Genomic DNA, 132,350 nt, shown 5'->3' with positions numbered 1-132,350 from the left:
AAAACAGATATGATTAAGTGCATTCTTGTTTAGCTATTGATTTACTCACCTGACTTCCTCAAATATCGGTATGTCTCCGGTCCAAGAAAAATAGGGCTCTTTGGGGTATTGATTGCAGCAGTGGAGTCTGCAGTACAGCTCAGTAAAATGTTTGGTTCACATTTTAAGACATTGCACTGTCCTACGTAGTAGATAATAGTAGGTAATAAACCCACATGTCCTTTGGATGCAGGTGTAAAAATCTGCTGCCAGGATTATAATCTTTATTATTTATTCTTAATGTAGAAAAAAAAATCTTTTCAGGTTGAGCTATAAGTGTGCAGTAATCTCCCCCTAAACCTGCTCAGAACTTACAGATTTGTTTTATGCAGTACTGTAAAAACATGGGAAATGCTATTGCCAAATTCAATATTTTGTCCCTTTATTGTATCCTAGTTCTGCGACAGTAGCAGCTTAGTCTTTTAATAAATATATATGGTTTTACATATGCATGTGCATGTATGGAGAGAACAAGAAAAAAAAATCACACATAAAATGCAACTGAAGTGCAGAAAATGTGGTGTTCATTGCAAGTTCTAACACAAAATATAATCAAATGGGTTCATACACGTTTACATTTACAAGGCTCTTTCCCTTGAATATTGTTTCCCTCTCTGGGAACTTAGAGTGGCAAAACCTTATAGATTATTATATCCTTCCCACCTGGCAAAATATTTTGTGACAAAAAGAAACAGATGTTGCTTGCCAAGACTCTTATTTGTGTTTTTCACAGTCTCTGGCAGTTTTGGACTTTTTCTCCAACAAGTGGCAGAACCACAGCCCAGATACTTTCCACCTCTGTTCAGTTGCATCCCTGGGTTTTGCTGGTGTCTTTGCCTTCCAAGAACTCCTTTGCCTTTCTTTTGATTTCTTTTTGGTTCCACACTTTCTTCAAGTTTACTCTGGGTTCTTGTTTTCCTTATTTTCTGTTCATATTAGTCTCCCGTGAGACTTCCCCTAAATCTCATCATCAGTCTTCTTTCTCTCATAAGATTCAACATGGAAATCTCACAGTTACCTCCAACACTCAGACTAGATGATCTGTCAAGCTTTGTGTGGGACAGAGGTGCCATGGAAGTGTCTATTTATCTTTTTCTGACTTTGAAAAGTACATAAGAAGTAGATCAGATTTAGACATTTAAAGTGGGGTGAGATGAATTCCATCTTGTGATACTTCTGTGTTGCCAGTGAAGCCAAAGACAAACTGAGTCATTTCAGTACTGAAAGATAAGAAATTTTTATGTCAAGAATTTTTTATGTCCTGGTAACAATGGTACCTGAGGTGATGGATAATGAATGCTCTCTTTTCTAACTCAGCAGCTACCTCAGAACACAAGTGACCATTAGTTATTAGAATGTAGTTTGGTAGTCTTGGACAAATGAGAAATCCACATGGCTTTTGGTCTGTGTTTTCAGTGATTGCTTCATGACAGGTATCACTCACTGGACTGTCTCAGAGACTGTAACACTCCTTCTCCTCTGGAGAGGAGATCTTTGGAGCTCAGTCTGTGTTAGAACAAGTATATCAAAAAGGTTCTTTAAGGAGCACAGCAGCTCAGGACTGGAAGTAAATATATATGGAACAAGATCCTAGGAACAAACTGTTTAACTAAAGTTAAAGCTCAACATTTTCACACTAAGAATGAGATTAAAAACATGAAAGCAAATAAAAAGGGAAAGTAATATAAATCCTGAAACATTGTTAATAATAATAAAGTCTAAATTGAGGCAGGATGCTTTCCTGATTTGGGCCCAGAAATTATGATGACCTCTCTCTATATGGAAAGCCAAAGTAAATGATCAATCACAGTGCTTACTTCTGACTTTACAAATTGTAGAAAAAGCTCTTCAAACAGAAAGCTCAGCCATATTGACAAGGTAGAAGAAGTTGGTTTGCACTGTCACCATCCTTCAAAAATCCTTTTTCTAAAACCTGAATACTTTCACAGTCATAACAGTTTGCCCAGCATAGAGCCTAAAATAACCTTTAGAAGATGTAAGTTTTGATACAGAACAAAAGACTGGATTCATCTGCTGGTGTTAACTTGGCATAGCTTCAGTGAAGTCAGTGGAATTATATTGATTTACAAAAGGAGCAAATCTGATCTATAAACATTTGAAGCTAACACACACTAAGACACTATCCTTTTTCCCTAGTAGTCCAGGCTGCAGCGGAACTCTTGGACTTTAAGATTCCTTTTTCAGCAGAACATGATATATAACATTCTGAAAGATATTATAGAAATGTGACATCCCCAGAATTTTGGCTGATCTTACCTGAAAACCATGAAAGTATTATTGAGAAACATCTGAAAGATAATTTATATTTTGTATGTTGGATACATGCCAGCATATTTTGTAGGCTAATTCAGTAGTGCAAGTGTAGTCTTTTTATATTTCATCCACTGTCACAAGTGATCAAATGACAGATAAAAAATTTACTTGATAATAATTGAGTATGTCATCTGCTTTCAAACGCTCAGAGTTCCAAAACTGGGAAAGGCTGAACACAGAGAAATGTATAGTGTCTCATTATACTTCATCTTTCAGGTAGCTAAATATTGTGACTAAAAGTCAGACTAGACAGTTACATCTGTACCATGTTTTACAGAAGTGGAAAGATAAGTCACAGACGTTGACAAGGCTTTCTTCAGTACATTCTATTGAAAAAAATGCTTTAGTTGATCTGCTTATAATTTTTCACGCTCTGTCCTCTTTTGGCACTGAACTCTATCAAATTTACAAAAGCAGCACCTGCAGCTCTCCAAATCACAACCCTTTTGAAAGTTGATGTCTACATACAACATTCCCACATTCAATCAACCTAAGCGTGTTAACAGCTATGTGACTTACAGTGAATCCCTGAAGACTTACGCTTGAGGAAGAATCTTCTTTGTTTGAAGATGTCTCTCTCTGAAGAGCCTTTCATACCAGCCAGACTTTCAAACTCTGCGCTATAAACACCATGGTGCAGTGCTGAGCAACTCCCTGTGAGTTACTAAGTGCTTTCAACTCTCACTGAACTTTTAGGGATTGTAGGAAGTTGACTATTTACAGGAAGAGCTGAGACTTTTAAAGAATGAAGTGCAAACTAATTTTATTAGCTTATATGCTTGTAGTTACTTTTAGGTATAGTTTGACATTTTCTATTTTTTTCTTCTTGACATAAAAATATACTTAACTGGCAAAGTCTTGCTGTCACTTCAATTAGGATTCTCACACCAGCCATCAGCTTCTTCTGTTGCTGTTGATGTTAGAGGACAAAATGTTTTGGAGGAACTTACGTGTAAAAAGCTTCAGTTTTTAAAGTTAATGTGTAGTGCCATGAATTTCAGCAGATCATTTGCTTCCCTTATGTATATAAATGTACTAATGCTGTGAGCTATTTTATATTTTTCCAAAATCATAGCAGCCAGACATCCAAAGGACCAGTTTGGTTGTGGACTTTTCTCTAAACAATCACTGTATTTCCAGAGCAGAGCTGTTGACTGCTCAATGATCTGTTGAAAGATTCAGTAGCATTTGGCACATAGGTATTGTTTACAGCATGCCCTTCATTCTCTCTGGCATATAACAGAGCCTTCTGCTTCCTCTTGCTTCCCTGATGAAGTGACTTACAGTGACTCTGGAAGTAAAATAATATCATTAAAGGGAGTGTGGGTATCTCCAGATAACATTAGAAAATCACACAGCAGGATTTTCCAGCTTTGTGCTTAGCAAGTTTAGCGGAAAGATGGATTCTGTGCTTTTTGACATAGATGTTACCTTAATTCTTTGTGATGGGCCTTCACATTTGATGATATTGCAAAAGAAGAGTGGGATAGATTTAACCTTGAAATAAATTTCAATCTGTGGGAATAATTAAACGGTATGGTGCTTTCACAAGGAAGGGGTGGATCACTGTAACTTTGCTTTTTTCAAAGTAAGACTTGATATCTTTTTTACAAAATATGTTTAAATCATATGGAAGAAATTTACAGCCCCTATACTGAGATTATGGGCTGGAGACATTGTCGTTCCTTTTGATTTCCAGAACCATGAATCCATGAAGAGTTTCTTTTCTTTGTGGATGGTGGCATAGTGAGCAGAGTTGTGCCCACAGTCCTTGTGTTGCTCATAGTACTTTTAGTTCTGTATTACACTCATATGTTTAAGTAAATGTCATCTCTCAGGCCTTCAGATGATTTCCTGAAGTGGTTAGGAAGTTTTCTCTACCTTGCCTCCTCACTTGCCTGGGCAAAACTGGCCAGATGTACTTTCATTTATCTTTTCCTCCACCAAACCAATCGAAAGTGAGATGCTGGATAGCATAGTGGACTGTTGGCTAGGGAGGGTGAAGATTTCACACTGGCTGGCTGGAATGTCTCGTTCATGACCCAGCTTTGGGCCTAAGGAAGAGAGATCAGTCATAAGATGAATGTATATTTATGTTTCTGTCAGAAAGGAAGAGTTGGGGGTTTATGCTTACAGTTGGGTAGAGGAGTGGAGTAGATTCTGGCTGCAGATGGGTTCCAGTAATATCACTAATGATGTCACTATAAAACATTTTCATACGTAACATGGTTAAAAGAGAATGTGTGGTTCCTGTTGACCTGCCTCTGAAAAGAAGTTTCTAACTCAACTGAAAAGTCTAAGGGTTATATTGCCATGTAGGTTGAGCTAGGCAGTAAAGACTTGTTCCTCATAAAACTATGCAGGTTTAATTCAAGCCCCCAAACCCTTTTATTTATTTATATCAGACTTGGAGATTTTAGGAGAAGCATAAAGAACTGTCTTGTATCAGCAGTTCTTTCTGGGCTCAATTCCAAAGTCTTTCTCCACATTGTATCCATGAATATAATATCTAATATTACATCTGTGGACATTCTTAATAATTCAGTTCCTTGGATTCCAGAGGCCAAATTCATAACTTTCTTCTTTTTCCCTCTCCAGGTTCTATACTTATAATGCAAAGATATATATTGCACTTTTTTTTTTTTCAGTGTTGTGAGAAGTGAAGGGGGGCGATATTCTTACCCCCTTCTCCTTCAGTTTAATAACTTCCATGAGTAGGTGCTACTCAGCGTGAGGGACTGTGGGAGCAATCCCACCAAGCTGGGCTGGGCATGAAATTCTATTTTGAAACTGGACCCACATAGAAGCCCACAGTCAGGGGTGGGGGTATTTGAAATAGTATATTCCTGATGGCTTCAGATTTGGAGTTCTGGCTTTGGATCTTTTCCCAGTGGAGATCAACGTGATTATACACCCTAGCAGGTGTTATATAATCTCTAGTCACATTTGGATTCACTGCTATGTATGTTTGATACTTCCTCTCATACAAAATATTAGAGATTAGTTCTCTTCACCTCCATCTCTGTAGCTGGGTTTTTTCCCTATAAAATTCAATAACAAGAAAAAATCCAATGCATTTATACTCATGGAAAACCAGTCATGCAAAGCATTCGTTTATGAAAGAGAGATGATTACACTGAGTCAATACTAATACAATTACCTACTTGAACAAGCTCAGTTACTCAATGCATTACCTAATTCTGTCTTTTGAGAGTCTCACTGGGTTGTTTTTTTGTTAAGGTTCTCTTTCTGTATGCTTTTATTCTTGTGTTTTCAAGAACCACCAGTAGCTAGAAATGTAGAAGTACACACTGTTGTCATGGAAAACTGACTTACCTACACAGTTATCTTACCATCACTGTAAACAAAAAACAGATGCAAGATTTGCAAACTATATTTATAGCTCTGAGACACCGTGGGCTATTTGGTAGAGCTGGGAAATCTTTTTTTATGTCTGTCAAAATCTTGAGATAACCTTTCCTTATTTCCAATGGGACTGAAGTTTTCCTTATTCCACGTGGGAAAAAAGTTTCCAGGGACAGGGAGATGATTGGAATGAAAATTGTCTCTATTAAATTTTTAAATTAAAAAAATAATTCTAGATGACTTCTCATGTTTTATCTTACTCTATTCTAAATGTTTTGCTTCAATTTTTTTTAAAATTAGTTTCATCACTAAATGACAAACCATATTGAGGTTAAACATTTCTAATTTGGAGAATATGGAAAGAGGAAGATTTTTACTATTTCCTAATAGAAACTGCTTTGAAATTGATAATTTCACTTACTTCTACTTCTGTAGAAATGGTGCTTTCCAAACAAAATATTTATATTTAAAGGTGTGACTAGTCCAGTTTATCAACAATTCTTAAAAATGAAGATTTTTAGTTTGGAGTTATATCTGTGACCCTCTGAAATCAAAGGGAATCTTCTAGTTGCTAGAGACTGTATTAATTATTTTTGCTAAATGTTATGTTCAATTTCATCTTAGGGAGCTATTCAAGTTTACCATAGCCTGACATTGTTGTCCAGGAGCACTAAAACAGGAGCCAATTTAAATTCTGCATCCAAGGAGTGTGGATATGGTGGTTCTTCCCCTTTACTTGTAAAGTTAGAGGACATTGCTCCACTGCACTACACCTGTATGGTTGCACTTGATCCTCCAAAACTGTGGATTATCCCAGTGTGTCGCACTGATCACAGTGTGAAGTCACTGCAAAAGGCACCTGAATCCAATTGTGATCCACATGGGAGAAATGAGTGGCAAAGATGCTCCTCTACCACAGCTGGTACCAGTACCATGGCTGGTACTGGTATGCCTTCCTCTGAAGTTAATCATTATTTAGAAATAATGGCAGTGCCTTGGTTTTTGGTCAAGCGGAAGGAATGAGGGTAGAGCAGCCCTCATATTTGCTGTGTCACAGGGGGAGTGTGAAGCAGTAGCTCTTTGGGAAAGCTGCTGCTGGAAGTCTGCACCCACTCCATCACTCTGCAGCTCACCTCTGGGAAAGGACTGGCTTTGACAACAAAATCATTGCTCAGCTGACAACTCAGAGAGCTGTGCTTGGCTCACACACAGCCATCTCCAGATGATGGGTTGGGTCAATTGACACATTCACTTTGGGAGACATAGTAGGAATACTCTCAGTTTGAGCAAGGCAACACTGCTTGAGTATCTCCCTCATCAGACAGATGAAGGCTGCATACAGGACAAGGCGTGTTTAGCACGAGGGAAAAGAAAGAGAGGCAGTATATCTTTTGGAGAGAATAACTTCATTAATTTTGCCTTGATCTCTTTAAAGGTTTGGGGTTTTTTTTTCCTTTATTGTCATGTATCCCATTTGTAGCCAAAGGGACTCTATGCTTTCACCCTTTCCCCATTTTTCACAAACACTGCATAGAATGCACAGCTGAGTGTAACTTCACAGTTGTGCACAGACTGCATCTCTTCTCCAAAGAAGTGGGACCATTACTGCACAAAGGACTCAGGAATTAATGGCTCTTTTTGAGAGTAAAAGAAATGCAGCTGGGCACGGGAGCTGACCAATCCCTATAAGGTTACTGAGTACTGAGGGCAAAAGAACAGAATTGATGGGTCAGATGCCTAGCAGTAGGTTTGACTACATTGCTTGAATTCTGAGCTGTCTGGAGCAGAGCAGGTTGTTTGGTTTGATTTTTTTTTATCAAGTTGCATGATATAGTATAAATAAGAACAATTCACAGTTCAGTACTGCTCTTCTAGGCAGTATCTAATCTTTTTCGGTTCAGGGAAACAATGAGCTCTTGGCTTCTTCTTTTTTAATGTGTTATGCACAGGAGGAATTCCTCATGTTTTATATAATCAGTTGCTGCTACATTTTTTTCTGCCGCTAGCATTCAGTCTTTGTTTTTGCTGCATTTGCCACAGCTCTAAATGCATAATAACAATACAATACATATTAACAAAAAAATAGTGAACTGTTACTATATAACTTGCTGCTGTAGCTGCTGCAAGAACAGTTTTCCTTTTTCTGCTTGGGGGAGAACGTTTCCTAAAAACCCTTAAATAAATCAAATATTCCTAGTGTGCACCTTTTACTGTCAAACTTTCCTGCTTTTAGGGCAGTGTGCAAGTGTGTAGGGCACTGTTACAGCCTGTGAGCATGCAGGACACTGTTGTGAACATGGTACATAATGGAGGGGCTGGGGCACTCTTCTGTCACAAAGGGCCACGCCCAACAAGAGCAGAGAAGCTGGAATCAGCTGGAACCAACTGGAACTGGCTGGAACCTGCAGGGCACAGCCCCTATACTTTCAGATGTAGCCTCTGGTCTGTTGACTTCTCGTTGGGACAGCTCTTGGACTCCCATATCTCCCCATTAGGGCAGCTTTTGGTATCTCTTATCTTCACACTGGGACAGCTCTTGGTAACTCATCTTCCAACTGGTACTTTTTGAATCTCACGTCTTCCTATTGGGACAACTCTTGGACTCTCACATCTTCTACTTTGTATAGAGATAGGTCATTGGCAGCCTTATAATCCTGCAGTGTTAATCAAACCAAACAGTGGGCTTATTTTTGTTTCTAATACAGATACAGAGCCTTAATTACTCCAGTATTGTTTTAACTACCTCAGAACGTCCCTATCTGTTTTACTGCACTTCATTTCACATTACACATTTCCAGTTGGAGGCTTGACAGGAGGCAGAAGCAATCAAACCATATTGTCTTGCATAGCAGTGGGGAAACTGCCATGTCTCTCATGCAAAAGATTAATCATAGATTGTGTGCTGTCTTTGTTAAACAAAAACACGTCTCGCTTAAACAGCTTAAAAGTTACATCCTGTGGGATGCTGTCAGGGTGGGGGCCAAAAGTCAGACGTCTAAAGAGTCAAATCTTTGAAGAAGCAGCTTTTATTTTTTCCCCCTTGTAAATCATACCATAAATTGCTGCAGCTGATCGCGGAGCACGATGCCTACACGAGACTGCTGCTGCAGATAGGAAGGGACAAACTGTTGCTGGGCAGATTAGTGAGGAGGGAAACCGGGAGTACTTCAGGTGGAAAAGGAATAGCCTGCTATTGCCAGGCGAGGGAGCTGTCTAGGTGCAAGCTTGAATTTTAGATCCAGACATTATCTCTGGAATATAAGGAGCCTAATTGTGTAAATGCTGCCCTAAAATACCTGTGAAGGCCAGGCACTTTATTTCTATGTCTGACAGCAGCTTGGAAAAATCTACATAGGTGCCGTCTCCCTCTTCACTGTGTTTAATCTGAGGAGGCAGGGATATGGATTATTAGACACAAAAAATGGGAGTAGCAATACTTGTGAGGAGGTAGCAAAAGTTTATTTGAAATTTTTACCCACAGATCTGTTAAGGAATGCTTCAGAAATACATGAAATCACTGTAGGGACTGATTTTCAATCCAGGAGTGTAACTCCTCCATATTGCATTTACTGTGATCCATCTTGTCCTAAATATCTCAACTGAATGTAATGCAGCTCTAGATTTTATTAATCTCACCGAAGTACAGAGAAATGGTTAAACATAAAAAAATTGCAGGTGGTGGGGAGGAGGCAAATAGAAAGTCCTGGCACAGAGACTTATCCTCTGCTTGCAGGGAATGTGTATAATCTTCATTAAAAAATTCAAAGCCTGCTTGGCATGGATCCTAGCTGTGTAGCGGTTTGTTTAGTGATGATGGAAAGCTCACTCTACATTAATTCCTAATGGTTTATTGCAAAATGTTCTGTAATGATGACGTGCTTGAGCTGTTAATTGATTATGAAATGCCTTGAGATCTTTATGAAAAGCATAAGATATAAATATTATTGAGTCGTGCCGCTCATTAACTTTAAAGAGAATAAATACGCTGTAATTCCAACTGTCCGTAAAGCTCTTCTGGTTTTGAAATATTTTTATGTCATCCCTCTTTTCTCTGGTAGTATCAGTGTTTGCTGTTTGTTCAAATTCCAGTACATTCAGGGAGATTATGAGCCTGAACCAATCTGACTGAAGTCAACCTGACTTGTTCCCAGTTTATACAGAAAGAGTTGGAGCAGTTCTTGTTTGCTCTGTCCAAATCCAAAAAAAAAAAATCTGTGGAAGAGTGTGGCAGCCATGAGACTTTCTGAAGACAGAAGACATGAAAATTCTTGTTTCTGAACTAGGACAACTACTTTATCATAGAACTGTTCCAAGCTCCCAGCTGTCTTTTGTTGTCAAAAATATTCTGCATAAATGGTGAGGTGTAGGTGATGGAGATAGTGTTTGCTGTGATACTATTTCTGGAATACTCAAGATTTGGGTACAATTACCTCCTAACCTGCTTTCAAGAGGAGTTTGAATTCTCAGGGTACCACTGAGATGTGGTATGTTGACACTGGCCAGTGCATAAGGGCCAGTCCAGGAAAGGAGATTAATGAGTCAGACTTTTACCTTGCTCTGAATGGGGTGTAGGGAAGAAGCTTGGTAGTGATCCTCTGTGTAAGGCTGAATATCAGCTCTAGTTTTCACACTTGCAGCAAGTCCATCATAAATGAGAGCAGAGCATTTTTATAATTAATACATTAGAACTAATTTAACTGGGGACATGAAAGTTGTGATTTTCAGCATTTTTAACTTAAACCATTTCAGAAATAATGCTGTTGCCACCAGTTATTTGGGAGCAAACATGTGTTGGAAAAAAAATTTCAATTTTATCAAAAATAGTGTAGACCTCTAATTTCTACAGATCATTCTGTCTGGAGAAGTCAGCAGACTCCCACATTACTCCAGACCTCAAATGCTGACAGGTAGCATTGGTACTCTGGAAGGTGAAAGTGAATTCTGGATAACCATAAATAAATTGAAGTAACTGATGTCCCATTGTTCTTTTGCTTTCAATTTAAAAAAAAAAAAAAAAAGACAGAGAGAAAATAAGAATTTCCTCCAAATGTAATGAAGTATTTGCATATAAAAAGACCTTTAAGTTACATTCTCTGCTCATTGGCAGTCTTTGGAAGCCCATCATCCTTTTCTGTTGTTAAATTTACTCAGAAAAAACATCCACGTTTCTGGGGAAGTAGAAGTTTATAAAAAAAATTATTGTTGTTAATTTATTTTCACAGGATTCAGACCTTTCTAGACACAACAATTGTTTCTAGACATGAGTAGGAGAAAAATGTAAGATTCTGTGGTGGTGTGTTGTTCTGTTTGTTTTTTTTTAAATATCCTAGATAAAGGTTTATAGATGCTATATCAGTAGAAAATCTTACTATAGCAGCAAAGGAAATGTGAATGTTTTCAGTTTCTCATCCTGAGTGTGCAGCTTTGTGACTAGATAACCATGAACAAATGATTTTTTTATATCAAGGACTAAAGTTAGTTTTATTTCTACTAGAGTAAATATGGAATAACTCCACAGAAGTCAATGGAGTCACAATGCTAATCCAATATTGTTTCCTCATCTGTAAAAGAGGTTAATGACATTATCCTCTCTTGGGGAATATGTCAAGGATATTTAGTTAATGTTGACTCTGTAAAATGCTAATTAATTGTTAGTGCAAAATTTGTACTTTACAGGTGAAAGAAACAGCACATAAGGTACTCATGCTTAACCTACTCTGCTGAAGATATATTGGCTTTCATTGCAACATCTCAAACAATTTTCCTTTTATCTCTTTCATTTGGGAGGGAACACTGATCCATTCTATTAGGAAAGCATGTAGATAAATTGACACCAAAAGATTACCAAGCGTAGCATGTGCAGATGTCCTACACTATGCAGCTCGCTTGTGTACTGGTCCAAAGAGAGCGTTTTAAGTCTAAATTAAGAAGCTTTGATTCTGCTAACTAATTTGTTGTTATATATAGACTGAGAGAGAATAAAATGTATACAGACAAAATGGTAGACAGATAAATAATTACTGCCAGAAATGATCTACAGCTTTCAGGAAATCCTTTTAACTTTTTTCCATCTCATTATTTCTGTATATAAATGAGAAGTATCTTTGTAAGAAGCAGCAAGGATGCCAGTCATGAAAGCCCTGGTATATATCTATTCAATGCAAATATAAACATGACTGTAATTCTTTGCAACTCAGAATTAGCAATTTATGAAGCACTCATGGGACACTGTCACAAAGCAAGTAGAAGCATGTCAAACTGCAATAGCAATAGTTTCTGCCTCTGTTCTGAGGTTCATGCTTGTAGTTCTCAATGCATTTTTCAAAAATGAGCGCATTATTCCCATTTTGCAGATGTGGAAAGGGCTGGCCCTGTGGCAAGTGCCTTGCCTGAACAAAACAGCTGGTGAAGGAGGTGTGAGGAAGCCGTGCAGCTGTGTGCAGAACAGAAAAGGACAGGAGTGGCAGTTGCATTTCCAGCAGCAGGGATCCCACAGAGCTGCTCCCATACCCACTTTCTCACATGGAAAGAGAAACTTGGCCTACCAGCTCCCATCATCTATCCACTGACTTTAGATTAAAGGTAGAGGACAGAAGGATACCACATGAAATAACATCAAAGAGCTCTTCCTTATGAATGACCAATTCAGTGTTGGGATCTCCTGGATTCTTTCAGGTTCTGCTCTTCTCAGCACTGATGTTTTGCATTGCATCTTCAACTAACAATCTGCCAGTCTCCTTCTGTTATCCCCTCTACCAGTGCTGCAATGACCAGGAGGCTGATTGAACAGCTCTCCTGTTCTAATCTTTCCAGGGGTTCAGCTGTAGTCTCTTGAATCAAGTCTGTAGGACACGACACCACTTTCCAGCATAGACCAGCTCAGGTTTCTGTTCAGTCTGCAAGGACTGGTGAAAACAGACAGTAATAGTTAAAGCTTCCTTCTGTCTTAGCCTTCTGTCCAGTGAGACAATATTTCCAGAGAAAAACATTGTTAACCAGTTCTGTATGAACCAATAATATTTTTACATGGAACTCTTGAGCTGGCAGTGTTTTAGAGTGGCTTTGGGCACCAGCTGCCAAGTGTTTACACAGGATTTCAAGCTGGCTTGTTCCATTCATGCCATGAGAGCTAGGCTGCTACTGGTTCCTCAGTCATCACGATTCACAGCTTGGGTTTATTAACATCACATAAGAACATGCTAGACTTACTTTTTTGCCAAAACATTTGCAAGGAAAAACCAAAATTCTACAACAATCATTGGAAACCACACACTGAGAAAACATTTTATTTCCAAAATTAGGTTTTTGTATATTCAAATGCTAAAAGGAAAAGCAGCAACAATATTTCCTATAAAATTTTAATTTATAAAATAATATAATCAAGTAACTTTTTCTGTAGCCTCTATAAATTAGCAATAGCACTGGTTTGGCCAACTTGTCCTGAAAATGAGCTCATTAAATCTAATTGAACACACTGTATAGCAAAGAATCGTATGAAAAAAATCTCTGAGTTTTATGTCCAATTAGAAGAATACTCCGTGGTGTTCAGCAGTGATTTCAGTGGTGGATGTCTGCCAAGATACATTTAACTAAAATTAATACACTTCAAGATAGAATCAGCCCTGACAACAGGGAAGTCATCTATTAGAGGCAATAACTCAAAGATCACAGCAAAATTGCATGTTAAAAGAAATCATAAACTTGGGAAAATACTGGTTTTTATTAATATTTATTATTTCTGATTTAAACAGATGGCTTAGTAGAAGAGATTAAGATATTTGAAGATTTTGTAACTTGACTGTAGTGAATCAAAATGAATGAACACATGCCTTGCAAGTAGAAAATGGGGGTAATATCCTCTCCTACAGTCAAAAGCAAAGGGAAAATGCACAACTAAATAATGTGAGGATGAGATCCATAGTGCCTATTTATGCATCGCAAAGTCTGGGCTCAGCAGGGGAACCCAAATAACTAAATTATGCATGTCAACTCCATATTCCCAGAGAAAATAATTAGAGACTGTGCAGGGTAGCCCAGAATGCCACACAAGGGCTTAGTGGCTGGCCAGTATGAGAGCCTCAGGATAACAGGTGTCTGGGCAGTCCCCTGTTCCTGAACCTCGGAGCTTCTTTCTGCTCAGGACACACTGCACAGAGCCCTCCCTCCACTGCAGTGGCCTGACTGAGCATGGCTCATTCTTTCCAGGTGAATGGAATGGCTGAAGGACAAACCTAACCTGGAGTCTCGACTCATTTGTTAACTTTGAAAGTTCATCTCATGATTGCCTCATGTAAAATGCAGTGATCATTCAGAGAGCACAGCAGAGAATTCAATCTTTGCCTGATTTCCACGTCCCCTCACCTTTCTTCCTGGCACTGCCCTGTCTGCTTTCTTTCCAGGCTCATTCCTGGATGTGCAGCAGCTTCTTTGGCACAGGATGCGCCCCTAAGAGGCTTTTCGAGCCTGAGGCAGGGCATGTTCAGACTAAGAATTAACCCAAAATCTCCACTGCCGTGGGTAACTGCTTTGATCACTAAGCAACAGCACTGAAGAAGCAAAAGCAGCATCACTTCTGTAAAGGGTAACTTGGCTGTCATGCTTTACACTGAAAAAAATACAGTCCTTATGTGATATATATTTAAGTTTACAGCTCACATAGTCATTTCTGGTTGCATCATGGTAGACTTCTGTTTCCACCAAGCAGGCACCTACTGTCACAGAAAATAGCAATACACAGAAGTCTCATTGGAAGTGTTGAGAGGGCTTCCAAGTCAAGTAGAGGCATACCATCTCCAAGAGTAGGTTTTCTACTACATGGGATTTTGAAGATGAATTTCTTGTGTTCTTCCCAACTTTGTGTCTCTAGGCACTGAAGGGATGTCCCCAGAATTGCTACTGGCTGCAGAGCATAATACCAGCTATAGGGCAGTTACAACCAAAGGACAAACTTGAGTTTCATATTAAAATTTTACCTACATAACTCTCATCACATTTTGTTAGCTCAGTGCCCCATCTGTATGTCTGAAAAGGACAGTATGCTTCAATATACTTGTCAAATGCCTTCCCTCTGTGGATCAGGATTTCTCAGAACAAAACCTCATATTAAATCTTTAGTAGAGGAATGAGTATTTTAGAATAGAGATTAAAACACCATATGAAGTATGGAAGCTAGCAAGAAAACAGGAAACTTATGTTTTCAGTAAATCAGATATTTGTGCATCTCCCATCACTACAGGACCTGAAGGATTAATTGCCTTTATATAGCATTAGTATTAACCTAATTTTATACTGGTCACTGAAGCTTGGCTTTTTTGAGTCCCAGTCCAGTGTTATCCAGTAGCTCAGGCATCCTGTTTTTACTTGATTATTGTTTTTTATGCTAGTGTTGCTTTTATAGAAACAAAATCAAGAGCATAAATCTTGTCTAATCCTGTCTCTTTCATTCTTAAACCACTGCTCATTTCCATGGAGTAAAATTTAACTTTTGGCAGAGGACTGAGCAGCAGACCTGAGCACATCAGCAAGCACTGATTGGCCATACAACCAAAGCATTCAACCTTGGTCAGTCATTTCCATCGAAACAATCTCAGTATCTTTCACTGATTTGTGCCTGGCTGTTCCCTGCCACCTGCACTGGAATGAGATGCCTGACCAGGCAACCCAGCCTGTCAGAGAGGAAGCTGACAGATAATGTGCAATAAAGCTTTATTGTTTCCCCAGTATGTGTTTACTCTGCATCACAGAGAATCCATTTGTCAAATATTAATTGAATTCTCCAACATTTGGCATATTTGCATAAGTATTATGAAATAGAGCATTATCTCCCTTCGTATTAAACCCATTTCCCTTAGATGGTCTCTCTTTGATCCATTAATCATGTTTCCTGTATCCTCCCACAGAAATTTAATTGCTCACATCCTGCAGAACCCACTCACAAAGAAAGAAATTAGCTCTATGTAAATCTAAGGTTATTACCTTGCCTCTATAAATGTAAAACAATTAAATTATCCTCTAAAAAGGACAGTGATAAAATTCCAGATGAGCATTGATTACCTAAAGAAGCAGATTGAGGCAATTTTATTGGACCAGTGGGAAAAAAGTGGTTTTGCTCTACCAAGGACATTACTGGGGCAAATAATATTGCTGCCTATGTCTGTCTCTGCTACTGCTGCTGTCCCCTTTACTGACTTCAGTATTACTTTAATATCTGAAACAAAGGGTTAGAGTCAATAGATGTCTCCAATTTTAGGGCTGATGTAGCCTCATACTGGTGGGTACATCACCTGGGCTTTGCCGGAACCTCGAGGCATGATCTAAAGATGTGAGCACACTGTTAGGGAACCATGTAAAGTCAAAGGTGCAGGTGTCCAGCTCCATTATAGGAAATACTGAGAAAAGGAATATATCTTAAATTCCACCTCTCAGATCTCTCAAGTCGGTAGCGATATGATTTCTAAAATATGTATCTTTAGCCTCAAACATCTACTAAATATTGGAATCCACATGAAAAACCAAAAAAGCCCTTTTGAGTACACTAGATGTTGATGCATATATATATAAATGATGTGTATATATATCTATATATTAAGAAGATGTAATTCCTGAATGTTTTTCAAGTTTAGATTCTGAGCCTTTCAGTCCTGTCAACATCAGAAGAGCTTCAGCATGTCTAGAAGCTCATGGATCTTTAGGATTGAAAAATGTTAACAGCTTCTAGATTTAAGTAGCTTAGCAAGGCTTTTCAGAATCAGGATTCTGGGACTTAGTTCTATTTATCAGATCTATCCCAAAATGCCTAAGCCAGCATTACAGGCACAAAAATCTTTCATCTTGTAGAAAACTCCAGTTTACCAAACTAGCATCTAAATAGCTTCCTTACACATTTATTTTCTTCAGACTTGACTTTAAGTTTAATTCTTGGCAATCACTAAAGACTCTTTGCTCTTTCACTCTTCCTTCATTTCTATAATATTTACCAAAATGATGACAGAAAATTTCTTTGTGTCTTGAGAGAGATTGGTTTCTGTTAAAAAGAGAAAAATGGGAGCACTAAGAACTAGTATATCACTACTCCATGTTCACTGCTGTCTTCTGAACTCATTTGTTCACTCTTCAGCTTTTCTAAATTTCTTCTCTTGGTGCAAATTCATTCTCACTTCTTGTAAATTTATCTCCACCACCCATCCCTTTTGTAAGATTCTCTTTGAAACATATTTCATCCATAAAGCCTTTTAACGACTTCATCTATTCAATCAGTTTCTTTCTACTAAAGAAAACATCAAAGTTAATCTGCCATAGAAGTGTAATCTGCTATATCACAAGTCTGTCTGATCATATAGTCTCTTTGATTTACAGCATGAAGGTCTTGATCAAACCAGGATCCACTCTTTTACACTGTGAACACTTTTGCTGGTATTTCATAAACAATATTAAGACGTTATAACAGCTATCCAAGAAAAATGACAAGTATTTTCCCAAGAGGAGACCTGCATCCTGTATCGTATCCTGTATGTCACCCACTGCACAGGTGAGTTGTCAGCAGAAGCCAACATTAAGGAAAGGGAGTATCTAACACATATTTTTAATTGCTTTATGTATAAACGACTACTAAGACACCAGAAAGAATTCTGAGATTCTGAGCTCATATATGGTCAATATATTGGCAGGTCCCTACAATTTCATTCTTTATGATTTTATCCAGAACCTTAATTAAAACTCTTTGGAGACTTCTAGACATTAAGCCTTAAGCTATTCTTCAGGATGTCTTTGCATTAATTTTTTTGTTTATAGCAGAACATTTGGATGCCCATCTGAGAGAAACTGAAGCTTGTGAAAACTCCCATGCCTCCTGTATAAAATGTAATAAACGTAAGCCATCAAATGGAGGGGGCAAACAATATGGAACAAGTCTAATTAGGTTGTTGAAATAGTAATCATTTTGAAATTAGAAAAAACCCTTAGTTTTCTCCTTTCCACTTTACTACATGCTGAAAATAAAATGCTTACTACTAATATAGGACTGAACTAAAAAAGCATTTTTCATCACATAAGGAGGGATTTCCCTACAAGGCAAAATTTTAAGCCTTTTAAGAGATCTCGTTTGAGTAGAATCTGTTATTAAAAAAAAGTCAGAAGATCCAGGTTTCTGCTTGAGACTACCTGCAATAAGGAAAGGAATGTACAGTATAGTTTCTGAAATTGAATAGAAGTAGACATTAGAAGAAGAAACTCAGGAAGGTTAGCCAAACATGATATGGCACAGCAGTTGAGAAAAGCTGGCAAAGACCAGCTGTAAACTCACTGGACTGAGCATAATTGGCTTATTAGTGCACATAGTTACTGTGCATATTTTAAAAACTGGAGAGAATTCTGTGTATGGTTCCCATATATTTTAGAAGGCTGAATGCAGGTTACAAGAATTTTAGCAAATGAATGTGCACACACCAAGTTTGCATTGTAGAAGTCTACACATGCTGGCATTACTGAGTAATTGGGCAGACTGGTTCTGAGGATATACAACAGGTACACAAGGGTCCTTTTTGTCTGTAAAAACCTGAATCCAGCTCAGTTCTGTTGGCTTCAAGCTTTGGGAGAGTTCATTTGTTTGAGAGTTTGAGAGCCCATTTTAAAATGACCTTAGGCAGCACTGTGGTTTATGCATGAATGATAAGTTCATAGTCACTTGTTGCTGCTCCTATCACTCCAAGGTTGTTTTTCAGAGACCCGAATCATTAAGCTGGGCTGAGGATGCTGAGTGAAATCCCAGGAGCATTTGTGACAGAGAATGAGCCTGGTTCCCCAATAAGAGCTTCTGAATCAACATCATAGCACAGCATGCCTTTCTTTTTGTCTGTAAGACAACACTATATATGTCCAAAACCACATCTGAATTTACAGACATTTCCTTCCAGAACAATAATTTTAGAATGCACACTGTATTTAATTACACATAATTATCCTTTTGCCAGCCACATAGCCTTTTATGCCTCATATTTTCTTCTTTTTTCTTTTCTTTTTTTAAACTGTAGCATCTCTTTTCTCTTGGACAGAAGATTCACCTTGAGAATTTATATAGGCACAGCTCTGGATACAGTTGCTTTGGTACTGGAAAGCGTAGCTTTGCAGCTTTCTATTACATGACACGGAGTATAATAACAAAAGCTATTCTTCCACATCTGTCAAGAAAATTTATCTCCAAATCAGTCTCAGGCAGAAACTATTATAGGCTGTGCTTACACAGGCTGACCATGGCAGATTAGTCAGCCTCAAAAATAAAGATTAGCCCTTCTTAGGAAACCCCATGCCTTTTTGCAAAGCTTACACATGAACGTACTTCTTGCAAACTATTTAACAAAAGCACTTTGCAGTTTTGAAAATATATGAACTGGAGGATTACAAACATTTGTAAAACCACATCCTGTCAGTTCCTGGTGGTCATAATAATTAGACATCAGGTGGCAGGTGCTAAAAGAAAACAGCATGGGAGAAGTAATCACACATCAAACCAAAATGAACCGTAGGGGAACATTTGAGACTATATGACAGTGTGAGATGTGACATTGAGGAACACTGAATGCAGGGAAAGGCCGATTCAGACTGAGATAAATTCTCATTTCATTCTGATGCTTCAGTTATCAGCAAGAAGGAGACTAGAAGCAGAAAACTGCAGTAATGTATAATGATGTGCTAGAGGACTCAGGGCAGGGGGATTTCATGTCTGAATATGACATGTTTTTTTAAGCTTTTCCTTCAGGGTTTTTCAAGGAGAATACTTAATTTGCGCAGGGTGCCAAGTGCTGTGCAAGGGTGAGCTGTCAGGTGTTTGTACTGTTCCATTACTAGCTGGCAGAAAACCCTTAAAACCAGGGCTCCCCTGCTAAAGATGCAGAAAAGCCTACAAAGTCATCTTTCCCTTGTACGGCTGAGAGACATGAATGGACAGTGAAGAATTTCTGATGAAGAAAGGAGCAAGTGCTCCAGTGTGGTAGTAAAAGATATAAGTTGCTTATACTGGTTTGTTCAACCTGCCTGTGAGACAGGGAATATTTTCTCTCAGGCCACACAAAGTCAACTCCAGCCTCAGGATTTCATATTCAGACTAAACGGCCCCACAGAGCACACTGAGGCAAGATGCCTGGGCCAAAATCTCTTGCCATGGTTCACCTACTGATGGAACAAGCCTTCTCTGTGATAGGGAAGTACAAACAGTCTGCTCTCAAAAGACGTTTTCTGGAACAGAGAAGGCCTGTACTGTGATTTGAGCTCCTGACTGTGCACTGCAGGCCAACTCATCAGTGGCTTTCACAGTCGTACAATCCCTCTTCAAGATCAAATGCATGAAACTAATACGATTTCTTTCAAATCTGTGTTTTCACATAGATTCACTCTGAGAAGTTTATTAAATTTGAAAAGCATTCTATTCCTGAAAAGAAATTCAAATTTTCCACCGGCTATCTTGGGACTTTGTAGATAACTCCTGCAAGTGTAATTCCTTTTCCCCAAGAGGAACGTGACCAACAACTGAAGCTCAGTACATCCAGTTTTATATATCCCTGACTAAATGCACCAGTACTCCTGCATTCCTATTCACCTTTTATAAAAGGGATACCATCTACTTCACAGGGGCAAGGAATTAATGCAGGTCTTTAATACTGTAATTCAAATGTGTATAGAAAAAAAAGTAAAAAACATTACAGTATTGAAATTCCTGCTTTTTAGTATATGTATGTAAATTAAACAGTAGCAGAAATAATTCTGCAAGACAATGACAGAAAACACCCTTGAAACAAAATTCTTACACAGCACATGTAGGTTTAATAATATCCCTTTTATTCAACAGTGTAATTGAGGAGCATATATTTGACCTCTCACATTTTATAAGTAGAGGATTCTAAAATCCATAATCTCAATTACTCTCTTAATAGACTGTCTTGACTTTTTTCACCTGTTGACCTGCAGGATAAAGCTATTTACAAGCGATATTATTGAGGAGAGCACTGCCATAATGAAAATGCTGAAGGACAAAAAAATCCAATAAGGAGACTAGAAAACACATTTGGAAGTGCACTTCTCGAGTCTAATTTATTCAATATGCATACTGCGTGTCTAATGCACAATCAGGTATTAACTTGGTACCGGCTATTCCAGACAGTAGTTTGCAGCAAGTTGCAGGCACTTATCAGAAAGCAAAAGCCTGTGAACAAGAAGGCAGTTTAGCAATGAAATGCAGAAGGCAGGGAAGAAAGCACATAAAACTGCAATGTTACCTCTTCTCCTTATGCTGATGTCTTTTCTCTTGCAATTCTGTATTTTTTTAATCTATTTCCTGTGCAGCCATGCATCTGCATGCACCAAACCACTAAGTTTTATTGAGTAATCTCAGCCCTCCTGGTTTCAGTCCTGTTGGGCACAATATGGTGGGTTGCTATGACAGCTCCTAGTATGAAATACTTTTTTCCTTTTTCTATGAGAAGCTGCCAAAAAAGTAGCTCTATTCTGCACTCAAGTTTCAGAGCAAGACAAATGATTATCTCCTCTGTGCTTGGTCTGTTTTAAGCCACAACCATTTCTTCCATTTTTGTAGCAGCAGCTCCGGCCCTTGGAATGTGCTCCATGCAAATAAACAGACTAACACAGCCTCTCTTGCCTCATCTGTATGTGTGGCAGAACTGTTTCCCTCAGTACAAATAACATTTACATTCCCCATAAATCAAGGACATCCGATGTCTCCATTTTCAAATCCCAACTGCTGCAAATCTTACGCATATGAGAAATGGCTCTTTTTAGAAAGTGGGTGAAGCATGAGGAAGAATCATAGAATGGTTTGGATTGGACGGGACCTTAAAGGTTGTCTGGTTCCAACCCCCCTGGTTCCTGAAAACCACACCCATCCTGGTCTTGGGGGATCCAACTTCCAGGGATGGGGCAGCCACAGCTTCTCTGGGAAACCTGCTCCAGTGCCTCAGCACCCTCACACTAAAGAACTTTCTCCTAATGTTTAACCTAAACCTATTATCTTTTTGTTTAAATCCATTACCTCCCTTGTCACTACACGCTACCAGCAAAGAAGCAAGCATTGCATCAGCCTTACAAGGAGCAGAGGGTAGTTAAAAATTAGGTTTATAAAGGAAGTGTTTAGCTCTAAGGCTGAGGCATTAGCACAGAGGTGCCTGCCGTGGGAGCCATGAGGCCTAGATTGGGCAGAGCAGCACTACAAGGGCACTGCCACAGCCTGAATGGGCTTGGAACTAAATGATCTTCGAGATCCCTCTGCAAGCCAAACCATTTTATGATTCTGTGATACTCCTTGTACAGACACAGCGCAACCAAAAAGAGCACTGAACAGGGAAGCTGCACAGGAGTAACGCTGGTGAGGCAGAACTAGCAGGATTCAGTTTTATTCTGCTGCCTCAGCGTTTCAAGCTCGGCCAGCGAGTGCCCCTCCCACGCGAGCACTTGGAGACTGCGACTGCGGGCGGGCTCCTGTTGCCGTGTTGTGAGGGGGCCGTGGTGACAAACGCCTCCGGTGGCGCTGTGACCGCCGGGTCGGGCTCAGCGCGGCCCCGGGGAAGGGGCTGAAGGTCCGCAGAAACGCCCGCGGACCGAACGTCTCCTTTGCCCACCGCGCCGCGTTTATATTGGGCGCGCGCGCCCGCGCCGCCGTCCCGAGCCCCAATTGGCCACCGCGGGACGGGGGCGTGGCTCGGGCAGCCGGGGCGGGCGGTGGCGCATGCGCTGTTGGGCGCTCGTTGGGGGCGCGGGGTCACGTGGCGGGGGTGGCGGCCGTTGGCGGCGCGGCGGCGGCGGGTGCGTCAGGGGCGGCTCCGCTCCCTTCTCCCCTTCCCTTACTTACCCTGCTTCTTCCCTTATCTGCTTGCCTTTCCCCCGCTCTTTTACTTTCTCTGTCCCTCCTCAGCTCGGGCGGGCCCAGGTGCGACCCCCGCGGGGGCTCCGGTGACTGGCGGGAGCGGGGCCTTTCCGGCCCGCACCCCCCGCCTTGTGCTGCGGCTGAGCGCGGGCAGGCGCGGCCTTTGCAACCTCTGCCTCCGCTCTTGTCCTCTAGATTCAGGCTTTGCATTGGTCATCCTCTACGTTTTTCCTCTTTAGGAAAAATGTGTGTGTGTGAGAGAGAATGTAGTAATTTGCTACTTAATTTTGTGCCGTGATAAACTTCTCTACCTCATCGGGTGACTGAGGGAGGACTGACAGAAACGAGGATTCATGTCCTTTATGATGTAAAGAGCTTGGGATTTATTGCTTTAATAACTCTTTACCAAAAGTATCTTATGGATCTTCGGCTTTATACCTCACCTGACTTCCTAAGTCTTGCTATTTTGTCTATGATACTGTGTCTCTAAATGTACCAAGATCAGTATACATGATGCTGAAAATAATTGTTTCCAGGTGTGAGATGTTGGTTAAACTGTTAGTGCTATATGAATTGCTCGCTAGGTTTTTAGAATTAAGCAGTGACTTTTGAAAGTCTTTCTTGTTTCATGTGAGTATTTCCAGGGTTGTAAGTATTTAAAGATCCAGTAAAAATCTTACTTGGTTTAGGGGAAGTTTAGATTAGGCTTTGTATCAGATGGAAGAAATTTTTTGTTTGGTTGGGGTTTTTGTTTGTTTGGTTGGATTTTTGGTTTTGTATTTTGGTTTTGTGTTTTTTGTGCATATGGAAATCGTAATTACAAGGAAAATGGGAAGCAGTCTGCAGAACCAGAAGATTCTTGTTTCACAGTAAAAATCTCGAGGGAAACATAATTTGAAATTTGTCTTCCTAGGAAAACTTGAATCGTTAGTGAGCAGTTTCAGCTTTCCAGGGAAAGGCTTGGTATGCAGGCTGTTGCTGGGGTTTCAGAGCCTGTAGGGCAGAAAACCTTGGAGTACAGCCAAAAACATAAACAAATTTGCTGTTGTATCTTATGTCTTACCTACAGCAGTTATGAGAATATTTCAGTACAAATTAATTGAGTGACCAGCCTGCTTTGCTGTAGGGTGTGCTTTTCTCAGTTACTTTGTGGGTTTGTTTTTAAATCTTCCCAGGAGTGGAATGGTGTTCATTCTTTGCTTTGCAAATGTTCTTTTGTGACTCAGACAAACTCAGAGCCTGTGCTGTTGATTGCATTGAAGAGTCATTAAGGTTGGAAAAGACTTCTGAGATCATCAAGTCCAGCCTCCAGTTGGGACAGACTGAACAGTTGCATCTCTCACATGCAGATACCATGACAGAGTTGACTACATTATGGCAATATCTTGTTTTTATAGCTGTTTTGCCAGTGTCATTTATGCACAATTTCTCTCTTTCTTTGCATTGTTCTCATAGAAGTTGATTATTCAGCGTATCCAAAGATGAAGAGGAAACCTGCAACAGCTGGGACCTTGAGGCTTAGTCCTAATGAAGAAGCCATGCTTCTGAAAGAAGAATATGAAAGAAGAAGAAAACTAAGGCTACAACAGGTATGCCTGTATTTTTCCATGTGGTGTATTTAATTGATGATGTAACAAATAATTTAAGAAAAGTAACTGGAAAGATTATTTCCTGTAAGCTAAATTTCAAGGTAATAGTATTGTAGAATGGTGGAATTTTTTATGTTGGAAAGACCCTCAAGATCATCATGTCCAACTATTAATCCACCACTGCCAAGTCCACTACTAAATCACACCCCTAAGTGCCACATATACACTTCTTTTGAACTTTTCAAGGGGTGGTGACTCAACCACTTCCCTGGGCAGCTTGTTCCAGTGCTTGACAATGCTTTCTGTGCACAAAAAAGTGCCTAAAATACAAGTGGAAAATAATAAACTGTGTTTACTAAGCTTTTAGTATAGTTGTAGATTTTTTTAACCATGTTGAATTGTAATAGGAGCCTTTTATAAATTATTGTGTTGTATTTTTAGAGGGAAGGATATTCCAAGCAGTTTTTGCAGTTTGTCACTTGTATGTCACTTTTTTGCACTTTAACTGAAGCATTTAATTAAGATTAAGTTTATTACTTTATATGTTAATTTTGGGAAAATGTAACAGCAACTTGAAAGTATTTTCTGGCCAGATTGTGAATGGAATAGTAGATGAGATGGAAAGATGGAAGGAGGGTAGACTATGTCATGGAAAGACTTGCTGCAAAAAGTATTGTGCTTTTCTTGAATTGCTGACAAACATAAATGCTATTTCTACAGGTCAGAGAGCAGCAGAAGTATATCTCCCACCAGATCAGGCAGAAGGTAAAGCAGAGGAGAGAAGAACAACTGCATCAGTTAGAGGAGGCACTGAGAGCTGAATGGCAGAAGGCACAGGATGAGAGGATGAAAGCCCTGGAAGAGCTGTATCTGTCAAGCCTAAGAGCAATTGGGGAGGGTCACCGACAGGCCAAGGAGAATGTGAGTGGGCTTAATATTATTGTGTCATGGTTTCAGCCCAGCCAGCAGCCACACACCAGGCAGCTCCTTGCTCACTCCCTCACCAGTGGGATCAGGAAGAGAATCAGAAGGGTAAAAGCCATAAAACTCATGGGTTGAGATATAGACAGTTTAATAGGGAAAGCAAAAATCACACACAGAGCAAAGCAAAACAAGGAGTTAAATCACTGCTTCCCATGGGCAGGCAGGTGTTCAGCCATCTCCAGGATAGTAGGAACCCATCATGTGTAAAGGTTACTTGGGGAAGACAAACACCATCATTCTAAACATTGCCCCCTTCTTTCCCCCACTTTATGTACTGAGCATGATGCCACATGGTCTGGAATATCTCTTCGGGCACGTGGGGCTGTGTCTCCTCCCAACCCTTCCCAGCTTCCTCACCAGCGTGGCAGCACAAAAAGCAGAAAAGGCCTTGGTTCTGTGTGAGCCCTGCTCAGCAATAACAAAACCATTTCTATATTATCAACCCTGTGTTCAGCACAAATCCAAAGCACAGTCTCATACCAGCTGTTGGGAAGAAAATCATTTCTATCCTGCCCAATACCAGCATATATTGTCAGAGACAAGTTTGATGCTTTAGAAATACCAATATTTCTGTCTGTTTGGTTTTTCCTTTGACATTCTTGATTTTGAAGTCCTGGTACCTAAATAGACAACTTTTTAAGAATGGCAACTTTTTAGAACTGGTTATGTACTTTTTTGCAGGTATTTTCCCACAGAATAGTCTGTGGGCCTGTCTGTGAAGGCTTTTGCTGGGCAGACTTTAAAGTTACTTTGTATTAGCTTGTATGACCATGTATGTTTGTACTTGACTAAATTGTACATGATGACTCAGTATCTCAATTATGCCAGTAATACAGTGATTTTTTTTCTCCACCATGGATCTTCTCTATGATTAAGAAAACACACAACATTTTTTTCCCCTTCAGTGCTTCTGTGACTTGGAAAGCCTTGGTAAGGGCTTCAGAGGCCTTTGCCTGGACTGCAAATGTGTGTCACTCTTTAATTCTGCACCTATAAACTGGCTTCACTTTCTTTAAAATCCTGTAACTTGTATAGACTCTGCTTGAGAGATAATTGAGTTTGCTGGGTAGAATTTTTCTATGGGTTTGGCTCTGAATCAGGTTTATAGAAATCAGCCATAGATTTCTTACATGGATTTTGCAGAGTAGCTTACTTGCTGAATTAGTCATGGTCTTTAAACCCAAGTAAAATAGCATTATGCTTTTCCATATACCAGTATGTTTAAATCAACTTCTTTATAAAGTCCTTTACAATGCTAGGGTAGGTGAGTTAGCAAAAAAACTGGAACCAGTATTACAGGAACAGAGAACTGATAATGAATATTTCTGTTGATGACTGAAGGGTAGTAACACGCTTCTTCTACATAGTTTAGTCTGCGTTTGCTACAGAGTGTTTAAATAACTGTTTAATTATCCTTTCCATCAAACTGTTGCAGAAGAAGCTAAGTTGGTTAAATTGGCTGAGGGATGTGGCAGGTTCACTGCTGTTGTTGGTGGAGAAGAAGAAAATAAAGATGGCAGAGAAGGAAATGTAATAGAGTATTTTTACCCTAATACAGTAGAAGGTAGTTTTGAGCTTGTGCTTCTTACCAGCAGTATGTAATTTGAGATATCATACCGATAGTATGGGATGTGATTAAAGTACTGTATTAAATGATTACAATATTTTAATGTTAAGGAACCTGACTTAGAAGCTCTGGCAAAGCAAGCAGAGGAGAGGAAACAAAGAGCAGAGTCGAGACATAGAAAAGCTCTGATAGAGCAGAAGCACCAAAAAGAAAAATTACTTCGTGAGCAAGCCAGGTATGCAATAGTTACTTTGTTTTATTAAGAATAAACTTTACAGTGTCACAAGGTGAAAGGCAAAAATGTTGATGCTTCTTGCTTGGAGCTTTTTCAATTTCGAAATTTTATGGGTTAGAGAATTAATGCTCATGGACAAACTTGTGGCTTTTGATGAAAACTATAACTTTAAAGCCAACAAGAATGTCAGATATTCAGGCTGGCCTTATAGACTCTCCAGGACTTCAGTGACATATGAAATGAAACATCGTCAGGCCAGTTCCTGATGGAGAGTTCACCACCTGGAAGAAGGATGTAGTGCATTTGTCATGGTCTTCCTTCTTAGGTTTTTTATTAAGCAGTTTGGACCAAACTTAGCTGGCACAGAAAGTCCTCTTGGGCATAGTTGTTCTTGAGTAGAGCTAAGACCTGTAAATTAAATAGTTAAGTATGTCTACACTCAAGCAATTAAAGTATGTTGAAGTACACAATACTTTCTGTAAACTTAGGTCAAAAGCAGAGATTTTGCATTACTTTTGGGATGCTTGTATATATTAATGTTTTTGCATAACTTGAAGAAGGTAATTCTTAATGCTGCCTTCCAGCCTAAGTTCTGTTGTCTTTTCAATATGCTTCCCCATCCCTATGGCCTGAGCATTCAGTGCAGGTACTTAGGGAGGAATCTGATTTAGGTTTACCTTTTATTTTGCACTGTTCTGTCACTGTTGCTTGAATAATTTTCTGTCTCTCTTCTCTTTTGTGGTTTGTTTTTGTCCCCCAAGACGAACAGATGCTCGTAAACGTGCTCTGGAAGTGGAAAGACAAAGAGCAGCGAAAGTTGCGAGCCTGCCACCTCCTCCACCCCGTCCTTTTGAGGTATGTATCCACATGTATCACAACAGTGATCACAATTTCAGGGGAACCACATATATTTATTGGTCTGACTCTTCACCACAGGACATCCAGAGTTGGTATTTGCATACTATAGGGAGAGTGGTTCAGCAAAAACCAAGAGAATGAATTAATTATATATTAGCAGATTTCTTGCTACTAAGCTTAGGTACTTTATTTATCTCTTGTTATAAGCGAATTTTATTTCTTGTAATCAGACTCATATTATGTAGTTAATATGGCTTTTTAAACTTTCATCATATCTCATTTTCATTTAGTAGCCCCAGTGATATGAGACTTTACAATGATCTCTCTCAGCATGTAAATTACAGGCCTCCTTAGCCTTCTGTCGTACTAATGCAGTTAGCAATATTTTGTTTAGTTCTGTAATCAAGACAATTCTGTCTTTTTAGCTGTGGGGCAGCTTTGTTGGAGTTTTTTTCTCTCTTCAATTTTTTTTTTTTTTTTGCAGGCAATGCTAAATAAAGGGGAAGCTCTTTAATTTTGATAGGAAACCATCCAAGTCTGTTGGGGAGGCTGCAGCCTTTTGAGATGTGGCTTTGTGCCCAATTCATGCTGCTTTGATTTCATAGGGCTGGTGCATATGTGTAGAATTTCCTGTAGGATTGCAGATCTGAACTGCAGAAAGAACATAACATGCTTTTTTACTTTGGAGTTAACTAACAGTACTTCATGAATGCAGAGTATGTATGTTTAAGTTGCCTTATGTGGTGTTGTGTCCTTTTAGACTTTTGGGTTCAGGGGTATTCAAACTACTGACAATAAAAGAAAGGTTTGAGGTATACCAGCCCCTCTCAGAGCCAGTGAAGCTTTTCCCAGCTACATCCCAGCACGTTGTGTACAAGTTTGAGTGCAGGATGATAGGGGTTTGATGTCCTGTCTGGAAAAACTGAGTAATGGGTTTGACCCTCTCAGTTGTAAGGATGGTTAGAAGGAATACCCATGGCTTTTCATTAGTACAAGTTTCTCTCTATGTTTTCTCATTGCTGCCCAAGGGTTTTCATGTTGTGTAAACTGGATATGAGTGAAGATTAAAACAAGTTGTTGTAAGGGAGTGGTAAAGTTTGGGGTTATTTCTGGTGAAGTATGTGCAGTATTGGAATGTAGTACATCTGGAATAAGGTCCTGTCTGGTACAGTTCAGGTAAATTCACACACCCTTTCATGTTGCTGCTCCCTCTGTGTTGTGCCACAGGGTGTGTTCCTGGTGTGTCTGGTGTAGAGCAGGGGAAGTCTATCAGTTCAAACTTTGACTGTCTTACTTCTTGGGTTTCAGGTGCTTCTCTTGCTCAGTTTGGCATTGTTGGGAAAGCATAAGATGCTGTGGCTTTGCTTTGTAGTAACTTTTGCAGTTTAGAGCGTGTCTTATGTCTCATTTTATTTAACCCTTCCCTGCAGATAGTCACTCCAGTTAACCTCCATAACAACTAAAATGAGAAAGTACTTAATATGTAATACTTTTATTTAATATTTTGGTCTAGCAACATCAGTAATGCATCTTCCTTTCTATTTCATAAATGCAGAATTTTCTCCTAGTTCTTTAGTATTTTGCCACCAGGGGAAGCAAGAAGGCTTTGTTTCCAGGTTTCTCCAGGTTCTGGTGAAACCAGAATTGCATATACAATTGTGTTGGATGATATGTCTGGGTCAGTGCTCTATTTAAGTATTGCTTCTTTCCAAAAATTAACGCGTTTCCATCCGTTAGCAGAAGTCCTTTTCCTCACCTTTTCAACAAATGGGATTTGTAACTGGTTTTAGCTGAGTTTGCAAACCTCTGGATTTTCTGCAGTATGTGGGTTTTGTTTCTGTTATGAAGTTCACGTTGTGATAATGGCAGATTGAATCAGTAATTTTGCAGACATGTTGAGTTTTTGTTGAGGAAAGAGGTTGCTCTGTTTCAGTATGGCACAGTGTGTCAATTTGTTCCATATAAAGTCTAGTTGACTTTAAGCCTTTTTTCTAGTTTTCATATCTGTATAGATTTTAATCCTTGTCTTGTAGACGTGTGGCTGGGGGAGGGCACAGGGCTAAGAATAAAGTTACTTTCTTCAGAGAGTTATTGGGTGCCATGTATTCATGTTTTCAGTTTTCATGGGGGAAAATGTTAAGTAATTGAAAGATTGAGAAATTTTTATTCCTGTTTCTGCTTCAAGAGGGAGAAAACAAAAGATATTGATGTCATTTGGGTGAGCGTAAATCTAGGGCTTTGTCTTGCAAATGTGTTACTCAAAAGGCACTGAATTTAAATTGCCTAACTTTAAATCCTGTGAATTATAGCAAATTACAGGGTCATCTGAATAAATCTGCTTGGTTTTTTTGAATCAGTTTGCATAAGGATCTTATTAAATACAACTATAATCATACTTATGCTCTGTAGCAATAACAATTGACTATAATTTCATAAAAAGGAGCTAGGGCACTTTTGTTCATGGCATGATTACTTAAAATATAAGAAACATTCTCTAAAAATACTGGTATTATTGTTATTATACCCAGTTAGAAAAGAAGTATTTTTACTCTATTGTCATAACCCATTTTGGTTCTCAGAGTTACGGATTTTAGGAGTTGAGACCATATTTAGTTAGACCAAATGGAAAGTTACTTAATTGAAGTTAAACTGTAAATACCATTTTATTGAAAAGTGTTGCAGAGTTCCTGTGAACTAACTTTTTTTTACATGATCTATTAGATTTTTATGGAATGAAAATAAAACCTAAAAAATGTTATTATACTCTGCTTGAGTATTCATAGCATTTGCAGAGTTTGGGTCATGAGTTTTTTGTCCCATTTCATGATACTTTGCTGCTCTAGTTTTTGAAGGAAGAAAAAAAAAAAAAGAGGGAGGAGTTACAAGGTGGAAATTTGGGGTTTTTTCAGCCTAAATTGCTTTTGACATTAATTGGAAAATTGCAGCCTCCAACATGGTTCTCACATCTTCACAGCTTTTGAATAAAATTCTGGAGGTTTGATTGATTACATGTAATTAATGATTATTGTTATTGGTCTGTTAATTTTAAATTTTTTAAATAACTCAGAAGGTACGTTTAATTGTACATTCTGAAAGTAACCCAGTACAGGGCAAGCACTGGTAATCTGGCTAGTGAGATTTAGGCCTGGGACTTACCTGTTTTCATAGCTCTAATCAGTATCTGCAAGTGTTTTGGTTAATGTTGATCTGTTACAATTACTATGATTTTTACTGATTAAAAAATGTAGCCATTTATTTTTTTACCTACCAAAATAACATGCAATAATATTGTTTAAGGATCATAAAATAAGTTACTGAAGTTCTGTTGGTAAGGCTAAAAGTAGTTTTACCAGTTTTGGATCCCTTATGACAAGAAAGACATTGAGGGGCTGGAGCGTGTCCCGAGAAGGGCGACAGAGCTGGGGAAGGGTCTGGAGCACAAGTGCTGTGAGGAGCAGCTGAGAGAGCTGGGGGGGTTTAGCCTGGAGAAAAGGAGGCTCAGGAAGAGCCTTGTCACTCTCTACAACTGCCTGAAAGGAGATTGTAACCAGACGAGGGTTGGTCTTTTCACTGAGGTAACAAGTGGTAGGGCAGGAGGAGACAGCCTCAAGTTGCACCAGGGAAGTTTAGATTGGATATTAGGAAAAAAATTCTTCACTGAGTTGTCAAGCACTGGAACAGGCTGCTTGGGGCAGTGGTGGAGTCACCATTCCTGGAGGTATCTGAAAGATGTGAATTGTGGCACTCAGGAACATGGTTTGATGGTGGACTTGGAAGTGCTGAATTAATGGCTGGACTTGATGAAGGTTTATTCCAGTATAAATTATTCTATGATTCTTTGGTTTTCATTTAAAAACTTTACTTTCTACAGTCTTCATAAAATAGTGATAGTCAATACTGAAATTTTGTATGCCTCTTCTTATGCAGAGATAAGTTTAAGATATTCCTCAGACTTAATGCTGCTCTTTGTGTGTGTGCATTTCTTTATGGTCATGCTAGTTTTAGACCACTCAAGCTATGAATCGTTCTGGTTTAGTTAATGTGGATGGATAAGAAGACCTTTTTTCAAGAGAAGGTTAAGGGAAGAAGAAGCTGAGAGAAAATTAATGGAGGAGATGTTAAGTACAAAGACAGGTCCTACATGATACTGAGTTTCCTAACCTGGCTACTTTGCTATCGAGAACATGAGGCTAAGCCAAAGAAGAGGGAGGGTCTGATGACTCATTGTTCAAACTTCCAGAAAAGAGTTGAAATGTGTTAGTGTACTCAAAGCTTCTAAAAAACCAGAGCAGCTTAGCATTCTATGAATGGACACTTTTCAAGGAAGTTACAGAAAATGCTCTTTTCTCTGGTCAACCAATAAATTGGACATAATGGCTCCGAGTTTCCCAAAGCAAGGCTGTACTTGACAAGTGTTGCTTTGCTATTGGGTATAATTATAGTGTGGGTCTGTGGTTGCCCTGCTCTGAAGTGAATGTGACAGCTGTTGTAAGTGGGATTTGTATTAATGCATTAAACTCAAGTGCTTTTAGACTAGTGCTTTTGAAACATGACACTGATGAGCATTAATTTCTGTGCAGGGGTTTGCCTAAGACTGTTAGATGCTCTCAGTTGTTAAAGCCCTCCAGATCTGCTTTGTTCTGATGTGGTTTATTAATTATTACATGTATATAGGGTTTTAAACAATATTTTCAGGACAGAATTTGGTGGGGTGGGTTTCTTTTAATAATAATTTAGCTATACAGATCACTTCTGTTTAGTTGCTTTGGTGGAGACACTGTTCTGTGATACAGCTGTAAATTGTACTTCTCTTCCTAGAGTTTTGAAGTGAAGAAGATCATTGCCATGAAGCCCTGTGGTGCTGGCAACTTTTCTGTCACACGTTACCATCTTGCTGAAGCTTTGGTGGACAGAGAAGTGGACGGAGAGCAGGTGATTAACTCCAGGTGTTTGTGCTACAGTCTTACATATATGTTTCTTTACGTTGCATACATTGTCTGGATATCAGCTGTTGGATTTTCTAGAACATGTTTAAAGATATGAACTTATATGAAGGAGGTGTTACACTACTTTACTAAAGAGAATCTGAGATGGGCAGGCTTATAAAGCCTGTTACATGCTCAGTCACTTAGGGAATCACACCTGGCAGTCCCTTGTGGACAGGCTTCTATTAGAAGGTCAGATCACAACACTGGTATAATGTTCAAACACCCAAACTGGAAGATTTGTGGCTTATGCTGAACTGATAGCTGCAGTTGCTGTGCTTTTCTCTCTTCTCTCTTTTTAGTTATGTACTCCCAGACTTGCCTTGTATTTGCCTTGTTTATTTGGACTTTTTTTTCCTAAGTATATTTTTATTTTTATGTTAGTAAGAATTTTCTTCTTTGAAAGTTGCATATTGTTTCTGGTTTCCCAAATGAGGTTGAAAATATTTCAAGGATTTTTCCCCTTGTTTAAAACAAAACCAGGAGGATTTGTTTTACTCAAATACTCAATCTGTACTCAATACTCAATCTGTAATGTTGACCATATCATTCATTTTACCATGTATTGTAGGAAAAATAACCACTCTATAGCCACTCTATATCCATGCCATAAGAAATAAATCATTTAACTTGAAACTGGAACACTTTGTCACCTACACTTACAATATATGTAACTACGAATTTTTTTCCAAAGGTAAAAAATTATTTTGGTCCTGCTTGCAACATAAACATTCAAGGATGTTCATATGGCATTGTATGTCTTTTTAAAAGTGCTTTTGCTGCAGAATTAATCATTTATTTATTGTTACATATGCTTTAAACTGTCAAAGAATATTGTGAACTAAACTATTGATTGACTGTCAGCCAGATGCTCATTTAGCTGCTGAAGAAGAAGGGAGACGTTTGGAGGAACTGCACAGGGAGGCAGAAAGGGAGAGAAGAAAGCAGCTTGAAAAGGCACATGTTAGAGGAAGTCATGCCTTGAAGAAGATTCAGTTGGCCAAGGTAGGCAAAATAGTTATGCCTGTTTTTAGTGTCAGAACAACCACTGTTAAGTGAGTTGTAGGAAGGGTGATTAATAAAGGAATTACATTTTCAGGAGGGAAGTTGATGAGCTAAATAAAGTTTGCAGAATGTCTTTGAAAAAAAAAAAAATTCAAAATCTGTTTGCTTGTTTTGGCATTTGGAAGGAGTGAGAATGAAAGAACATCCTCTTGGTTTTTGTTATCTGAATGTTTGACCAGCTATTAACCAATAGGTAATAGTCAAGCAAAACTTTTTCAAAAGGTGATGAGTTCCGCTTTTCCACATTAGCTTTACTTGAAGTTGATGATTCTGTACTTCATGGAAAAAAAATAGTGCTAAGAAGGTAACAAGCTTTTTTATTTTTTAAAAACTTTTCAAAGTTCTTACTTAAAGACTGACATTTGGTTAGTGTGCAAGTCTGGAAATGTTGAAATAGTTTCCTTTAAGAAATAAAAATTGAACTACTTAGAAAAGTCTTTGTACTGAGATCTGCACTCAAGAATTTTTTATTATCTGATACGTTCACAAGTGGTTTTGGTAGCTAAAAAAGAAAAGCTTGTTTTATATCAGCTAGGAAATGACTGGCCCTGAATAAGTAACCAAACTAAAATGGAGATTTCTGGAAATATTACCAGTGCTCCTGAAATTAACAGAAAAAAAAAAAAACCCAACAAACTTATTTTTTGTAAAATAGCTCTCACATATACTCAGTGTGCCAAAGAGTATTTAGTTTACATCTTAAAAGCTGCAACTGCTGAATAATATACTAACAAAAGTCACTTGGCAAAAGAAGTGCTTGTTTACCTAATAAAACAGAAGGTTCAATTTCCTTGAGGAGAGTTGGCCTACAGGTGTAGAGTCTGATCCTTTATATAACATCAGATCTTCCAGGTAGTATTGATGACTCCTGTGTCTAAAGGGCTGATACAGCCTTCTCCTGAGGAAGCACTTTCTCCCTAGAGTAAGATTAACTTGGAACATTAACCGAACATCATGGTAACCAAATGGAAGCACTTTGTGTCAGTCTTGATATGTGGCTGTCTGAATGTGAACTCCGAAGGTTTGTTATCTTTTCTTTGTTCTTGAAGGACAGGGAAAGACTCCTGGAAGAGCTGGAGCAAATGCAAGCTCAGGATCGGATGCGCAGGAGACAGGTTGTGGCACAGATGCCACCTCAGCTTTCAGTGCCACCGTGCAAACGCATGGAAATAAAAGAAGAATGGCAGAGAGAACTGGAGTCCGCATTTGAAGAAATGTACAGTGAAGACAGGAGTAAGTTCTTGCTTGGAGGCTGCTGAATCTGGTACCCAGTAAAGGAGAGGCTGCTGCAGCTGCCTCTTCCCAGATCCAGGCAGTAGCAAGGCCATGTGTGTGGCCATGTGTGTATTCATAGTTGGCACACACACAAACAGCCTTCCCAAGCAGGGCACATCCATACAGCTGTCTGTGCAGGCCAGCAGGGAAAACACAGCACTCACATTAAGTATGAACAGCACAAATGATTTCCTTTTGTTTACTGGTCTAGCTGATCAAGATGAAGGCCTTTTAGTGGGATATATGTCTGTAATATGGTATGGATCCCTCCAGCAGTTGGTCTTAGACACTCAGTCTATCCAGGCGTTGTCCCCTGTATCCCAGGTCTCTTATCTGCTACACTACACATCCTCCTCAGGTCTTCGACGCCCAGTCTACCCAGTGATTCATGCTGGAGCCTTGGAGTTACCTCTCATACTCATGTATGCACTCAGACACACATGTGCTCCAATATGAGCTGTGGATCATTTGGTGAATAACTTTAAACACTTGCTCTTACCTGGCAGCTGGCCCTTGATCCTTAGTTTTCCCAGTTGCTGGGCCTGTGGACCCCCAAGATCTGCTGCTCCACTCCAGTTGTTCCTGCACAGACCCAGCTGGGCATGTCAGCGTATGTACAGACATGCACATGCTATGCATTGCTGTGGGAACTGACCTTATATACTCAGTGTACCCAGTAGCTGACCTCTTGTAGTCTTGGAGATGCACACATGTTCTGGCAGGTTCTTTAGGATCCCTTCCTCTCCTCTGTAGCTGGCTTAAATGCTTGGATCTCCTGATCCCTTCACTAGACAACTTGTAGGTCCCCTGGCCTGTGCAATACCCAGCCCAGTCTTACAGCTGCCTGATGTGTAACTCCTAAGCCTCATACCATTTTTGCTGGCTAGTATGGCTTGTGATTTGCTAGCCACTGCATGCTGATGCTCATACCCACCTGAAGGCACTCATTATGGCCTCTGCAGCTGGCAATGCTCCAGACACAAGTACAGCTGTGACTGCTGGTCCCCATTCCAATTGCTAGTCCTTACATATCTATGCAGGCACATGCATACAAAACACAGCATTCCTCACACAGGAAAACAGCTACAAGTGGAATTTTGTGGGAAGACAGAACAGGCTGTCAGGCACAGTGCATGGCCAGACAAGTGTACTGGCTGTCTCATTTTATCTCATTATGTTTGCACTTTTATCTCATAATTGTTCTGCCCCTGAGTACTCGATCCTTTTGTTTCGCTGCCTTGGGTTCTTTCCCTAAGTATATGGAACAAGCATAGAATTCCAAGGACAGTAACCCCCTCAGTCAGTAAGCTGATCGTAGGAGAATTCCTGTTGTGCAGTCTTCTGGGATTTCACACCTGGACTGTGCAATCACTCTCCTGTGGCAGCCTTGTGAACAGCCAGCTCAGGGTGTGTCTTTTCCCTGATAAAGTTACTGGGATCATGTGTAATTTTTCTTGTGAGCTGCTTCTGCTTTTGATGTAAAGCTGAGCCTTTCATCACATCAGCTTTTATTTTTAAAAACATAGCATATTCTAGTGGAAACTGCTGTGGAGGTCCCGAATGAATAGATTCTGGCTGTTGATCTAAGTGGTTTTGAATCTTGTATTTTGTTGGGGAAAAAAGTTGGATTAAATCTGTTGTGAAATAACCTATTGATATTTGAATTTCATGGGGATTTGTATGGGAGTGTATTCTTGCAATGTTGTTTGATTTGTATTCCAAATGGTCATTTTATTTCATTGTGGTCTTTTAATTAGACATGAAAGGAGACCTGATTTTGCAGTTTGAGCCACAACCTTTGCCAGCCCCTTCTGACAGAGCTCAAGATAATGATCTTGATATCTCCTTGGAGCATGAATCTGCTTGTGACACTCAACCAGAACTTCCTTGTGATACTCAAGGAGAATCAGAACATGTGATAGAAGAGGAGGTCCCTAATGAACCAGAAAGTAAAACTTCTAAACTTCATATTTAACTTAAACTTTTTCATTTTATATTAGAAAAGATTAGTCTAGTATATCAAATAAATTCTAATAATAAGTAAAATGCCTTAAGTAGTAAAACTTCTTAATGTGCATAAAATAATTCAGTATAATTTGGTTTATGTTTAGTTTAGATGATAGTACCCTAATGATTATGAATTTAAAACTGAAAATGTGACTTCTTTTTCTGCTATACTTCAGTTCATTAGTATGCTGAGAATAATTTTCAGTTTTAAGAACTACACTGTTAGTAGCCATAATTATTCCTGTGTAATTAGTATAAATTATGGACTAATGCTGATATGTGAACTTAAATATTTTCCATTTTGAGATATTTCAAAGTTGAAGCTTTATAGTCTGCTTATTGTGTGTCCTTTATGTTCAGGTTTGTGGTTGAGCTGCTGCATATTGTGAGTAGGCTGGGAAGGATGCATGGGTGTGTCCTGGTGTGTCCTGTTTGCTTGTGGCATGTCCAGGGTCATGTGGTGTGAGCCAGAAGTGTCTCAGTGAACTTTCCTGCTTGGCCAAGTACTTCTGCGTCCCTTGGGTGGTACAGTCTGGTGTTTGGTCTGTGGTGCATTGTGTTGCCAGTGCTGATAGAAAGCAGAGGGGGGATGGTACTGCAGATCTCTGCTACAGTTTGACTGTAAAACGCTGCATCCAGCTTAGTCCTTCTTTTATAGCTTGCAGAGACAAATTACTGCTTTTCTTTTGCAGGTAAGAGAAAATTTTGCTAAGATTTAAAAAATACACCTAAGCTATTTGTCCAACTCTGTAAGAGGCTTTTTTTTCTTGATATGAAGATGTTCATTACCCAAAACTCTTAACAGTATATATTCTTTATAGGGTATGAAGAAGGAATAACTTGCCAACCTCGATCAAAACTTGCCTTAAAGAAATTGTTGAACAAAATTAGAAGCCAAAAAGAGGAGTGGACATCAAAAAGTGAGAAAGAGAGTCAAAGTGAATTTGAGACCATTGAATCAGGCACAATTGCTAGTGAAGAGAGACCATTATGTGATCTAGAACCTAACAAGGAGCAGCAGAAGAATACAGTGTCTGAAGCCAAAGGTAGACAGTACATGCCTACATCAAAGTTTGTTATGTGGGAGCAAAGAGGCTTGTATGGGGGGGACTATTACAGTGAATGTAACAAAACTGTTTAAAGAACTTTCAGTGTTAAATGTTTTGTCAGGTTGAATGAAAGTAGAGTTTCCTATCTGTGCACAAGGCATTGTGGATTTGTTGAAACCACAAATAGGAGAGGTTTTTGCTCTTATGTCCAACTTGTCCATTAAGATCTTGAGGAGAACAAATGTTCAAAATACCTTTCTATCTTTTAAATCTCACTCAAATTGTTGTCACACTTAGTGTTGCTGTACTTTAATAGGTGTTTGCCTCCAGGAATAGAATTCTCAGTGCAGAAGTCAGCACTGAAGTTCTGTGCCTGTTGCACTGGAAAAGCCACTTTCTTTGGAGATCCACAGCTATAAATGCCCTAGACAAGCATAAGTTCGTAAGAAAAATTTTCTTCCGCTTTTAGGCATCATTCCGAAAAACCTTTTTGTAAAATTGGAATTTATGGCAATTGTACATTGCAGTTTGTTTGATAGCCAAATCATCTTGGGGTTACTTCCCATGTCTGTCCTTGGTGTCCTTCTGGTTAGGCTAACGCTGAATTGGTGACCTTGTATGCTGAGTGGGATTTCTGAAGTTTTAAAGTGGTCAAGTTGTGGCATGTGTTTTGGTCATTGGGGTTTTTTGCTTTTGGGTTATTTGCCTTCACAGGGTGCTTGTTTTTTTAAACAAGATAAAGTGATGTAGTTCCATCATGTACAGGACTATGCCTATATAATACCTGGGGATTGGAGAGTGCAGTGTGAATGAAACCATGCCTTGGGGAAAATGTGCTGCTATTTGAAGCTAACAGTACAGGATTGAGACTTGCTTTTTGTGCAGTAGCCAAATGTTAGATCATTTGCCCAGTACTGCCAGTTTTAGACCCTTTTTGTTCCAAGAGGTTAATGTGTGCCTTTTGATTCTTCAGGATGAACTTGCTCTTGGACCCCCAAGTAATATTAGAAGTAATTTTCAAAGCTGGGTCATTACTGTGTATTTGAGAAAGACACACAATAAGGGACTATTAAAGACTTACATAATATAAAAAAACGATTTTCCAGCTTATGAACACAGGCAGAGTAGTAGGATATAGATCTCATCAAGAGCAGCTTATGCATTTTGTTGAGAGATACTGGGAAACTGTAAAGCAGGATGTACAGAAGGTCCAAAGCTCACTCTGACTGCAATTACAGCTAAACAATGTGTATATTTTAGGCCCTATGAAAATGTTGGAAAATACAGTTGCAGATGAAAAATCAGTTCTAATCCATCCTCGAGAACCAGCAGCTAAAATCAGAATGGAAGAGGAGAGACAGAAGCGGGTAAGTGCGTTTGTATTTATTCCTATCTCAGTTGCGGTGTAAAAAAATGTATTTACAGAAGATTTTAAAATGTTTCAGGTTATACTGCATCTATAAATGCTCTTAACATTTAAACTTCTACTGTAACATTTTCTATACTTCTCAGAAAAGATGAAGCTGTAGCTGGAATTTAGAAGGGAGTGAAAACCCCCAGTTTCTTCAAATCTAACAAGTGCTGTAGGCAAGGGTAATCATGGTCAAATGAGAATCCAGTTGTACATTAGTAGTTTTGTTTTATAAGGGGAGGATATAGTCAGCAATACATAACTCTGAAAACTTTATTAACCCTGTGTAATGATGTAGGAAAGTCTATGGGATTGTGTGACAGGAAAAGCTTACAAACCTTGAGTATTTTTTTTTATTTTGGTTATCTAGGAAGGTTATCTAGGAAGCAAATGCAGAAAGTTTTTTGTGCCTCTGGGAATGCTTTATTTATTACATTTAGAAAAGAATAACTTTGTGCATTATTTCATTATATCTATTGTGTATGTGTTTTATTGTATTTTAATTTTGTTGTATCCCTAGAGACCTATCAGCTGTTATGCTGTGGTTTCCCAATTGAAAAATAGAAAGTTGAAATTAGGGTCTACATGCAGCGTTCAATTGTAGAATTTAGGTTCAGAAATAAAGGAAACAAAAATTTGACAAAATAGTAATATTTAAAAAAATACAAGCAACAGATCCGTTATGAAAGTGTGGCTACTTTCTTTTGATGCCTTGGGAAGGCTGACCTGGAACAGAAGGTAGACAGAGCTAAGAGAATAAGGTAGATATTTATTAAAAGGCCTTTAGGGATACACCTTGGGCAGTACAAGAGCCTGGCCAGGGCTACACCCAAGGTGGACCCAAAATGGTCACAAAATGGACAACCGGTCATGAGGTCTCACACTTTTGGGCCATTTGCATATTGGCGTTTAATTGTCCAATTACAGCTTCAGATTATGAAGTCCTCTCTTGTTTTCTCTCTTCAGTCCCAGGTTGTTTATACTTTTGGGCCTGAAAACTTGTAACACTTTAACCTTCATTTCCTCCCACTTTGCTCCTGGCCAGGTGTACATAGTTCTGTGTCCACATTCACTGTTCTCAGGTGCAGCATCGTGTTGAGTTGCTTTTCCTGACATCCCCATTCAGACTGTCATTAAAGGCTGTTGTCCACTTCATCTTTGCCAGTACTTTGAAATTTTGCTTTGCTTCCATTCTAAAAGCACACATACTGTCACTAAGTGTGGATCTAAGTGAATTGTAGCTGATAGGTACGTGGAAAGAGAATAAAAATAAACAGACTACTTCAGAGGTTTATGGACTGCTCTCAAAGTGGTTATACATTAGCTATTTCAGAAGCTTTTGTAAAGCTTGAATTAATGTTCAGATGTGTTGGACTCTGATGAAAAACTGAGTAAAATGCAAAATAGATTTTTCAGGTATGTTTAAGAAAAAGACTTCTGCAGTCTTTGTAAAATGACAACATGTCTTGAGTGGATTCTGATTTTATCCATTTTATTAATTTGAGAATAGATAATAATGCAATACTAAATGGATTCAGGGATTGATAGAAATATTGAGCCAGGAAAATAAAGTTATTTCTGTAGGTTTTGCTGGTATTTTTAAAGGCCCATTTCAATTTGTAAATACTTGTCACTGTAGAGTAGCAGTAGTATTTGTTCTGTAATTTGGAACAAAGGTTTGTGTGTGGTGGTGTGTGTGAGCAATCTGGTTTCTTTGTCATTCAGTTCTAGAGATCCCCCCTCATTTTTCTTTTCCATAGAATAAGGAAATAGAGAAACAGAAACAGGAGCAGCTGGCCTTGATTAAAAGAATTGAGGAAGAGAAAGCTCTTTTGGAGGCTGATTATCTGAAGATCCAAATGCAAACCTGTTTGGAGGAGGCTAAGAAAAAAAAAGAAGAGGAAGAGCAAGGTCAGCTGGTGCAAAGCCACAGGCTCCCTTCTACAGATCAGCAGAACCAAATGGAACATGAGGTAAAGAATTACAGAAATTTGTGTATAGGTTTTTATTTACGATTATAATAAAAATAAAGAATACCATTTACCAATTTTAAAACATATTAATTAAGACAATTTTTATTTCTTAGACTGTGAATTAGAAATTTGTATGTATTAAAGCTTCCTTTTCTAGTATACAAACTTCTATTTCACATGGTATCACTGGACCCAAAGGGCAGCATGAATCTGTGTCAGCAGAGGTTTAGGTTAGATACTGTGAAAAACAGGGTTTTTAACCAAGAGGATGGTTGGGCACTGGGACAGCTCCCAGAGAAGTGGCCACAGCACCAAGCCTCTCTGAGTTCAAGAAGTGTTTGGACAATCCTCTCATGTACATGCTGTGACTCTTGGGGATGATCCTGTGCAGGGCCAGGAACTGGACTGTGATGATCTTGTGGGTCCTTTTTAAGTCAGATATTCTGTGATTTTAGGATTGTGACTTTTGCTGTTGTGTTGTCTCTATAGTCCGAGGGGCAGCACATCTGTTTATAATATCTGTTAGTAAAATCTGATTATAGTCAGATGATGATTGTGCATGTAAAGATAACCTTTTCAAGAAGGAAAAATGAAATAGTGGGAAAAAAAAGACACAAAAACCTGCTTTTGTCTTTGTTAAATCTCAAACAGCTGCTTAAAGAAGAGGAATTTATGGAAGATATTGAAGGAAAGTAATCTTTTTTTATATATAAAATCTTGTTTCATTTGCACAACTGTTACTCTTTTGAGAGCCTGATTTCCTTGGAAGTGCAGCTACATTGGCTCATTGTTCCCTGAGTTTGCAGGGTATATTTACCTCTTTAGGCTGAGCTGCTGTAAGCACCATTGACTTTGATGGTGTGTGCAGAGAGAGGCTGTAGCTGTGGGCCATCTGTTCTAGAAACTCCTTCAGCTTCATTGCCTCAGGCTGAAATCTCACAGACTTCAAACGTGGTACCCAGCAGCTTCTGTAAACTTAGGCAGAAGAACATACAGCTTAAGGTTGCTGCCATAATAGTTTTCTGTGAGTTAGTTGTATATGTGCAATTAAAATTATTTTATTTTTATTAGACTGGAAATGTATCAGAAACCAGAAGTCCAAGGGAAGACAGTCACAGACAGATGATACGCGATTTTCAACAACGCCTTCTGCAGCAGCAAAGGTAAGTGTCTTTATGGAATGCCTGTTCAAAGGTATTTGAATTGCCTTGATTATTGAAATTGATGTTTCTTTTTTCACTGCTTTGAAAAAATTCATGTTTTCACTCTGTTCAGGTTGCACAAACAAACCATTGAAGAAGCCAGAAAGAATCTGCAGAAGTATCAGAATACACTGAAGCAAAGGTACTTGTCTACTTCTGAAATACCTCTGAGCACAGAGGAAACAAAATCCATTAATTTAGCTCCTGTCTCAGAGCTGCTCCCACAGATGCGAGCAGCACAGCCCACACAGCACCAGGCACGGGAACAAGTTCATGCCCAGGAATATCCACAGTCATTACCTGCGTTTTCAGGAACATTGGGTATGTTGGAAAAACCATCTTCACAGAAGCAGGAAGAACAAGCGCGTAATATTTGTGCTGGAAAATCAGTGCGGTTTTCAGAAGCATCAGAATTGAAGCATGGAGAGTTTCACTTGCCCTGTGACTATCCTTCACAGGAACAAGTGGGAATGTTTGAAACTGCCAATAATCACATCAGAGAGCCACTCCAGTCCCATTTACTGTCAGGGTCAGTCAGGAAAGAAGTGACTGCAGTAAGAACACAACCAGCAGCACGCCAACAACACGTTAGATTTGTATTGCCTGCAGAAAGTTCCTCTGAGTCTTCAGAAACAGTACACTCTAAAGAGTTATCTGAGAAGATACCTAACTATCAAACCAAGACACAAGCTAGAGAAGAGCATCCATTTAAGACATCCCTCATGCTAGGTACAAAGAGATCAGCTGATCCTTCAGTCTGTCAGCAGGGATCTGTAGAGAGCAGCAGCAAGGCAAGCCCTGATCAACTCCTCAGTCTTTCTGAACCCATGGTTTTAGCACATGAAGAATCTAAAGCCCAGAGTGTTGAGGAATTCTTGATATCAAAAGCAGGAGATGCATCTTCGTTAAATTATTCTGATATACTGAGTTTAAGGGACAGAATGTTGGCCTCCTCAGAAAGCATCCAAGCTCAGCAAAAGTATTTGAAAGAATTGCAAGAGCAGCTAGATGCACAAAGAGAAGCTCTTCTTTCTAAACAGAGAATACAAGAAAAACTACTTTTACAGAAGCAGGATAAATTGAAGGAACAGATGCAGAGACAGCAAGAGGCATTGAAAGAATTGCTAAACAAGCAGGTAAGCTTTACAAACACTTTGGATGGGTAATCTTCTAGTAGGTGATCAAACTTAAAATCGGTGGTTTACCCCATGGAGTGTTGATAGTTTTAGGTGATTTACCATAATGAAAATTTTGATTAGGATTTGTAATTTGTAATCAGTGCTTTTTCTCTGTAAAGCTCCAAGAGCACGGTTTTGTTAAGTCTAACAGAAATACTGGGAAGGTCTGTGCTTGGTCTCTGAACATAATGCCTATTGAAATGGTTATGTTGTCTAAAATAACACGTAGGTAGAGTTGTTATTCATATCTATAAATGCACCTCTATGTGTAAAGCAGCCCTTGTATTAAAAATATTTAGGTAATACCTGAAATAATATCATAAGCATCTTAAATAGTTAATTTTCAAAGCTTGTCTTTTTGTGTGTACCCACTAGGAAATTGATTTGGCAGCTGCAGTCTTGACTTGTAATTTGCTTGTTTCTCAGTAGCAGAAGAAAAATCCAAGTTTATTTTTGAGCTTCTAAAGAGCCTCTTTTTGCCTCTCCTTGTGTTTTTTTTTAAACAGAAGCCATCTTAGAATAATAATTGTTATAGTTCCTGTCTTTTGATTTTACAGTCTCCAAGCAGCTAAAATTCTTGAATTCAGGAGCTGAAAAACTAGAAGCAGACTTTTCAGGAATCATTCCTGTTAAAAATGATCAGTACTCTTGATCTAATCTAACAAAGGCCTTGAAAACGTAACTAATTGTGTTTTAGCACATTTGATTTGCAGGACTCAATAAAATACCTCCGTGTCCAAATGTTTTTGTGAGCTAAGCAGATCTGTCTGGTATTGTGCATAATTGAACTACTTTCTCAACGTGCTCAGTATTGTCCTGCATGGAATACTACTCAAGAGAAAATGCTCTTTTGATAAATGAGTATAAATATAATTTTATATACAACTGCTTCCCCTCTTTTAAGGTGAGACACATGTGCCCAAATGAAGAGATGACAGAGATGCAAAAGCCTGTAATGATTACGAGAACAGACTTCTTCCACATCTCAGAAAACTACCAGCAAGAGAGGGGCAGGAGTAAATCTCATGGAAGTGAAACAATTTCACGGTGCATTGGTCCAGTTGAGCAAACTGGTAAGGCTGTTATGTTACTTTTCATTATGATTTTTACTGCTTTGTAGCTGAGATGGAGTTCTCTTCCATCTCTCCAAGTTGAGATGTATATGTGTACATATGATATTGCACCATACTAAACTTTGTTTTGCAGAACAAGCTGAGAAAATTCTCTGGAGAGAACAGAAAGGGAGATCTTCCAAACCACCAGTGACAAAAGTCAAGTTAGGGCTTGGTTTGGAACAACATGAACTAAGTGTTATACCAGAGGTAGACACACCGAAGAGTTGCAGCCTCTCTTTGGCAGGTAATGTATAAAATATATAATAAGTGCTGTTATGAGTAGTAAATTGGAGGAATATAATCTTTCCTGAGGTGTCTTTGAGATTATAAGGAAATAATAGCTGATACTGTTGCCTTGCTTAAAGTCGAACTTATATACTAGCAAAGTTGTAGTTCAGAAAAGTTTATTCTGTGTCTGTCTAGAAAAACACAACTTAAACAAAATTTCACCAGAAAAAGAAAATTCAGTTACTCCATGACCTGAGTTCCCTGTTGATATTTCTTTTGAGTAGGATCTGTGTTAATAGGCAATTGTAATTCTAAAGAGAAGTTGGTAGATTTTGTTTAAAGGTTTACCTTTTGATCATATGAAGAAAGTGACTGTGAAATCTTTCAACTAAGGTGATAATATCAAGCTTCTACAGAAACTTTTAGGCCATCTTTTTAGGTTATTTTTTCTAATTAAAAAGCACTTGTTGCAAAAACAAAATTTGGAGGGCAATAAAAATTTTACAAATATATTTGTTAAAGTCTGCAAGCAATGCTTTGCAATTCTCTATAAGGAACATTATATAACAGGTATAACAAACTCATGTTTCCTGAAGGTAAACGTTTAAATTTTTTTCAATGTCTCTTTATATCTAAAATGTAATGCATATTTTACAAAGTTTTTTATATTATGTTCTTAAAAAAGCTCAGCAGAACAATGTGAGTAATTATAGGCCCATCAGGCTGGCATTCGTTGCAAAATAATGAAACAGCTGATATGGGACATCCTTCAATTAAAGAAAAGTAATTAATGCTAGTCAGCATCAGTTTATGCAGAACAATTCTTGTTGGACCAATTTGATATTTTGATTAGACAGCAAGTTCTGTTGGGGAAGGTTTTGGTGGAAGAATATATTTTATGTTCTCAGAAGCACTTGGCTTAGTAACTTACACTGAGCTGTATAATACTATTATGATCCTCAGGGGATTTATTCCTATTTTATCAATACATTGGTCATGGTAGTTAGTAAAACTTTTATTGGATTGGGTAGCTACAAAGGGCTGTTTTGTGGGCTGGGTTGTAGAGAAAAAAGTCTTTAAACCAGAAGAGGGAAGTTGTATTACCTCTGGATCTGGAGAAGTTACTGCAAGTTTTCTTGCATTTGCTGTGTGGAAAAAATTGAGGTTTTTTCTGAAGAAATACTTTGGTGGAGTTAGGAATTAGTGTTTGGGAAGTCTATAATCTGTATAATCTTTCAGCCTGTCTAATGCATAGACTGCTGTGATATGGCTAAATGCATTAAAATGGAGACCATACAAATACAGCAGTTTACTTCCGTAGAATAGAAGGTGCATCTTAATGTTTCTCGTGAAGTGCAAAACACTTCCTTTTTATACCTAAACTGATTACAGATGTTTTAAATTCAGATAAAACAGATGATGGAGAAACTTCTCTGATTTCAAGCTCTGGGAAGTTTGCACGTGTGAAACGTCACAGTCATGCTCTTAATGAAGGCTCCTTTCCTTTGGGCATAACACACTCTGAAGGAAAAACCTCCAATGGAAGTCCAAGGCAAACTAGTCCATCAGGGAGATTATTAGAAGAATTGCTGATGATGGCTGCTGAAACTTCTTATGAGTCAGGTGAGGAAATCCTCTCCCTTCAAGAACACCATTCAGCATTGCTGATTTTGCTGCTGTTTATTTGTAGAATAAGACCTGACTTGTTAAAGAACATGCAGTGCTATTTAATGTCGTTGAATTTTGAGTGTAAAAAAGGATGTTTCAATAAGCACTTGTGTCAGAATGAATGAGTTTTTACCTTTTGGGTTTTTGTGATCCATTACCATTTTGGTAACAAGTCCACAGTGCAGTACACTTCACTGCTGGTCCACAGTTTCTTGTCTAGGGCATATGCTTTTCATCTGTAACCTTTAGAATTGTAAAGGTTTGCAGTATTCCACATGGGAACCTGTTTTGGGCAGACCAGTGACGTTCCTGATTCAGTACCCAGTGATTCTGGTACTGATACAAAGGAATCAGTGCTTAAAAAGACCTCTGGAGTGTTAATGTGTAGATGTAGATGTCCACTGAAATGTCAGTGTGTTTAAGAAATTATTTAAAAATATTGTTGAGACAAAAAATAGAAGACTGAGGTCATTGCCAGCTCAAAAACACTGTGAAAGAATCATGTGACAGACACGAAAATTGAGAATTGTAGACTATTTCAAATTTAAAGACCTGTAAGGATCATCAGGTCCAACTCCCTGCTTCTCCCAGGATTACCTTAAACTAAAATATTGCCCAGTTCCTCCTTGAATTCTGATGGCCTTAGTGCTAATGATCACTTCCCTGGGGAATGTGTCCCAATGACTGACCAACTTCTCAGTGAAAAAGCTTTTCCTAAGGTCCAATCTGAGCTTGCCCTAATGCAGCTTCATTTCATTTTCTTGTGTTCTATTGCCTTGTTTAATATCAGGTAATTATTTTGTATTTGCAATTTCTATGTAATTAGGAGTTGTGACTATCAGCTCACAGTGCATTAGCCTTGACTCTCAGCTTGTTAGACTAACACAATGCTAGAGTTGAGCCAGACACCTGGAATTTTCAAGTAGCTGTGACAGCTCTCTTGCCTAGGAAAAGTCAGTGCATAGCCAGTATTCAAGAGAGGTCCATTCTACCTTGACCTTTTCTAGTAGCCATCATGGGCTTTTCACACACTCCACTGAATATGTCAAAAGGAACAACAGTGCAGTATTGTAAGGGCTGCTTTAGCTTTATTCTTGTCTGTCTGTGAAGAGCTTTTATTGAACAAGAACACTTTTGAGGATAGGCCATGTTCACAGGCGGCAGAGTTGTTCTGATTCCATTAAATAAAACAAGTTGTTTTGGTTATCAAGAAAAAAGTTTTTAGTTAGAAAGTTTTTTGAATGTTCAAAATAATTTTGTTACAGGGACATTGAAACCTACTAAACATGTTATGGGTAACTTGACTGGCTCTATAAAAGAACTAAGATGACTCGTTTGTAAAACATTCACTGAAGCAATTTGAAGCTTATTACAAGATGACAGCATTGAATGGTTCAGTACAGTTTTTAGGATCCATCTAAAATATTATTTGAGCTGCAGAGGAGTTCTCAAAAAGTTGGCAGCTTTCATATGCCCATCGTTACAAGCAATACAACTGTGTAGTACACATCTCCTGGTTCTGTAAAAAATTTCACCACTGCCCCTAAGCTTTAATTTTTAATTTAGTTTGCATTGAGACATCATTTTCCAATTCAGTCGGATTTATTTGGAATTTGAGTTGTTTTGAATAAGTGCATATAAGCTCATTTTCCTTCAGCTGTTTCTTTATTTCTCAGAATCCCCCTTTTGAAGTATATCTATCTTTGAAATTCGATTATCATGAAAACATTCTGTTTTTAACAATATTTGAAGAAAAGACTTGTATTTTTGTGGGTAAGTTGTAGAACCATTGCTAGAGCAGCTGTTACCAAATTAATATAAAATATCTTAGTGTAGTGTCTTTTTACATTATAGAAAATTATATATGAACAATGCAATAGCTCATGTAAGAGGATTAGGAAACTTTATGTGAACATCTATATTAAAAGAAAAAAAACCCCTGAGCTTCTGTGATTGTGTTTAAGAGGATTGCCCTCTTGAGCAGATCAGCAACCAAAAGTGCCAGCAATAATCTTGGTAATGTGTAGGCTGTGAAGCTGTCTGTGGTATTTTCAGTACCTAGTGTGGTATTTCAGCTAGAAAATCTACAGTCGCTTGCACTTTAAATACAAAGTTTCTGAGGGGAGAATTTAAGGTTCATTTTAAGTTATTGCTTATGGTTTTTTATTTAATTTGGGTTTTAAATATTTTTTCTACTTGATTCTTACCAGAACACGTTTGCATTTTTTTTTTCATGTTTTCAAGATGTAAGTGTATCTGTACAGGTAAGAGCAAATGAGTGCTTTGTGTGATCCTTGACCTTGTTCTTTGAAGTTATGTTCTTGATGGTTTGAACCTTTCACCAAATAATGTAAGTCTCTACCACTTACAAGTCATGCTGCTTTCATGATTATAGAACCATTAGATGTGTACAAATCCTTAGTCACAGCCTATTTGCTTTTTCAAATCAGACATAAAAGATGAAAAGAGAAAGTTGGAAAATCTGCTTTTTACATGCAGATGCTTTATCAACAAAGGTGAGTTTCCTTTGATAGGAGAGTTGCCTTGGGTAACAGGCAAATTTTTTAAAAGTCTATAATTAGCTGCCTATATAATTTGCCTCTCAAATTTAGAGGCAGCCATGTCTGTAAAATGAGTCTTAAGGAATGCTTGTGGTTAGGGGGGTGAATCCCTGTGCTCAGTATTGAGTCATTGGTTGCAAGAGCTACACAAACTGATGAGCTGGTTGCAGCCAGAGGGTGGGTAACTGCTCAAGTTACTCACTCAGTGCCACCAGTGAGCCTAAAATCTGAGCTGCTCTTTTTCATGCCACTGATGCATTGATAGGATGAGTTGGGGACTTTGGACACTTGATGTTCTTTCCAATCCTATTTGGTTAGAATGAGCTAATAGAATTAAAACTGTTAACAGGGAATTGCAGAGTAACCCTGCAGGTGAGACAGTCAGTTTGATGGCATAAACCTAATTTCCTTAGGCAGTCAGTTTGGAACTAGTGACTAGGTTTGATGCATACACCTCTTCCACAGTTCTCCTTCAGGACGTATCAACAGGCTTGTCTCTCTGGTATTCATATGCAGTGGTTCCCTTGAACAGTGTTCCAGGTGTGATTATCTTCATGTGTTGTTACTCTGTACAGGGATATTATTCCAAGCATTACTTTTTTATGTGATCCAAGCTAACCTAAGATTTCAATTTATTTTTAATAATCACAAATAGTTGTCCATAATTGAGCATTTCAACAGACCGTCTTTTTCATTACCAGTTTAGCTTTAGTTTGTTTGTCTACATGCCTGGATTTGGACTAATCCCTGTTTTTCTATTGTCTTCACTCAGTGGTTGAATTTTTGGTCATTTGTCTTTCAAATTGCACCCTAAGAAAATTGTTGCTATTTTAGTGCCATTTCTTCTTTTTTTTTTTTTTTTTTTTTTTTTTTTTTTTTTTTTTGGGGGGGGGGGGGAGCATTTGGGATATTACATATTACATATTCAGCTTTTAAACATAAATTCTTTGTGACATTGTGGTGGCCAGGAAGTTAAAAGTCCCTTGTTGATGTCAGGATGCTGTGAGGAACAAGGACATTGCACTGTGATTTTAGAGGAGGGAGAAAAGACTGAAAAACCCTCCTTTATGAATCACCAAATACAGGATTTTTAAGGATATTAATAAAATAAAGTCATGGGATATAAGCATGAATTTTTAATTAAATAATTTGGTTTATAGCATGAAATTGATACTGTTCATCCCTGGTATTAATATCACAAGAACAATGCAGGTTATTACAGTTCAGTAATGAAACATTTGTAACATAGCTGTCCATAGAATTTATAAACAAGAGATTATTAAATGCTTGAATCTCATCTCTAGTGTGTCCTGAATTACTGCCTGTCATGGTGATATTGTAGAGAAAATAAAATAACTTCCTTTAGAAAAATATCTCTAATGTTGACAGAAGGATATCAGGAAGTGGAGAATTATGTGGTAGCTTGTTCTAGCTGCCTTCCTGGTTACTTTCTTATCAAAATTTAAAACATATAGTCTATTTCTAGACAGCCATTTCTAGACACTGTTTCTTGTTATTACTTCAGGTTTAGCAATCTTTTGTACTGTGCATTTTTTCTTCTATGGAGATATTTAAATAGCAATTGATTAGATGATTGCAGTTTTCATACTTCTTCAAGGAATTTTTTGAAGGCCTTGGTAATTTTCAGCATCCTGTCTCCTGTATCCTGCTCCAAGGAAGGGGAGCAGACTTGAGCAGAGTACTTGGTCTCTAAATAAATGTGGTTTAGATGTATTTCATGTTTCGTACTTTCTCCTAGATGTCTACTAGGTAATACTGGCTATAAGAAATATTGGATTTTTTTCCTCTCCCTGAAATGAATTTCAAAATGTTTCATATTTATTGAGAACACAATCTTTATTATTGTCACATCTTATCAATCCATCCCTGTTGTTGCTTTACAGAGGAAACATCTCTGGTTTTTTAACTGTATGAATTAGAACAATCAGAGTTTGCCATCTGGTAAGAAACTGAGTTTCAGCATATACAAAGTACAAACTAGTGTTAGGATTCAGAAATTAGGTCTGCCTAAGTAGAGAGTCTTACAAAAGCTGGGGATTTGAAATTATTGTTATTAGCAGCCTTTTTAGAATTGGGAGAAAACATACCTACTTCACTTGTGTTTCATTTCAGTTTTGTACTTAGCACTTCTTGCTTGAAAACTATACTGGAAATAAGAATATGTATTTGTTTGTGACAATTAATTTAGGATCATAGAATTGTCAAACTTTGAAAGTGCTTATCAGCACTGAATGCAGAAATTGCATTTTTTGGGTGCTGCTGTAGTGGTTTTCTCGCACAGATACTGATCTTTCTTACTTTTATGTGTAAGAGCATTATGGCAAAAGTGACTCAATTCCATGGTAGTAGTCATGCTGTAGTTAAGCAGTTCAGTGTTTCTGGTTTCTCTGATTCACTTGGAATGTCTGCTTTTCTTTGTGATCACTGTAAAAAGGATTCCCCCCACTCCAGTGAAATGATTGCTGTAACACTGGGCAAAGCCACGTTTCATTCTGCTAAGCCAAAACATGAATTTCGAGCTCTTCCTGCCTGCTCTGTGGAGAGCAGTCAGGGTAGTTAGAAATTCTAGGGAGGTGTGTCAAGGATCACAGGTTGCTGATGAAACTGGTGGTATGGTGGAGCAAAAGCTGTTGTGTAGGTGAGAGGAAAGTGGTAAAGGGTGGGCAGAATCAGTGCCCGAAGAGTGAGGCCAGCAGCAGTGGAGTGTTACTGCCCTCTGCTGTGCAATGCTCACTGTGAAATTGAAAATGACTTTTTGTTCCTTATTGCTTCTGTTACTTCTGTGTTCAGCCCAGTCCCAGGATTCTCAAGTATCTGAAGATTCACCAGTTGTTGCTTCTGAAGGTGGAGAGAGACTTAGAACAAGTTCTGGACCATCATTCAGGCTTGATAATACGGTTGGTCATATAACTCACTCCTTAATTTGTGATGTAATCTTTTTTTCTCATTTTGGGTGGCTGAGAGTGGGTGCATTATTCTAGATGCAGCAGTAAAACAAGAGGTAACCACTGTGATGTATCTGATGGCTCTCTCTCTTCCTCTGTTCCTGTTCATACAGCATGGGATGCTGTTGCTCCTCTGTCAGAGCACACCATGAGCTTACCCTTAGCTTGCTGAGACCCCTTTTTCACAGTGCTGCTCCCCAGGCACACCCAGCTGGGACTGGTGCTCTGGCTTCTTCCTTCCCAGGTGCTGAACTTTGCCCTTGCTGAGTTTCATCCCATTCCTGTAGAGGCAGCCTCAGAGGTCCTTCTGAATTCCAGCCCTGCTGTTCAGTGCATGGGATGCTCCTCCTGACTTTATGTATCTGCAAATTTGATGAAAGTGTGGTGTCACCCCCTCTGGGTGATTGCCAAGGACAGAGCCCTGTCTACTTGTTCCGCACCTCCACAGATTGTGTAACTCTTCAGTCATTGACTTCTGAGCCTGATTATCCAGCCAGGTTTTTACCATTCCTACTGTCCATCCATCCAGGTTGCAACATCCAAACTGGGATCGTAGAATATTGTGAGTGTGTTAAAAGCTAAAAGCAGCACCAATCTCCCTCTTTTCTCTCACTCAAAGATTCCATCATTTTGGTAGCAGATAAAAACAGTATTTAAAACATGCTGTGTATTGCATGGATATATAAAAGTACCTTAGGATGTAAATGTTTTATATGTGTATGTTAAATATACATATATATATATACATATGTATGTATATAGTAGTACATAATGAAAAATGTAGAAGGGTTTCCTAGATTTTTTATTTTCATAGGGCACATTTTAAGTCAGAGTTTGAGAAGAACTGTTCACATCTAATTGTTCAGAATTTTGAAGTACAAGAACCCTTATTGTCTGCTTCTGACTTTGTAGAGCTTACCTTAAAATTAAATAAGATAATGCTTTAGCAGATTTTGTGTATTTTAGTTTAATTTCATAGAATTAGATTTTAAGTCTCCTGTATGCAAAAAGCTCAATATTGGAAGTACTTGTAAAGTTCCTGAGACTTTAATGTTTTGCATATATGTCCCTCTGAGATCCACAATTCTACTGAAGTGGGTCTGTGATGAGAAATAGCCAAATCTGACCACCAGGAGATAAAACAATCTTCCTGGTGTCATGATTTGTATGGAGCTCTGAGAGGCTTTGTGTGAGTGTGTGTCTGTATGAGAGAGAGGGGAGGGGGTGTTGGGGAGTGATGTGCCTGGGACATGGGGTGTGAATGTGTTGTACTGAGCAAGGATGAATCAGTATTTGCCTGACTGTGCAAAACATGAAGGCTCTACACTTGAACTGAGCTCAGAATAGAATGCCTGGGTTTAAAGCTTTACTTCTGAACATGTGAATACATGGTAATAGGTGTGTTACTTTATCCTAGGAAGTACCAGATTCAGAGGCTTTCATGCAACGAATACCCAGTGATGTAACTTCAACAGTTTCCTCTGGCAGCTTTTCAACCAGGGAAATGTTGAAGGCAAGCCCCATTGACACTGGTGAGTTCAGGTTTTGTTCTTGTAAAAGGAAAATTATGGTTCAATTTTATGTCAGAATGGGTCTAACTCACCAAATGTGAGTTCTTCTGAAATGAGCTTATGTCAAACTTCACTGAAGGTTGATGAATTCATCTTACAGAGTTGAGTATAACTAGAATGTTTTCTTAGGTGCTCATGATTTTTTACTTTTATAATATTATTATACATCTGCTTTGGCAAAGGCTATTTTGAGTTTTATTATGCAACTGTAACAGTAGGAACTTTCAAATGGCATTTTTTGTTTTAAAAATTACCTTCAAATGATACACTGATAAAAGTTTCCTGATCAATATATATCACAGATTATTGCAGAGCTATGATTGTCTCACTCTTAAGATACTTGTTCCAGTATCTGCTTGTCACCACACACAGTAATTCTTAATGACTTATTTGTGAAAGTGCTGATTGAATGCCATATTAACTTGAAATAGTTTTCTGGGAAATAAGTGTTCTTATTGTTTTTTGTCTGTAGTCTGCCTCTTGATGTTGTTGGTTTTTCATAAAATCAAAAATGATTCCTTTGTAATAAATACCTACGTGCTCCTGACATTATTACTTGTGATCATGGAAGTGAGTTTGAAACCGATCAGATAGTGACCCTTGGATTTACATACTTAGAGGCTTAATATTGTGTTATTCTGACACACATCTGATTTCTTAAGAAATATATGTATATGTGTTATTCCATGTTTATAAATCAATTTTTGAAGATTACAGCTTTACAGCCTGAGATTTCAATGGCTCATTTTAACCCTAATGTTTCAAAGAGATGTTATTTTGAGTAGTAAACTTTATTACTCAAGTGACACGTCGGTGTTTTATTGATGTAAGAAAGCTAAAGCCATTTCTAAGACCATTTTCTTGTAGTTTTTCTTCTCTCTTCTTTTTTAGTTGTGAAAGAAAAATACCAGGAGTTCTGTTATTTGTCTAAATAAATTTTTCAAGTCTAGCTGTGCCTTTGCCATACAGTCAGTGCTTAGTAATGACCTTTTCTGGTAGCTTTGTGCAATTCTTTTGTAAGCTTATGGATAAAGAAGGGTTGGTGTATTGTTTAGGAGCGTGGTTTTGGTTGTCTTGATTCCCTCAGATTTCTAGTGTTGGTATAAAGCAATTTCTGTTTGAGCATGAATAAAATGTGGAGTATCAGAAAGATATTCAAAATCACATGAAAGGATTGACACATGTATATGCAGTAAGAGGTAAAGATATGCTAGTTAGCATAAAATAGCCATATTAATTCTTCTCTGATTTTATAATTTTATTATTTCCTAAGTCTACATTCTGTAAAAGTGCTAAGCTGTGAAAGTACTATGTACTGACTGCTCCCTAATTAGATATGAGCAACTTGCATTTTGTGAAAATGTGTGGTAAGGTTTGTAGGAGCGTTAACAGGAGACAATTAAAGAGACAATGCAGAAGGTATTTGTATATCTGCAGAATTCTACAGACTTTATTTACCGTATATAGAAACAACTTCTGATATGTCTATTGTTTGGGGGTTGGGGTTTTTTTGTTGTTTTTATTTCATGGGGGGGTTGTTCTTGGGGGTGTGGGTGATGTTTGTTTGTTTTTAAAATAACCTCTTTTCTTACAGCTCCAGCAACTGAACTCTATTTTCCTGAAATGGAGAGACCTTTTCCCGACTTCCATCACCAGCTCTTTCAGCCTTTGGAACCAAGCGTTGACTTTGATACATCATCATCATCATCCTGTTCTCAATATAGAATTTCCCAACACAGTAGAGAATTTAGCAAGGTATTGCAGTAAAAACTCCAGTGGGGGAAATGCTTTGGCTGAAGATTTTTGTAAGATTTAAATGGATAATCCCTATACTGTTCAGAAAAAACACAGCAGTATTTTTTATATATATAGATTGCTGATTGTAGCAGAAATGTGACCCAAAAATCAAAAACTACCTTTTTCTTTTTATCCTTTCCTTTTATCCCTTTCTGAGAAAATTAATCTTAAATCAAAATTATTTTTTTATGCCACTAGACTTCAGAATTTTCAACAGAAAGTCCAGACGTGTCTGCATTTCTAGAAGGGGAAAACTCTGGTCTGAACAGACAAAGAAGCAGTCTGCCTTCCGGTCTTGGGACAAAGGGACAAAACATTACATCAGAAGAAGGATCTGCTAGAGAAAATGCTACTCCAGGTATGTTCAGCATAGTCAGATCTGTGCTTTCAAAATCAGCTTTGTGCCAGTGTATAAATACCAGCCCTCAGTGTGGGTTTGCAGTGTTGAAATGGGGACAGGACTCATTTCTCTCAGCCCTGCTTTGAAATGTCTTAACTCCACTGCAGTCTGACACACAGACTCCTCCACCACCTTTAATGCTAAACTTTTTTACGTTCATTCCCTCAGCAGTTATGACTGTTGTGATACAAAAGCAGACTGGTGTATTCAGGTTACTGTAATGGGTATTATGTTACTTATTCCTTCTGTGGTGATTTGGTTAGCAAAGAAATATCAACTCTGGCTCCTTTTTCAAGTATTTGTTAATGTATATCCATTACTTTGTAGTTTGAGTGAGGTAAGGAGATTCCAAAAATTAAAAAGTAATTAAAACAACACTGTTATCTGTTTGGCAGATTCTGTTCTACTGAAATGCCTCCCCAGTAATTAATGTTGGTACCCTTTGCTCAGCCTCCTCTGGGGAAAAATTGTATCTTGACTTCTGTGCTCAGATAAAGAAAGATAATTTAGGGTGCAATACTGTACTGTGTAGGAACAGTAGTCTCTGTTCCAGTTTGAGTGTTGCTATCTACTTTGAAGATTTTCTGCCCAAGTAATGGTGTTTTGGATTGTTTTCTTTCTGGTTTAGAGACTTTGTTGCAGGCCCAAAAGAGACTCGGAGGACTTCCATTTACAGAGTATAAGCTGTAAAATGTTCTGACTTCCAGTAGTTGTGTCAGCACCATCAGAAAGTCCATTCCTAAAAATATTCTAAGAAGCAGCAAAAAAATGTTGTTTCTTGAAGTTTTGTGTACAGTGATGGAATAATTTTCTGTAATGTTAATGGTATTATCTTGGAGGAAACTTAAGCAGGTTTTGAAACAAAATGTTTCTTTCTATTTACTAGACTTCTTGTTGTACATTACTGAAAAGTCTTATAGGGAGACTTAAAGTGGAAATTCTGTCTGTCTTTTTAGCAAGGAGTTTGACTTCTTACAATTTTTGAAACAGGATCTGAAGAATCTTTTCACCCTCTGCAGTTAGACTGTACTATGAGTGATGACTGTCAGAATGCTGATCAGCCAGGGGATATTAACACTGTGTCACAGAGACCTTTTGAACAAACCTCTGGAATTAAAAACAGAGGCAATGAGAGCTGTATTTCACCTGCAAGTGGATATGAAGAGCTGTCAAGAAGTATGGGATGTATTAATCTCCAGTGTTCAGTGGAAGATCTGCGGAATGAAAGACTGATTCACCTGGAAGAGCAAAAATCATTTTATCAACTAGATCCCACACCAGTTACAAGGGAGGAAACTTCCCCTCAGCAGTTAGCAAAAGAGACCATGTCTTCTGGAAAATTACCTTTGGAGGCATTTGATAAGAAGAAGCATGTGAAGCTTCCTGAAAAATCAGTCCATGTAGATGAAGCAAATAAAGCTGTGGAGCTGCATTCTCAGTGCAATATGGATATAAAGGAGCCAGATCAAAGCTTTCCAGAAGGACAAGAATCTCTGAGAGTTCTCAGAGAAACCAGCTTGGAAGACTCAGACATCCATTTACACACTGTTGTACAACAGCACAGTTCTTTATTCCAGAGACATGAAAAACATTCTCATGCTGTGCCCAGAAGCTCATGTTGTATTCCAGTCTGGGTGAGTAGAACAGATCTCCAAATCAGAGGTTTTGTTGTTGCACAAAGTTATCTTAGACCTTTAATATCTGAAAGCTTGGCATATGTTAATTTTACAATTCTAGTTCCTGTTTCCTGGAGTTTTGCCCTCCTCCTCCTTAATCAGATCACAGCACTGAGATAAGGAGCAGTAGTTTAAATGAGCTGCGTTCCCACACTGGTTGGAGGAGCTGGAGCATCCCTACTGCACCTCCTTCTCTTAGCACCAGGCGATAGAGCTCATGCAGCTGGGTTACATGGCATGGCTGCCTCACTGAACAGCCCCTGGCTCCATGTAGAAGCCTGAAGGAAGTAAATAAATTAACCAAAGCATAAGCAAACTTAAAGAAATAGCTTTGATGTAGCTTTTAAAAAAAAGTCTGTCCTAGAACTAAATAATTTAAACTTGTAGTGAGGGGGAGTTTTTGTAGTTGGTTGCTTTGGGTGATTTGTTTCAGTTTTTGAATTCTGATATATAAATGTTCTTTCTGGATTTCATTTACTGCTTGGGGCAGGTTTTCTTTCTTCTATATGTTAAATGAGCTTCCTTTTTCTGACAACAGTTGTTGCTATTGCTGAAAATACTGGGTTTTTAGGTTTTTTCCTTACTGATGTCTCAATTAATTTATTTTCTAGGAGACTGAGTCAGGGCATGGTATTATGGAAGAACCTGAGCTCACTCTGATAAGTTCCAATGACATCAGTATTGTAGAATCAGACACTGGACATCCTAACCAAGAGAAAATGAAGGAGGATGCAATGGATAACTCAGCCTGTGTGGATCAGTCTCAATGTAATGTCTTCTCTGAGGTGAGCATTATCTGATGTGATTATGTTTTGAACTTAGTATAATCACAATAAGGAGAGGCCTCACTGTAGCAGTTCATCCACTGTTGCAAAACAAGAGATGGTTGGGTTCTCCAAGCTTTGTAATTGCTTTGGATCATCTTGGTTTGATGTTGTGTTTTCCAGACAGATCAAATAGATTCTAAATTTGAGATATTCCTTAGAATCACTATTTTGTCATATTGATCTATTAGAGTTTGGGAAGACTTGCTGCAAAAACCAAACCCATCTTGCTGATGTTTGCAAGACTGAATTGTATCTTATTAGATGAAATTGAACAAAAGGAGACTGTGGGATAAAATGAAAACTACAAACTAAACAGGATATAAAAGGATGTGAGGATGGAGCCATACCAGGCTGACACAGCAGTTGGAGGCTTATGGGGAAAATGAATCAGCTCTTTGTAACTGCCACACTTCACTAACCCATGGTGTTCTTTTTGCTGCTTGGTTACATAAAGCAAAGGCTGTAAACTGCAGAGGGGCTGGGCTGTAATGAGACAACAGTTTGGGTGCTGAAGCACTGGTGTAGAACCAAGTAATCTGTGTCTGTTAGATGAACAGATTGGATTGAATCATGCACTAATTGAAAGAGGCATCTGGAAAATTCCTAAACGTGTCTAAGGATGGGTTTTTATCAAGTATACATGGGTGAGGGGGAGGTTGGCAGCTGGAGGCTGTACTGCTGCAGTGGGTGTCACCTGCCTCTGGGAAAAGAAGGGAAAAGGCAGAGCAGGAAGAGAGCAATGAGAACTAGAGAGAGCAGGAGGAAAGGAAAAGAAACTGGATTTGCAGACCTGTATTAAGAACATGCAGTTCAAATTTGGTGGGCAAAAAGTCCTTAATGGATGTTTTGGGCTTTTTTGAGGGTTATTTTTTGTTGCTTTTTTTTAAGTTTTAAAATGTTTTTAGAAAAAAAGCTTTTTCATACCTATTACCAAGATCCATTTCTGATTTTTCTTTGCATCAGGCATAAAGGCAAAAGCATGTCTTTTATTTGCAGTGGGTCTATGCTAGTGATACAGTAGTACTGCCTCACTCAAATTTGTCCTATATTTTAAGCATTTCCAATCCAATTACTGATCCTTTTGAAACAGGAGAGAGAATTTTTACCACTAGCTCCAGATGCAGATTATTCAGCATGCAGAAGGCCTGACAGTTCTCCCAAAGCCCAGAGTCCCAACAAGAGTCACTGTCCATCACATCACACTGCAGGTAATTATGTGGTACTTCAATACACTGAAGTTGAAAATATTTTTTTTTTAATTAAAATCATCAACAAAGTACACCTCTCGTTTGCAAAACTTAGAGCTGCTTTTACTTAGCAAGTGCATCCTGCTGTTCAGGCTTGGTCTGTAGTACCTTTGACCAAGGTTTAATGTGTGTCACATTGACTTGTCTCTTCCTGGGCCAGCCTTTCTCTCATGAAACTTCAGAATCTCTACCCTACACTTGTCTGGTGTTGTAATGATTTAATTTTGAAAAAATCTATGTTGTTTTCTGATTTGTTGTCATAATTTAGGTACCTTCGGTAATTTCTCATTTTCTGTTAGTCTCCCAAGTTCTGTAGCCAAAGAATTATCTTTTTTGGTTTTTTTTTTTCTTTCTTCTTTCCCTTTTCCTATTCTGATGATAATCTGGAATAGTAAAACACTGACTTTTTTGTCTAAGATGAACTGCAGTAATGTGAAGCTCAGGAATTCACAGAACTTAATTCTGTTGAGGACTTGTCAGGTCCTTAATATGTTTTGATCCATCCAGATGCCTTTAATGCATTTGGCTGGGCAGCCCTGACTGGATTCCATAATCTGAATTGCTGCTGGTTCTGCAAGATGCTTCATCATTCATTGCGATTCTCCTCGTGCCTTTTACAAGAGTGCTCAAAGCTCGGCATTGTAGGAGAAGTACCTTGAGATGCCTGACTTACTGCTCATTGTTAACAGTGAGAGATGTGGAGACTTTTCCTTTTCTTTCACAGTGATGCTGCTGGAATTTGCAGCTACACCGGGAAGTTTACAAAAATCTTTTTTAAAAAGAAAGCAGAATTTCATCCAGGAATCTCAGAAAAGAGTAGAAGCAATAAAAAATAAGGAGAGAGAAAATGGAAAGCTTACAAGAGGAAAATCTGAGAATCTAAGAAGCAGACAGAAGAAGTCTGGTAGGTTTATCTAGGGGCAAGACACAGCATTAGCTATCCCTTCAATTGCTGTATTATATCAAAGTATAGATTTTATATTTGCTACATGTTTGCTATTGCAGACTGGGGTATTCCTAAACTTGTTTTATCAGAGAATCAGGGCGCTTGGTTTTCCCCCACTGTCTGGCTGCCTCTTCAGTGCTGTAAAGGCCCTTACAGGAGCTCTTCATATTTCACAATCAGCCCACATTTATCACTGTGAGGTGCCTCTGCAAACAACAGCTGCTTCTCACAGAGCAGCCACATTTAGCAGACTGGTGCATCTCTAGTGCCTGGTCCTGGGGACTTGCAGGTTGGCTGTGAAGAGCCATGGATGGCCTAAAGCACAGGGCAGCAGCCTCAAGAGTGAGACTGGGAGGATTTATTTTAACTCATGCTGTCTCTATTGCTTCCATTCTGATAGCTTGTTTTGGGTTTTTCATGTCATTTAAAAATCTTTGAAAATCTCTCATACTTTTGAGGTAGCTGAACTAAAGATTGAAATTTAAGATGTGTTTGGCTTCTTTTTTTTCCTCTAGGAAAAAATGGTGCACTTGCCAATCAGTTGAAAAAAGTAGGAGAAGTGAAAGTATCTTCTCCAGAGGATAGGAAGTCTGGAGAAATTGAAATGCACCAGCGTACATCCAGGTATTGCATGAACACAAGTGGGAGGAGTTTAATTAAAAAAAAAAAAAAAGTAGTTATACTGTATTTTGTGAAAGCCGCTGCTCAGTCTGTGCTCTTCCAGCTGGACCCAGTGCTGTTTAACACTGAACAGGTTGGGGAGGAGCCAGGGGTGTCTGATGGAGGTTCCTGCAGGGAAATGCCCTTGCAGAGGTGGCACTGAGGGAGGTCACTGTGCTGGTGTCCCCCTGCTGAGGCACCTGTGCCACTTAATGCCTGACATGGCATGAAATTCGATGCCAAGTTCACAGTTGCACTTGGGCACTTAGGAGCAGTAACAGGCAACAAGTGCAGCTCTGAAGGGGGAGGAGGTTTGTTTGATGCAGCTGAAAAAGAATTTGAAGTGATTCTGGATTACTGGAGAGGGCAGTCAAATTTTCCCAGTTGCTAGCAACTGAGCCGTGGCAAACCCTTAAGCTTGTTAACCTGCTCCATCTTTGCCACTGCCTTCCTGCCCAGACACTGATTTTTTTGTTTTCACAGACTTTATAATCAGCTTGCAGAAGTAAAAATCAGAAATGAAGAAAAAACAAGGCAAGAAACTTATGCTAAAAACAGAGAAAAGGCTAAAGAGTTTCAAAAGGTAATAGTTTGCTACAGTGTCCTCTTGCCCTTTGGTCTAATGATTTCACTGAGCTTCCACTCAGAGTAATTGAGAATTGATGTGAATGGAGCTGAAATGGAAACCTTCAAACCAGGCTGGATGTTAAGTGACGCCCTTGGTACATCCCATGAAAGAATTTCCTTGCTGACAACTGAGCTCAAGTTTTCTCTAAAAAGCATGTCTGCCTCAGACTGAATTTTTCTATTTAGGCTGAGCTTGAGCAAAAAGGCTCCAGCTGCTGGAAAGTCTGTGGCAAAAGAATGGCAGCCTTTTTATTAGTCCAGACTTTACCAAATCTCTGTTTTAAGGCAACATTCTGGGTTTGGTGTTTTTTTTGGGCTGGTTTTGCTGTTCTAGGTAGGGTAAGGTTCTGGGCATGCCCAAACTTGAAAAGTGCAAGAATTAATCAGGGTTTTGATGGCAGTTGCTGTGGAATAGGGTTGAACAAAGGCCTGGACATGTCAATTCCCCCATTCCCTTCCTGGGCCTCAGACAACTGAAAAGGAAGGAAATACTAGATAATCCTGACAGGCTGTGAGTACTGTGGGGGATCCAAGTTCAGTTCCTGCCTTTGACCCTGACCACATCACCTGCTTTGTGGTGGAATGAGTTGCTGCTCTTGTCACACTCCTTTACATTCTCCTTTGAGAGAAGAGAAGGAAACACACCTTCCCCCCTGCCCTTGTAATCTGTGGCCTGTTTGGAACAGGGGAGGCACTGCACTCACTGCTGTCCAGACCAGCAGTGCCCATTCCCGATGTTCTGGTTACAGGCACAGTACCCAGGCAGGCTGGCTTTAGGGCAGTCACTTCAGCCTCAGTACTGTAGTCTCAATGTTTGTTGTATTTGCAGAAAATGCTGGAAAAACTGCGGGCCAAGACTTGGAAAGCACCGTGACAGGCAAAGATGAGCACAAGGACACAGGATGGTATTGGTGGCATCCAGGCCACTGAGTGGTGCAGCCTCAGTGCTGAATTATGAAGCCACTTGGGAACCTTCAGCTTTAAGCTGTAAAAAAAGACAACCCCAAACCACTGTAAGCCTCTGTTCAGAGCTTACCACAGCAGCAGATGGACTGTGCTGCTTTCTTCATTGTTTGTCTCAGATTTGAGTTACTGGCCTGAAAGGCTGTTCTTATATATTAATATTTTAAAGAGATCATTATTTCTGTAATATACATGTATAAAATATTTTCAAATAAAGTTTTACAGTTATTTGAATCCTTGGGTGACAGGACACTTTTGTAAAGTTGGAGTTTTTAATCTTTTCTTTCCATTGTGTGATGTAAGATTTGAAGTATGCTTTCCTGCAGTCAGAAGGTACATCTTAAAGCACTCAAATGGGAGAATTAAAAATCTTACACTGTTATTTTTTCCAAAGAGAGGTTTTCTATCCCTGTTTTCTGAGCTAAGCACATAGGACAAATGTAAATCTCAACTTTTGCTGTAAAGGTAGTTATTAACAGGTGCAGTACCAAGGGCTTTTCATTAATGCTCACTGTGGTTAAAATGCACCACAGAAAATCATGGAGCGGTTGGGGTGGTGAAGAGGCCTTTAAAGATGCTCTGGTCCAATCTCCCTGCAGTGCTTACAGCTCTACAAAGATCTCCCTAGAGCCTTCTCTGCTCCAGGCTGACCCCTTCACAGGAGGTGCTCCAGCCCTGTGCTCATTTTTGCAGCCTCCTCTAAATCTGCTCCAAGGGACATCTTAGAAAGTTGATTTTGATGAATTAATTCTACCACTTTTTTTCATTCATTTCTTTCAGTCTGCTGCAGTTGCATGTAGTGCAGCAGCAAACTATAAGCCAGAACCAGATTAAGTCCACAGAGTCAAGGGGAGGCTGTTTGTAATTCTGGGATGATCAGTAGAGCATGGAAGTCTGAACTTCACCATGGCAGCTGAGGCTCATACATACCAATATTCTTGTTCCTTTCTCAGACTATCAAGGGAACAGACCAAGCCTGCATTCTGCTGCCAGCAGCTCACAGGTGACTGATCAGCTCCCATAATTTCCTCAACCCTTCCTTGGCTTTTCAGTGCAGCAACAGGAAATATCCCCAAGCTGCAGCCCAGAGCCCCAAACTTAAATGCTCTGATTCTCTGTACAGAATAAACACCTGTCCAGGGCTTTGGTGCAGCTGAGTTCAGTGACAGGGAAGTGAGGGAAAAGACCTGATAAAGCCACTTCCAGTCACCTCTATAGTTTAGCTGGGCCTTTTAACACTGAAGAGGCACCTTCACCACAGCTCCCAGGAGGGCAAGAGGCAAGTCACAACATCCACTAGTGCAGTGGACAAACCAGTAACAAGTTAAAATGAACATTTAATTAAAAAAAAAAAAACTGCAATAAACACTCTAGAGAAGATTCTTTATTCCTTTGGAACAGCTGTGCAGTTCTTTACATCAGGCTTGCAGCAACATCACCAGGATCTAAGAGAGGAAAAGTATCTATTAGCACTTTCAATCCAAATAGAAGCAACTTTTCTAACATCCAGTCTAAACATCTCCTGGCACAACTTGAGGTCATCTCCTCTCATCCTAGTGCTTGTTAATTGGCAGACCAACCCCCACCTCACTACAAGCTCCTTTCAGGTGGTTGCAAAGCAGAAGGTTCCCCCTGTGCCTTCTTTTCTCCAGGCCTCATATAAACATCCCCAGCTCCCTCAAGCTTCAAACTTGTGCTCCAGAGCCTTCCCCAGCTCTGCTGCCCTTCTCTGGACACACAAGTAGCAACTGGGCTGCACAACTGCTCAAACTACAACTGCAGCAACCCTGCTCCCTGACGTCCCATGCGGCAAGTTCCTGCTTCAGAGTAGAACTGAGTTGCCTGTCCTCTACATCAGCACCAAAAAACCCTAAAGGCAGCAGGATAAGGCCCTTTTTCAGCCCAGGAGGCCGAACTACACAAGGTACTATCTCCTCACAAATAGACCATGGCACACATGGCGTGGCCACGGCATCCTGCAGAGGATTTCAATATGCGGTCACCGCGTTAAGAGCTGCTGGTTTTTCAGCCACGCAAACCCTCTTTGAAGTGACCTTCAATTTCTTTACAGCATCAGCCTTTTTGGTAAGCGCCCTTACCTTCACACACTCTTTGGTAGCTCCCACGTGGTATTTCTCATGCCTTTGACAGGCAGCAACTTGGTAGCAGTCCCTAGGAGGTAAAGAGTTTGGTTTGGTTAGTACAAGGAGAAAAGTGCATCTTGGATGTACATTGCACAGAACAGCCTTTGTCTCCCTTTTCTGCTTCTGTTCCAAAGAACCACCCTCTCAGCAGGAGCTCTGCAATCTACAAATCTCCCAACTGGAACTTCTGTTCCCCTGTAGCTCAAGTCTTGAAGGTGCCCAAGGATTCATCCCTACATGCCACATCCCTACTCCTCAGCAGGAACTTGCTCTTAACAGCAGAAGGGAATATTGTGTCCTTGACCTTTATTCCCAGCAGACTTGATGCCACGTTGTGCGGCAACACAGGAGTCTGGTGGATTTGCTTTATGGTCATGTCCACAGCTCACCAGAAACAGGAATATCCCAGCAGCCTTGGTAATGACCAGATATTCTTCTCACTGCTCTCATGGGACTTCACTCAATAACCAAACTTCCCAGTCCATCTTTTACAGTGAAGGGCCAATCAATTCTGCCAATACATAACCCAACTTGTGAACAAGCCTCAAGTATGGCACAAGCTCCAAGTATTGAGGAATTCCTCACAACCAGCAGCAGTCCAATTAAAACACCAGTACTACAAATGGCTGCACAACTGTGACAGCAATTCTAAGTATGTAAACACACACAAGAATGACTCATATGAATGATCTGCTCAGATATTGCCAAGATCTGCACTGGTCACTGCCCACTCATCTCTGGTACTACACAACTATTTCTACACTTGGTTCTACAACCGTTATGTAGTTTCCCTGTTTACAGTCATACAAAGCTAACACACCAACTGTGAAATAATATGGAACTAGTAACTGAGCGCTTACCTATCAAACAGGTTAAAGTTTCTTTAACTCAGGGTAATTTACTTCATTCTGTATCCTAAAGGACCTGTCAGAAAGAATTGAATGCACTTGCTGAGTTCCAGAGGCCAGTAGCCAGTTTTCACACTGATAATCAAAATGAAGACAAATGAAAATGTCTATTTTCATTTGTTACATGAAAATAGAAAGTACACTGAAACCCCCTAAGTGGTTAAAGACTGTTTCAGCAAAATTAGCAGGTTTAACAAGCATAGCAGAATGAAAACCAAGGATGCCAAATGCTGCACTGGTGTAGCAGTGCTTTATGATCATCCCACCAGGAAGGCTGCTGGGTGCAGGTACTGTAACACTGCAACAGCTACAGACCTTCAACCACAACAGCTGATTTTACATTTGAGCTTCTGGCATGCACCAGTCGGGGTCAGGGAGGAATTCTTCACTCCACAAAACTGCCACTGCCATGGAGCTGAGAGGGAGAACAGACTAACATGAACAGCAGCTTCAGAATTCTCCTATGTGAAGATCTATTCTTTTTCCTGAGTACTTTGCTGCTTTTACTTAGAACTCTTTGGTTCAACAGAATCCAGAGATTCCAACAATATATCAGTAAACTTGCTCAGCTGCTCAGAAATTAACTCTTTAAACCCTACACTTGAAGGAATAACCCAAATATTGCTGCTCAGCATGAAACTGGAGCATCTCTCGATAGTAAACAAAAATGCAACAAGTTTATGAAGAAACAAGAAATAATCACTCCTGCATGATTAAAGGGGAATAGACTGTTTCAAGCCATCCAGAAAACAAGCAGCAAAAAAAACTGTGTTAAAAGTCAGGTGCCTACACAAAAACCTGGGTAAAAGGCTAAGTTCAGCCCATGTAATTCAGAATGTCAGTTGCACCTTAAGTCCCAGAACACACTGACTTTTGACTTCAACCAAGTTTTTCCACTTCAATCACATTTTTGTTTTGTATTCCAGGCATATTCCAGTACACCTAAAGGAGAACACTGAGCATCTCCACATTCCTCGGATTCTGCTCTAAGATTTGTCTTGCAGTTTTATCCCACAGAGCTAACAGGTAGTTAAGTGGGTAAAGCCAAACCACAAGTTTATTCTGTGAGGCGTTTCCAACGATACGAACCTACAGAAAAGATCCTATCGGGATAGACCTCAACACTTCTGCTACTACCAATTAACACAAAAGATAAATAAAAACAAAGCAGGCTGGAAAGGTATCTGGTACAGATCCCAGTGTCATTTTGTGTTGTTTTAAGACATTTTGGGGAAGGAAGAAGGTAAATGATACACTACCTCCTTCATATTAGCAAGCTTTTAATTACAAGTTACCTGAGGAGCAAAGTTCAAAGGGAATTAACTACAGAACTCTGCAGAATCATCCCTATAAATTTCCTACTAAGTGTAACTTACTGGTCAAAACAAAACTATCAGTTTAAGCAGTTAACCTGTTCATCTTGGTTTAGACTGAGGAATTTGTATGAACATTCTTTGGGCAAACATAAGTTACAATAATTAAGATATAGTGGTGTAACATTGAAAACAGTCCCTGAAAACTTCACAAATAAGCTTGGTCTGAGAAACTTCAGGTCTACTGACAACCAGAGCCCCTCACACATTAAGGTATATGCAGAACTTCAGATGTCACACTAACCTTCAAAGCAGCCTCAGTCTTCTGTGAAACAGCATCCTGCGTTTTTTTCCTTCATTTTTAAGTACCTGCCACCAGAAAAAAAATGTTACAAACCAGTATGTATGTGCATACAAATGAGCAGAACCTCTAACAGCATTGAGTGGATTTGTTCAGAAAGGCTCTTCTCACTCACTCTCTTCAGAGCAGTTGAACATTTTGCCAATCATCACAACAATTTTCTCACAGCATTCTCAAGTTTGGGGAAGATAAGCTCTCATGTTTTCTAAAACAACACTGCATTTTCTCAGTAAGAAAGGAGCAGCAGTGTAACCAGCTCATCAAGTTAAAGACAGGTGGCTGACCTGAAACAGCCATGGGTAAAAAAAAACCAGTCACACAAACTTACCAAGGTGCTAGTTCAGACTGGACTTCAGATGCACTTCCTCATCTGAAAGAAAATAAATTGTTGTATCTAAGTAATACTTTCAAGTTTCCTCAGTATTTTAGCAGTTCATCAAGACTTGGGTGCTTTTATCTCAGTATGAAGCGAGGCAGACAGTAGTCCAGTTATTACACTGGCTGAATGCTGATGACACAACAAAGCATTTTATCTGCAATCCAACCACAGCCCAGTTTATCACACAACTACCATCAAGGTCTATCTGCAGCTGAAGAAAATGGAGCACTATGCCACAGAAGGTAAAACTAAGGGAGTTACCTCACAAAGAAAGCATGGAAGAGACAGTTTTAAGACACTTTAAAAATATCCTTTCAATAAACCATCTACAAGAATTCAGCACTGCAAGTATTTTTCCTTTACCTGCTAATTCTACTTCTTTCAATACACAGGATGCAGGATTGAGGCACATCAACTCAAGTCTACCCTTACATTTCATAATAGCTGCATTTCTGTTTGCAGAACTGTCCCATTAAGTGAACTTGTTACAGGTCTCATTGTCACCACTGCAATTAAGTGTACAGTGAGGAAAGCAAAACCTGTTACTCTTCTAGCCACGTTTTCCAATTCAGACACACATCAGGCTGTGTCTACTTGCTGAAGAACGAGGCATAAAAGCTCCACAATGTCTTTAGAATAGCCTGGTTTTTAAGCCTAGCCAGGTTACTTGAAAATAAACCTGTTTCTAGTGGTCATCTGGAATTTGGATTTGTGTTTCAAAATAGAATATTTTTTTTTTCTTGTCAAAAGGCAGCCAAGAACTTAAAACTTGAGCTTTTATCTGCATACACTACCTCCACCTAGGAAAAAACCCAACTGTTTCCTCAATACTTACGCTTGAGTAGAGGCTTTCCAATATGTTCCACACATCACAGGAATGCCCCTTTAAGAAAAAAAATATTTTGAAACATAGTCAATAGTTTAACTACAGTTTTTTGATGCTATATTTGAAAAGCTTCCCACTAAGAAACACTAAATCTACTTGTTTCAACAGAAATACCAAGTTTAACCAGCACATGTGCATGGAAACCAACGATGCCAGCTGTTGAAATACTGTAGCACTGCTTTTTGAACACCTCATCAGGAGGACACTGCTGGGTGCAGATACCATACAGTGCACAAATTAGTCTGATTACTTGCTGTGGGAATAGCACTAGACTGAAGAAATCCAGCAGTGTTATGCTGAAGCTCAGAAGAAACATAAAGCTCACCTCTTTTGCTACCATGTTGCACAGATGTCCACTGAAGTAATGGATTTGTGAATCAGGTCAGCAAACAGCCATAAGAATTCAAAAGATCCCGAAGAAGTTACAACTGCTGCTGCAATGTGAGTGTGCTCATCTGCAAAGAAAGATACAACCAAACTACACTTCTGAAAATTCAGAACACCAAATTCTAGATTGATCAGCATTTGAATGAATGAATGCTATTTGAGGCCATGCAAATATTGTCCCTTCATACACGTAACACAACTAATATAATTATCAGCTGTGGGTTGCAAAGAAGGGTTTTTTCTAAGCACTAGGTTCCAGGTTTTTTGTCTACGGCAAAAGACAAAACCTGATCAAGTGCTGGGTCAGACTGAACACATTCATTTTTTTACTATTTTTGAGACAGCATTTGAAGCTACTTCCAAGCTGACTGTACACTTTGTGTTAGCAGTAGAAGCAGCTGACAGCTACCACACTTCCCAGTTCTAGAGACAGGTAGCCTGAACCAAGGTAATGGTGAGTTCAGGAGCACACTCTCCTCAGAACAACTCCCACTGTGCCAACCTGATGTGCTCCCTAGTGCAGTTCTTATCTCCCTACAGCAACAGCCAAGTGGGATGTCTGTTCCTATCCTCTCACACAAGAATGTTTTCTAAGGTTGCATTACTTGCCCATCCTCAGTTTGTTGTTTCCCATGTCAAAGGGATTTTCCTGTGCTGTATCCTTACAAAGTGCTTTCTTCCATGCTATTTTCTACACTTCCAAAGCCATGCAAACTTGGTAACATCCTACAGTAACCTTTCACAGCCATGTACATGCAAGACTACCAGCTGCTCTTTGCTGTTCCTCCTGTTCTTGCAAGGGCTATGAATTAAGATGGAATTTTACCACAGGGAAGCCACCAGAAGCTGCAGCTGTATGATACACCCTGGTACAGAAAGTGTGGATGAGGCACCACGAAGACACTGAGGGGAAAGTAGTTCCTCAACACATTCAGGAGAGAAAATTCCAGGCAGTGTTGTCCAAATCAAATCAGATTAAGTTGTCCTGCAGCATGTGACATCAAGTAAAACTTATTTTTTAACAAAAACTGCACTTTGAAATATTCAAGAACTCAAGTTTTTGTTCCAAGAGAGGCTACAAGACAAATTCTGGTCAGACTGATGATAGGTATGTAGCACTGAACTCATACCTTGGAAGCTTCACACACACAAGCTGCTCAGCTGTGGAGCACTTTAATGTATTTATTTTAACTACAAAGCACTGCTTTTTCAAAACCTTTTGTGAAATAATGCACAAGCAACTACCTGAAGGAAACACAACTGAAACCCACTTAACAGCTTACCTTGTGCAGCAAGAAAACCAAAGAGGTGTTTTATCTTCCAAAAGCAACATAAACTAGAAGGGAAAGAGAAGCAAAGTGCTAAGAACTGTCATACTAAGTCAAATGTAGATTTTAACAATAAATTTAACAGCTGTGATAAGCCTCATATATATTTATCCAGATTTTGATGTGGCTTTATCCAGTTCTAATCAGAATTGAAATTTAGTTCATTTCTGAGTCACTCAGCAGTTGAAGAGCTAAATTTATCACATGACCTGCAGAATGAGCAGGACTCCATATACCCCTCCCTATGCCCTACCAAGTAGGAACCCACTCCTAGATCCAGATGAGTCTTTCAAGCCATTGAGTATTTCTCAGGGAGACACCTAGAAGAGTTACACTTGGCCATTAATTCTGGACCAGTTTTAGTTGCGATCTTTAAATGCTGAAGAGTACTTTTTGCAGTCCTAGAGCTATCAAGCTGCATTTGGGAAACTTCGTTTACAAAGGTTTGGAACCTTAATTCAAGCACGTAAATAACACAGCCTGACTTGCTCTTAATACTGAGCACCGACTGCAAATCTCTTCAGACTGTCAGTTGCACTTGAAGGAAATTTAGCCAGCAGATAAAGCTTTTTTTTGATAATACACCTGTTCAGCACAGATTCCTTTTACATCCTGAAAAGCTGTCAGCTGCTGACAACAATTTGGTTAAAAGTACCTGAGTGAGGCTGTGAGGTGACTCATTTTTAAATCTTGCTGATTCACAAGTGGACACTTCAAACATTTACTACTTTAGCTACCAAAACTGCTGCAGTAGGACTCAGTGATATTCAGACCACTTCTAAATACTAGCCATGTTTTCTACTGACTAAAACACCTTTGAGGAAGGTATTTGCAGTTGGGGCAATGCCTGGTTAGTACTGATAATAAAGAGCTTTTAGCTTCTGCTAAGACTTGTTCACATTAGAAGCCATTCTGGACAGAGAAGGGGAAAAAGTAATTTTTAACCCAAGATTCACAGTACTGCTACAGATTATACTTACAACTTTAGATAATTGTATTACATTAAGGAGCAGAGATTTAGTTTTCTGAGAAGCTATTCCACATGGAATAGGCAACCTCAATCACAAAATACTGATCATTCAAACGCATTATCACATTTTGCAATAGGCTTTTGTCAATGTTGACAAACCATTTCTGTATTTTTATTGTTGGCACTTGACTTGCATTAAGCTTCAATTCGGTCTTCAACTCTTTAACTTACAAAGTATTTCTAACTGCACCTCTAAAACAATCTCTCAAGGACCACCCACAAAGAAGTCAGCCATGAAAGAAAGGCATCTTAACTGCCCTTTTAACTTGACCACAGAGATGTGTGCATGCTTTTCTATATACACATAGGTTTCTATCCTGTGCTCTTGTTCCTTTACAATATTTGGAACTTGTCTTCACATTTTTAATTACGTAAATTCTATGATCCATTGGTTAACAGAAGTCACGTTGCAGAAGCCAGAAATCTACCAAGATCATCAGCCACTGAAGCAGGAATATTATACTCTTGATAGAGAACAGCACAGAAGACATTTAAAAGCTTAGCATGAGGACAAGTTACTCTGTTTTTGGTAACTGTCTCAGACACAAGCCAAATATACTCACATTAAGCCAAATGTGCCCAGGCAGCTGGGTGGACAGCTCAACACTGACTGCAGAGCAGTGTTCTAAACCAAACAGGTATCAAAAATAACCACTGCCACCTCATCTATCTGCTGTTCACCGAGTTGAGCCTTGCAGAGGCACAGAGTTGTCTTCAGCACCATCTTCTTCATCCACTATTTCAATCACTTCGGGTGGTTTTGCACATTTTCTTCCTGCCTTTGACTTTTTTTTACTGGGAATTGTGCTGCTTAGAATGAAAGAGCTGCTCTCCTAAGAAAATGGAAGACAGACGGAGTCACAAGTCTAGTTTTGACATATTTAAAATATAAGATTTTAGTAGTATATTTGTGGATTTTAAGAACTTTACAGACAACTGCAGAATTCCTATACTTGTAATTCCTATTTCAGCATTACACTGAAGAGAAGTGTGTGGACTATCAACCTCCTTCTGCATTACCAGATCAGGATTCACAGAGGTTACAGGTCTCTGTGGATCTCAGCTCAGGAACTAAATACTGAAGACATCATTACTGATTCTTTAACTTTGGAACAGAAAGGCTAGAGTGTTTCTGAAGTTAAGGAGTGCTTACTTACCACTACTCTGGCATCAAGTTGTTCCTGAGTATCAGAATTCAAGCTGTTCTCATCACCACTGAAATAAAAAAAAATTAAAAATACACCAAACTGTATCCTTTTATAGTACCTTAAAATGTGTAAGTTACAAGCCCTGAAGTGAACAGTAGCTGAAAGACAGCCTTGTATTTTTACACTATTTTTTAGGCTTTCTTAAGGTTATGAGTATATTTATAACAGCAAGTATTCTTGCTGTTATAAGACAGCAAGATGAAGACCAAAGATGACTCTTTGGTTTTTAATATTGTAAAAAGGTATCAAAAATTATCCTTTAGTCTTTCTTTTAGAACACTCTACTTTATTTGAGATAAAATTAGAGGAGTGCATTTCAGGATATACTTTATTTCAATTTTTAACAATTATTAGTCTTCCAATCAAATTGAAAATACTTCCTTCTGTGAAAACTTTTAAGTCACATCTACAAACACAGGACCTCAAGTGGTAGAGTGTTTGTTCCCAAAATAAACAATGCTTTCATAGGTTAAAAGGACAGGAGAACAACTGAATTTGATACACAGACATTTTTAAGTTAGTTAAGCATAAAAGAGCAAGGAAAGATGAACTTACTCTGTTTCCCGAATAGGGGAGATGGGGCCTTCATCATCTAAATATTTGTGTTTCCGTAACACCACACACTCTTTTTCTAAGTCATCACTGGCCTGAAGGGCTTGTAAAGCTTTCTTAAGATGTTCTTCATATTTAAGCACTTTAATATATTTGAAATATCCCTTTGCAGCTGCTTGCTGTAGAAAAAAATACTCAGGTAAGATCTTAAAAATACCACTATAAAGCATTTACATTATGAACTGTGTTGTAACATTTTATCAACATCTATATATATATTCTTGCTTTGTTTGCTTTAAAATGTATTAAACCTACAACAGTGTCCCGTTTCATTGTTTTATTCTAGTAGAAGCAACACATAGCTCATTTCAATTCACAAATTTTAGACTAAGAAAATATTTACCCCACAAAACACAGGACTTACCTCATAGCCAAGAACCATCTTCAAGGGAATATGTTTCTCCCCATAATGTTTTTCAACAAAAGGGAACTGAAAACCTCTGTCTAGAAGCCTCCTCTTTTGTTCCTGAGGTGAGGCCGTCAATGGGGGCCTCCCCGTGGGCATCTGTGTCCTCTCATACTTTTTCCTTTTCTTCTGTGCCGCCCGACGATTGAATTTTCGGTGTGCGGCCGCTTTGAACCTCCTTCCCCTGAAGTGATAGGCAAAAATGGCCTTTAAATTGAGGCTGGACTTCTGCTGCTTGGAAGCTTCCGATGATTTCCCTGGACTTTGGGGAGACAGAGAAGAATCTGAGGAGCTTTCATTGTCAGATACTCCTGTAGCAGATTCAGCTTGTTGCCTTGAAGATTGAGATCTCCTTTTCTGCTTTGAAGGTGCAATGGAGCACTCAGGACGAGCAGCAGAGACATCACTGAAGAAGAAAAAAGTATTTACTTTCAAAAGAAGGTACATTTCTATGATACATTACACAGGTTCTCCAAGGAACAATTCCGAAGTAGAGATAAAAACTCACATTTCTGAATCACTGCTAATCAGTAAAACCTCAGCTGGAGCTGCTGATGATTTACACAAGCTGTTAGGATGATCTGAAGACTCCCCAGGAGCAGCCGCCTTCTGCCTCGACTGGGAGCCCTCTGGCCCTGTATTCCTTTGCCATGAATACACCTCAGATGGCTCCTGCTGGTGGCTGATCAGCTCTTGGGCATCAGGATAATCAGAGTCAGAAGCATGGGGGTCATCTGTATCAGTCATGCTTCAGTTTGCCCTAAAAAGCAATGAGAATTCAAGAAATTAAAAAAACCTTTTCATCAATCAGGTAACAAACTTTTCTCTACTCCTCTCATAATCACAGGGTGAATTTACAAGATCAATCTTGAGCCAACCTGAGCAGAGATTTTCCTATGAACGATGACCAGTTATATTCTTCATACTAACATTAAGGTCACAGCCACTCATCTAAAGATAGTCACAGCATAACTGAGATCTGAAAAATTTTTTAAGTCTTTTTAGTCCAGCTCCTGCCCAAAGGAAGGCAAACATCAGCAGTGCAACAGATTGTTCAGAGACTTACTGAGATGAATTCTGGATGTTTTAACCCTCACCCTGCTGGGGTAAGTTTTCCTCCAAATAAGCACACAAACAAGTAGCCAATGGCTTCTTCTACTTGTAAGCATATTGCAGTTTTAAGACACAGATCAATACTTCACTGTGGTTTAAAACTTTTAAATTAATCCAAGAGAGTATCATCATGAGAAGCAATGCCATCTTCCCTCTGTTCTTTTGTAAGCTGTAAGATCCCTAAAATCTCCTGCTCTTAACAATCCATCACCTATTTGCTCACTGGTTATTAATCATTACAGAGACCAGCCCCAATACTAAAACATCAATTCTCATTAGATCTACAAGACAACACAATCCAGATCTTCAGTAGCCCAAGACTATACAAAAGGGACTGCAACATATTGCAAAGGAACCTGGTTTTCCTCTGTAATAGCCTAGTTATTTTACCTGCTTGTCAAATCATTTACTAGCCCTGTAGACCTGTATCTTTCTAATTTTACTGTGCTTTTTAGAGTTTTACAAACTCCTCATCATACCCAACAAGACTTCAAATGTAATTACACACAGTTCAGCATCTGAAGACACTCTAACAGAAGTCATCCAACGTCCTCTCATAACCTGCAGCAGATCATTGTGAGGGCACATCCACATCAACCTAAGGATCAGGCCCAGTCAGCATAAATTTAGGAAAGGCAGGTCCCAACTATCACCTTCTATGACCAGGTACCCACTCAGAGGATGAGGCAAAGGCTGTGGATGTTGACTGCCTGCATTTTAATAAAGCTTTGGACACCATTCTCCTGGATAAACTGGCTGCTTATGGCGTGGATGGTGCACTGCTCATTGCATTAAAAACTGGATGGATGACCAGGCCATGAGTGGTGCTGAACGGAGTTACATCCAGCGGGTAGCTGCTCTTAAGTGATGTCCCAGGATCAGTACTGGGGCCTGATCAGTTTAATGTCTTCACTGACAACCTCAGAAAGGGGATTAAGTGCACTCTCATTCAGTTTCCAGAACTGTTTGCAACACCAAGTTGGGTGGGAGTGTTGAACTGCTGGAGGGCAGGTACATCTCTGTAGAGGTGTCTGCACAGGCTGGATTGAGGGACTGAAGCAAAGGGAGTGAGGTTTAACACGGCAAAATGCCAGGTCATAGCAGGAAAGGCCCTGGGGGTGCGGGTCAACAGCAGCTCAACAAGATCCAGGGTGTGCCCAGGTGGCCAAGAAGGCCGATGGCATCCTGGCCTGGATCAGCCATGGTGTGGCCAGCAGGACCAGGGCAGTGACCGTCCCCCTGTCCTGGGCACTGCTGAGGCCACACCTCAAATCCTGTGCTCAGCTCTGGGCCCCTCACCACAAGACGGACACTCATGTACTCGTAGCTCCACTACGCCTATAAGGGCACACTGTTAACTTTGCCTGACCCACGGCCTGCACCTGAAACACGGTTCACCCACCAACACAAAGGCCAGAAACAAAACCAACCACCACCAGAGCCAGGACAGAGGCAGCAATGCCACTCCGACCACACAGGTCCTGCCCAGTACTCACAAGTCGCAGCTCAGCATCCCTCGCGGCCTCTACCGCAGCTCCGGGCTGGTACGCTGGCACAGCACGCAGATCCCTTAGGGAAGAAAAACAACCACCTAAACTTGCTGAAGAACCTGACAAAGGCGCCAGACACACCGCTCGCCCCCTGGGCTGCCAGCAGCGCGCTGGGGCCGGCGCCGCGGGAAGGCCTTTGGGCGGGCACGCACCGAGTCACCACGGGCCGGGAATACCCCCGGCCCTCGGGGCACGACTCCACACCGCCAGGACTGTCCCTGCACCCCCAGGCCCCTCGGTGGCGGCCCCGGCAGCGCGGATGGCGGCGGATCCACCCCGAACCACCTCCGTACGCCTCCAGCTGCCCCGCCGGAAAGGGCGCGCAATGGCCGCCCCGCGCCTTAAATAGCGCCGGGAATCTCGCGAGAGGCGCGCGGGCCGACGGGAGGGAGGGAAGGAGGGACGGGGGAAGGCGCCATGTTGAGAGTGGCAGCGGAGGGGCGCGCCCGGGGGCGGTGCCGAGCCGAGCCGAGCCCTGCCTTGCCTTTCCCTGCTGTGCCAGTCTCGAACGGCGGGGCAGGTACGCGCGGTCGGGCCACAGCGGCGGTCGGTGCGTAGCAGCGATCGGGCAGGTCCCGGCCGGTGAGAGGCTCCCGTTCCCGCTACTCGCTTGTCCTTCCCCGCGCTGCCCGGGCTCCTCCGAGCGGCTGCTCCAGCTCCTTCTTCCCCCTCGCAGCCGTGCCCGGCGCGCTGCCGGCTCTAGCGCTTCCCTGCTCCGCTTGGCTGCCTTTGCCTGCCGGGATGCTCCGTGTCCCTGCGGACCCGCCTGGCCCTGTGGATACCCTGCCCTACCCCTCCCTTCCCCACATCCCACCGCTCACCGCTGCTCCTGCTGCCCCCAGCCTTCCCCTGCCCCGGGCGGGATCTCCTCGCGCCGCCTCAGGAGAGAAACGCGGCTTCTGCAGCTGTGGACGTCGTGCTCTTCTTGGTGTCAGCGCTAAATTTCTCTCTCACTTCAATTTTTTCCACTGATATTTCTTCCCCCGCCACCCCCCTCCCCAAATCACGTCTAGCCTGCCTATAATCTCTCCTTTTTGGCCTTAACCCTCTAAGCTAACATCAGTTCAGGTTTTGGTACTAGACACCTCACACACATAACTAATCTCATGGTTCACATTTCATCTGCGTTTTCCTGGCACCTGGCTACTCTCTGATGTTTTCTTCCCACTTCAAAGACTTTTAAGTCTTTACATACTTGTTGCCTCCATTCTAGTTGCAGCATCCCACATCTATAATAATTCTATATCATTCCTTTAACATCTGTGTTCTTTCTTTGAAAGTCTTCTGTAGCAGTTCAGTGTCACTGCATGCCTCCGTGATGGATCTTAATTGTGTGTGTTGTCTCAGGTTCTCTCTGTCCCACACCACACAATTCAGTCCCCTGTGAGTATTTGCAGTGATTGGCCACAGACCTACTCTTCTGTGTCTTTCCTGGTAGAACTCCTGTCTACCAATCAGATTTGGTTTATTACGGTACATCAAATTTTTCCACAGTCTTTCCCTCCTTTCTTGGTTGTGGGGAGCTAACTTATTTGAATACTGTACAAGTCTTGCCTCTGCCTTTTGCACAGCAGCAGTTCTAGCTTGTCTTCTCAGACTGTTTCAGGACAACCAATGTGTTGAGTGCTGGCACAACCTCCTTCTGGATGTGGCAAAAGGTTCTTGAGGGGGTAAGGATTGTCTAAAACAGCGCTGCCAAAGCCATGCTCTCGCTTTCTGCCTATGGCTAATTACTGCCTTGGTGCACACTAAAACTCTTGGGGTATGATTCACTCCACCTGACATTAGGCTTCTCCCAGAGGCACCAAATCCAGCCTGCTACTTTCTACTCCAGAGCCAGAGGAGGGACAAAGTCAACTGTGGAGATAGATAAGACCAACTAAGATGAGAATTACTATACACAGGTTGCAGTCTTTCTTCCTTTCTCTACTGCTTGCTGTAGCAGTAACTTGGGGTGGCTGAGCATTGAGCTCAAAGATTGCAGTTAAGTGACTGCTATGATCTCCCCACTCTTCTTATTTCTTTGTTTTCCACTGTTGTTTTGTTTTTTTTTTTTCCTTTATGCAAACTCAAGAGGCTGATGGTGTAAGGACAATTGCATATTTTGACAGTCATGAAAGTTCTGAAGGATTTTTTTAAAACAGAAGAAAATAAGAAGCTGTCTCACACTGTAGTCCTTCCTAACAATGACTCAGTCAGGTCTAGGAATGTAGTTAGGATTTTGGCTTTTTCCTTCAACACCTGAGATCTGGGTAAATGGGACCCATTTTATTTTTTATTGCTGTGTGCAGCAAGTATGTGCCCAAGGAGTTAATGATTGCTGCAACTGATTTTTAGGTAGTGTACAATCAGTTGTTTCTGCCCTGAGCTAGTGACTTGTTCTTCTAGCTGGCTTTGCTGTTGCAAGGCCAATTGAAGTACAGTTCATTTGTGAAGGGGCTCTTAAACTCATGTTCAAAACTTTTTGTTACAGCTCTGTGCCCACACAGAGCCTGATACTGCAGAACTTGCTGCTGTTGATTTCTATTTTGCTCCTAACCTGTTCCTCTCTGAAACACATGCCCAGAGTCAATTGGAGACCGTGTCACAGCAGAGGTTGAAAGTCCACCATAACCAGTGCTGGAAAAGTAAACATTAACCTTGGGAAGACCTTAGGAGGCAGCTAATGTGCTCAGAAAAGCTCAGGTTTCTTTCAAAACTTTCTTGTGACTCCAGGCTTACAAAAAGACACCCAAATCTCCTGATTCCTTGAACTGCATTCAGCGTAGGATGTGTTTTCCCTACACCCAGTTGTCAGCTTGAGGACTAATATGTGTAATGTTCTGAGCCAGCTATAGGGCTGACAGACACATCTTCTTCCAAAATGCATAAGAAATTTAACATTACTATTGAAGCTGTCAGTCTCTCCTGTGATGGCAGAACTACACTTCTATTTTTTCTATATATTCTTGAGTGAAACTGAAAAATAATTAACATGTTGAAAGGAGCATGTTTAAATTGTTAAACTATTATCTTTGTTGGCAGACCAGTCACTCTGCAGTGTGCTGTACCATAACTTCTTAACCAAAGAAATCAGCACCGATTAGGAAATGGCCAAAGTCGAAAAGTTTGCTTTTCATGTGCCCAGTCTGGAGGAGCTTGCTGGGGGTAAGTAATGCAAAGTGTGACTTTATACAGACTTGTAATGTACTCTTCAAACTTACCTTAAAGCTCATACCAAAATCTTTCTACAGCTAGTACATACAGAATTTCTGCTTTTAGCACACTGAGAGGTAAAAACCAGCACTATTTCTCTATATGTGATGATTTTCTTAAGCAAACAATTAGTCCTCCCCAAAGCCCCCGAGATATTTAAACACACAGACAGGCTCCCAATCCCTTTAACACTGCTGCATATGCAGATTTGTGTGCAGGTCATGAAAATTTGACCACTACACACCACTTTACACATACAGAATCATCTGTCCTCTCTAGTATTTCTTTTTCAGGACTGCTCAAAACCTAGCTGACAAGATGCAGCGTAGCATTGCAGATCCTCTTGCTTGAAGGAGCCTGGTTGGCTCCTCCTTTGGTGATTGCCTTAGAACAGGGCTGCAGGAAACATCTTTAGTTTACTTCTTTCTAAAGCCTTTGCAAGATGTGCTTGGAATAACAGAGTGGTTGAGGTTGGAAGGGACTTCTGGGTTCAGTCCAGTTGGTCATGAGCTTCTTTTCTTGCCCTAGTAGGAAGACATTATTCCTTCTGGCAGTCTCTCCCCTGCAGCAGATATACTAAAGGGTTTTTGTCTTTTAGATTGATCCTCAAGTTTAGTTTGCCACTTTTCTGAATCCATGTCACTTTGACATTTCCATGTATGGAGAACACGTGGTCCCAGCAGTGGCCTGGGTGGTTCTCAGTGCTTTTGTCACCCAGTCAGACTGGGGCAGTAGGCCAGGGCTGCTGTAGACCTGTAAGCTCTGCAGAAACCACCATGTACTTGCAATAGAACAGCTTGAAAGAGTATCAGAAAAAATTCATCACAAAGCAGAATTTTTCTTTTTTTCCCCATCTGTCCTGAGAATCTCCTGTAAGGTGGGAATTGTGTTGCTGTTCAGATTTTGGGTATAGTTTGAGGAGTGCTCTTTTACTGTCCTTCTCCACCTACCAGAAGGTACTGAGATGTATTTAGGAATGTACCAAGTACCAGCTACTGACCTTTTTGGTCAACGGCTTGGTAAATCTGATCTCGAGAAGTAAGGTATGGCTGAAACCCTAACTGGAGGAAACAAAGGTACAGGAAAGTCCTCAGCATAAATAAGGAACTACCTGATTTGAGATCACAGACTGGATGTTCTGTTCTTTAGTTTGAGGCATCAGTCAAAGCAGACGCCCATACATGAAAAAAACCAGAATTTTCAACACAGTATTTGAAGCAGTGTATGTAAAAACAATCCCACACTAAAGGTTTGGAAGTTGTTTCCAAACAATGCACACATCTAATCCTCCCTGTTGTTTGAGTGACTTTGCAGGTTCTGACCCTAAAAAACATTGATATGAAGCAAACCAAAAATTTTAGATTTGGTTCACTATCACCAACATCATTCATTTTTTATCTTGCTGTGACAGTGGCACTTGCCATAAAATGTCCACAAGAGCATAAACATGATAGGCAGTATCCCGTGGTGGTAGAAATTTCCAGACAGCAGAGATTATTTGAGATTATAATCAAGCTGTTGCAAACTGTCTGGTTAATGTATGTAAAGAACTGATTCAGCTAAATCCTGCTTCCTCCTTTGCTCTTGCATCATATTTGACTGTGATCATAATTGTCTGCTCTTTGAAGCAAAACTACTGCTGAATGTGATGGAAGTTTACCCATGCTACTTCACATTGTGCTGCTCCTAGTGCTACTTGGAGCAGTCACTGTATTTCAGTGAAAACTTTTTATAAATTCTGAAAATTAATTCATGTAGCAAACAATTATCTGAACACACTTTTGGTCCTCTCTGAAGCTCAGTGTAATATAACAAGTGCTTGCAGATGTTTAAATCAATCGAGTTACTTAGGGTAAGCATAAGTAATGTATCTTGCAGAAATAAAGGCCAAACAGATATGTTTATTGTTGTTAGAAACTTGTCAGATTCTTGGTAATTTTTCATCGTCAATAATTTTGCCATTATTCTTTCTTATAGTTCTGCAGAAAGGGCTTAAAGAGAACTTCGCTGATGCTCAAGTCTCTGTTGTAGACTGTCCTGATCTGACTCAGGAGCCCTTCAACTTTCCTGCTAAAGGTAACCAAGCATTCCTGTCTTCCACTAAGGCTTCTCCAGTTCTTTCTGCACCATCCTCTAAAGATGTTGAGAGACCTTAAAATGTTTTTCAGGTAAAGAATATACATGAGAGAAGAGCTAAATTTTATTTCTGGATTTCCTTTGTAGTTGATGTATGAACAAGGAGAAGTCATTACTAAGTACTTGTCATAATTTTTTTTTTACTTAACCTATCATCATGTACCTACTTATTTCATAAGCTTTATTTAGTGTACTGAAAGGGTTTTGAAATTGTTATCTTTCAGATGGAGACATTTTTTAGAATCATGCCAATCACTATCTGAACTTAAAAAGTTGTGCTTCCATTAATTTTTAAATTCCTGGCATTCATGTATGTCAATGAAGTGAAACTGTCTTATTCTGAATGGGATTCATCTTCTTTGGCACTAGCTGTTTGGAAGGCAGCTATGTCATCTGTGCTACTCATCTGAGTTCCCTCTGGCATCAATGGGAAAGAAACACCTCCAGGCAGTTATTCATCCCTTATTAAAATGCGTATCCAAATAAGTGGGATGATTTGTCCTGAGACAGCTTTCAGCTTTGCTAAAATTTTGCAAGTGGAGTTCCTAGCAGAGGTCTCTACTGTGTGGGGAGGGTGTTATTGGAGAACTGGCAAATGGAAGGTGCTGTCCACTCTGGGAATTTTTTTTTTTTGTGCTTAAAAATGTTATTTTACAGCACATTGCATAGCATTAAATGCTACTGTGAATAATTTTAGGGCTTGGACTTCTTAATAGTTCAACACTTTATCTGAACATGCTTGGGAAATAGTATTCTCAAGGGTTTGAGAAGTTTGAGGAACCAGCTCTTTGGTTGATTAGAATGTAATCATATTGAAGATTATTGGGAAAAAAAGATTTTACCAAGCTAACTGGCTGTATTTTTCCAGGAATCTGCGGAAAGCCTAGGATAGCAGATGTGGGAGGTGTTCCTTACCTCATACCTCTTGTACAGAAAGAAAAAGTGAGTTTTTCCCTGTAGCTGTGGTGTTTAATACATTTGTCAAAAGAAAAGCAATAAACAAAACTAAGGACTAAGAAATACTAGGCTCTAGATAGTAGGATTCTACACTTGTGAAAGACGTTTTTCAGTGTTTCATGAGACTGATTCTGATGTGTGTTGTATGTCACAAAATCTAATAAGAACAATAATTCAGTCTTTGAATAAAATGAGCAGGGAACATACAGGCAGACTCTATCTTTTAGCAAACAAATGGAAATCTACCTAATTTGTTATTACTAAATGTTATGTTGTGTTCAGAAGCCATGTTCAGCCTAATTATCAAAACTTTAATGAGGGTGGGTGTTGTGAATTAAATGCCTTCAGGACTAGAGTGAACAGAATGACAAGTGCAGATCAAAGCACCACACCAAAATCATGGAATGGTTTGGGTTGGAAGAGACATTAGAGATAATCTAGTTTCAAGCCCTCCTGCAGTAAGTAGGGATGCCACTCACTAGGTCAGATTGCTTGGGGCTCCATCCAGTCTAGCCTTGGACACTTTCCAGGGATGTTTTCCTTTTGCAGGTTTATGATCTAAATACAGTTGCAAAGGACATAGAGCTGCCTGGAGCTTTCATTCTTGGAGCTGGAGCTGTTTCATCCAGAGTTCTTGGAATAAATGCTGAGGTCAGTATGTAAGTGTGATGGTTCTCAATGAATTCATGGAAGCATCATAACAGTGGAGCAGCATCATGCTGGGTATTTCCCACTTACAACAACGTATTTAGTAAACACTTTCACACCACAAACACATAAAACACATTAGAAGGAATTGAGATGAGGGGCATCTGCTGAGGTGCACACTTCTGAGATAATAAAAGATTAATTTTTAACTTGTAATTCCTCAGGAAGCATGTGATTACCGTGAAGCATGCAAGAAGCATAGTTTTTGAAACTGATTGACAAAGACCTGACCAGAGGTTTTAATTCCAAGATTCAGAACACTTCTCAAACTTACTAGTAAATGCCTTTGAAATATTCCCTGTCTTTTGCCCTCTTGGATGACTTTGTTTCACTGTTGTGAATTTTAAAGATACCACATAGAAAATTATAAACTGCAGGAGGGGTAGGAGACAGAAACTATTGCCTATGGAGACTTTGGTTAATCACAGTTTTTACAGGCATAAACCTTGGGTCTTGCTGTCTCTTTTGATGGATTTATTGGCAGATGAGATAGTCCATATCAGCATTAAATTTGGGCCACTATTATAGTGGTTGTTACTGTACACTGAGAGAATATTACATAGAATTCCAATGCTTGTATGCAGACTATAGATCCTTTTTCTCTCTCTCTCTCTTTTTTTTTCTTTTTTTTTTAAACACTAGCATTCATCTTTATATAACATTAAGTACAGACTTCATTCTGAGAGACAGAGCTGTTTTTCTTGGGATCATGGTCCAAAGCTTAAATCACATTTATGTGAGTTCAGTTCATTTGGGTGATTCTTACATGTTCTTATTGTCTCATTCTTATATGTTCTTTTTCCTAGCTTATCCCTATTGTTAAAACCAAGAGTGAAAAAAAGCCTGCTGTAAATGGGAGCTACGTTGCTCAGATAAATCCTGCAGATAAAGGGTGCCTGCTTGAGAAGTACAGCAGTAAATACACTGACTGTGAGTTTGGACTGTTGGCCAACCTTTATGCCAGCGAGGGCCAACCTGGTAAGGTACAGACTTCGATCAAAGGTGACTTTGCAGTGCTTTGTGACCGAATGGAAACTCATGGTTCTCCTATCAGTGTTCTGTGATAATAGTAAAGTAGCAATTCCACAAGAGAAACCTACAAAAATAAGGAACTGAAGCCAGTGATTGAAAGGAAGAATTAGTGGAGACAGAGGCACTGGAATTTTTGAGGGATAGGTATTAGTTTACTAAAACTTTTCCATCATAAATCATTCATCCAAATCCAATCCAGACTAGCAGTGACTTAAGGTAATGGTGCAATGTACTTGTGTAAATGAGACTTGGGCAATTAAGTAGTTTTTTGCACAAGTGCTTTCTCCTGACACAGCCAGGTGCTGGCAGAACAGTCAAAAACCTGACTGCTGCGTGGGAACTGAACAGTCTTCTCTGTCACCCAGTGTTTCCTTCTGACAGAGTGGAAGCCAGCTGGTGGACAGAAGGGACTATCTCAAGTCTCATGTATGGGTAAATCTCTTGCTGCCCAGCTCCCTTGACAGGCAAAGCTAGCACTGAAAAGAATTAAGGAAAAGAGAGTTGGTCACATAGTGGAAAGATGCAAGTGCAGCAGCACTTGCATGGAAGCTTATCTTTTCAAGAAGTGATCTTGTGTTATCAGCTTAGGAGAATTCCAGAACAGCTTTCACAGACCTTTTTAGACTGTTGCAGCAGGAGATGGCAGTGACAAACTAACTTTATCTTCCAGGTCATTGAAGTGAAAGCCAATGGAAGAACTGGGGAGCTTAACTTTGTGTCCTGTCTGAGACAAACTTTAGAGAAACACTATGGAGAAAAGCCAGTTGGGATGGGTGGTACGTTTGTCATTCAGAAGGGGAAAGCAAAGATTCACGTTATGGTACGTTGTTCTCAATGCATGTAACTTTCTTTGTCCTCCTGAAAACAGAAGTATTAATCAGGGTGTAACATCTTAGTTCCTTCACTTTATTTTGTATTTTTAAATATATGCATAAACTATTAGGATTAGCACTGTGTTAAAGTAAGGAGTTGACATTACAAAATGAGTGTTACAAAAGTAGTAATTCTGTTTTAGTTGCCATTAATGCCATCATCTTTTGAAATCTGTGTGCAGCTAAAGAACTGGAGAACTATTGTAAAGCAAATTGAAATGAAATATGTGAACTCAGATGATACTTATAAGAAGCATTAAACTTTTTAAAAAAATAACTTAGCTTCTAAAATGTACCAGGAGGAGGAACATCTTCTCTTCAATAGTTCTTCCACTGCCTGTGCAATGAAAGATGCAATATTCTGATTGCTTCTGTTTCTGGCAGAAACAGAGTGATGGACACTGGTGAGCTTCTTTCAGTCAAGAACAAAAATGAACAGAATAATGGGGAGGGAAAAAGCAAAGTTGCTAGGGAAAAAGTATCCTGATGGCATGTGTCTTCTTTTTACTTAAAATCTTTTATTTTTGCTCTAGCCTCCAGAATTTTCTGCCTGTCCCCTGAATACTGATGAGGATGTGAATAACTGGCTCAAATTCTTTGAAATGAAGGCTCCACTGATTTGTCAGCCAGTAATAGTTTCCAGAGATCCGGTGAGTCTCTTTTTCTCATATCTAAGTACAGACTGAGACCTGTAATGAATTTTGTCTTGGATGTGATTTTCCTTTCAAGAATGGGAATGTGTATATATAGTATGTTCAACTCTTCCAGAGCTGGGGCAATGATTGAGAAGCTTCACATTTCTGTGAATTGTTTGAATTGAGAATAGGTCAATCTGTTCTGAAACCTAGTGGTTGTTCATAGTGGATTAACTTCATGGTTTTGTTCCAGTTGCATGTGTGCAAGTGTTTGCATCCCAAACCCAACAGTACAGTTTACATTCACTGCTGGCCACACTTGGAGAAATGCCAAGAGCACAGAATGTGGTTCAGCCACGTGTTTACCTAGTTTGCTTTCATAAGAACTCCCTATGTTAATGCTGTGTCAAAAGACATGAGGCATGTGTCCTGTTGCTGATGTAAATTGAAGTCTGCAAAGCCTCATGCTGAAAACTTAAGTAGTATATTTCACAAGCACCAAATTCAACAGCAAATGATTCAGGATAAAACCCAGTCTGGTTTCAAAAACTGTTAAGGTGCTCATAATTAGGAAAATATTTTTAAAAGGTAACCAGAAAACCATAGATGAAAATTACTATTTTATAAACAGCAATGCAGTCATAAGTAATATAAAAACGTTTTTTCCAGAGGTAGGTGGGACATACTGTAGGCATAATATGTTGAAGGGTGTGATTTTATTGTGTCATTATGTGGCAGCTTCTGGCCTAAGGCTAAACTGTGTGTGTCTTCCCATAATCCACTGATGCATCCTTTGAAAGCGGCCATCGGCAGCTGCTCCATTCAGAACCAGTGCAACTTTTCTGGTGAATGCCTCTGGATTTCTCCTGTTTGCATCCACTGCAAGCTCAACAGCACTTGGCTAGGCCTGTGGTTTTGGAAATCTTTGAATGTCACTACAAAGAGAGCAGCAGATGGTGGCATTCCAATGCCATGGCACTATTCACCAGTATCCCCTTGCAGCCCAGAAAACTAATCCTGTCCTGGGCTATGTCAAACTAGGTGTGGCCAGGTCAAGCGAGGTAATTCTTTCCCTCATGAGACCCCACTTGGAGTGCTGCATGTGGCTTTGGGGTCCCAAGAAAGATGTGGATTTAGAGCAGTGCCCAAGGACAGCCATGAAAATGAGCAGAGAGCTGGAGTACCTCTTCCTATGAAGAAAGACTGGGAGCTGAGATTGCTCAGCCTGGAAAAGAAAAGGCTCTGGAAAGACCTTATTGCAGCCTTCCAGTACTTCAAGGAGGCTTTTAGGAAAGATGAAGAGAATTTTTTTACCAGGACATGTAGTGACAAAAGAAGATGCAAGGATTTTAAATTGAAAGAGAACAGATTTAGATTGGACATATGGAAAAAATTTTAAGGCTAAGTGTGGAGAGACAGTAGAACAGGCTGTCTGGAGAAGATGTGGATGCCCCATCCCTGGGAGTGTTCATGGCCAGGTTAGATGGGGCTTTGAGCAAGCCCCATGAATGGAAGATGTGTGGGTGGTTAGAATAGATGATCTGTGAAGATCCCTTTGAACCCAACCCATTCTATGATATATAAATTGGGGGTGTTGTTCTCATGGTTTAGGATGTTAGTTGCTATTTTATTCACTGTTCTTCCCATATTCATCTAAGCTCTCAGAATTGGAGCAGAGACAGTCCCTTTATCACATGGGCCTGTGGCTATTCAGTGCAAAGAGGTTTCATTTCCAGTAGGGTTCCTTGGTGTGACTGCACTATTTAATCCCAATGGAAAGAAAGGTGGGGGGAAAAGAAAAAAAGGTTAAAAAGAAGATGTCAGTCAGATAAACACCAAAAACACATTAGGATAGCCTATGCCGTGACTTTTAAATGGTGTTCCGTTGCTGACGGGCCTGTGTGGTGGCAGGGCTTCGACCTGCGCGTGGAGCACACGCACTGCTTCAGCCACCACGGGGAAGGCGGGCACTACCACCAGGACACCAGCCCGGACAGTGTGCAGTACCTGGGCTACTTCCAGCCCGCCGAGCTGCTCTTCCGCATCGACAGGCCCCAGGAGACACACCTCGTCGGGAGAGACTGAGCCCCGCGGGCCCCTTCCAGCTTCCTCAAGGCTGATTTTTGTCATGTTTTCAATTATGCGCTTACCAGATTTAAGAATAAATATGAGGACAGTAAGCTGCCGCCTTCTTAATTGTGTCAAAGGGCAAAAGTAGGAGCACACGTGTCATTGGCGTTATGACCCGAACAAACGGTAATTTAATGGCAGTGTTATTGAATGTTTTCCTTTTGTTTGGTTGAGCTTCCTGCGTGGCCACAGCTGACGATGGGGAACCAGAGGGGAAATTATGTTTAGAACGGGAGGCGAAACCAAGTCCTGGTGGAAAACAAGGCCGTAAGAGAAGGCGGTACCCGCGCCGGCCTGCTGCCCTCAGCACCGCCCCCTCACCGCGCTGGCCCCGCCCCCTCGCGCGCGCCTCCGAAGGCAGCCGAGCCCGCTCGGGTCTGGCCCCGGCCGCTTCCGAGCTGTCTCCGGAAACGGCCGAGCCCGCCCGGCACTGGTCGGTCTCTCTCGAGAGCGCCTCCGGAAACGGGCGAACCCTCCCTGCGCTGGTCCCGCCCCGTCCCGGGCCGGCCGGCGCTGGCCCCGCCCCCTGGCGAGCGCGGGCGGGGGTCGCTCCAAGATGGCGGGCGTGCCGGCCGTGCGCATCAGCATCGAGTCGGCGTGCGAGAAGCAGGTGCAGGAGGTGGGGCTGGATGGCAGCGAGACCTACCTCCAGCCGCTCTCCATGTCCCAGAACCTGGCGCGCCTGGCGCAGCGCATCGACTTCAGCCAGGGCTCCGGCTCCGAGGAGGACGAGCCGGGCTCGGCGGGCCGCGCCTGGGCCGAGCCGGGGGAGGCGGAGGATGAGGAAGGTGAGAAGGGCCGCAAGGCCCGGCTCTCCCGCCGGGATGAGCTGGGGGAGGCCCGCCGAGTGCGGCAGTGCCGGCTGCAGCTCCGCCGGTGTTTGGGGCGGGCCTGCCTCCCCAGGGTTCCCGGGGTGGGCTGGTCGTCTTGTATTTCGTGCCATTGTGATCTCTCTGTTGTTCAGAAATGAGCCTTTCCCGTACCTTTTTAAAGCCCTTTGTTTTTCCTTCCTTTGTTTTTGTTTTTTGTTTGTTTGTTTGTTTGTTTGTTTGTTTTGTTTTTTGTTTTTTGTTTTTTGTTTTTGTTTTTTTTTAGGGTTGGTAAAGTTTCAGCCATCCCTCTGGCCTTGGGATTCAGTGAGGAACAACTTAAGAAGTGCCTTGACTGAGATGTGTGTGTTGTATGACGTTCTTAGCATTGTGAAGGATAAAAAGTTCATGACTCTAGATCCAGTCGGGCAGGATCCCCTTCCTCCAAAACAAGTATGTTGTACCTAGTTGAGCACTTTGTTTGGCTTGATGCTAAAGATTTTATTCCAGAGGATTCTTTTTTGCACAAGTGATCAGTACAAAATATATCAAAGTCTTCCTCTTGATGTGCTGGTGCAGTGCTTTGATGGTCAGAGTAAGGCTGGGAATGAGGGTTGAGGCCAATTTCAGAAGCCTCAGTCAAAATGCTACTTCCAGTTGTATAATGCTGGTGTGAAAGTGATTCTGAGCAAGTTACAGGACACCCAGCAAAAACAACTTATCAATCACTGTCAGTTAGTTGCCACTAATAATAATAAATAATAATAATTATCATCATCATCATCTTTTGTGAATTAAAGTGTGAGTATCTTGTTGTTGTCATTGGTACTAGAATCCTCAGTTTCTACAGCTGATTTCAAAGAAGAAGTCATTAGCTGGAGCAGCTCAGATCCTGTTGAAAGGTGCAGAAAGATTATCCAAGTCAGTTGCTGAAAATCAGGAAAATAAGCGACAAAGAGACTTCAACTCTGAACTGCTAAGACTGAGACAGCACTGGAAGCTGAGAAAAGTGGGAGATAAAATTCTTGGTGATCTGAGCTACAGAAGTGCAGGTAAACTGTAGGATCTTTTTCACAAGAATGGATATTTTATGAAATTGTCTTTTTGTAACTGGAAAAAGAGATGGAATTCTCATAATTTATAATTTCAATGTGATTTTTTTTCTATTTATGAGACAGGTTTATAAAGGGAGAACTCTTGTTTTAGTATCAGGGAAAATACTTTGCCATCTTCACTCCAGAAAGTGATTTTAAAGGCTAAATGTGTAGTATTTTACTAAAAATTTGTTCACAAAAAAAATACTGCATTTGCAATGTGATTGATCAGTTGACAGGCAGACTTTGTAAATCCTTGGCTTTTATCTATGTTTGGTGTGGTGTGTAAAGCATAAAAAAAAAAACAAACTTAGAATATCTCAAATTAGAAGGGACCCAAAAGGCTTATGATGTTTTAATTCCCCTGCTCCCCAGAATTCACAGCAGCTAAAACTAAACCATGTAACTAAAACATGATGTTGGAGGTAGATTATTATACCTGTTCCTGCAGTTGAGAAACGATGCTGAGAATTCGTGGATTCAATTCATGGATTGCATTTAAAGGGAGTGACCAGCCCAGGGTTCTAGAGGCTGTTGTGGAGTGACAAGGTAAATACAGAATCACACAAAACTTAGGATGTAGGTACAAATCAGGCATCAGAGCTGATGTGTTGGGCTCCTGTTGTCATTGGTGAGGGAAGGGAAGGACAGATTCAGATTTGTTCATGAAAAGCTGTAGATATACCCCAGGCTTTGCTTCTTTTTTAGTTGATTTACCCTGACCTAGATGGACCGTGCCTTGGATGAAAAAGGTGTGCAGCTAGGACAGATGTGGTATCTGCTTTTAGCAGTCCCTGAATGATTGGCTATAGAGTTAGTTATCTTTTACAGTCAGAACATGGTCATAGTTTTAAGACTTCTAGCCAAACATCATCAGAATTCCTTTAAATCAATAAGGGTGTTGTATTTTTAACTAACTGCTTGCAAAACTTCACATATTTACTTTTTGTCTTTTTTTAACCAAATATCTTTTTTTTTTCTCCTTCCTTGCACCTCATGACACAATTTAAAAAAAACCCTCTTGACTTCCCCTCATAATTATTAAATACTCTGTGTTAACTTACTGTAAAATACTACACGTTGCACAGTGGAGGATTGAGATGCTGATACAGTGGCATGAGCTTTCTATTTTACGTAGTTTTTTTTAAGAAGTCATTACAAAATATGAGTCAAGTGCAGCTCTGAAGATTGGGAGACTCAGAAATACACATTTTTCCAAAACAGAGATCAGAGCTTTTTTATTTGCAAAAGGTGGTTAATATATATAATGTGTATGTCTTTGTCCTTCTTTATTCAGGCTCCCTTTTTCTTCATCATGGCACATTTGAGGTGATAAAGAACACTGACATTGACCTGGATAAAAAGATACCTGAGGATTACTGTCCTTTGGATGTTCAAATTCCAAGTGATTTAGAGGGATCAGCATACATCAAGGTATGTCAGAGAAACGTTAATAACCTAGTGGAGTTTTGTTTCAAATTTGTATTGCTTACAACAGAGAACAAACATTTAATTCTGTTCTCTCTTGCCTAGGTTTCTATTCAAAAACAAGCACCAGACATTGGTGACCTCGGGACAGTCAATCTCTTTAAAAGACCCTTGCCAAAATCAAAACCAGGTATAGCTTACATGTTGTGTTATGAATATGTTCTCAAGGAATGAGTTTGCATATGATGCTTGTTTGAAAATTTCAGCATACAGCTGGGAAGAAGAGTGAATAAGACTTCCCTTATTTAAACTGAAATTTTCTTTGGGTGCTACATGGGCTTTGGAAATCATGCTTTCAAAGCATGCTTCTTCAGTTTTTCATATGTGTTTATTCAGTTGTGAAAAACAAATTACTAGGGTTGTATTTTGAGTATTCTGGAGCCTCTTTTGTTAGACATTAAAAGTTTGAGCCCATAACTAAAATCAAACCAAGGTGTTGTGTACATCCCATTAATTCAGCTGAACTAATGATTGTTCACTCCTAACTCTGCCCAAAATGCATCATTTGTGTCTGTTGCTCATATGTTTTATGAGTGAATTTATATATGTTTATAGAGTGAATTTAATAAAACCAGAAGTATCATTGAAACTAAATTACAGCTTAAGGAGCAGAGGTTCATAAGGGGAACCTCTTATGCATCTGATAATACTCAATTTGGATATAAGGTACTGACTGCTTTATCTTAGTGATTGCACGTGGCTATTGCATAGTATCTGGCATCTGATCTGAAAGGTGACTTCTCTTTGCTCTTCCCTCCTCAAACATTGATTTGTACTTCTCAGGTTCTGCACACTGGCAAACAAAGTTGGAGACTGCACAGAATGTCCTTCTATGTAAAGAAATATTTGCCCAGCTGTCACGAGAAGCTGTTCAAATTAAATCGCAGATTCCTCACATTGTAGTGAAAAATCAAATAATCTCCCAGCCTTTCCCAGGTAGGAAGCTTTTTAACACTCTTGACCTACAATTATTTGCTTAAATACTGTTTGATGTCACCTTTTTTAATGCTCTCTCCTTACAAAAGAAAAATAAAAACCTCCTTGATTTCCAAAGGTTTTGAAAAACAGAATTTTAACTCATGCACAGTAGTTTCTAATGTACTCTGTTTTCCTTTGTGGTTATGTTTTTTTCAGCAGCACTTAAAACTGTAAGCTGTAATGCCATGTGCTTGTGGCAGTGTGGAGCTGTGCATAAGTCATTGTTCCTGGATTGCATGTAAAAAGAAATTTAAGACTTGAGTTTATGGATCCTCAGAAGAACAAAAGCAAATGCTCTTCAGTGAGGATAATTAAACAGCATAAAGGTGGCTTAGAGTCCATGGTGGATCCTCTGTTCTTGCAAGGGGTACACAATTGGTTGTATCATGCAAAGAATATATTTCTGGATTGCTTAAAATGTGTGTAGGGGTTAATCACTCCTTTGAGACAGGAATGGGGTCCTGGGGACTTTTCTTTTGTGGAGGATTGAGTAATAGAAGTTGATGTGAAATGCACCTGGTGAGTTCACACTTGGCCTGTCAATGCTTCAGTGAATATCAAGTTTTACTTGCCTTTAGTGCTGTGCTCTCCACCATTATTCTTTGATTTTTCTCTGATACAGTGACTACCCGTTGTTAAACTATGGAGTATGAAACATGAAAAAAAGCAGTTCTCAGCAGCAACCTTGAAAATTGTCAGTGTTTATGTTTTTTAATCTTTTTTTTCCATTTGCTTTGTACAGGTTTGCAGTTGTCTATTTCTCTGTGTCACTCTTCCAATGATAAAAAGTCACAAAAGGCTGCTTCTGAAAAACAGAATCCAGAGGATCATCTCTATGTTCTGGAACATAATTTGCATCAACTTATCAGAGAGGTACATCAAGATCATTATGGCTGAAGTACTGAAGAATTTTTGGGCTTTAGTTCAGCCTTCTGCCTAGTGTGTGGCACTGATATAACAGCAGAGTGCCACTAGAGGCCAGTCTTTCTCCATCCATTTGTGGAAGGCAGTCTACTGCTTGCTTTCCATGGGTGTGGGTGCTTTGGGAGTTCCAGTTAATGCTTTCATGGAATGCTGGTTCTTCACTTAACATCAGACCAGGCTGCTCACTTCAGAAAAGCCATGCAAAGCTTTTTTAGTGGAATTCATCAGTTCTGCCTTGTTTTGTGTCTAATAGTGCTTACCGAGAGCTGTCAGTGAGCATCTGGTCAGGCCATACCCTCATGAAGGAACAATCAATCCCCATAATAGTTTTGTTTATTTTAAGGTCCACTTCTCTGCTTCAGCATTTTAGATTCTTGGATAATCTAACAGAATAACCTGTATGAAAAACTGTCTTTAAAGTGCTGTCAGGCTGATAAAGTTAGAAAGTTGCATGTACACTCAGAAAACCTGATGTGAAGCAACATATTGTAGCATACATAGTATTTTTTGCAGATATGTTATTTCATCTCTTTGTTTTATAACATCTGTTGGTTGTTGCAGTGTCACAAGCAAACCCTGAGCTCAACAGTGATGCCACATCCAGCTAGTGCACCTTTTGGCCATAAGAGAATGAGACTTGCAGGGCCCCAGGCTTTTGATAAAAATGAAATCAGTTCTTTACAGACAAATGAAGGACTTCTGGAAAAGATCATAAAACAGGCAAAGCATATCTTTTTGAGACGAAGGTGGGTCACAAGCTACTCTTGTTAAAGTAATGTACCTTTATGTAGAATACAATTGATCTATTTGAAGTATTCTTAAAACTAGCTGCTGTTTCCTTCATGGTTAATACAGTATTTTTTTGTAAGTACTAAGAACCAAAAATTATGAAAAAATATGAGCAAACAATGTTCAGCTAGTAAAAAGAAAAAACACCAGATTTCTTTGAGATCTCTATGACAGTTGCAACATAAGCTGCTGATAATTGCCCATGGCATAAATCCTTTTTCAGTATTCTTTGCAGGGCAGTAGCTGAAACTTAGTGATATCACTTTAATACTGATGCAGAATGTATGAGAAATGTACAGAATAAACAACGTATTTCATTAGCAACTGAACAGTGCTGAAATAGAATTTTGATCCACTTGTTTCTGTTAAATGTAATAACCTCCTTGCTCCCTGTAAGCAAGATAACAGCACAAACTGTCTGGATTATTGTGTGTGGAATATGGCTTTATCTCCTAGAACTGCTCGAACCATTGACAGTCTGGCAAGTCGTATTGAGGATCCTCAGATTCAGGCTCACTGGTCCAATATCAATGATGTTTATGAATCCAGTGTTAAAGTTCTAATAACTTCTCAAGGATATGAGCAGATATGCAAGTAAGTATGAGAGTGCATGCATGTCCTTTTAGTTGTAGAAGCATCAAGCAAAGGCAGTGTGTATTCACATTGTGCTTTAAAGGTTTAGATTCTCTTCAGACAAGTAGGAGGAGTCCATTATTTGTGTGTGTTTGTTTTTCTGACTTGACTGTGGGGTGAACAATCACCTTAAGAAAACTTCACCCACTTTACCCTTTAATGAAGATATTTAGTACATCTTTAATTAATGCAGTTTCCTTTCAAAGAAGAAATTTAAGCTGAGAGTGGACAGCTGGGGAGGGGAAATTACTTTGGATAGAGACGACTGAATACAAAGTATCATTTGATGTGCTGGATTCTAAACTTTCAGTCTGGTCATGAAAAGCTAATGAGTGCTCAGTCCTAGCTTGGTTGCATAGGTTCTGAAATGTGGAACTAATGTTAATGTGGAATTCATTTAATAATCATTATACACATTGTTACTGAAATACGAAATTTCGTGTTCCAGAAGTAAATGCCTGCAGACTGACCAGTAGTGAATCCATTAATGCATCAACAGTGTTTTTTATCATTTGGAGCAGTGCTCTCTGGCTGTGACCACAGTGTGGGGCAACCTGCAGTCATTGGTACATTTTCAGACTTGGTTCCAGAGTACATTATCTGCCCAAGTCTTGTCTGTAGCATAGGACACACAATTTTCTGTGGCACAACTGGAAAGAAACTCAGGCACAGGGCAGGCAGGGAGCTGTGAGGCTTCCTTGGCCTGAACAAATGGTAGGCCAAATCTGAGAGTGTGCCATGGAATATGCCACCTGCCATATAGAGGGAGCCGTTGTGGTGACTGATGAAACTGGAATATTTGGAGTTCCTGTCACATTCTGTAACCTTTGCGTCATCTGTCTTAGGAATTCTTGTCAATGACTAGGTGGGATTCTGTGTTCTTAATTTCCTGTTTTCTTAAGTGTTTTAATGCTTTTTGAATAAATATGGATCTTGTTTTCAAAGATCCATTCAACTGCAGCTGAACATTGGAGTTGAGCAAATCAGAGTTGTGCATAGAGATGGGAGAGTTATTACACTGTCGCATCAAGAGCAAGAACTGCAGGATTTCCTTTTATCTCAGGTAGACTCACATATGTTATTCTTCCCTTTCTCATTATGTTCGGGAAACAGAGCTTGTTAGAATCTCACTTTCAATCTATGTAGAAAATATTAAAAAGTTCAAATTAAGATAGTGAAGATGGGAAGCTGGATGACTGAATTTTCACTATGTTTATGTAGAGTCTTCAGCATCTGTAACTAAAATATATAGCCATTTTCCCAGAAGTCATAATAATTTTTCCCTCCCATTTAAAATGCATTTCTTTATGCTGCTCATTATGAGAGAAAAAAGTCAGTGGTAATCCTAGCAGACAATAAGGTATTCTATATATGAAACTTACTGTAGCCAAGTTCTTAATGACCCCACAATTACTGTCATTTCAGCATTGTCTGTTGATGCTCACTTTGCATCTGTCGTTACTAAATTAGCTGATACTTGAATGAACTCTGTTTTTTTAATTGCTTAGAACAACCTGCTGGTTTTATGCAGAAGTAACAATCTCCCCACTATGCATTATAAATAGTCAAAATACAGGTCTGTAATAACAGCGGTTGGCCTGTTGCAGTTACATAAAACTCCGTGACACAGAAGACAAGTTGAAACAGATCCTGCTGAGGTTGTGTCTTTTTGGTCAAGTGTTGTCAGACTTGTTCACACAGAACTGCTGAAGAGTGCTGGATACTTCCTTGTTACAAGGGTTAAGTCACGATACAGGAAAACAGTTGCATTTAAACTCCTAAGCTGTTAGAGCTCAGTGCTTACACTTGAGCATTAAAGGAGATAGTCATGCATGTGAGAACCTCAGCTTTTTTTTCTGAATTTTCTCTGCTAATACTTTCTCATATGTTTAATATATTTTACAGCAGAAGTCTTGTTGCTATCAGAAGACAGGATTGTTTACAAATTTAATTTAAATTTTTGAGACCTAAAAAATGATTTTTGTAAATTGAAAGCAATACTTAAATAAAATGGCCAAGTGCATATACCTATGAAAAATTAATTGAACTGCATAATAGAGTGGTCTTCTCTGTCTGCAGAGGAACTAATCTAAATTCAAATAACACAGAGCTCTACCATCATATAAGAAAAAGTTCCTCTGAAAGTAGAGGGAAGTATTAAAGTCACTTTTATAAATAACTATTGTACAGAAAATAGGCTTGCTAAACACCATAAGCAGTTCTTCCCGTGATCTGCAAATACTGAATAGAAAACAAATCTCTTTATGTTTCAGATGTCACAGCACCAAGTACACGCAGTTCAGCAGCTTGCAAAAGTGATGGGATGGCATGTGCTGAGTTTCAGTAATCATGTTGGTCTGGGGCCAGTGGAGAGCATTGGCAATGCATCAGCAATCACTGTAGCATCACCAAATGGAGACTATGCCATTTCAGGTAGTGTTTCCTCTTCCAAATAGAAGTCAAATCTTTCTGAGAGTGTTTGTAAAATATTTTACTAGAAATTGATGCGGTGCTCTAAAAGTCTAGGGACGATCTCTTTTGTTTATGGAATTGACATCTAAATAGAGTCAACACCTTGCCCAGGAAGCCACTTAATATAAACCTGATTTAATTTGCACAGACTTTAAAATATTTCTTACAGTTATAGAAAAAATTATATATATATTCTATAAATACATTTTAAATATATAAATATATATTACAAATATTTGTTTATATAATATTTAAAATATATAATTAATTTTATGTATGTATTATTATTATTATTAGCATAGGAAAAAGAGATTACAGAAACCATCAGGATCCTGAGAGAAGGGAGCAAGATAAACAACAGGATCACAGATCCAAACTTAGGGAGAACAGAGTTTGGTCTCTTTAGGGATCTTTTTGAAAGAATCCTATGGGATATGATCCTATGGGGTGGAAATAAGAGGGCTCTGGGAGTGCTGTTTGATTATTGTTTTCAAGGATCACCTCTTTCAAGCTCAAGAATGGTCATTCCTAATGTTCAGGAAGTTGTGCAGAGGTGACAGAAGACCTGTGTGTATGAACAAGGAGCTCATGACTGAACTCATGACATAGGAAGGAACTCCAAGAGATTATAAGTAGTTGACCTGGGAGGGATATAGAGACCATCCAAGCATGCATTGCTAACGATAGGATAGCAATCTGAGGGATGTAGAGGGAAACAAGAAGAGCTTCAACAGGTGTGTCACCAGCAAAGGAAAGATTAGGGAAAATGTGGGACTGCTGTTAAACAGAGGGAGTACCTGGTGGCTCAGGACATGGAGGGGGCCAAGGTACTCAGTACCTTCTTTACTTGGGTCTTAAGACCGGCCTTCAGAAATGGATCTGTGAGGCCCATGGGAAGTTATGTTTAATCAGCCTGACAGTCATCTCTTTATGGAAGGTTAGCTTGGGAGATGAGGGGAAGGCTAGGTGGTACCTCTCTAACTGTTTATTTAAAAAGCCAACACACACCACTTCCCAACATGAAAACACAGAAACCCATCCAAGCCAATGGAGCACCACCACTCCTCTACCAGTCTCACAGAATTTTGTGATTAAAAGTAACTGCCCAGTCACTTACATCCTGTCTATTTGAGATAAATCCACTAGAAACAATACATTTTTCAACAGAATAGTGGAGAATACATCCAAGGAAAAAATGAGTAATGAAGCCTCTGCCCTTCCTGGCATCATTAGGGAAAAAGAAATGCATTTGTAAGGTGTACATTTTGGGGTTTATTAAAAGTTTCTCTGTCTTGATCTAACCAAGAATAAGCAGTGCTAAAGCAACAAAATCGTAGAGAAGTGGGAGATGAGAGAAAATCCAGAGAAAAAGTTTTGAAAAGCAAAAGAAGAGAATTTCCCTTGTTTGCTTTTCAGCATATTTGGAATAGAGCAGGAGTAAGGTATAGAATACACAAGGAAGAATATTTAGTATGAGGAATTCATGCAATGTGAAAGTGCTCATTGAAATCTCCTTTTGCCACAGTGCGTAACGGGCCAGAGAGCGGCAGCAAAGTCATGGTTCAGTTTCCTCGGAGTCAGTGCAAGGATCTCCCCAAGGGCGACGTCCTGCAGGACAGCAAGTGGAATCATCTCCGGGGACCATTCAAGGAAGTGCAGTGGAATAAAATGGAAGGGCGTAACTTTGTGTATAAAATGGAACTCCTCATGGCTGCCCTGACTCCTTGCTAGTGAAGCATCTTTCTCTGAGGGCTTTGAAGTGTCTCTGTGCAAAGACAACTGCCAGTGCAGCAAAGGGAAATGGGAACTATGGGCCAATACAAGAAAGCAAAATCAAATTTATTTCCTGTACAGAAATAGCCATTTTGGTATTTGTAATAAAACCTTTATCAGTGGCATATAAAATACATACAATTTTTTTTTAAAGTTTCTTTCATCTGTATCTTTGAAAATTGCTCTGTCCAGAGTGACATAGATGAGTAATTAATGTAATTTTTGTTTATAAAATTAAATTTGCTAGTCCTTGATTTGAAACATTCTTAAGTTGGAATTTATACATTGATGGGGATTCTGGGTGACCCTTTGAAAAATACCTTTATTTGGCAGTTTGAGTGTTACAAAGTCACTGCCTGTGACAGAATCTTTCCTCTCTGATGGCCACTGTGATATTGACTACTTTGCTTGTTTTTTGCACGAATATAGAGGAAAGAATCTTACTTGGCTTGCAAAGTTCTGACAGTTTGAGTTTGTGGGTGACTTGTGACTTAGTCACTGGATAGAAGGAGGTAACTCTCATGCAGTAAACCTCCACAAACCTCCACACTTGCACATCTGGCTCTTTCTCCTGCATTCTCCATGATTATCATCCAAGGAAATAATACCTTCCCAAATATCAGCTCTTTTGCATACTTTCAAAATAAAAAAGTCACGTTTTTGACAGTTTTGGTTGTAATTGTAGCCTTCTTGAAACTTAGAGCATGGTGTTCAACAAAGCTTTCATTTTGTTTGGTACTTAAGTGCTAAGGGTCTTTTTGCAACCTGTCTGACCTGGTTCATATTCATGTCCATGTTGTCTTACGAGGTGTCTGTCTATATGAACTTCTTCACATAAATATGTTTGAATTGAACATCAAACTTCCATGGTGACAATTGTTACTTTGTTGCATTCTCAAGTATAAATAATAATTGTAGGAAAATAAGCAGCGAGCTGCTGCTCAGCATGAATCCAAAGCATTGGCCATTGGAGCATCTTGTTTCAGTTCCTGGAAGTACTTGCTTCTGTGTGACTGAACTAAGAGAGAAAAGGTTTTCCTTTCAGGTGCCCACGTGATACCCAAGACAACTGACAAAAATTAAAAGCCCTGGTAGAAAATAGTCTCCTGATCTTGAAACAGGGCTGAGCCAAATGTAACCCCCATGATGCCAGGTCCTGTATTGCTGTGCCAGCTGACACCATGATTACAGGCAGAGGGGGGCTTTGTTCCTTGGTAAACTGTTCAGCCAACAGCCATCAGATCACTGTGGAGCTATGACAATCTCATGGTTGCAGGACCTCTCCTGAAAAGAAGGACACCTCCTGTGTTGCAGAAGGGCAAGCTCTGCATGTTAGCATGGAAACACTTTTCAAGTCTGCCAGGTCTAGCTGAAATAATAACAACAACAACAACAACAACAAAAAAGAATTATTAGAGACCTGGAGAGTGTATTTTGGTGTTGAAGACACAGGGATTCCTAATTTTAATGTTTTAATGGAGAACAGACTGATTAGACATCTAACAGACAATCTCGAAACTTGGTAGTGCATCTTTGAATATGAAATGATGGTATTAGTGAATGATTAAGACCTTTTCAATTGATTGCCAAAGCAATCTGGTGAACTTGGACGTCTCTTTAATTCAAGTTTAAAAGTAAAATGCCTTCATCCCTTTGATCATCTAGAATGCTCTAAATACTAAATTTTGCCACTGGTCTGCAGTGAGTTTAAAAGTATAGTTAAGAACAGCTATTAGTTTCTGAATTTCTACTGTAACCAGGCTTCCATAAGACTTTAGATGCTCCAGGGTAGCAAGAAACTGCTAGAGTTTAGCCTCACATTCTGTACCTCAAATATTGACATGAATAATGCATATTGACAAAGATCATTTTTAAGAAAATGGGAGTATTTTTTAAGTAACGTTACCTGTACAGAGTAACCATGTTAAATTGTGGGTAAAATCTTTGTGTGAAGAATTGTCTATAAGGAAAGCTTTATACAGGCTAACTGTACTGGATGTTCTTGCTCAATACTGTTTGAGTCCCTGCTGTTCATACAGGATTTTACTGCCTAAAAGTGAGGTTGGCACCAAGTTCAATAGCCAAGGATGGGTGCCTGAAGTTGCAGTAACTTCAGCAAGGGTGAAAGAGGTAGAACAACTGGTGCTGGTTGTAAACTTATTTTGTAGTAGTACATTTTTGGTGATTGAAACAGATGCACTTACAGTTTCCCTGGTGTCAAAGCCTAGTTCACTCAGACACGAAATATGGGCAACATACATTTAAAGCAGAGAACTGGAATAAACTGTTGCTTTTCTGTGCTGTATCAGATACTTAATTTCTCACCTTTTTTGACCTGTTCCAGATGTAGGAAGGAGCAAACAGCTGAATCTGGTACCTCAATTTATGAGTGAGTGAGTCTCTTTTTACTGCAGATGGCCAGCTCAGTATGGGATGGCGTACAGGTATTGTGCACAGGGTGCTTTGGCTTGTTTGGCACCTGCCTGCATCTTAGTCACTTGGTGAGATCTTCCCTGAACGTTTTTCCAAATGGAGCCCATAGTACCTCTAGAGTTGAGCATCCCAGTCCCTGACCAGAGGGAAAGCTCCGTCAGCCTGTCCTGTAAAAGGTTTTTGCAAACAAATGACACAAAGTATGAAAAAGGTAGTAGCAGCAGTTTGACTCAAAACAGCCATGTGGCAATCTACAGGCGCAGACTAGTCCATGGTGTCTTCCAAGTTCAAAGTTTATTTCACACTTCAAAATACTCATTACAAAAGCAACACAGAGTAATTTGGAATTGGTCAGTTTACTGCTTTCTCACTGACAAACACAAATGTTATTCTACCCAACAGATCTACTGGTGGAGGATTGCAATACATGCAATATGCAGGTTCAAGAAAACATTAGTTGAGTCACTTCATATTTTCTTACAACACAGGGAAAGCAAAGGTGGCTCCTCAACAAGCGCAATTTTAGAACTGTACTTGTAGATACTATATTTCAAAGTGATGCTGTTTTAACTTTTCTTCTCTGATAGATTCTTCATCACTGGGCTAAGTTTGCAAAGGACTTGACATCTTTCACAACAAAACTGCTTAGTACTTTGCCACCCTGCTGGTGTTGTGTGTCAGTATTTTATCTGACCCGTCTAATCTTCATAGCCAGTGTCCTCTTTAGTGCCTGCCTGCACTATTCCTTGTACTACCACCTGCTCTAGTAATGTCATAAAATGTGTGTTAACATCCATCCTGGGGCAGTGTAAACAATTGGAAACACAAGCAGGAGAACTTTGACCAGCTCAGCATTCTTTCAAAGTCAGTTTTCTCTCATGAAAAATTGCAGTTTATCTTCAGAACTTCATAAAGTTCCTTACACCCAAAAGTAGCAGCATAGGTGCAATAAACAGGATTTAATGCTTGCAATTATTTTTTTAATGTAATACTGTAATTAAATATTTAATTTACTATGTTGGATGCTAATTTACTATGATGGATGCTAATGACCACTCTGTAATAGGAGGCTTGCTGTATCCAAAATGCAGTGTCCTTCAAGACCATGATAATTTCCTTTATGGGTTGATCTTAGAGGCTTGCTTGGTTGGTTGGTAGGTTGGTTGTTTTTAAGATTGGTAGAGGCTGTAGATTTTATCAGCTAGCCACAAAAATGTTCATGCTCAGCATGAAAGCATACTCTTTTAATCTGACCTTGACTAGCAGAACCGCAAACCCACCAGGTCAAAACAGCTCCATCAGACATGCTGCTTAACTACTTTGCAAGTCAGGATGTTTCTGCAGTAGTCACAGACATTTTATTGTCTAAGTTTGTTCTTGCTTTCTTGGCCAATACTTTCTTCTGAGGTAGAATTGTTATTTTTATTATGATACAGTCCTTGGCTAACACTCAATGGTTTCCAGTTCAATCTCTTCTGTTGTACTTGCTGTAAATAAAAGGATATTGTTATTGATTGGCAAATGGTTTGGAAGGCCAACATTCCAAAATTAACTGTTCCAGAACATTTTTAACATTTTAATATTAGCTCAGACTTGCTCATCTAAAAATAGGTTTTAAATACATCTTTTCAAAATATTTAACTGCATAAAGAGGTTGTCACAATCTTTAAACTGACAACAATTTCTTTAAGTACAAGGCTAAAGGCACTAAGAAAACTAAGTCCATGGGGCCTGTTCTTATATTTCTCTTCATGACTTCGGAAAGGAGGGCTCTCTTGAGATAGAACTGGGGCAGAAATTAGGTCTCTTCTTTGGACCATTTCCTGGGAGATCACACAACTTTCCAGAACTGTGCTTTCCTGAACTCTGCCATATGTTACATGAACATGTCTATTCAGTTCAGCTCTGTGGGAAGATTGATGTCAACTGGAGAAAGAGCCTGTATCTAAACAAAATTCTGTATATTCTGGTATGACAGGAAAGAGCTTGATCCCAGGCCCATAACGTGCACCTTGTCTTTCTGCCTTGGCCAAATATCCCTGGCAGTGGCTTGGAAATTTCTTCTCTAATAGGTCCCTTCACTGTAGCCCTTGTGTTCCCTTGAACTGCTTTTCATGAGTGTTGTCTTTGGTGTCAGATTTTGATATTACTCAGTATTTGTTGGAGTCTGCAACTGGATCAAAAGTGAACAGATGAAGAAAGAGGGGTTTGAGAGGAGGACATGCAACCCTCCACTGAGGATTGAACTGAGGTAGGGGCCACTCCCAAGGGTCATTTGAATATTTTCCCCTAGGATACAACCTGCTGATGTGAACTCTAAGAGATTTGCTCAGGCTCTTGACTTTGTCTTCTGCAATTTGATGGGGGTTTATTGCAGCTCTGGCCTTTTCTCCCCAAGTTTTGCAATCAGCAGTGTTGGGAAGTATTTTATTATTTCTAATGTGAAACATATAAGATAGATGTCCTGTGGACTGTTCTTCAATTAAACACCTGTTATTCAGTTGCCTCAGCTAGTAAGGAGTTATTACAGGATAACTGATCTGAGCCCTTCAGTCTTGTTTCTCAGTGGCCCCGTTTAGCACCTTTATGGTACAAATTTTAGGCTCAAATTTCAGGCTTGAAGACCATATACCCTGACTACATTTTTACAGAAATACCTGTTAGTTTGTGTGTTGTCTTCTTCTGAAATAGATGCAGAGATTTATTACACAGCCACATGAAGCAGATTAGAATGGCAGATACTGCAGCGAGAAATGCAAAGAGAACTGCTACAAAATGCAAATCTTCATAGATAATCTCTGTAGGGAAAATGGAAAACAGTTAATATTATAAAGTTGATTACAAGCAGATTGATGCTTAAACACAGGGTAAAGCCAAGAAGTCCCATCTAGTTTGTACCGTAAACATTGACTATGATGGTGCCATAAGCATTGGTTCCATGCTCGTCCATTACAGTGACAAAATAATAGCCAGCATCTCTCATGCCCACATTCCGAAGCTGTATAGAGCCATTTTCAAAAGTAGTCACTCTGTCCTTGTAGACCGTGGATATGTTGACATAATTGCCACTTCTCCACTCAGCAATGCTGGTGGTGCCCCAGCTGGACACATGCTTCCACTCAATGGTGGCCACGCCTCGGCAAGAGTATTCAACTGAGAGGAGGATGTTTTGTGCCACTGTTGCATTGATGTTGGGCTGTGGGACAACTAAGGACACTCCTCCGGGAGCTGAAAGACAAAGGAGAGTGATGAGTCTGGTTGTGATGCTGCACCAGCTGTCCAGGGCAGGTTGGGATCTCAGGATCCTGGTGATTCATCCTACCTATCTCAGTGATCTGTTTTAAGAGAGGGTAGAGTATGCTTTTCAATACCTTTTTCTTTCTGCTTTCCATAAAAGTAACATACATACTTGAAGACTAAATACACATTTATAATTTGTGATAGCAAAAATGCTTCCACCATAGAGGACACATAATTGCTTGTGTTTCAATGTTTTAACACCCACATAGAAAGGGACTTCGGATAAGCATAACATTTTCTGCAAATTGAGCTATGTTCTTTTGTTCATTAGTAACTAGCTTGCTTTAAATATTCTGCATTTACATGGAAAATTTAGTCACCACGTCCAAGGTAATAAATATACCATATTCATTAATTACCATCCCCCAAAAGCAAGAACTCTCGTAGGCATAAGTATGTGAAGTCTTGGCAAGGACTTTGTTGTGTTTTCAGGATGTGTAATCAACATTAGAAATATCAGCTTCTTAAGGGTGGCCAGTTAATAGGCCAGTGCAGATAAATCACATGTAACCAAAGGTACGCAGTTTCATGAGAAGCCAGGGACTTCATGTTCCTGATGATATCTGGGCAAAAATGCATATAAAAGAATATTTAATTTTCAACTACTTCCTCCTGCTGTGATTACAGTACTGTTCATGACAATGTGAAACTGAACTAACAGCTTAGTTTAATGTGTAACTGCAATAATTTCTGCTTACATTTGGCGTTTCTGCATGAAGATTTGGATGAACACCAACATTGGAGTTTTTACCTTTTTTCTTTTTATAAGTGGCTTGTTTGAAACCCTTGGCTAAAGACTGAAATCCTGTTGTCTACCCACAAAAATCAAAGCAGACCAAAGGCAAGATAAAGCACGGAGTAAGGGTGAATGCCTTTTCCTGGTTTGGGTTGGAGCAGCTCACCTACTCCCTTACTGCTCTACTCCCTTACTGTGGGAACAAGGTGACTGCAAGAACAAAATGAAAAAGAAATGCTGAGCTGTAAATGTCTGTAACCCAGTGGGGGAGTGAGAATGAGACCCTCATCTACACTGCACGAGTGCAAAGCAGGACACCTGGGGATGATCCTGGAGGTTTTGCAGAGTCTTCAGGGATAAGAATTATAAGAATGGCAAAGAAAAAAGTCTCCAAGGGGAAAAAAAAATTAAAAATCTCCAAGTAAGAGTCCTCTATGGCCAAACTCCACAGCCACAAATGGAAGAGATGGGTGAAGTACAACCTGACTTCACTGTATTTGGGCTCTGTAGCAGAATTCACTAACTCTGCTGGTCAGTATTAAGCTCAAGACACCAGTTCACTTCCCAGGCCCTCATGTACGGTACCAAATAGGATCTAGGCTTTTTCCAAGATAACACTCCTGGGTTCCCCCCTTCATGAGCATTTTCATACTCGTGCTGCTCAGCCCCCCTGCAGGAACATCATGCTTTCCAGGCAGCTCAGTGAATCCTCAGCTGAGCTGTGATCTGCTGTTCAGCCCGTGTGCAGGAGAGACTAACCAGAGCTGTGAAAACGAGGTTTGTGCCAGCTACAGAAACAGAACAGCCGGGAACCTCTGGTAATCGCTGCAAATTGTTCCAATTGTTTTCTGGTCCGTGTGTTTATTTAAAGGCTTTTCCCACTGTTTCTGACCAGACAGGGGCTGAGTGTCTCCTCTCAGTGACTCTTCCATGTTTTTATAGAGGCTTTGTTTTGAACATGTGATTGCAAGGTAAAGGTAAAAAAAAATAACTCAAATCTTTCTATTAAATGATTTGCAAACATGTTCTGTCCCAATCTGGCATACAAAGCTAAAAAAAGCAGTGCAGTATCTAACCATTCAAAAATACTTTTGGTAGGCAGTGTGCCTAGATCACCTGAACCGGTGTAACCCACCAGAGCTGCACCAGGCTGGAGAGCAAACATCACACCCACAGGCAGCACCCCACACAAGGTGCTGCTTCACACCCAGTAACACTCACACCCAGAGGAGCGTACAAGGGCTGCTCAGGGCTCACTGAGTTTGCCATCCCGGCACGCTGATCTACTCCAAAGTGTTTTCCTGGCCAGGAGTCAGAGCGGGAGGCGCGGCTCTGTGTACCAGGCCTGGCGGTGGGCCTGCAGTGCGCTGGGCAGTCAGGGGAAAGGGAAAGGCTGGCAGCCGTGGAGGGGCCCCCACGCAGAGAGGTCACAGCTCTAACACGGGTCTCTGAAACCCTGTGGACTTTTGGTGCCCTGTCTGTGTGTCACTCCTGTCGGTGGAGTGCCGTGACCGAACCAAACCCGCTGGCGGCCCTGACTCTCGGTGCCCAGCCGGGCGGGGTTGGCAGCGTCTCCCTCAGGCCCCTCTGGGAGAAGACGGACGGCTCTCTGCGTGCTGCCCCCTCCCCACTCACCCCCGTGCGGTGCTGGGCTGGAACCCACCTTCCCCCCTCACCGCCGCCTCTCCCAGCGCGACCCGACACCCCTCGGGCTGTGTCCTAACCGGGGCTGTTCCCCCGCCCTGCCTTGTCCCCTCAGCCGCTGGGAAGGCGGCGGGAGGCCGGGCTGCCGGGAGCGGGCCGGGCCGGGCTGTGGGGCGCTCGGCCCCCTCCAGCAGCGGGAGCGGGGACGAGCCTCCTCTGACCATGTCCAGCCCTCAGAGAGCAGCGATTCTGCCCGAGTCTCGGTACGTGCCGTCCCCGGCCCCTCCCCAGCCGCTCCCGGTTGCAGGGCGCTGTCCCGGGCGGGGGTCGGCGGCGCTGGGGCTGGGGCGGCCAGGAGCAGGAGGAAAGGGGAGCAGGAGGAAAGGGAAGGGAAGGCCGGGGGTGGGAGCGGGAGAGGCAGGCACGCAGCCGGACACTTACTCTGCAGAGCCCACCCGGCGGCCAGGCAGAGGGTGACGGTGCCCACGACGACGCCCCGGCTGGGACGGCCCCGCCGCGGTCTCATCAGCGGGGAGCCGGTGCCCCAGGAGCCGCATGGAAGTGCCCGGGCCCGACCCTGGGGCTGCCCGCCCCAGGCCTCTCCCTCCCTCCCTTCCCTCCCTCCCGCTCCCCCCGCTGCCGCCCCGGGCGCTCCCGCCTCACAGCCCGCGGTCTCCGGTCCAGGCTGGAGATGCAATGGGCTGAGGAAGGGAGGGCTCAGCCGGGAAAGGGCGCGATGGGAGCAGCCCTGCCCGGCCCGGAGCCGGGAGCCAAGCCCGGGATCGGGACACCCGGCCGAGAATGCTGGTTTTAGGTGTGGTTTGGCATCCGCAAGGGAAATTTCACTTCAGTGAAAGTCAGTGTTAAAACTGACTTTTTTGCTGCAAGAAGTCTGGTGATGCTGCAGGTGAGAGGGGATGGGGGGAGGGCTGGAGAGCAGCATCTCTGTGTCCCCAGAGAGCGTCTCAGATGGCCACGGTGGAAAATGATCCTGGTTCCCATCCCACTGGACCCAGCTCATGCACCAGGTGCTCCTCTCTCCCTTCTGTTGTCGTCCAGAGGAGGTCCCCAGCAGTACTCGTACTTCTTTCAAAAGCACCGGACAGTGTGAGATAGTGGGAAACATGATCAGAAAACAGGAAATCCTGAAAACTCATCCTTGCTCAGAGGCATCCTTGTGAATGGTTACCAGAAGATATACACCCCCAGAAGACCTGCCCTTCTGACCTTTCCCTTTCCTCAGGGAAAGAGTTAGACACAAGATCGGCCTTTTTGCAGATTTTCCACTCTCTTTCTTACATTTTCCTCTCAAGTTTTCTTTAGTAGAGTTGTGGATCAAAGAGAGGTGTTTCAGCACAGGCTCCTCAGGGTGAGTGAGGAAAGGGCAATCACCCAGGTGACAAGGGACAGCTGCCACCTGCACTGAGTAGCCACTTTCCCCTGCACTGTATGGATTAATGCAGGTTTCCTTATGTACTGGCTGTCTGTGAGGGGAACAGGCAAGTGCCATGGGGGATCTGCACAGCTGAAGCACAGCTCTGGGCAGGGAGCTTAGCAAGAGTGAGGTTTGTGCAGGGCTCAGCTGCAGGGAGCCCACTCCTGATGGGGCTTTTCAATCAAGTGGGATGCTATCATCTGCTGGCATGCTCTTTTATGGAATTACAGCTTCTTTCATGCACATCTCAGGGGGGACTTCCAGGACTTAAGTCAGGCCTTGGCAAGAGACAGTGCAATCTTCATGGATGCCAGGACCTAGATTTTGATCAGATGCAAAAAAATCTCCAGCCTCACCAACTTCTCGTGCATTTCCTGAAGCTTCAGCAATGATACTCAGATGAAGGGGCAGGGAAAGAGAGGCCAGTGAGGACGTACTGCCCAATATTTGATCCCATGTAGGTTTTGCAGCCTGCCGTGGTGCTGGGGTTGCCTGGTGATGTGTTTACACTCGATCTGCAGAGGCAGGCCATGAAGTGCTTCCCTTCCATCTCTTCTGTCTGAGCTGCTCCTATGCTTTGCCAAATCCCCTCTGCTACATCAGGCCAACATTGTGCCTGAGTGTCCCTGCTGAAAATAATAATTGCATGAAGAAGTGTGTAGTGCTTCCCCTGAGAGAGACTCTGTCAGGTGAAGTTTCTTCCTGATCCCATCACTTTATGGCAATTTTACTCCTCAGAGCATTTAAGAAGGTCTCATCATGATGTGACTTTTTGTAATTTTCCTTTTTTATTTTTTTCAGCCTTTATTTAAATTATTTTTTAGCTTGTGGGCCAGTGATCTATTTTGGCAGCACAACTTACGAGCTATATTCTCCTATAAAATTAATTGAACCCTGCATGTTTTAAATGTATCAAACTGGCTGCACTGAGTAAATGCACTCTATTGGAAAGACAGGTGTTAGTAATGAAACTGAAATTCAGGCTTGGAGCTCCTCTCAAATTTTGGCAGTTTTGGCTTCCATAGGTCAAATATTCAGTCCTGTGATAAAAAGAAGTCTTGCGTTTGTGCTCAGCATCAATAATTAACAGCAAAGAACTTTTAAATTCCTTCTTTTTAAAGGGAAAATTATAAAATATCTGGAGGTTGGGGTTTTTTTAAATAAAAACTGCACCTCAAGAAATAGATATCACAAAGTGCTCCGCATTAAGAAAGCATTTAAATGAGCTATTATAAACCATATTTATTTGAAAGCTGGCTGGTTCCTCTCTCCCTGAGAGCCCCTTGGAAGCAATGCTTCCTCCCTGTGCTGCAAACACCCCCTCTGCAAGGAAGGAGGTTTCTCTTAAGCAGAAATGCACTGGGGTGTGAAATGGCAGTGCTGGGTGAGAGCTGGGCAGGGTGAGGGCCCACTGGCAAGGCAGGGGAGCAGCAGAGGGCAGGGGCAATTTTCGGGGCAGTTTTCTTGCCTGCAGGCTGTGGAGAAGTGTGGCCACATAAGCTGCCCTGTGGGGGTTGTTGCTGGAGGCCATGGGGTGCAGCCCCAACAAGTGACTACGGAGAGAATCACTTGGCTTCAAGGAATCATAGAATCAGTTTGGCTGGAAGAGATCATCAAGCCAACCATTAACCCAGTACTGCCAAGTCCACCACTAAACCATGCCCATAAGATCCACATCTACATGTCTTTTAAAAACTTCCAGGATGGTGACTCCACCACTTTCTTGGGCAGCCTGTTCAAGTGGTTGACAACCCTTTCAGAGAAGCAATTTTTAGTAATGTCCTCAGTATAACCTGAAGTAATTTCCTCTTGTACTGACGATGGCTGGATTATTGATCAGCAATCAATCTGACTGAATTTAACCTTGATGTTTGACCCCTCTGAGTCTCCTCAGCACTTGCCTGCCTCCCAGCACCCTGAAGGCAATGACCTGCTGTTGGGCTGGAGTTTGAAGAGGATGCTGTGGACATCCTGGGCTTTGGTGCTTGGGCATTGGTGCAAAGCTTCAGTGGGGATACTCTTTCTGCCAGGTGTGAGTGAAAGGATGCACCCTGCCTGGCTCTTCTGCAGGATTTGGTAGCTAACTCAGGGTAACTTTACAGAACAGCCAGATAGGAGTGTTATTCCTAATTTTACTTATTTTGGCATATTCATTATGTATTTTCCTAACAAAGTTTTTTATTAAAATCCTGTCCAATCACATTCAGGTGAGGCTAATGATATGCCATTCCAGGTTGTATGTTTTTCATCCATTAATGCCGGTTTTATTTTTCTCTGTTTGTCAATCAGCAGTTCTAGGAAACATAAATGTATCAAGTAATATAATACACACAGTAAAAAAATTAGGTTGTCTTTGTTTAATTACAAAGTGACCTTTAGCTACCAGGCTCTGGGAATGACTTACAAGGTCTGTAAAAGATTTAGTTTGCCATTCCTACCGTGCTGTAAGCATCTGCGGATTTTATTGCTACATGCTCAGTATTTTAAGTATTCCTTCCCCTTCCCTTGCTTATTTCCATTATTTTAAATTGTTTTTTCCTTTCTTCTCATTGGCAGATGTGAAACAACAGTCTCTCAAGTTTGTCTGGAGGGCCTGATTTCTTTCTGGTGCCATTAATAATGGAACAAAACCACATTAACGATTGCAACAACAGCCAGATAGGAGCCAGAAAGCTCCTTTTGCTCTCTAATATGCTGCATGAGTACACTGGAGTGCTTTATACAGAGGATTTGCTTTTTTTTTTTTCCTCGCCCTTTTGCATTGATGTCTTTTTTGGACTTGATAAAATGCTTGACCTTGTCTTTTGCTGAAGAAAGATAAAAAGCACCAGAGTTAAATATTCAAAGATATTAAGACCTGAGATAGACCTTTAAAGGTAATTTCATCCTGCAAGAAACCATAGGAGAAAACTCAGTGAAGAAATGTTAACAGCGACTACAGGGCATTGTATCTGCCTGTATCTGCAGATGGGCTGCAGAGGCTGCTCACCTTTGTTTTTGGTTGATGATGGAGTGAGCTGGCAAACAGCTGGCAGAGAGCAGGAGAAGGCTGCAGGCTTCCAAACCGGCAAAGAAATGTGCACCTGGCACAGGAGTAGTCAAAAAATTGGTAACATTCTGCAGGCCCCTCCTCTTTCACATGAGGTTAGTCATTCACTCATAGCTTATTCTGGTCTTCTGGAAGGGAGAAGAACATTTGGTGTGAGGTCTTGCTGTGTAAAAACATTCCTTCCATTTGTGTAAGATGAAAAAGGATTTTTCAGCATCTGAAGTAGAATCTGGTCAAATTTGCCTTTACATGTCAGTGGTTTCTTTTTGCCTTTTATTTTTTCTGAAGAGGCACAGTACAAAAAGCCCCTTTCTTACCTCAAATCAATCAATAGCTGTAAGAAGAAAGACAATGGGCAGTTCTGGTCTGTCAGCATTCATCTGCTTTATAAGCTGTCTAGACTTCCTAAATCTTCTTGTGGGTTTGGCCTGTGGGTTTGCATGTTAGGGAAATAGAGGAGAAAAATCAAATGATGATGCAGAAATGTCTATCTGAGATGTCTATCTGAGAATGCACAGATGCTTAGTGGAAGAACCTGTGCATTCTCAGATAAACATTTGCAGCACAGATAAACATCTTGAAGCACAGAGACATTTGGAAACAGCTTCTATCAAATGGGAGGTGCTCAAAGCACACCTTTGAACAGGGATGGCTGACATTAGCCCATGGGTTGCTGTTGGGCAGTAAATATCTTCTGAGACAATACATCCTCCCTCTGTATTCCCATGTTCTTTCAATGGGAAACCAAAGCACAAAGTTGCTTTTTTTCTAGGAAGTTTATATCAAAACAGAGAAAATAAATCCTCACTATCTTGAGTCCCTGAGTTGGTCTTTATCCTGCCTCTCTGAGCAACCTGCTCTAGTATTTCCCCATCCTCACTGTAAAAATTTTGTTCCTTATATCTAATCGAAATTGAATCTCCTCCAATTTAAAACCAATAGCCCTTTTCCTTTCACTGCACCTGCTCCTTGGCCTTCCTCACCCTATCTTTCCACACCTGAGCAGTGTCCCTATACTCTTCCCAGGACACCTGTTCCTGCTCCACTGCCTGTGCATTTCCTTCTTGCCCTTTAGTTTCTCTAGCAGGTCTCGACTCAGCCACGATGGTCTCTGGCTTTCCTTTCCTGATTTCTTATACTTGGGGATTCAGAGCTCTTACGCTCTATGAAAAATGTCCTTTAAGATCTCTCAGCTCTCTTCTGCTCCCTTGCCCCTGAGGACAGTTTTCTACAGGGTTCCTACTGACTAACTCTTTGAAAGATTGGAAGTTATTTTCCCTAAAATTCAGGGTCCTGATTTTATTCTTCACCTGACCTTTATCCCTCAGGATGTGAACTCTACTAGTGCATTATCACCACAGCCAGGGCTGCTTCCAGTCTTGATGTCCCTGATTAACTCATGTTGTAGTGGTAAAAATAAAGTAAAATAATAATGCAATTCCGATTAAATAAAATAATTATGTTCCATTTTGGACACCAGTCATTCCTTCACCTCACATCAATGTTCCAAGTTAGTGTCTATTGGTTAGTGTTATACCATACAAAGTATATACAAGAGGAGCCTTTATCACAAGGAAGAGTCATCTGACCATTTTCCAAGTTTCTAGTTCAATTTTGCTGACCCATGGTATTTTTCACTGTTGTTCCTTATCAATATAAATATTTTCAGTTACAGAATTCAGCAAAGTGAATGGCACATCTGTCCACTGTGTGCAGAATGAAAACAATCTCAAAAAGGGAAGGGACAAGTAGGAAAGGGTGTCTTCCCGTTTTAATTTTTTTCCCCTCTTTTTTCCCCCTTTTTCCTTTCCATTGCTGTCCATTATCAGAATAGCACAAACTTTTTTCATCTCAAATCTTGGGATGCTCCAGGTGCTCAAGCCTGTCTCTCATCTCTGATTTGATCACTGTCCTAAGATGCAGAATATGTGCATTATGTCTTAATCTGGTATGTACAGATTGGACGACAAGTAAAATTAAATGTAAGTAGTAATTAAGAAAAGCAATAATTAAACATTATTAAGTTGGTCTAGTTGAAATGGATTGTTTAAATATTCACACTTCAGTCTTAACCACACTTTCTATGTGGATCACCTAAACAGCTCTCCAATTCATTTGGCCTAAATTTGGCACCGAGTATTTACTTTGTAAATAAATAAAGTATTTACTTTTTTTTTACTTTGACTCTGTCAACACAGCTGTGTCCTCATGGCATCTGAGCTGCCAAACCAGAACTCTTTTTTTCTACCACTGATTAGGCTCACTATGAGTTTGCTGAAGCACTGAGCAGGGGTTGCCATAGGGCTCTCTAGAGAGCCAGACTTGATGATCCTCACTGCATGCAACCTCCTTGTCTGTGCTGGTTCCTGTGCCTGGACACAGGACCTGCAAGGCAGCTGGGAATACAGAGCACTGGAGTGAATTGAATCGAGCCCATCTGGCCCTGCAGAACAGCTGCTGAAGCATGTCAGGCATGTGGCCTTTCAAATAATGACTGTGATTGAGCAATGGTGGTGTAATTGTGGTGTCACCTGTGGAAACAATACAGGTAACTCAGGGCAGTCACGGGCAGACCCTCGAACAGGCACAGTGGGTGGTTTCCCCGCAGAGCACCACACAGGGACATCACAACACCAGTTATAGCCTTGGCCTTATGCCCCACCTCAGCCTATGTGTGTGGAGGACTTAAAACTACTCCCAACATACCAGAGATGGAAACTTGATTTTTCAGTGCAGGATGGAGGAGGTCATGCAGCACCATCACTGAGAGAAGGAGACTTTCCTGCCTCATCTTTGAACAGACCACTTGGGGTCCAGGATACATAGAGTCTGCTGGGATGGAGTTTAGATTTAGAAATCCAAATTACACTGTGTTCTTGACTTCTTATTGTTGGAGTTCAAGAGTGGCAAGCAGGGCTCTGAGCAGTGTCAACATTAAGATAGAAGTGGCAGTAGTTACCTCAGTGGTTCCTGATTGCTCATCTCCAGCAGGGCTGGGAGAAGTAAGGCACAATGTTACTGGCATTTGTCAGTCTGAACTCAGGGCTTGACATCAGATACCCTAGGGCTACACTGACTAGTGTATCCCTCTTAAAACAGAGGGATAACTTTGAGAAAAGCTTCCACTTTCACTGTAGCATTTTCAGTGATGGCAAATCCACCTCCACCCTTGCCAATTTGCTCTGCTTAATGGATTTTACATTTTAAGTGCTGAGACTGATTTATAGTCTTAATTTGTCTAGTTTTAACTTCCAGACACCGAATGTTGTCATAAACCCTGCCTGTGAGGAAAAAAGAGACAAAGTAGCAGAAGCATACTCTGGGTAAGATTGATCTTACCTAAATCTCAACATTGCAGTGCATAGCATCACTCAGACCTTGCTTTGAGGACAACACCGCCAACAGTTGGTTTTAGGCTGTGATACTCTTGATCTGTCCGTAGACACCTGCATTAGATTGTCCATGAGCCCACATTGACCTGCAGCTCATTTAACCAGCTGAGCACATGATGTGGACTGCTCCTCATTGCCCACCCAGTCACTGGTAAGTGCAGTTCCATAGCACGATGCCAAGAATCACCCTCACTAGAGGTTCTGGTACTGGATGGTAATTTCCTATTTGTAATTACATTTCAAAGCTGCCAGTTGCTAATCTGCCTAATGCACATGGCATTGCTTTTGTATGGTTCTTCTTTCTTAATCAAATTTCAGTCTGATACCATCTCAGATGCTCCGAAGATGAACTGTAAACATGTCAAAGAAAGGCAAGACAATGGAAGCCTCAGGGTATCTCAGTGGATCCTACCAGCCCAGGCAACACCAGCTGGCTGCTGGTGTTTGCTGCTTTGTATAGCAGCTGTCTAGGTTGAGAAAAGCTAATGAAAACTGAAACTGCATAGAGTCATTGCCATGGACGCTTCTAAAGGTCAAAGGAGGTAAAGCCACATGTGGAGAGGTAAACTGGGGCCCTCCAGTGCCCAAGAGAATTTATTATAAAGGAAGGAAAGAAAAATAAAAGAATACTGAACTGGAGGCTGTAACCCATGCACAGAATGACTTCATGGAGGCCGGGTCATTACCCCCCATGCTAGCAACATCTCAAGAACCTTGGGTGTGCTGGACTGGAACAACTAGGCATTTGGGCATTAAGTATAGGACAGAAGTATTTTTGTATTTATTTTACTTGCAGCTAATTGCTTCCAAAACTTTGTCCGACCTTGATGAATGTTTTCTTTTTAAGCTTGCTGGGGGGATGTTCAGAGGAGAGAGTCATATAAGGATGGAAAATGGTAAACATTCATGAGAGTTACAGTAATTGTGTCTTTGCCATTTTCCTCTATTCACACAAGACAGAGCGCTGTTAGTGGTATGAAGTTTAGGGAAGTTTTGCAAGGGCCAAGTATGACTGAGCGTGCCAGATACCACTGACAGCAAAGACTGTCGTGTTTGAAGTCTCTGTGAGTTTCTGTGGTGATGCTGGGTGGTAACACTCTTCAGTGTGTTGGTAACACTCTTCACTGTGGTGGTGATGGTGGTGACACTCTTCAGCTGTCCTTTGCTTCTCTCTCAGGAACCTGTGGATCTGTTGCTTGCCATGCCAAGCCTGTTAGCACAGAAAGGCTTCAATATCAAGCTTTGGGTCTCTGCAAGGTAAAAAAAGGAGAAGTTGAGCCTAACAGTGGAGTGAAGAGATATCTCCAGATCTACGTAGGCATTTGCCTGTCAGAGCTGCTGTGTGGGTTGGATCCTGGGCTGCATCAAAAGCAATGTGGCCTGCAGGGCGAGGATGGGGATTCTGTCACTCTGCTCTGCTCTGCTCTGCTCTGCTCTGCTCTGGTGAGACCCCACCTGCAGTGCTGCATCCAACTCTGGATTCTCAGGACAGGAAAGATGTGTTGAGTGGGTCCAGAGGAAGCCACAAAGGTGATCAGAGAGATGGAGCACCTCTCCTATGGAGACATCTGAGAGATTTGGGGTTGCTCAGCCTGGAGAAGAGAAAGCTCCATGAAGTCCTCATTGCTGCCTTCAAGTACCTCAAGGGGGTGTATAAAAAGGAGGGAAGGGGACTTTTTGTATGAACAGATAGTGAAGGACAAGGGGCAGTATTTTTAACATGAAAGAGGATATTTTTAGATTAGATAATAAATTCTTTACTCAAAGGTTGGTGAGGCACAGGAACAGGTTGCCCAGGGAAGTTGTGGGTTCCCAATCCCTGGAAGTGTTCAAGGCCAGGATGAATGGGGCCCTGAGCAACCTCACATAGTAAGTGGCATCCCTGCCCATGTCAGGGGGTTTGGGACCAGATGATCTTTAAGGTCTCCTCCAAGCCCTTAACATTCTATGGTTCTGTGGTTAGGAAGTAGGGTGATAACCTTGTCATGAGGACATTGGGGTTTCACTCTTATCTGGGTCATGCAGCAGGTCTGTGCCCTGGTTCAAACACTACATGTCAGCTTTGATCTGCTCCACACAGGGGGATGGACAGGTCCCCAAACTAGGTCACCCCTAAATCTCTCAGGGGAGTAGGCTTGAATCAGCATCCAGCAGTGGTGATTTAACAAGAGCCCTGTTCTCCTGGCGCTGAGGTAATGATAGCTTTGGTGCCTCCCTTGCCTAAGCACAACCTCACACCCCCACTCAATTGTGTGAAAGATTCCCGTGGGTGATTGCCTAGGGCCATAGTCAATGGCAAAACTTGTGATTTTTTTAACCAGTTTTTTTTTTTTCTTTTCCCTTTTTTAGACATGTTATAATTAATATTTCATGTCAGTCTCTAGAGACACAGGAGATAATTTCTGGTCTTGGTTTAACGAAGTATATCAACAGGACTTCTGTGCATATGAAGGTTAGTGTGCCCAGGTGTTCACTAACACTAGTACGAAACAGAAGATTATGTGATATTTTTCTGATAAGGAGCAGAAACTCCACCTTGCTGTGGATGGATATTTTAAAAAAGATTCATGATCCCCCACAGGGAGCAGTGTGTTCAAAGCTATATCTAGAGTGCAGGGCTGACAGTCCTCCTCCCAAGCCATGGCAATTACCTTGGTACAATTCAGAGTCTCACAGCTCCTTGCTGAGCTTGCTACAATGGCACCAGTGGAGCTTCTCACCTTGTGCATGCACATGCTGGAAGTAAATCATGGACCAGCACCTTGTTTTCACCTCAGCAGCTCACTTGGCTGTGAGGGTTACTCTGCTGCAGGATATTTTGGTTATGCCAGTAATTATCTTGCTTTCAATAGTGCCAGGTGTTTCCACTCACAGCAGCTCCCACAACCACTTTGGAAAGGTACTGTGAGTGTGGTTCCTGCTGGCTCTTGTGGGTGGATTGCAACTGACCCTGGTAAGATGCTGCACAGCTGCTGAGGGAAATATAACCACCATCTGTGAGCCATTGCTATAGAATCGTCTTGAATCTTTAATTCAGCTCACATCTTAATGATCCCATTTCACTGGGGGATGTTCTTAGTCCATCAGACCTCAGGCTAGAGTCCAAATTCACTGTTTATCTGGGTTTCTTATTTTATTGCTCGTACAATAATGTCACTTAAGAGAACTTCTGGCAACACAGTGATCAAGTCTATGAGAGGCAGAACATGTGTGGCAGTGAATAAGTGTCAAATTTAGGGACTGTATATGGTTTAACTAACAAGATTGGTGCCAATGGTATAGCAGTGTTTTCTGATTATTCCTAATCTGAGAAAACACACTTTTTTAGAGAAAAAAGAAATACTGACAGAAGGAATTTTGTTGTATTGAGTGTCAGTAGTACAAATGTTCACTGGAACTTGGCATCAGTATTTCCAAGTGTTTCTGTATTATTATTGTACAGGCCATAAAAACACTTTTGACAATAGCAAAGAAACATGCTTTTACAATGCCATGAATTGAACCACTACACAACCACTTCCGGGTATGGGTGTCACGTGTTCTCCCACTTCCGGGTACGGGAGTCACGTGTTTTCCCACTCCCGGGTATGGGAGTCACGTGTTTTCCCACTTCCGGGTATGGGAGTCACGTGTTTTCCCACTTCCGGGTCGGGGGAGTTACGTGTTTCCCCACTTCCGGGTATGCAAGTCACGTGTTTTCCCACTTCCGGGTATGGGAGTCACGTGTTTTCCCACTTCCGGGTACGAAAGTCACGTGTTTTCCCACTTCCGGGTCGGGAAGTCACGTGTTTTCCCACTTCCTAATATGGGAGTCACGTGTTTCCCCACTTCCGGGTCGGGAAGTCACGTGTTTTCCCACTTCCGGGTACGGGAAGTCACGTGTTTTCCCACTTCCGGGTCCGGGAAGTCACGTGTTTTCCCACTTCCGGGTCGGGAAGTCACGTGTTTTCCCACTTCCGGGTCGGGAAGTCACGTGTTTTCCCACTTCCGGGTACGGGAAGTCACGTGTTTTCCCACTTCCGGGTCCGGGAAGTCACGTGTTTTCCCACTTCCTAATATGGAAGTCACGTGTTTTCCCACTTCCGGGTATGGAAGTCACGTGTTTTCCCACTTCCGGGTATGGGAGTCACGTGCTTTCCCACTTCCGGGTCGGGAAGTCACGTGTTTTCCCACTTCCGGGTCGGGGAAGTCACGTGTTTTCCCACTTCTGGGTACGAAAGTCACGTGTTTTCCCACTTCCTAATATGGGAGTCACGTGTTTTCCCACTTCCTAATATGGGAGTCACGTGTTTTCCCACTTCCGGGTCCGGGAAATCACGTGTTTTCCCACTTCCGGGTATGGAAGTCACGTGTTTTCCCACTTCCGGGTCCGGGAAGTCACGTGTTTTCCCACTTCCGGGTATGGAAGTCACGTGTTTCCCCACTTCCGGGTATGGGAGTCACGTGTTTTCCCACTTCTGAGTCGGGTACGGGAGTCACGTGTTTTCCCACTTCCGGGTATGGAAGTCACGTGTTTTCCCACTTCCGGGTATGGAAGTCACGTGTTTTCCCACTTCCGAGTCGGGGGAGTCACGTGTTTTCCCACTTCCGGGTACGGGAAGTCACGTGTTTTCCCACTTCCGGGTCGGGAAGTCACGTGTTTTCCCACTTCCGGGTCGGGAAGTCACGTGTTTCCCCACTTCCGGGTATGGGAGTCACGTGTTTTCCCACTTCCGGGTACGGAAGTCACGTGTTTTCCCACTTCCTAATATGGGTTTCACGTGTTTTCCCACTTCCGGGTCCGGGAAGTCACGTGTTTTCCCACTTCCGGGTATGGAAGTCACGTGTTTTCCCACTTCCTAATATGGGAGTCACGTGTTTTCCCACTTCCTAATATGGAAGTCACGTGTTTTCCCACTTCCTAATACGGGAGTCACGTGTTTTCCCACTTCCGGGTACGGGAAGTCACGTGTTTTCCCACTTCCGGGTATGGGAGTCACGTGTTTTCCCACTTCCGGGTACGGAAGTCACGTGTTTTCCCACTTCCGGGTATGGGAGTCACGTGTTTTCCGCACTTCCGGGTCGGGGAAGTCACGTGTTTTCCGCACTTCCGGGTACGGGAAGTCACGTGTTCTCCCACTTCCGGGTATGGGAGTCACGTGTTTTCCCACTTCCGGGTCGGGGGAGTCACGTGTTTTCCCACTTCCGGGTCCGGGAAGTCACGTGTTTTCCCACTTCCGGGTATGAAAGTCACGTGTTTTCCCACTTCCGGGTATGGGAGTCACGTGTTTTCCCACTTCCTAATATGGGAGTCACGTGTTTTCCCACTTCCGGGTCGGGGAAGTCACGTGTTTTCCCACTTCCGGGTATGGAAGTCACGTGTTTTCCCACTTCCGGGTATGGGAGTCACGTGTTTTCCCACTTCCGGGTACGGAAGTCACGTGTTTTCCCACTTCCGGGTACGGGAGTCACGTGCTTTCCCACTTCCGGGTACGGAAGTCACGTGTTTTCCCACTTCCGGGTATGGGAGTCACGTGTTTTCCCACTTCCGGGTCGGGAATTCACGTGTTTTCCAACTTCCGGGTCCGGAAGTCACGTGTTTTCCCACTTCCTAATATGGGAGTCACGTGTTTTCCGCACTTCCTTATATGGGAGTCACGTGTTTTCCCACTTCCGGGTATGGGAGTCACGTGTTTTCCAACTTCCGGGTATGGAAGTCACGTGTTTTCCCACTTCCTAATATGGGAGTCACGTGTTTTCCCACTTCCGGGTACGGGAGTCACGTGTTTTCCCACTTCCGGGTACGGAAGTCACGTGTTTTCCCACTTCCGGGTATGGAAGTCACGTGTTTTCCCACTTCCTAATATGGGAGTCACGTGTTTTCCCACTTCCTAATATGGGAGTCACGTGTTTTCCCACTTCCGGGTATGGGAGTCACGTGTTTTCCCACTTCCGGGTATGGAAGTCACGTGTTTTCCCACTTCCGGGTATGGAAGTCACGTGTTTTCCCACTTCCGGGTACGGAAGTCACGTGTTTTCCCACTTCCTAATATGGGAGTCACGTGTTTTCCCACTTTCTAATATGGGAGTCACGTGTTTTCCCACTTCCTAATATGGGAGTCACGTGTTTTCCCACTTCCGGGTATGGGAGTCACGTGTTTTCCCACTTCCGGGTATGGGAGTCACGTGTTTTCCCACTTCCGGGTCGGGAAGTCACGTGTTTTCCCACTTCCTTATATGGGAAGTCACGTGTTTTCCCACTTCCTAATATGGAAGTCACGTGTTTTCCCACTTCCGGGTATGGGAGTCACGTGTTTTCCCACTTCCAGGTCGGGGAAGTCACGTGTTTTCCCACTTCCGGGTCGGGAAGTCACGTGTTTTCCCACTTCCGGGTCGGGAAGTCACGTGTTTTCCCACTTCCGGGTACGGGAAGTCACGTGTTTTCCCACTTCCGGGTCCGGGAAGTCACGTGTTTTCCCACTTCCTAATATGGAAGTCACGTGTTTTCCCACTTCCGGGTATGGAAGTCACGTGTTTTCCCACTTCCGGGTATGGGAGTCACGTGCTTTCCCACTTCCGGGTCCGGGAAGTCACGTGTTTTCCCACTTCCGGGTCGGGGAAGTCACGTGTTTTCCCACTTCTGGGTACGAAAGTCACGTGTTTTCCCACTTCCTAATATGGGAGTCACGTGTTTTCCCACTTCCGGGTATGGGAGTCACGTGTTTTCCCACTTCCGGGTCCGGGAAATCACGTGTTTTCCCACTTCCGGGTCCGGGAAATCACGTGTTTTCCCACTTCCGGGTATGGAAGTCACGTGTTTTCCCACTTCCGAGTCGGGGGAGTCACGTGTTTTCCCACTTCCGGGTACGGGAAGTCACGTGTTTTCCCACTTCCGGGTCGGGAAGTCACGTGTTTTCCCACTTCCGGGTCGGGAAGTCACGTGTTTCCCCACTTCCGGGTATGGGAGTCACGTGTTTTCCCACTTCCGGGTACGGAAGTCACGTGTTTTCCCACTTCCTAATATGGGTTTCACGTGTTTTCCCACTTCCGGGTCCGGGAAGTCACGTGTTTTCCCACTTCCGGGTATGGAAGTCACGTGTTTTCCCACTTCCTAATATGGGAGTCACGTGTTTTCCCACTTCCTAATATGGAAGTCACGTGTTTTCCCACTTCCTAATACGGGAGTCACGTGTTTTCCCACTTCCGGGTACGGGAAGTCACGTGTTTTCCCACTTCCGGGTATGGAAGTCACGTGTTTTCCCACTTCCGGGTCGGGGAAGTCACGTGTTTTCCCACTTCCGGGTATGGAAGTCACGTGTTTTCCCACTTTCGGGTCGGGAAAGTCACGTGTTTTCCCACTTCTGGGTACGGGAGTCACGTGTTTTCCCACTTCTGGGTACGGGAGTCACGTGTTTTCCCACTTCCGGGTACGGGAAGTCACGTGTTTTCCCACTTCCGGGTATGGGAGTCACGTGTTTTCCGCACTTCCGGGTTTGGGAGTCACGTGTTTTCCGCACTTCCGGGTACGGGAAGTCACGTGTTCTCCCACTTCCGGGTATGGGAGTCACGTGTTTTCCCACTTCCGGGTCGGGGGAGTCACGTGTTTTCCCACTTCCGGGTCCGGGAAGTCACGTGTTTTCCCACTTCCGGGTATGAAAGTCACGTGTTTTCCCACTTCCGGGTATGGGAGTCACGTGTTTTCCCACTTCCTAATATGGGAGTCACGTGTTTTCCCACTTCCGGGTCGGGGAAGTCACGTGTTTTCCCACTTCCGGGTCGGGAAGTCACGTGTTTTCCCACTTCCGGGTATGGGAGTCACGTGTTTTCCCACTTCCGGGTACGGAAGTCACGTGTTTTCCCACTTCCGGGTACGGGAGTCACGTGCTTTCCCACTTCCGGGTACGGAAGTCACGTGTTTTCCCACTTCCGGGTATGGGAGTCACGTGTTTTCCCACTTCCGGGTCGGGAATTCACGTGTTTTCCCACTTCCGGGTCCGGAAGTCACGTGTTTTCCCACTTCCTAATATGGGAGTCACGTGTTTTCCGCACTTCCTTATATGGGAGTCACGTGTTTTCCCACTTCCGGGTATGGGAGTCACGTGTTTTCCCACTTCCGGGTACGGGAGTCACGTGTTTTCCCACTTCCGGGTACGGAAGTCACGTGTTTTCCCACTTCCGGGTACGGGAAGTCACGTGTTTTCCCACTTCCTAATATGGGAGTCACGTGTTTTCCCACTTCCTAATATGGGAGTCACGTGTTTTCCCACTTCCGGGTATGGAAGTCACGTGTTTTCCCACTTCCTAATATGGGAGTCACGTGTTTTCCCACTTCCGGGTATGGGAGTCACGTGTTTTCCCACTTCCGGGTATGGGAGTCACGTGTTTTCCCACTTCCGGGTCGGGAAGTCACGTGTTTTCCCACTTCCTAATATGGAAGTCACGTGTTTTCCCACTTCCGGGTATGGGAAGTCACGTGTTTTCCCACTTCCTAATATGGGAGTCACGTGTTTTCCCACTTCCGGGTCCGGAAGTCACGTGTTTTCCCACTTCTGGGTATGGGAGTCACGTGTTTTCCCACTTCCTAATATGGGAGTCACGTGTTTTCCCACTTCCTAATATGGGAGTCACGTGTTTTCCCACTTCCGGGTATGGGAGTCACGTGCTTTCCCACTTCCGGGTCGGGAAGTCACGTGTTTTCCCACTTCCGGGTCGGGGAAGTCACGTGTTTTCCCACTTCTGGGTACGAAAGTCACGTGTTTTCCCACTTCCTAATATGGGAGTCACGTGTTTTCCCACTTCCTAATATGGGAGTCACGTGTTTTCCCACTTCCGGGTCCAGGAAATCACGTGTTTTCCCACTTCCGGGTATGGAAGTCACGTGTTTTCCCACTTCCTAATATGGAAGTCACGTGTTTTCCCACTTCCGGGTATGGAAGTCACGTGTTTTCCCACTTCCGGGTATGGGAGTCACGTGTTTTCCCACTTCTGAGTCGGGTACGAGAGTCACGTGTTTTCCCACTTCCGGGTATGGAAGTCACGTGTTTTCCCACTTCCGGGTATGGAAGTCACGTGTTTTCCCACTTCCGAGTCGGGGGAGTCACGTGTTTTCCCACTTCCGGGTACGGGAAGTCACGTGTTTTCCCACTTCCGGGTATGGGAGTCACGTGTTTTCCCACTTCCGGGTACGGAAGTCACGTGTTTTCCCACTTCCGGGTATGGAAGTCACGTGTTTTCCCACTTCCGGGTCCGGAAGTCACGTGTTTTCCCACTTCCTAATATGGGAGTCACGTGTTTTCCCACTTCCTAATACGGGAGTCACGTGTTTTCCCACTTCCTAATATGGGAGTCACGTGTTTTCCCACTTCCTAATATGGGAGTCACGTGTTTTCCCACTTCCGGGTATGGGAGACACGTGTTTTCCCACTTCCGGGTCGGGAAGTCACGTGTTTTCCCACTTCCGGGTCGGGAAGTCACGTGTTTTCCCACTTCCTTATATGGGAGTCACGTGTTTTCCCACTTCCGGGTATGGGAGTCACGTGTTTTCCCCACTTCCGGGTCGGGGAAGTCACGTGTTTTCCAACTTCCTAATATGGGAGTCACGTGTTTTCCCACTTCCGGGTATGGGAGTCACGTGTTTTCCGCACTTCCGGGTACGGGAGTCACGTGTTCTCCCACTTCCGGGTATGGGAGTCACGTGTTTTCCCACTTCCGGGTCCGGAAAGTCACGTGTTTTCCCACTTCCGGGTCCGGAAAGTCACGTGTTTTCCCACTTCCGGGTACGGAAGTCACGTGTTTTCCCACTTCCGGGTACGGAAGTCACGTGTTTTCCCACTTCCGGGTCGGGGAAGTCACGTGTTTTCCCACTTCCGGGTATGGGAGTCACGTGTTTTCCCACTTCCGGGTACGGAAGTCACGTGTTTTCCCACTTCCGGGTCGGGAAGTCACGTGTTTTCCCACTTCCTAATATGGGAGTCACGTGTTTTCCCACTTCCGGGTACGGGAGTCACGTGTTTTCCCACTTCCGGGTATGGAAGTCACGTGTTTTCCCACTTCCAAATACAAGAGTCACGTGTTTTCCCACTTCCGGGTATGGGAGTCACGTGTTTTCCCACTTCCGGGTATGGAAGTCACGTGTTTTCCCACTTCCTAATATGGGAGTCACGTGTTTTCCCACTTCCTAATATGGAAGTCACGTGTTTTCCCACTTCCGGGTATGGGAGTCACGTGTTTTCCCACTTCCGGGTATGGAAGTCAGGTGTTTTCCCACTTCCTTATATGGGAAGTCACGTGTTTTCCCACTTCCGGGTCGGGAAGTCACGTGTTTTCCCACTTCCTTATATGGGAATTCACGTGTTTTCCCACTTCCGGGTATGGGAGTCACGTGTTTTCCCACTTCCTAATATGGGAGTCACGTGTTTTCCCACTTCCGGGTCGGGGAAGTCACGTGTTTTCCCACTTCCGGGTCGGGAAGTCACGTGTTTTCCCACTTCCGGGTATGGGAGTCACGTGTTTTCCCACTTCCGGGTACGGAAGTCACGTGTTTTCCCACTTCCGGGTACGGGAGTCACGTGCTTTCCCACTTCCGGGTACGGAAGTCACGTGTTTTCCCACTTCCGGGTATGGGAGTCACGTGTTTTCCCACTTCCGGGTCGGGAATTCACGTGTTTTCCCACTTCCGGGTCCGGAAGTCACGTGTTTTCCCACTTCCTAATATGGGAGTCACGTGTTTTCCGCACTTCCTTATATGGGAGTCACGTGTTTTCCCACTTCCGGGTATGGGAGTCACGTGTTTTCCCACTTCCGGGTACGGGAGTCACGTGTTTTCCCACTTCCGGGTACGGAAGTCACGTGTTTTCCCACTTCCGGGTCCGGGAAGTCACGTGTTTTCCCACTTCCTAATATGGGAGTCACGTGTTTTCCCACTTCCTAATATGGGAGTCACGTGTTTTCCCACTTCCGGGTATGGAAGTCACGTGTTTTCCCACTTCCGGGTATGGAAGTCACGTGTTTTCCCACTTCCTAATATGGGAGTCACGTGTTTTCCCACTTCCGGGTATGGGAGTCACGTGTTTTCCCACTTCCGGGTATGGGAGTCACGTGTTTTCCCACTTCCGGGTCGGGAAGTCACGTGTTTTCCCACTTCCTAATATGGAAGTCACGTGTTTTCCCACTTCCGGGTATGGGAAGTCACGTGTTTTCCCACTTCCTAATATGGGAGTCACGTGTTTTCCCACTTCCGGGTCCGGAAGTCACGTGTTTTCCCACTTCTGGGTATGGGAGTCACGTGTTTTCCCACTTCCTAATATGGGAGTCACGTGTTTTCCCACTTCCTAATATGGGAGTCACGTGTTTTCCCACTTCCGGGTATGGGAGTCACGTGCTTTCCCACTTCCGGGTCGGGAAGTCACGTGTTTTCCCACTTCCGGGTCGGGGAAGTCACGTGTTTTCCCACTTCTGGGTACGAAAGTCACGTGTTTTCCCACTTCCTAATATGGGAGTCACGTGTTTTCCCACTTCCTAATATGGGAGTCACGTGTTTTCCCACTTCCGGGTCCAGGAAATCACGTGTTTTCCCACTTCCGGGTATGGAAGTCACGTGTTTTCCCACTTCCTAATATGGAAGTCACGTGTTTTCCCACTTCCGGGTATGGAAGTCACGTGTTTTCCCACTTCCGGGTATGGGAGTCACGTGTTTTCCCACTTCTGAGTCGGGTACGAGAGTCACGTGTTTTCCCACTTCCGGGTATGGAAGTCACGTGTTTTCCCACTTCCGGGTATGGAAGTCACGTGTTTTCCCACTTCCGAGTCGGGGGAGTCACGTGTTTTCCCACTTCCGGGTACGGGAAGTCACGTGTTTTCCCACTTCCGGGTATGGGAGTCACGTGTTTTCCCACTTCCGGGTACGGAAGTCACGTGTTTTCCCACTTCCGGGTATGGAAGTCACGTGTTTTCCCACTTCCGGGTCCGGAAGTCACGTGTTTTCCCACTTCCTAATATGGGAGTCACGTGTTTTCCCACTTCCTAATACGGGAGTCACGTGTTTTCCCACTTCCTAATATGGGAGTCACGTGTTTTCCCACTTCCTAATATGGGAGTCACGTGTTTTCCCACTTCCGGGTATGGGAGACACGTGTTTTCCCACTTCCGGGTCGGGAAGTCACGTGTTTTCCCACTTCCGGGTCGGGAAGTCACGTGTTTTCCCACTTCCTTATATGGGAGTCACGTGTTTTCCCACTTCCGGGTATGGGAGTCACGTGTTTTCCCCACTTCCGGGTCGGGGAAGTCACGTGTTTTCCAACTTCCTAATATGGGAGTCACGTGTTTTCCCACTTCCGGGTATGGGAGTCACGTGTTTTCCGCACTTCCGGGTACGGGAGTCACGTGTTCTCCCACTTCCGGGTATGGGAGTCACGTGTTTTCCCACTTCCGGGTCCGGAAAGTCACGTGTTTTCCCACTTCCGGGTCCGGAAAGTCACGTGTTTTCCCACTTCCGGGTACGGAAGTCACGTGTTTTCCCACTTCCGGGTACGGAAGTCACGTGTTTTCCCACTTCCGGGTCGGGGAAGTCACGTGTTTTCCCACTTCCGGGTATGGGAGTCACGTGTTTTCCCACTTCCGGGTACGGAAGTCACGTGTTTTCCCACTTCCGGGTCGGGAAGTCACGTGTTTTCCCACTTCCTAATATGGGAGTCACGTGTTTTCCCACTTCCGGGTACGGGAGTCACGTGTTTTCCCACTTCCGGGTATGGAAGTCACGTGTTTTCCCACTTCCAAATACAAGAGTCACGTGTTTTCCCACTTCCGGGTATGGGAGTCACGTGTTTTCCCACTTCCGGGTATGGAAGTCACGTGTTTTCCCACTTCCTAATATGGGAGTCACGTGTTTTCCCACTTCCTAATATGGAAGTCACGTGTTTTCCCACTTCCGGGTCCGGGAAGTCACGTGTTTTCCCACTTCCTAATATGGGAGTCACGTGTTTTCCCACTTCCGGGTCCGGAAGTCACGTGTTTTCCCACTTCCGGGTATGGGAGTCACGTGTTTTCCCACTTTCTAATATGGGAGTCACGTGTTTTCCCACTTCCTAATATGGGAGTCACGTGTTTTCCCACTTCCGGGTATGGGAGTCACGTGTTTTCCCACTTCCGGGTCCGGGAAGTCACGTGTTTTCCCACTTCCGGGTCGGGAAGTCACGTGTTTTCCCACTTCCTTATATGGGAGTCACGTGTTTTCCCACTTCCGGGTATGGGAGTCACGTGTTTTCCGCACTTCCGGGTCGGGGGTGTCACGTGTTTTCCCACTTCCTAATTTGGGAGTCACGTGTTTCCGCACTTCCGGGTATGGGAGTCACGTGTTTTCCGCACTTCCGGGTACGGGAGTCACGTGTTTTCCCACTTCCGGGTATGGGAGTCACGTGTTTTCCCACTTCCGGGTCGGGAAGTCACGTGTTTTCCCACTTCCGGGTCCGGAAAGTCACGTGTTTTCCCACTTCCGGGTACGGGAAGTCACGTGTTTTCCCACTTCCGGGTATGGGAGTCACGTGTTTTCCCACTTCCGGGTATGGAAGTCAGGTGTTTTCCCACTTCCTTATATGGGAAGTCACGTGTTTTCCCACTTCCGGGTCGGGAAGTCACGTGTTTTCCCACTTCCTTATATGGGAATTCACGTGTTTTCCCACTTCCGGGTATGGAAGTCACGTGTTTTCCCACTTCCTAATATGGGAGTCACGTGTTTTCCCACTTCCGGGTACGGGAGTCACGTGTTTTCCCACTTCCGGGTATGGGAGTCACGTGTTTCCCACTTCCGGGTATGGGGGTCACGTGTTTTCCCACTTCCTTATATGGGAAGTCACGTGTTTTCCCACTTCCGGGTATGGGAGTCACGTGTTTTCCCACTTCCGGGTACGGGAAGTCACGTGTTTTCCCACTTCCGGGTCGGGAAGTCACGTGTTTTCCCACTTCCGGGTATGGAAGTCACGTGTTTTCCCACTTCCGGGTATGGAAGTCACGTGTTTTCCCACTTCCGGGTATGGGAAGTCACGTGTTTTCCCACTTCCGGGTCGGGAAGTCACGTGTTTTCCCACTTCCGGGTATGGGAGTCACGTGTTTTCCCACTTCCGGGTATGGAAGTCACGTGTTTTCCCACTTCCTTATATGGGAAGTCACGTGTTTTCCCACTTCCTTATATGGGAGTCACGTGTTTTCCCACTTCCTAATATGGAAGTCACGTGTTTTCCCACTTCCGGGTATGGAAGTCAGGTGTTTTCCCACTTCCTTATATGGGAAGTCACGTGTTTTCCCACTTCCGGGTCCAGGAAGTCACGTGTTTTCCCACTTCCGGGTATGGGAGTCACGTGTTTTCCCACTTCCTAATTGGAAGTCACGTGTTTTGCCACTTCCTAATATGGGAGTCACGTGTTTTCCCACTTCCGGGTCGGGAAGTCACGTGTTTTCCCACTTCCGGGTATGGGAGTCACGTGTTTCCCACTTCCGGGTATGGGGGTCACGTGTTTTCCCACTTCCTTATATGGGAAGTCACGTGTTTTCCCACTTCCGGGTATGGGAGTCACGTGTTTTCCCACTTCCGGGTACGGGAGTCACGTGTTTTCCCACTTCCGGGTATGGAAGGCACGTGTTTTCCCACTTCCTAATATGGGAGTCACGTGTTTTCCCACTTCCGGGTATGGGAAGTCACGTGTTTTCCCACTTCCGGGTATGGGAAGTCACGTGTTTTCCCACTTCCTAATATGGAAGTCACGTGTTTTCCCACTTCCGGGTATGGGAGTCACGTGTTTTCCCACTTCCGGGCACGGAAGTCACGTGTTTTCCCACTTCCGGGTATGGAAGTCACGTGTTTTCCCACTTCCGGGTACGGAATTCACGTGTTTTCCCACTTCCGGGTATGGAAGTCACGTGTTTTCCCACTTCCTAATATGGAAGTCACGTGTTTTCCCACTTCCTAATATGGGAGTCACGTGTTTTCCCACTTCCGGGTATGGGAGTCACGTGTTTTCCGCACTTCCGGGTCGGGAAGTCACGTGTTTTCCCACTTCCAGGTCGGGAAGTCACGTGTTTTCCCACTTCCAGGTCGGGGAAGTCACGTGTTTTCCCACTTCCGGGTATGGAAGTCACGTGTTTTCCCACTTCCTAATATGGAAGTCACGTGTTTTCACACTTCCGGGTATGGGAGTCACGTGTTTTCCCACTTCCGGGTATGGGAGTCACGTGTTTTCCCACTTCCGGGTACGGGAAGTCACGTGTTTTCCCACTTCCGGGTATGGGAGTCACGTGTTTTCCCACTTCCGGGTACGGAATTCACGTGTTTTCCCACTTCCGGGTATGGAAGTCACGTGTTTTCCCACTTCCTAATATGGAAGTCACGTGTTTTCCCACTTCCTAATATGGGAGTCACGTGTTTTCCCACTTCCGGGTATGGGAGTCACGTGTTTTCCGCACTTCCGGGTCGGGAAGTCACGTGTTTTCCCACTTCCAGGTCGGGGAAGTCACGTGTTTTCCCACTTCCGGGTATGGAAGTCACGTGTTTTCCCACTTCCTAATATGGAAGTCACGTGTTTTCACACTTCCTAATATGGGAGTCACGTGTTTTCCCACTTCCGGGTATGGGAGTCACGTGCTTTCCCACTTCCGGGTCGGGAAGTCACGTGTTTTCCCACTTCCGGGTCGGGGAAGTCACGTGTTTTCCCACTTCCGGGTCGGGGAAGTCACGTGTTTTCCCGCTTCCTAATATGGGAGTCACGTGTTTTCCCACTTCCGGGTCCAGGAAATCACGTGTTTTCCCACTTCCGGGTATGGAAGTCACGTGTTTTCCCACTTCCGGGTCCGGGAAGTCACGTGTTTTCCCACTTCCGGGTATGGAAGTCACGTGTTTTCCCACTTCCGGGTATGGGAGTCACGTGTTTTCCCACTTCTGAGTCGGGTACGAGAGTCACGTGTTTTCCCACTTCCGGGTATGGAAGTCACGTGTTTTCCCACTTCCGAGTCGGGGGAGTCACGTGCTTTCCCACTTCCGGGTACGGGAAGTCACGTGTTTTCCCACTTCCGGGTATGGGAGTCACGTGTTTTCCCACTTCCGGGTACGGAAGTCACGTGTTTTCCCACTTCCGGGTATGGAAGTCACGTGTTTTCCCACTTCCTAATATGGGAAGTCACGTGTTTTCCCACTTCCTAATACGGGAGTCACGTGTTTTCCCACTTCCTAATATGGGAGTCACGTGTTTTCCCACTTCCTAATATGGGAGTCACGTGTTTTCCCACTTCCGGGTATGGGAGTCACGTGTTTTCCCACTTCCGGGTCGGGAAGTCACGTGTTTTCCCACTTCCGGGTCGGGAAGTCACGTGTTTTCCCACTTCCTTATATGGGAGTCACGTGTTTTCCCACTTCCGGGTATGGGAGTCACGTGTTTTCCCCACTTCCGGGTCGGGGAAGTCACGTGTTTTCCAACTTCCTAATATGGGAGTCACGTGTTTTCCCACTTCCGGGTATGGGAGTCACGTGTTTTCCGCACTTCCGGGTACGGGAGTCACGTGTTTTCCCACTTCCGGGTATGGGAGTCACGTGTTTTCCCACTTCCGGGTCCGGAAAGTCACGTGTTTTCCCACTTCCGGGTCCGGAAAGTCACGTGTTTTCCCACTTCCGGGTACGGAAGTCACGTGTTTTCCCACTTCCGGGTCGGGGAAGTCACGTGTTTTCCCACTTCCGGGTATGGGAGTCACGTGTTTTCCCACTTCCGGGTACGGAAGTCACGTGTTTTCCCACTTCCTAATATGGGAGTCACGTGTTTTCCCACTTCCGGGTACGGGAGTCACGTGTTTTCCCACTTCCGGGTATGGAAGTCACGTGTTTTCCCACTTCCAAATACAAGAGTCACGTGTTTTCCC

General features: G+C 41.7%; 5 protein-coding genes and 1 long non-coding RNA gene across 10 annotated transcripts; 3 read left to right on the top strand and 3 right to left on the bottom strand.

The window, feature by feature from the left end:
• Positions 1-22,502: 22,502 nt before the first annotated feature.
• Positions 22,503-63,414, top strand: CEP295 (centrosomal protein 295). Of its 2 annotated transcripts, XM_083855940.1 has the most exons (28): positions 22,503-22,545; positions 24,062-24,195; positions 24,916-25,116; positions 26,857-26,981; positions 27,743-27,836; positions 32,658-32,771; positions 33,689-33,829; positions 34,939-35,122; positions 36,922-37,113; positions 37,993-38,217; positions 39,481-39,587; positions 41,392-41,604; positions 42,676-42,767; positions 42,880-43,942; positions 44,889-45,057; positions 45,191-45,343; positions 46,735-46,950; positions 52,368-52,474; positions 53,940-54,054; positions 55,688-55,848; positions 56,089-56,248; positions 57,281-57,924; positions 58,578-58,751; positions 59,884-60,001; positions 60,765-60,944; positions 61,502-61,610; positions 62,130-62,229; positions 63,103-63,414. In XM_083855940.1, the coding sequence occupies exons 2-28, from the start codon at positions 24,088-24,090 to the stop codon at positions 63,145-63,147; spliced, it is 5,310 nt and encodes a 1,769-aa protein (XP_083712066.1). In that variant the 5' UTR covers positions 22,503-22,545; positions 24,062-24,087; the 3' UTR covers positions 63,148-63,414. The 2 variants fall into 2 exon arrangements, with proteins under 2 accessions (XP_083712066.1, XP_083712065.1); XM_083855939.1 differs by lacking the exon at positions 63,103-63,414 and having other exon boundaries at positions 62,130-63,067.
• A 976-nt stretch (positions 63,415-64,390) lies between these two features.
• On the bottom strand, positions 64,391-68,327 carry LOC310906447. 3 transcript variants are annotated; one of them, XR_014589400.1, is made up of 5 exons: positions 68,291-68,327; positions 67,906-68,178; positions 66,241-66,304; positions 65,336-65,408; positions 64,391-64,681 (listed from the first exon to the last, which is right to left on the bottom strand). It is a non-coding gene; the product is annotated as an uncharacterized lncRNA (long non-coding RNA). The 3 variants fall into 3 exon arrangements; XR_014589401.1 differs by having other exon boundaries at positions 64,418-64,681; positions 67,906-67,970; XR_014589402.1 differs by having other exon boundaries at positions 64,421-64,681; positions 67,906-68,321.
• Positions 68,328-69,176: 849 nt separating this feature from the next.
• On the bottom strand, positions 69,177-77,148 carry TAF1D (TATA-box binding protein associated factor, RNA polymerase I subunit D). The gene is made up of 10 exons (XM_083855746.1): positions 77,015-77,148; positions 76,808-76,880; positions 74,707-74,958; positions 74,157-74,604; positions 73,736-73,911; positions 73,130-73,187; positions 72,536-72,805; positions 70,898-70,950; positions 69,553-69,682; positions 69,177-69,224 (listed from the first exon to the last, which is right to left on the bottom strand). The coding sequence occupies exons 3-7, from the start codon at positions 74,943-74,945 to the stop codon at positions 72,650-72,652; spliced, it is 1,077 nt and encodes a 358-aa protein (XP_083711872.1). The 5' UTR covers positions 74,946-74,958; positions 76,808-76,880; positions 77,015-77,148; the 3' UTR covers positions 69,177-69,224; positions 69,553-69,682; positions 70,898-70,950; positions 72,536-72,649.
• Positions 77,149-77,262: 114 nt separating this feature from the next.
• LOC310905909 (ester hydrolase C11orf54 homolog) lies at positions 77,263-88,576 on the top strand. 2 transcript variants are annotated; one of them, XM_083854745.1, is made up of 9 exons: positions 77,263-77,381; positions 79,886-80,008; positions 82,034-82,132; positions 83,061-83,134; positions 83,699-83,800; positions 84,664-84,840; positions 85,560-85,709; positions 86,295-86,411; positions 88,308-88,576. In XM_083854745.1, the coding sequence occupies exons 2-9, from the start codon at positions 79,951-79,953 to the stop codon at positions 88,479-88,481; spliced, it is 951 nt and encodes a 316-aa protein (XP_083710871.1). In that variant the 5' UTR covers positions 77,263-77,381; positions 79,886-79,950; the 3' UTR covers positions 88,482-88,576. The 2 variants fall into 2 exon arrangements, with proteins under 2 accessions (XP_083710871.1, XP_083710870.1); XM_083854744.1 differs by having other exon boundaries at positions 77,326-77,411.
• A 494-nt stretch (positions 88,577-89,070) lies between these two features.
• MED17 (mediator complex subunit 17) lies at positions 89,071-100,155 on the top strand. Its single transcript, XM_083854743.1, has 12 exons — positions 89,071-89,314; positions 89,622-89,788; positions 90,168-90,387; positions 91,727-91,863; positions 91,963-92,047; positions 92,701-92,853; positions 93,638-93,768; positions 94,381-94,565; positions 95,065-95,202; positions 96,187-96,304; positions 97,515-97,674; positions 99,239-100,155. The coding sequence occupies exons 1-12, from the start codon at positions 89,083-89,085 to the stop codon at positions 99,442-99,444; spliced, it is 1,932 nt and encodes a 643-aa protein (XP_083710869.1). The 5' UTR covers positions 89,071-89,082; the 3' UTR covers positions 99,445-100,155.
• Positions 100,156-102,194: 2,039 nt separating this feature from the next.
• Positions 102,195-108,165, bottom strand: VSTM5 (V-set and transmembrane domain containing 5). Its single transcript, XM_083884864.1, has 4 exons — positions 108,041-108,165; positions 104,818-105,147; positions 104,577-104,717; positions 102,195-103,406 (listed from the first exon to the last, which is right to left on the bottom strand). The coding sequence occupies exons 1-4, from the start codon at positions 108,123-108,125 to the stop codon at positions 103,363-103,365; spliced, it is 600 nt and encodes a 199-aa protein (XP_083740990.1). The 5' UTR covers positions 108,126-108,165; the 3' UTR covers positions 102,195-103,362.
• Between the last annotated feature and the right edge of the window lie 24,185 nt (positions 108,166-132,350).

Source organism: Zosterops lateralis (assembly GCF_965231275.1).
Source record: "Zosterops lateralis genome assembly, chromosome: 2".
NCBI classification, from domain to species: domain Eukaryota; kingdom Metazoa; phylum Chordata; class Aves; order Passeriformes; family Zosteropidae; genus Zosterops; species Zosterops lateralis.
Note: the sequence above shows the minus strand (reverse complement) of the source record. Positions and strands in the feature narration are given on the sequence as shown.

Bases quoted from the DNA above. Each gene is read 5' to 3' on its own strand.
- CEP295 (XM_083855939.1), top strand. From the start codon at position 24,088: ATGAAGAGGAAACCTGCAACAGCTGGGACCTTGAGGCTTAGTCCTAAT. The intron at 41,605-42,675 runs GTAAAGAATTAC...TATTTTTATTAG, and splicing joins AGAACCAAATGGAACATGAG to ACTGGAAATGTATCAGAAAC. The intron at 45,344-46,734 runs GTAATGTATAAA...TTTTAAATTCAG, and splicing joins TTGCAGCCTCTCTTTGGCAG to ATAAAACAGATGATGGAGAA.
- TAF1D (XM_083855746.1), bottom strand. From the start codon at position 74,945: ATGACTGATACAGATGACCCCCATGCTTCTGACTCTGATTATCCTGAT. The intron at 73,912-74,156 runs GTAAGTCCTGTG...TTTTTTCTACAG, and splicing joins AGATGGTTCTTGGCTATGAG to CAAGCAGCTGCAAAGGGATA. The intron at 72,806-73,129 runs GTAAGTAAGCAC...CCATTTTCTTAG, and splicing joins AACTTGATGCCAGAGTAGTG to GAGAGCAGCTCTTTCATTCT.
- LOC310905909 (XM_083854745.1), top strand. From the start codon at position 79,951: ATGGCCAAAGTCGAAAAGTTTGCTTTTCATGTGCCCAGTCTGGAGGAG. The intron at 80,009-82,033 runs GTAAGTAATGCA...TCTTTCTTATAG, and splicing joins TCTGGAGGAGCTTGCTGGGG to TTCTGCAGAAAGGGCTTAAA. The intron at 85,710-86,294 runs GTACGTTGTTCT...TTTTTGCTCTAG, and splicing joins AAGCAAAGATTCACGTTATG to CCTCCAGAATTTTCTGCCTG.
- MED17 (XM_083854743.1), top strand. From the start codon at position 89,083: ATGGCGGGCGTGCCGGCCGTGCGCATCAGCATCGAGTCGGCGTGCGAG. The intron at 89,315-89,621 runs GTGAGAAGGGCC...GTTTTTTTTTAG, and splicing joins GGAGGCGGAGGATGAGGAAG to GGTTGGTAAAGTTTCAGCCA. The intron at 89,789-90,167 runs GTATGTTGTACC...CATTGGTACTAG, and splicing joins ATCCCCTTCCTCCAAAACAA to AATCCTCAGTTTCTACAGCT.
- VSTM5 (XM_083884864.1), bottom strand. From the start codon at position 108,125: ATGAGACCGCGGCGGGGCCGTCCCAGCCGGGGCGTCGTCGTGGGCACC. The intron at 104,718-104,817 runs GTACAAACTAGA...TTTTCCCTACAG, and splicing joins CATCATAGTCAATGTTTACG to AGATTATCTATGAAGATTTG. The intron at 103,407-104,576 runs GTATTTCTGTAA...TTTTATTTACAG, and splicing joins GACAACACACAAACTAACAG to CAAGTACAACAGAAGAGATT.